The sequence below is a fragment of the Lepidochelys kempii genome, chromosome 26 (genome assembly GCF_965140265.1).
Source record: "Lepidochelys kempii isolate rLepKem1 chromosome 26, rLepKem1.hap2, whole genome shotgun sequence".
Lineage (NCBI taxonomy): Eukaryota > Metazoa > Chordata > Testudines > Cheloniidae > Lepidochelys > Lepidochelys kempii.
Genome location: NC_133281.1, coordinates 22,997 through 134,266, shown reverse-complemented (window position 1 = coordinate 134,266; position 111,270 = coordinate 22,997). Strand labels below are relative to the sequence as shown.

Sequence of the window (111,270 nt, the reverse complement as noted above, 5' to 3'; positions counted from 1 at the left end):
CACATATAACACACACACATAACACACTCCGACACACACACAAACACACACACAACACAAGCCATCTCACACACACACACGCCATCTCACACACACACACACAACACACCGTCACACACACACAACACATGCCCACACACACACAAAACACGCCGTCTCACACACACACAACACACACACAAAACACACGCCGACACACACACACACAACACACGCCGACACACACACAACACACAACACACACTGACACCCACAACACACACCCACACACACACACACACACAAAGACTCCGACACACACACAACACACACACAAAACACTCCGACATACACACACAACAGACTCCTACACACACAGAACACACTCACACAAAACACGCCATCTCACACACACAACACATGCCAACACACGCACACAACACAGATGATGACACACACAACACACTCCGACACACACACAACACGAAGACACCCACAACACACACACAACAGATGCTGACACACACAACACACACACAACACACGCCAACACACACGCACAACACACACACACACAACACATGCCGACACACACAACACACACACAGCACATGCCCAGACACACACATAACACACGCCGACACAAACACACAACACACAACATACGCAAACACACACACAAAATACTCCGATACACACACACACAACACATGCCAACACACACAACACCCACACAGACGCTAACACACACACAACACACGCCCACACACACACAACACAACACATACACACAACACAAGCCGACACACACACAGACGCCGACACACACAACACACACACAGACACTCCAACATACACACACAACACACACGCCATCACACACACAAAACATACAGACGACACACACAACACAGATGATGACACACACACAACACACGCCGACACACACAAAACACAATCCAACACACACACAACACACACTCCGACACACACACAACACACACCAACACAAACACAACAAACACACACCATGACTCACAAAACAGCACACAACACACACAACACAACACATAACACCTAAAACGGCACAACACAACACACACACAACACGACACAAAAGATCATGCACAAAACATCACACAAAACACATGACACCGATACACACACACAACAGGACACACAAGAAGTCACACACACTCAACACAACACTTATGACAACCCACAACACGACACATCTCACACACACAAACACATCTCACACACACACAACACACGACACCGACACACACAGAACACAACACTTATGGAAACACACAACACACACAACACGTCACACGTCACACAAAGCGGCACACAACACGACACAAAAATCACACACAACACATGACACCAACAGAAACACAGAACACGGCACACAACACCTCACACGACACACAAAATGGCACACAACACAGCACACACACAACACGACACACAAAAGATTACACACAACACATGACTTCGATACACACTCAACACGACACACAACACCTCATGACACACACAACAGCACACAACACAATATACACAACACGACAGACAACACGTCTCACACACAGAACAAGACACAACACGTCACACATACAGAAACACATGTCACATACAACACACGACACCGACACACACACGACACACAACACCTCACAACAAACAAAATGGCACAGAACACGACACACAAAACATCACACACACAACACATGACACTGAGAAACACACACAACAGACACACTCCACACATCACACGTCGGACATGGCACACAGAGCATGTCGCGTGTCGCATGCACTTTGAGTGTCACACGTCATGCACAATGCGTCCCACTTTGCACACGCACAAAATTCGCATGTGCGCACGCACACACAGAATGTCACACACACAACCCATCTCACACACACTGAACACAACACACAACCCATCTCACACAGACACAAACAATACGACACACAACACGTCACCCACATACAAACCTACACAACACGACACACATTTCACAACACGTCACACACACACAACATGACACACAACACATCGCAGACCCACAACACGTCACACATAACATGTCACACGATACACAAAATGGCACACAACACACATGACACACAAAACATCACACACACACAACACACAACATGTCACACACGCTAGATGACACACAACACACGGATAACATGACACACACACTCCACACAACACTTGAGATGACACACAACACACACATGACACACAACACACATCACACACACAACAACACATCACACGCACACAACACTACACACGACCAGTCTCACAAAGGCACACACACAATACTACACGTCAGATACACAAACAACAGGACACACAAAAGGGCACACAAGACAACACACACACAACACGATTCACAAAACATCACACACACAGAACACACGACACCGACACACACAGACAGAACATGACACACGTCACACACACACAACAGGACAAACAACACGTCACACACACAACATGACACAACACACATGACACACAAAATGGCACACAACACAACACACACAACATGACACAAATAACATCACACACAAAACACATGACACTGACACACACACAACATGACACACGTCACACGCACAACACAACACACAACCCGCCTCACACAGACACACATCATACACCCACACGACACGTCACACGACACACAAAATGGCACACAACACATCACAACACACAGACACACACAATGACACACAACACACAACACGTCACACACACATCACACACAACACGTCACACGACACACAACACGTCACATACAGACAACACGACACACACAATGACACACAACATATCACACACACGCTAGACGACACACAACACGACACACACCACGTCACACACACACTCCACACAACACTCGAGATGACACAGAACACACTCACAACACGACACACAACACGGGGGCTGGGCTGTCGGTGCGGGGGGATAAAAAAGGACCCCCCCCGGGCCCTCCCCGTGCCGGAGTTCTGGCCCCCCGCTTAGCCTCCGCCCCCTTCCCACACTCCGCCCCTCCCCCATCCCGCGTAGGGAAGTTTTGGGCCAAGTCAAGGCAGAGTGAGGGCGCAGCGGCTTCAGCAGCTACTACTGAGCATGCGCCAGCTGTGGTCAATCCGCATGCTCAGTCCCAGACAAGCCAGCGCGCTGGGGGCAGGGCCATCGCCGCCGAACCCGCCTGCCGGGTCTGACCCAGTGTCACCGCGTCTGACAAGCCAGGTACGGTGGGGCGGGGGGGTCTGTGTGGGCTGGGCCCGAGAGTTCGGCAGCTCCCCAGGGCAGGCTGGGAGATGTAGTTCCTGACCCACCTGAGGCCGGAAATGACGTTGCTCCAACCTACGGGCGGAGGCGGTTAACGGTGCGCCTGAGGGGGCCCTGCTCGCTGATTGGCGAAGAGACCTTGGGGGCAGCCGCCCCGACAGAGACTCCCGAGCCAGGGGTGGGGGAGGGACAGATGGTGTGAAGGGGGGTGGTCAGGCGGCGGGGGGCCATGGGAAACTGTTGCTGTGAATCCGTCTCAGTACATGGGGAGCGAGGGGGGCGGGAGCAGGTTCGATCCCCTGCTGCAATGATCCGTTGAAAAGGAGTCTGGCCTCCTCCTGCTTGAGCCACGTTTCTGGTCTCGCTGAGACGCGTGCTAATCCGGAGTCACTGCAAGGCAGAACAGGGAGTGACTCCAAATTATCATGGGGGGCAGATACGATCAGGGGGTGTCCCTGTGGGGAGGGGGTTTCAGTTTTTGCTAAAGGGAGGAAAGTTACTTTCTCTGCCTCAGGATATTGGGGTTGAGCTTCCTCGTTCAGATGCTGCTACCTCGATTGTGATCTGGGAGCCCAGGCTGAGCAGCTGCTGCTCCCCCAGCGGGATCGGGGCTGGGGAGTGACCGTGAGTAAAGCTTCCTCTGTGCCCAGCCAAGGCGAGGATTTTCTCCAGCTGTAATTAGCCCCATAGATCAACCCAAGGCTCTGCCCACAACAACATCTGAGCCAGAGACTCCAGGTGATTGATAAGACCTCAGGGAACGTGCAGGGAATGGGCATGAAAGTGACTCTGCACAGACAGCCCCTCCTCACCCCATGTCTCTCCTCCCCTCAGCAATTTTAGGAGCCGATCCAGCCATAGGAGGGCGAAACCCCAGGATTGGCTGCCAGAGACAGGGGAAGGCAGACACAAGGAGAAAAAGGAGAGAGAGACTGAAAAGGGCAGTGGGAGAAATAATTGGGGAGAGAGATTCCCAGATTTCTGACTGGCCCACGCACACTTATTGCCGCATCCCTGGGCGGATTCACTTTGCTATGAACAAGATGAGGTGCAGGGGGAGGAAAAGCCAGCTCCTGACTCTCCCTGTACCCCCTTCTATAGGAGTGTGCTGCCCTGGGGACAGTGTCAGCGGGAATCCCCCAATGTCACTCCCTTTGTTCTGCTCTTCTCTCCCATTTGGTTCCCAGACTTTGTTACTGGGAGGGTTTCAAAATGTCTCGCTGGTTTAGTGCTAGTGGGAGGGGCCGGTCAGTGCTGTAATCAAGTGACCAAACATTTCCCCAGCATAGAATCGTAGAAGGAATGAACCATGAGAGGGCATCTAGACCAGCCCCCAGCACTGAGGTGTTTGTCCAATCTGTCCTTAAAAACCTCGAATGATGGGGATTCCATCACCTCTCTTGCTAATCTATTCCAATGCTTAATTAGGTTTTTTCACAATTGAGTCACATGGTTGACTCAGATTCAATCTGTGATCCCCTATAATCCCTGATCGTTTTCAGTAGTACTATCTCGTAAACAGCTCTTCCCCACTTGGTCGTTGTGCATTTGGTTTTCCTTCCCTAACTCTGGTACTTTGCACTCGTCTTTATTGAATTTCATCTCATTCATTCAGCCCAGTTCTCCAATTTGTAAATGTTACCTTGAATTCTAATCCTGTCCTCCAATGTGCTTGCAACCCCTTGCAACTGCTATTATCTGCATATTTAGACAGCATGCTCTCCAGTCAGTGATCCAAGTAATTAGTGAAAATATTGAATATATCAGATCCAGGACTGGCCCCTGGGTACTCCATTGTATACATCCTCTCAGTTGGACAGTGAACCACTAATGATTCCTGTCTGAGTACAGCCTTTCAACAACATTTTCATCCATTTTATAGCACTTTCATGTTCACCACATTTCCCTTGTTCACTATGAGAATGTCACGGGGAGCCTGTGTCAAAAGCCTGACTAAAATCAAGATATGTCATGTCTACAGTGTCCAGTACCCCTGTGAAAGCAGAACATTAGATTGACTTGGCATTATTTGTTTTTGCAAATCCATGCTGGCTATAACTTAACACCTTACTGTCCTCTATGTGCTTACAAATTGATGGTTTAATAATTTGTTCATTCCTGGCTTTATTCCCCAGTCCTCTTTGTTCCCCTTTTAAAAGATCGGTACTCTGTTTGCCCTCCTCCAGTCTTCACTGTTCTCCAGGCGTTCTCAAAGATAATTGCAAATGGTTCCGAGATTGCTTCAGCTCATTCCTTGAGCGCCCTAAGATGAATTTTATGGCTGACTTTAACGTATCTAACATGTGTAACTTCCATAGCAATTTGTCCATGATTCAGAGTTTTGTAGGATTCCTTTTTATTGTCTGGTCATGAAAGAACTGCTCACAGACCCATATTCGCAGCTTACTATTCTGTCTGTCTTTCCTTCCCATTGTGATAGTTTGCTGTTTCTCAGAGACAGCATTAACAGAGCAACGACCAGCTCTCCTGAGCTTTAGTCTCCTTAGAATCTTATTCCCATGGGACTTCACTGTGACAGGTTTGGGTCCTTTGGGGTTTCACCTGATGTGCTGGGGTGCCACTGAGGCAGCCTATTCTACCAGCCTCGGTGCCCTTTACCTGGCTGGGTTAGGCTCACAAGCCTCTTCCAGTCAAGCACACAGGCAGGGCCATGCCCAGCTGCACAGAAAGAGAGAGATCCGCTCTGGAAATACTCAGCTTTAGGGGCTTGCCCCAGCACTCTGGTGCCCACTCCCTTTAAGCGGTACACACTCCAAGGTTTTATGAAATTTGCCCCTTCCCTCAATGTGGAGGGATATATGCACAACTTCTTGCCCCCCCCCGCCCCCCCGCAGGTAGAAATTACATAAACTTGGTTAAATTATAAACAAGAAATAAGTTTATTAACTACAAAAGGTGAATATAAGAGTTAAACAAATCAGATTACTGACCAAATAAAGCAAAATACGCAAGCTAAGCTCAATATACTTAAAAAAACAGGTTACACAATGTAATTTCTTACCCTAAATGTTATTTTAGGCAGGTTGCAATGTTTCAGAGTTCCAGTTATATTACTTTTCAGACTGGACCTGTCTCAGTCTGGACTCCCCCGCCCCCCTCTCCTTCCCCCTCCGGCCTTCTCTTCAGGAGGCTTTAGCAGTCTTTCTTCTTGGATAGACAGGCCTCGGAGAGGAGTCGTTTTATTTGCCTACCTCCCCACCCTTAAATAGGATTTACATAAGGTGAGAATCCTTTGTTTCCCAAACTTGATCCCCCTTCCCTTCCAGTGGAAAGTTACAAGAAGTCCCAGGTAATGGTGAGTATCCGGTGACAAGACCACCTGACTCTGTAGTATCACAACATCCAGGAGTCAGTGGCAGTATGGAGCCTTTTCACAGTCCATTGTTCTTGCTGATGGCCCATCCGTCCTGTCCGGCTTTTCCATTGTTGTACCTGAAGTGTTAGCAGTGGGCGTCACCCAAAGTAGCATAGTTGAAATACAGATACATAGTCAATATTCCCAACTTCAGATATAGAAATGATACGTGCACACAAATTGGATAATCGTAGTCAGTAAATTATAACCTTTCCAATGATATCTTACAAGACCCATCTTGCACAGAGTACATCTTGGTTATCTCCTATTCATTTCATAAGCATATTTTCATAAAGAATATGGAGGGAAATGTCACACTCACATACCAGTTTTCACAGTTTGTTGAAGTCTGCTTTTTTGAAGTCCGTTGTCCTTATTTTCCTGCTCTAATGCGTTTCTTTTCTTCGAATCACGAAATCATCATTTCATGAACACTTTTGCCCATATAGATTCATATATATTAAGGTCAGAAGGGACCATTATGATCATCTAGTCTGACCTCATGCACAATGCAGGCCACAGAATCTCACCCACCCACTCCTGCAATAAATCTCTCACCTATGTCTGAGCTATTGAAGTCCTCAAATCGTGGTTTAAAGACTTCAAAGTGCAGAGAATCCTCCAGCAAGTGACCCGTGCCCCCTGCTACAGAGGGATCTTCCAATCTGCCCTGGAGGAAAATTCCTTTCCGACCCCAAATATGGCGATCAGTTGAACCTTGAGCATGTGGGCAAGATTCACCAGCCAGATACCTTCCATTTCCTAACTAACTCCCGCCTGTTAGTCAGAATCAACCCTAAAATGCCCATCCCCCTGGTTACTATGTCCATCTTCTGAAGCAAAAAGATGTCCCCAACGCATTCCGAGAACTTATTGGACACTTTGTGTTTGTTTGAATTCCTTTTCTAACGGGTGTCTCGGTAGTTAAAGTCCCATGTCCCCCCGTCCTCCCCATTACTAATTGTGTTTTGAATATTTCTCTTATTTGCATGATAAAGTCGAGAACATCAGTCTGCAGTGAAAGAGCCGGGGGGAATTGTGATGTGACGTTACTGTCCTGTTCTGACACGTCCCCTTCTTGCCCTGACAGGCTGCAACATTACGTCCCATCCTTCCAGGGAAGGGAAATGGCTGCCGTGGGGCCAGTTCAGGTAGGGATTATCGGGGAGTTGTTGGTGGGCTCCTGTTGGCGGGAGAAGGGCAGTAAAGACATAGGAGGTGGGTGCTTCTGTGGGTGGTCGGCAGGTGGGAGGGGGCAGGAAATACACAGGTTGGAGAAAGGGAGGGGGACAGGGTGTGACAAACCTGCCGGGATTTGTTCACGGTGGGGCCTAGATTCTAGCAATAGACCCATGGGGTTTGTGGGTGGAAATTCCCTAATTTGTCAAGCAGGAAACACTCCCCCCTTGACTGGGCTGGGGAAATGTACCAGACTCCAGTACTGGAGTCTGAACTTAATAGCCCGAGGGCAACCCCCAGTGAGGCCCGGGGAAGACACCCCATCCCTTTCCATCCAACTGCTAGCACGGGGTGGGGTTGGGATTCCTACCAGGGGCCTGGCTGCCCCTGGACCCTCCTGGGGGCTCAATCTCTTGTATCCACTTCTGGCTGGAAGGTGAATGTTGACTGTGAAGACCCCTGCCATCTCTGTCTGCTAGAAGGGGTTGGGGCTCTCTCTCTTTCTCCCCTTACCCTGATGCCTCTTGCCTGCTCTGATGAGAAGGGGGTCGGATCCTCCCTGCCTGCCTCCCAGAGCTTCCATGTGATTGGCCCTCCTCCCCTGTGAACGGTGGGCTTGTCACTGGGCAGCAGATGCAGAGTGGGGGGCTCTTGCTCTTTCAGGGGCCGGTGACTTTCGAGGAGGTGGCTGTGTATTTCACTGAGGAAGAGTGGGCTCTGCTGGACCCCGCTCAGAGAGCCCTCTACGGAGACGTCATGCGGGAGAATTATGAGAATGTGACCTCGCTGGGTAAGGATTCCTGTCCCCTCGGTTCTTAACAGGAGAAATGAAGAGTTAAGGTTCACATTGCACCCTCAAGTTTTTCCCTGTTTCAGCAACCCACTGACAGGCCAATGACACACAGACTAGCACTCGACCCTCCCCGCTACAGAACGCTTTGGGAGCAGAGCACAAGCGCAGGACAGTTACCATTGCAGTGCGCTGAATTCCTTGTGTTTGATGAAAATATCTTCCAGAAAGGCATGCTGTCCTGACTTGAAGACTTCAAGAGATGGAAAATTTGCCCCCTTCCTTGGGTAGTTTGGTAACCTTGGCACCACCCTTCCTGACCTATTCCCAGTGATATTTGAGAGCTCCAGGGCTAGGGGGTAGGGGCGGAGTTAAGGTTACATTGCAGGGGTGGTGTGTAGTTTAGTTCTTCATTTCCTGGTTTTCAGAGGTTTTATTTTTCACCAGCATCCACATGCTGGACGGGCATGAGGCAGCACTAGTCATCCTTAACTCTGTTTAATGTACTTTGGTGGCCTTTAATGTCCTTGGTTTTCTGTTTCATGGACTTTTTTTGACACTGTAACTATGTTGACACTACGTTTTTGCTGCAATTCATGTCCAGTGGGGATGCAATTTTTGACATCGCTAACTGACAGAGCAATGGGCTCAGAGGCAGTTCTAGCACCTCAGGTGACGAGGGTCTCTGTGACCCAACCCATCACAGGGGGGTCTGGTGAGGGGTAGGAAGGGAAGGATTCAGGGAGTCAGAGATTGTAGCTCTTCACCAAGGCTGCTTTTGCTGAAGTCTCTAATGACCGGTCCCTAGGCAAAGCTCAGAACCAGCACTCCATCCTCCTCCTCCTCCTCGACCTGTCAGCTGTCTGACACTACTGATTATGGTTGTCTTCTTGAAATCTGATCTTCCCTTATCCTCTCCTGCTTAGGGTTAGGGTAGGGAGAAGTAGTAACTGGCTTGTTCTGCAGCATGGGATGTTTAGGTTGGATATTAGGAAAAACTTCCAACTGTGCATATAGATAAGTACAGGAATACGTTACCAAGAGAGGTTGTGGAATCTTGGTCACTGGAGGTTTTTAAGAAGAGGGTAGACCGACGGTCTATGTATACTTGGTCCTGTCTCAGGGCTGGAGGATGGACGAGCTGACATCTTGAGGTCCTTTTACCCTGTGTGTTTCTGTGATTTTATGGTTCATTATCTTAGCCCTTCACTTTGACCTTGTCTCCCTCTGGAGAATGGGGGCTTTATTTAGTAGGTTTTTTTAATGAAAAATATGCATGGGTCAGCTTCCTTCTCAATTTGCTTTGTTAGCCACTTGGTGTGAAGGAATGAATTCCTCTTCTGGGATGGGGATGTAATTCCTGTTGAAGTAGCATAGGTCAGTCTCCATTTACATGGAAACACTATCAAGGACTATCCACATATGTATGAAGCACACTGGACAATGGAAGTCTCCTGAAGGTTAATGTGTAATGACTGGGTCCAAGGGAAGCAGAACACGGGAACACAACTGCACTGCACTTTGGGACACAGGAACTACGGTACAAACAGACTGGGCTTAAGTTTTCTGCTATCCAGGGCAAAAAAACAAGGCAACACACAGAGAGAGAGAGAGAGAGAGAGAGGTTGCAGATTGGTCTGGAGCTCGGTCTCTTAAGCCTGAGCTGCAGTGTCTACACCAGTGGTCTGTGTACCCCTGGGGTACGCAGAGGTCTTCCAGAGTTGCTATGGAAAAATCACTCGCTAAGTCAGTACAAAGTAAAATTTCATACAATGACTTGCTTATGCTCATCTATATACTATGCTGTCATAAGAATAAAGGGAAGGGTAATCACCTTTCTGTATACAGTGCTATAAAATCCCTCCTGACCAGAGGCAAAACCCTTTCACCTGTAAAGGGTTAAGAAGCTAAAAGAGCCTTGCTGGCACCTGACCAAAATGACCAATGAGGAGACAAGATACTTTCAAAGCTGGAGGGGGGAAACAAAGGGTCTCGCTGTCTGTGTGATGCTTTTGCCGGGAGCAGATCAGGAATGCAGTCTCAGAACTTCTGTTAGTTAGTAAGTAATCTGGCTAGAAATGCGTTAGATTTCCTTTTGTTTAATGGCTGGTAAAATAAGCTGTGCTGAATGGAATGTATATTCCTGGTTTTGTGTCTTTTTGTAACTTAAGGTTTTGCCTAGAGGGATTCTCGATGTTTTGAATCTGATTACCCTGTAAGGTATTTACCATCCTGATTTTACAGAGGTGATTCTTTTACCTTTTCTTAAATAAAAATTCTTCTTTTTAAGAACCTGATTGCTTTTTCATTGTTCTTAAGATCCAAGGGTTTGGGTCTGTGTTCCCCTGTACAAATTGGTGAGGATTTTTATCAAGCCTTCCGCAGGATAGGGGGTGTAGGGCTTGGGGGGATATTTTGGGGGAAGACGTCTCCAAGTGGACTCTTTCCCTGTTCTTTGTTTAACACGCTTAGTGGTGGCAGCATAGGGTTCAAGGACAAGGCAAAGTTTGTACCTTGGGAAAGTTTTTTTTTACCTAAGCTGGTAAGAATAAGCTTAGGGGGTCTTTCATGCAGGTCCCCACATCTGTACCCTAGAGTTCAGAGTGAGGACAGAACCTTGATATACGCACTGAAATGTAAGTACAATATTTATATTCCGATTATTTATTTTATAATTAGATGGTAAAAATGAGCAAGTCAGCAATTCATGGTGTGTGGTGACACTTTTGTATTTTTATGTCTGATTTTATAATCAAGTAGTTTTTAAATGAGGTGTAACTCAGAGGTACGCAAGACAAATCGGACTCCTGGAAGGGGCACAGTAGTCTGGAAAGCCACCGGTCTACACAGCTGTTTTTAATGGGCTAGCACCTACAGGGGAGCACCCACAGGGAGACACATCTCAAAGAACCATCATTGATGCACAGGTTGAGTAATTTCTTCTTTTGCTGTTACCTGATCTCACTGGTCATCTTTCCCATGAGCAGGGTTCCCAGTTTCCAAACCTGATGTCATCTCCCAGCTGAAACGAGGGGAAGAGCCGTGGGCCCCAGATCTCTGGGGCTCAGAGGAAAGAGGGGTCCTGAGAGGCAGCCGCGTGGGTGAGGGATGATTAAACCTACTCAGTGCTTGAAAGGAAACAGCTGGGATTCCCAACAAAGACCTTGTGAGGTCTCTGGGTTCAGGATGGTCCCCAGCAGGTGTCGTATCCTCAGGGCAGATACTGTTCATGGGTCCCTACCAATCCTAACTCCTGGCAGTAGTTCCCTCCCGAAACTCCCTTCTCCTTGGGGAGTGTTTGGATGGGAACTGGATTCAGAATTGATGCCCTCCTTTCTCCCCTTTGGGGAAAATTCAGTCCCTGGTTTTTTTCCATCTTCAGCTTTTCTCTTGGTTTGTTCCCCCCTTTTCACTTCTGGCTTCTGAGGTTTTCCTTTCTCTGTCCCAGCAGGTGATGGGATGGTGAGAGAGACTGTGGAGCAGAATCCTCAGCAGGAAGATGAACGAGTGGAACCGCAGGGGATGTTATTGCAAAGATGCAAAGGGAGTGTGTCCAGGAGTTGTGAGCAAGGAAAAGGCTCTCAGGGGCAGCACAGGCCAGAGAAGCGTCAGGGAAACCAGCTGGTGCAGAAAGTTGGAATACCTGTTAATTATCGGGGAACTCACGAAGGCCTCAAGGAAACCATGTCCCAGCAGAGAATCCTGACAGGAGAGAGAAATAACATGGGCTATGAGTGTGGGAAAAAGTGCAGGAGGCGCTCACACCTTATTACCCGTCAGAGAATTCACACCAGAGTGAGCCCCTGTGGCTGCTGCAAGTGTGGGAAAACCTTCACTCAGCACTCACATCTTATTCTCCATCAGAGGATCCGCACAGCGGAGAAACCCTATGAATGCTGTGAGTGCGGGAAAACCTTCGCTCGGCGCTCAGGCCTTATCGTACATCAGAGGATCCACACGGGAGAGAAACCCAACGAATGCTGTGAGTACGGGAAATTCTTCCATCACAGATCTTCTCTTATTTATCACCAGAGAAGCTGGTGACCTCCTAGATGTCCTCCTGAGGTCCCTTCCAACCCTGATATTCTATGATTGTTAATCACCAGGTTCCCCCATTAGGGACCGATTGCCTCGTTCCCAGTTGTTCCTACGTTGCACTGGGTTCTGCTGAATAGCAGTTGGGTTTTGTACCATTTTTCTCATAAGAACATAAGAGTGGCCAAACTGGGTCAGACCAAAGGTCCGTCCAGCCCAGTATCCTGTCTCCCGACAGTGGTCAATGCCAGGTGCCCCAAAGGGAGTGATCCTAACAGGTAAGGATCAAGTGATTTCTTGCCTGTCATCCACCTCCACCCTCAAGCAGGGACACCATTCCTTACCTAATAGCTATTAATGGACTTAACCTCCATGAATTTATCTAGTTCTCTTTTAAACCCTGTTATAGTCCTAGCCTGCACAACCTCTTCAGGCAAGGCGTTCCACAAGTTGACTGTGCGCTGTGTGAAGAACTACCTTTTATTTTTGTTTTAAACCTGCTGCCCATTAATTTCATTTGGTGGCCCCGAGTTCTTGTATTATGGGAACAGGTAAATAATTTTTCCTTATTCAATTTCTCCACACCACTCATGATTTTAAATACCTCTATCATATCCCCCTTAGTCTCCTCTTTTCCAAGCTGAAAAGTCCTGGTCTCTTTAATCTCTCCTCATATGGGACCCGTTGCAAACATTTGAGTTGCCCTTCTCTGAACCTTTTCTAATGCCAGTGTATCTTTTTTGAGATGAGGAGACCACATCTGTACGCAGTATTCAAGATGTGGGTGTACCATGGATGTATATAGGAGCAATAAGATATTTTCTGTCTTATTCTCTATCCCTTTTTAAATGATTCCTAACGTCCCGTTTGCTTTTTTGACTGCCGCTGCACATTGCATGGACATCCTCGGAGAACTGTCCACGATGATTCCAAGATCTCTTTCCAGATTAGTTGCAGCTAAATTAGCCCCCATCATATTGAATGTATCGTTGGGGTTATTTTTTCCGATGTGCATTACTTTACGCTTATTTACATTAAATTTAATTTGCCATTTTGCTGCCTAATAACTTAGTTTTGTGAGATCTTTTTGAAGTTCTTCACAGTCTGCTTTGGTCTTTACTATCTTGAGCAGTTTAGTATTGTGACGAAGTGGGACTGTTCTTAATGTTTCCCCTGAATAGTGTGGGAGTGCCTCAGTTTCCCCTATGCAGTTCTTAAGTATCTAGGTGGTGGGATAAGGGTGTATGATCATTGCAGAGCCCTAGAGGTGTGTGCAGGGGTCTGGACACAGAGAATGGCAACACCCTGTTTCCTGGCAACTGATGGCCTGGCCCTTCCCCCCTGCAAGGTGAGAGCTAAAGGGTTGAAGACAAAGAGATCAGGTGACCTGGCCCAGGAAAGGGACAAAGGGGAGGAGGGGCTGGAGAGAGTTTCAGTTTGGGCACGCTGGGGACATGGAGTGAAGTGCAGACAGGGTTGTCTGGCTCAGTGCCCCCCAAAATGGACCTAGCTGAGGGGTCCTATTCTCTGTACCTACAAGCTCTGTTTTAAACCATGTTCCTATCATCTAATAAACCTCTGTTTTGCTGGCTAGAGTCATGTCTGACTGCAAAGTTGGGGTGCAGGACCCTCTCGCTTCCCCAGGACCCCGCCTGGGCGGACTTGCTGTGGGAAGCGGACGGAGGGGCAGAGGATGCTGAATGCTCCGAGTTCAGACCCAGGAAGGTGGAAGCCGTGTGAGCTTCTCGCCCTGCAGACAGGCTGCTCACAGAGAGGAGACTTCACCCGAGTCCTGCCTGGCTTCGTAGGGAGCAGTTCCAGAGCGTCGCCCCTGGACTCCGTGACAAGTATCCTCTGCAAACTTTGCCACCTCACTGTTTACCCCTTGCTCCAGATCATTTAAGAATAAGTTGAATAGGATTGGTCCTAGGACTGACCCTTGGGGAATACTGCTAGTTACCCCTCTCCATTCTGAAAATTTACCATTTATTCCTATCCGTTGTTCCCTGTCTTTTAGCCAGTTCTCAAACCATGAAAGGATCTTCCCTCTTATCCCCTGACAACTGAATTTACATAAGAGCCTTTGGTGAGAAACCTTGTCAAAGGCTTTCTGGAAATAGCCTAAGTACACTATGTCCACTGGATCCCCCTTGTCTACATGTTTGTTGAGCCTTCAAAGAACTCTAATAGATTAGTACAGGGGTGGCCAACCTGTGGCTCCACATGAAGCTCTTCAGAAGTTAATATGTGGCTCCTTGTATAGGCACCGATTCTGGGGCTGGAGCTATAGGTGCCAACTTTCCAATGTGCCCCCCACTTCACCCCTACCCATGAGCCTGCTATGCCCTCGCTCCTCTCCCTCCCCCTCCAAGCCTCCTGCATGCCACAAAACAGCTGATCGGGAGGGATGGGGAGGCGCTGATGGGCAGCCGGTGGGCACTGGGAGCAGGCGAGAGCTGATGGGGGGGCTGCTGACATATTACTGTGGCTCTTTGGCAATGTACATTAGTAAACTCTGTCTCCTCCTCAGGCTCAGGCTGACCCCTTCAAAGAACTCTAGTAGATTAGTTTCAGAGTAGCAGCCGTGTTAGTCTGTATTCACAAAAAGAAAAGGAGGACTTGTGGCACCTTAGAGACTAACAAATTTATTTGAGCATAAGCTTTCGTGATTTCCCTGTACAGGAACCGTGTTGACTTTTGCCCAACAATTTATGTCCTTCTGTGTGTCTTACAATTTTATTCTTTACTATTGTTTCAACTAATTTGCCCAGTACTGACATTAGACTTACTGGTCTGTAATTGCCGGGATCACCTCTAGGGCCCTTTTTAAATATTGGCATTATATTAGCTATATTCTCAATGTAAATATAACAGAGAAGGTGCAGGGATAGAGGGTGTCACGAAGTGGGGATTTTCCCTTGTTATGTTGTATGTGAGTTTTACTGTTGAGCCTATGTGAGTTTTACTGTTTTGCATGAATACTGCGTGTGCCTCAGTTTCCCTGTGTGCTGCACCAATACCTTGGTGGTGGGAATAGGGGTGTGTGACTTCGCTGAGACCTCTGGAGCAGGTGAGGCTGCTCCAGCTGCCTGCACCTGTGCTATGACCAGTGTGTGACGTTGCAGTCCGTAGGCTTTATGGAAATATGCTTACTAATACGCTTTACGATAAATACCCCTTGTATGGTGTCATTAGAAAGCTTGTAATCTACAAAGTGTGTTCATCCTATTTGTTTGCATGTAGTATTTCTATATCTGGAGCTAGGAGAATAAGCTATAAAATTGTATCACTGATGTAAACATATTAAGTAGAGGCCATTAAGGGTGTTCAAGAAACAATCAGTTGTAAATGGCCTTAGTTACTTGAAAGCCTTCCTGTGTACATGTGGGCTAGCCCATGGGGAATGGAGACTAGGGGTTTTACAGTGACATGTGATGTGACCATGTCACCTGGTACTGAAATCCATCTTAAATCTGGTACTTTTCCATTTAGAAGGAGGGGTGGGGACCCAGAGAGACAAAAGATTCCCGCCTTGTGCCAAAGGTATAAAAGGGGGTGGAGCAGGACAAAGGGGGCCAATCATGAGAAATCCCCTGCTTACCACCTGAGATGTCTGCTGGAACTAACATTACCTGGGGAAAGGTTTCAGAGTAGCAGCCGTGTTAGTCTTTATCCGTAAAAAGAACGAGGAGTACTTCTGGCACCTTAGAGACGAACAAATTTGTTAGAGCATAAGCTTTCGTGAGCTACAGCTCACTTCATCGGGGGGAGAATCTCCCCACTATATTTTCCACTGTATGCATCCGATGAAGTGAGCTGTAGCTCACAAAAGCTTATGCTCAAATAAATTGGTTAGTCTCTTAGGTGCCACAGGTCCTCCTTTTCTTTATACCTGGGGAAAGGATTGGGCCCAGATGAGGAAGGAGTCTAATCTGTAAAAGAAGCTTATTGGAACATCTCTGAGGGGGGGAGATTACCTGTCATCAGTTTCTTAGGCCAGGCCTACACTAAGTGGGGGATCGACCTAAGAATACGGGAATAGTGTAGCTGAAGTTGACGTAATTAGGTTGACTTACCTCGGCGTCTTCATGGTGGCGAGTCGACTGCTGTCGCTCCCCTGTCTACTCTGCTTGTGCCTCTTGCGGCGCTGAAGTACCAGAGTCGACAGGAGAGCGCTTGGGGTTTGATTTATCATGTCTAGACTAGACGTGATAAATCGACCCCCGATCGATGGATCGCTACCCGCCCTTAATGTATTAGGCTTAGACTTGCGTGTTTTTCTTTATTTTGCTGGGTGACTTACTTTGTTCTGTCCGTTATTACTTAAAACCACTACAATCCTACTTCTTATAACATCCACTTGTTTTTGTTTTTTTTAATATATTTTTATAAGGAGATATACCTATCTCATAGAGCTGGAAGGGACCTTGAAAGGTCATCGAGTCCCATCCTCTGCCTTCACTAGCCGGACCAGGTACTGTCCCAGACAGATTTTTTGCCCCAGATCCGTAACTGGCCCCTCAAGGATTGAACTCCCAACCCTGGGTTTAGTAGGCCAATGCTCAAACCACTGAGCTATCCCTCCCCCCTGTTTTCACTTAAAACCTGCAGCTCTGGGAGCGTGATTCAGACCCTGGGTCTGTGTTGCAGCAGGCTAGTGTGTCTGGCTCAACAAGACAGGGTTCTGGAAGTCCCAAGCTAGCAGGGAAAACAGGCTCTGAGGTAATTTCAGCACGTCAGGTGACAGTCCCAAGGGGACATCTGTGACTGAACGACTCCCCAAGATGGACTTGGCTGAAAGTCACTGATTTCTGTGCTAACAAGTTCTGTTTTACGCCGTGTTCCTGTCAAATAATAAACCTTCTGTTTTACCCGCTGGCTGAGAGTCACTGCGGAGCTGGGGTGCAAGGCCCTCTGGCTTCCCCAGGAGCCCCGTCCGGGCGGACTCGTTGCGGGAAGCACACGGTGTGGAAGGGGATGCTGAATACTTCGAAGTCAGAGCCAGGAAGGTCGAAGTTGTGTCAGCTTCTTGCCCTGGTGACAGTGTACTGAGAGAGAGGAGACATGCTCCCCCAGAGTCCTGACCAGCTTCATATGGAGTAGTTCCAGAGCATCGCCTGGTGACTCTGACTTGTAGGGAGGGGAGAGAGTGTGTATTTTCAACCTCTGTGACACCTGAAGTGGTGAGTCGGAGGGATTCCCACCTTCTGAATTACTCCAGCAGTGTTTCCTCTTTTTTAGCTATGTAGAATTGATCTCCACTTTCTACAGTTCCACCGCTCAATGTGTCCTATGATTCAAGGTTCTCAGCCTTCTGTTTGTGGATCACAATTTGTTTTCTTTGCCCCTAAAACAGTAATTTAGGGCCTGAGATGAAAGTATCACAGACCTGGATGGGGAATTTGAATGGATCTGAAATACAGTGAGATGATTTGGAGTTTAAATCCCAGTTTCCACCTGTTGGCAAAGCCTGTTGTAGGACTTCTCCTACTGAGATGGGATTGTTTGCAGATGGGGAGGCTGGCTGGTTTGCTTTTTGTTTTTTTCCATTATGACTGTCAAGGTTCCTCCCCCACTCTGAACTCTAGGGTACAGATGTGGGGACCTGCATGAAAAAAAACCTCCTAAGCTTATCTTTACCAGCTTAGGTCAAAACTTCCCCAAGGTACAAAATATTCCCCCCGTTGTCCTTGGACTGGCCGCCACCACCACCAAACTAATACTGGTTACTGGGGAAGAGCTGTTTGGACGCATCTTTCCCCCCAAAATACTTCCCAAAACCCTGCACCCCACTTCCTGGACAAGGTTTGGTAAAAAGCCTCACCAATTTGCCTAGGTGACTACAGACCCAGACCCTTGGATCTTAAGAACAATGAACAATCCTCCCAACACTTGCACCCCCCCTTTCCTGGGAAATGTTGGATAAAAAGCCTCACCAATTTGCATAGGTGACCACAGACCCAAACCCTTGGATCTGAGAACAATGAAAGAGCATTCAGTTTTTTACAAGAAGACTTTTAATAAAAAATAGAAGTAAATAGAAATAAAGAAATCCCCCCTGTAAAATCAGGATGGTAGATATCTTACAGGGTAATTAGATTCAAAAACATAGAGAACCCCTCTAGGCAAAACCTTAAGTTACAAAAAAGATACACAGACAGAAATAGTTATTCTATTCAGCACAATTCTTTTCTCAGCCATTTAAAGAAATCATAATCTAACACATACCTAGCTAGATTACTTACTAAAAGTTCTAAGACTCCATTCCTGGTCTATCCCCTGTAAAGACCAGCATATAGACAGACACAGACCCTTTGTTTCTCTCCCTCCTCCCAGCTTTTGAAAGTATCTTGTCTCCTCATTGGTCATTTTGGTCAGGTGCCAGCGAGGTTACCTTTAGCTTCTTAACCCTTTACAGGTGAGAGGAGCTTTCCCCTGGCCAGGAGGGATTTCAAAGGGGTTTACCCTTCCCTTTATATTTATGACAATGACAATACTAGAACTTTTGTAAATAATATGACTTAAATTAATGAGTGAAGGAGGTTTGAATGGCTCAGAGGAGAATGCAATGGGAGAATCTCTTGTCCTGATTCTGAGTCGTACAACCAATAGGACTAACCTGCTTGCTTGCATAGATGTATTTTTTTCGTATACATTTAAGTATTTGGTTTATTGTAATAGGTTTAGAGATTTAATATTAAAGTAAGCTTGGCTGTAATGCAAGAGACCTAAAGGCCATATCCTGTATGTTAAGCTAAGGAAAGTTAACACATCTATATTAAGACCATTTACCCAGAAAAGTAAAGTTAACCTATATCTTGTTACCTAAATAAATAAATATTCACACATGTGTCTATAACCTTCTATCTAGACCAACAGATAATGAAGAATGGCGTAGGGTTTTTTAATGTGGTACCCACAGACTTAACAGGAACATCACAAGGAAACTTAACGTGCGTATATACGTGTCATCAATACGCCCAATTGTGGGTGAGGAATAAAATTTGGGCATAGGAGGAAGGATTTCCGGCACTTGTGCCCTATAAAAGAGGTGACCCACCTCGCTAGAGCACTTCACTCCTCCCCACTCACTCAACATGCTAAAAAAACTCCAGGGCCCAGCTGGGGTAGGGGGGCAGCTCTGGGGTTATGCCCTGAGGAGTGGGGAGCATTGGGGCTGCGGGTTTTTGTCCCGCAGGAGGCGTGGGGGCTCCGTGCTTCAGCTGCGGGGTCCTGCAGACACCCTGAAATCAGCTCATAGACCTCTGGGGGTCATGCTGCCCTACACGCTATTGCAGTAATGTTTGTACAAGGTGTGACGCTGGCAGAGCAGCTTATGTCAGAGTGTATTCAGGCCAATTGATGTGTGTATTAGTATAGATCAAAGCGATTGTTAAATGTTCAAATGTATTGGGTGTTTAAACCTCCTGAAAACTAGTGGAATGTTGTTTGCACTGTTTTCACTTATCTGTATCCTGTTACAATGTAATAGCAAAGAGTTGCATTGTGTAGACCCCTGTAACTAAATAACCCATCAAACGAGAATGAAGGTTTGTGGAATGCAAATGAAGAAAAGGTTAATTTCAAAACAAGTGGTGATAAGAAGCGATATTCCTGGGCCGGGGGGGGGGGGGGGGGAAGCGGGAGGGTGTGGTTTGCACTGTTGTTGCACATGGTGGGAATGGGGAACTGGGCTCTGCCTTAAAGCGGTGTCAGGCTTAGGGGGGCTGGGTTCAGAGCTGGAGGTTAGGGTTGGGGTGAGGATTGGGCTACAGTTTTGGTTCAGGGGTTTAGAATTGGGGAGCAAGTTATAGGGTTAGGGTTCCAGTTGGGTTCCGGGTAGGGGGTGGGGTTTAGATTTTGCGGGGAGGGTTTGGGCAGCAGCAGCAGCATAGAAGTGCGGGTGGCAATAGGGTGCCAGCCATTAGTGATAAGTCTGGGGTCTTTTAGGTCGTTTTAGTGTCAATAGCACCTTAGGGAAGGGGTAGGGTCATATTTACGACAGGGGGCTAAACTGTTGGGGAAGGGGGTGGCAAGTTGACCCATCCCATTTTGCACTTCCCACACGGACATGCGCAATACGTCACATGCGTGGACGCACACACATCACACACGATGACACAAAATGACACACAAAACGACACACAACACCTCACACGGCAAACAATGCGACACGGAAAGCATCACACACAAAACATCACACACACGACACCGACACACTCAACACAACACAACCCACAACCTGTCACACAACACGACCCACACACACTCAAGACGACACACAGCAAGTCGCATGTCACACACAGCACGTCGCACAGTTTGTCACATGTCGCACGTATCACTTCACACACAACACGTCGCACTACACACATGCACACGCACAACACGTGCGCACACGCACAACACGACACATGACAAAAGGGCGCACAATACGACACAAAACGGCACACATGACACTGACACACACAGGACACTGACACGTCGCACGTGGCACGCATGTACGTCGCACACACAGCACGTCGCACAATACATCGCACGTTGCATGTCACGCACAACACGTAGCACACAGCACGTCGAGCGTTGCTCGCGCATCACACGTCGCAGGTTGTAGACTGCACGTCGTATATTGCACAACACATTGCACGTCACACACAACACATCGCACACAGCCTGTCGCACGTTGTACACAGCACGTCACATGTTGCGCACACAACACGTTGTGCGTCGCAGGCACGTTGCGCGTCGCATGTAAACAGCATGGCACACGCACGTTGCACACGCACAACATGTTGAACATGCACACAATATGACACACGACCCGTCACACACACACAACACGACACACAAAGTGGCACCCAGCATGACACAAAAATCACAGATGACACCGACACACCATTCACACACTCAACACAACACACATCATGTCACATACACCAATACGTTGCATACACCAAGACCATTCACACTGACACAAACACGACACCGATACCTGACACGACACACCTGACACCGACACACAGGACACGGAGATATACACGACACCCACACCACACATGACCCACACCACACATGACCCATACCACACACGACACTGACACATGACACACACACGACACACGACACAGGACACATGACACACACACGACACAGGACACACGACACCGACACATGATTTGAGCACGACCTGAATTGGCCACCCACTGTCACTGTTGGTCCATGAGGGAAATGGTTTGTGCACTACCTGAATGGGCCACGCATTGGCCATTGCTCCGTGAGGGAAATGGTTGGTGCATTACCCTGACTGGCCACTGAGTGTCACGTTTGCTCCGTGAGGGAAATTATTTGTGCATTACCCTGACACATACACGACACACACACACCACACCGACACATATACGACACACGACACCACCACATGACACATGACACACGACACGCGCATATCACAACGACACACCACACCGACACATGGCACGCACACACCACACCGGGACACGGCACACGACATATGATACACAACACAGGATACATGACACGGACACACACGACACACAAACAACACCGACACAGGGCACATATCATGCATGATGCCAACACCCACGCGCGCCATCTCACACACACAAAAACGTCTCGCACACACAGTACACCGACACATGACACAGACGACACCGACATACGACACAGGACACCCGCACAGGACACACGACACCCACACAGGACACCGACACCCACGCGCGCCGTCTCACACGCAAACGTCTCGCACACACAACGCCGACACCCACGCTCGCCGTCGCTCATGCTTGCCGACTCTCACACGCACGACACGTGACGTCTCACGTCTGCCGACTCACCCAAGCACGACGCACGCCGTCTCACGCACGCACGCCGTCTCACGCACGCCGACGCTCGCCAACATCTCACACACGTGATGTCTCTCACGCATCGTCTCTCACACGTGCCGACACGCGCCATCTCTCACATGCACCGACACGCAATGTCTCTCACGCGCCGTCTCAAACACGATGCCTCACAAACGCCGATAGGTGCCGACACACGCGACGTCTCGCGCGCCCACACACACTCACACAGACAAAACGGCAGACAACATGACACAGAAATGACACACGACACCGACACATGACACACAAAATGGCAGACATGACATAGAAATGACACACGACACTGACACACACGAGACAACAAACACACACGCAACGACACACACACGAGATGACACACAACACCTCCCACGACACACAAAACGGCAGACATGACACAGCCAGCCCCAAACTGACTCCCCCTCCAGCTCCTCCTTCTCTAGGCTTTGTTTCTATCCTGGGCCAGGAGGTCACCGAACTCCTTTGTTCTCCAACCCTTTAGCTCTCAAGGGCCAGACCATCAGTTGCCAAGAAAGAGGGTGTCGGCCATTCTCTGTGTCCAGACCCCCGCACACACCCGCCCTCCAGAACTCTGCAACGATCATACACCCTTCTCCCACCACCTAGATATTTAAGAACTGCATAGGGGAAACTGAGGCACCCCCACACTATTCAGAGGAAACATGAAGAACAGTCCCGCTTTGTCACAGATTTCTCCAGGAGGTGAACTGCTTGCTATCCTACCATGCTTCTCTCTCTCTCTCTCTCCTCTAGAATGTTAGCCAACACACACACTCTGCCTCGGTCTCTCTCTCTCCGTCCTTGCCTTTCCCAGTGCTGTCTCCCTTCGTAGGACACGGGCAGGCACACTAGGTGTGCATCCCCACAGGCTATGTCTTGGAAGCCAAGAAGAAGTAGGAGGGGACGAAAATCATGCAGGGCAGTGCGTGCGAGCATGGAGCAGTGATTGTCAGTGTTAACTCGATCTCTGTTCATCGAGTGGGGCCAATGCATGGATGAGGGTAAGATTTCCAGCACCAATGGAGCTTTGTATCATGATAGCTCACGCTTGGCTTTTGCAGCTACTCTCACAGAGGAATTGTCCAGGAGCCCGAGCCAGAGGAGAAGTGGCCGAGGTGTACCTAAGCAGCTTGGACATCCTTCTAAGCAGACATGAAGAGTCGTCAGCTTTCTGTCTCCCGCATGGACTGGCTCTGAGTAAGCGGTCAGTGCTTTGAATTCCTCGTCTGTGCTCGCCACAGTATTTCTTCAGAGGCCGTGTGCTTCCTCTTTGGATACAGGAGTCTGTGAGATTACGGCTGATGAGAGGCCAGAGTCTGCTGTGCAGAGTGATTATTTCAGGTGCCTTTGCAAGGGGTGCTTTCTAGTTGTAGTACTAAAGGCCTAATGGTGGGGAGGGTTAGGGCGGAATGCCGCTGTGCAGGAGAAGAAAAAAGAATAGCTTATGCGATGTTTACCACTGAGATGGTAACTTATTTGTTTTTCCTCCTCAGTCTGGGTTTAGTACAAACAGTTTACTCCCCTCATCGGATGGAAAGCAAGCGAGAGCAGTGAGCCCGCGAGCACTGTTGATGCAAGCCAGGAGTCCTCCAGTTGGCAGTGGAGCAGTCGCTAATGTCAGTGAGATAAGTGTCTGGTTTGGTTAAGGCTTTGTTCACGGCCCGCCTGGCTCCAGGTAGGGACTCCCCATTAGCTGGGGCTGGGTTTGTAAGAAATGGTTCCTGACCAGCTGTGGTTACGAGAGAGACAAGGTCCCCATTTTCAGGGGCTGCTCATTTCTCTGGCCAGGAATGGTGTCTCCTTCGCAGGAGAAGGTTGCATCTAGGAGGAGGACTCCAGCTGGTGAGTTGCTTGCCTTCCTCCCATGTTTTTCTCTCTTCTCTTGTGTGTTGGCCAACTTTCTCAGTCTCTCTCTCCTCTGCTCTCCTGGTGCCATCTCCCTTTGTAGGACATGGGTAGGTGTGCATTCCCCCACGTGAGGTCTCGGGAACCATGGAGAAGTCGGAGCGGACGAATATCATGCAGGGCAGTAGAAACGTTGCTGAAAGTACCTGAAGAGACAGAGGAACTGAGAAGGGGGAAGTCCAGACCAAGACAGGAATCTAGTCTGTAAAGAGAAACAACGGGAAGTCTAAGCTACAGAAACTCTTCAAGTTGCCGAAAGACATTTAGAATGAGAAAATACTTCTTGAATCTAGTCTCCTGAAGATCTTAGGAGTAGTATGTGTGTGTATTTGTATTTGCTTAGTAATCTGCCTTCTTCTGTTGGCTATCCCTTACAATCACTGAAAATCTAACTTTTATAGTGAAACTATTTTTTGTTTATTATTATTATTATTTATTCTTAAACCCAGTTTGTGCAACTGGTGCTCCGTGAGGAAATGCTTTGTGTATTACTCCAAGGGGTTGCCCGGTTGGTCCATGAGGGAAATGATTTGTGCACTACCTGAATTGACCACGCATTGGCCATTGCTCCGTGAGCGAAATACTTTCTGCATTACCCTGACTGGCCACCCAGTGTCACTGTTGCTCCGTGAGGGAAATTGTGCATTACCCAGAGTGGCCACCCAGTGTCACTGTTGCTCCGTGAGGGAAATTGTTCGTGCATTACCCTGACTGGCCACCCAGTGTCACTGTTGGTCCATCAGTGAAATTGTTGGTGCATTACCCAGAGTGGCAACCCAGTGTCACTGTTGCTCCGTGAGGGAAATAATTCGTGCATTACCCTGACTGACCACTCAGTGTCACTGTTGCTCCGTGAGGGAAATTGTTTGTGCATTACCCTGAGTGGCCACCCAGTATCACTGTGGCCCCATGAGGGAAATGCTATCTGCATTACCCCGAGTGGCCACCCAGTGTCACTGTGGCACCATGAGGGAAACTGTTGGTGCATTGCCCAAAGTAGCCACCCAGTGTCATAGAATCATAGAATATCAGGGTTGGAAGGGACCCCAGAAGGTCATCTAGTCCAACCCCCTGCTCGAAGCCTGACCAATTCCCAGTTAAATCATCCCAGCCAGGGCTTTGTCAAGCCTGACCTTAAAAACCTCTAAGGAAGGAGATTCTACCACCTCCCTAGGTAACGCATTCCAGTGTTTCACCACCCTCTTAGTGAAAAAGTTTTTCCTAATATCCAATCTAAACCTCCCCCACTGCAACTTGAGACCATTACTCCTCGTTCTGTCATCTGCTACCATTGAGAACAGTCTAGAGCCAACCTCTTTGGAACCCCCTTTCAGGTAGTTGAAAGCAGCTATCAAATCCCCCCTCATTCTTCTCTTCTGCAGGCTAAACAATCCCAGCTCCCTCAGCCTCTCCTCATAACTCATGTGTTCCAGTTCCCCTAATCATTTTTGTTGCCCTTCGCTGGACTCTCTCCAATTTATCCACATCCTTCTTGAAGTGTGGGGCCCAAAACTGGACACAGTACTCCAGATGAGGCCTCACCAATGTCGAATAGAGGGGAACGATCACGTCCCTCGATCTGCTCGCTATGCCCCTACTTATACATCCCAAAATGCCATTGGCCTTCTTGGCAACAAGGGCACACTGCTGAGTCATATCCAGCTTCTCGTCCACTGTCACCCCCTAGGTCCTTTTCCGCAGAACTGCTGCCTAGCCATTCGGTCCCTAGTCTGTAGCTGTGCATTGGGTTCTTCCGTCCTAAGTGCAGGACCCTGCACTTATCCTTATTGAACCTCATCAGATTCCTTTTGGCCCAATCCTCCAATTTGTCTAGGTCCTTCTGTATCCTATCCCTCCCCTCCAGCGTATCTACCACTCCTCCCAGTTTAGTATCATCCGCAAATTTGCTGAGAGTGCAATCCACACCATCCTCCAGATCATTTATGAAGATATTGAACAAAACCGGCCCCAGGACCGACCCTTGGGGCACTCCACTTGATACCGGCTGCCAACTAGACATGGAGCCATTGATCACTACCCGTTGAGCCCGACAATCTAGCCAGCTTTCTACCCACCTTATAGTGCATTCCTCCAGCCCATACTTCCTTAACTTGCTGACAAGAATACTGCCACTGTTGCTCCGTGAGGGAAATTGTTGGTGCATTACCCAGAGTGGCCACCCAGTGTCACTCTTGCTCCGTGAGGGAAATTGTTGGTGCATTACCCAGAGTGGCCACCCAGTGTCACTGTTGCTTCGTGAGGGAAATTGTTCGTGCATTACCCAGAGTGGCCACCCAGTGTCACTGTTCCTCTGTGAGGGAAATTGTTGGTGCATTACCCAGAGTGGCCAAGGAGTGTCACTGTTGATCCAAGGGAAATGCTTTGTGCATTACCCTGAGTGGCCACCCAGTGTCACTGTTCGTCCATGAGGGAAATGGTTTGTGCATTATCTGGATTGGCCACCCAGTGTCACTGTTGCTCCATGAGGGAAACTGTTGGTGCATTACCTAGAGTGGCCACCCAGTGTCACTGTTGCTCCGTGAGGGAAATGGTTTGTGCATTACCTGAATTCGCCATACAGTGTCACTGTTGCTCCGTGAGGGAAATTGTTGGTGCATTACCCAGAGTGGCCACCGTGGAAGTATAACATTGTATAAGTATAACGTTGTATAAGGGGACATGCTGGATACATTGTATATGAGAGGGCATGCCAAAACATGTTACAAAGCATCTGAGGGAGCACACGTAGGGAGAGAGAGCTTTTGAATGGAGAAGCAATTAAGATAGAGCCAGCACATCTAAGAAGCAGGCATCAGAATGGAAGGTGTGAAGGGCAATTAGTTAAGTTAACTGGAAGCTGTTAAAGGAGATTGTTAAGGGTGGCAGGTAATTGAAGATACGTGACTGGTCTCAGGGATCTCGAAGGGTGGTGACTAAAATCTTTTTCTTCTTTTGTCTGTAACTTCTCTGTAACTTGTTCTCCAAAAAAATGTATAAATTAAAAGACACACGCCCCACTCTGGGGGCTCACTTCTAAATGTATTAGCAGAGCAGCTTTGCTAATAAAACAGAGTGGTCTGATAAATTGTGAGTCTGAGTCAAACTTGGACAATTTGGAGGTTCTACCGAGATGGCAAGCGGCTTCACTGAGGCTGTGTGATCCCTGACTGCGTTGCAGGACGATCGTGGCAGCCGGCACCTGGATGCTTAGTCCAAGCGATCCTCCACAAGACAGAAAGGTACACAGCAGCAGCGCAGTCTACGCCATTGAACTTGTTGGTTCCCACTCTGTTCGGGTAGGGGTCTTTGGATCCAGCTTCTGGAATCAGACGTCTCAGGTAATTATTATTTTTGTGCTTTAACCGGTTTGAGGACTGTCTTGTCTTTGTGTCTATCCGTCTTCCCCGTGGTGTGTGTGTGAATCTGGGAGCCATTTCTGTCCGGAGACTGGCTGACCAAGGGGTCCCCGTTCCCACGGTCTGAATAAGTGGAATCTGCACAGCTGCAGCCGCACCACGCCTTGGGTATAACCCCTGGTGTGAAAGCAAGGGCAGTTGAGGCAGTAGCCTGTGGGCTCCTTTCTGTGTGTTGCACCGGGTACTGCTCTGCTGAGCCCGAATTTCCTTCTTGTGTGAGTGCTGTGTGAAGTCCTCCTGGATGGGTAATCAGAAGTCTAAGGTAGAACAGTTCCCTAAGGGAACTCCAGCTTATTTTATGTATTTTAGGAGGGGTCTGGACTCTTGTAGGTTTCTTGAAAAATGGTCCAAATTAGCTCTAGAGAACCCCAAATTACAGTGGCCACTGTTAGGTTCTTGGGACAAAGATCAAGTGGACACTTTAAAAAGCAAACTCGTCCTCCCAAAAACCAAATTGGAGAGAGGAGAAGTAGACTGCTTCATGCAGTGGTGGGAAGAGGCAAATCGTAGATGTACTGAGTCAAAACTCACCTCTCTTAAAAATTCTATCAAAAAACTAACGTTCAATTGGATGCAGTCTCTCCCACCACTAGTCTGAGTGCTCCCCTTTGCCCAGCCCTGTGTAATGATCCGGATCAAACCCGACCCCCACCATACTCCTGCGCAAATAAGAAATCAGAGAAGGAAAAATCTTCAGTGACTACAGATAATGAAAGTGAAGAAGATACCCTCATTGGCTTCGCAGCTCTGCAAAATATTATGAAGAAATCCAAAGCAGACTGCAAAGATTCTCTTGACATCTCTTCTTGGAAAAGAGAACCTGACGGGAGGTTAATGAGAGACTCTGATCAAACTGTTGTGGCACCCTTACGAGTCCTTAAGATGGGAGAAAGTGAGTCCATATGGGATTATAAGCCCTGGACTCATACAGAACTTTTATCTATAGTTAAAAGTTTTCCCAAACCACAGGAAAACTCTGTCAAATTTGCTGAGGAGTTTCTGTTAATCTGTGAAACCTATGAACCCTCTGAGACAGATCTCCTCCAACTGTGTAAATTGTTAGCTCCTGCCAGTTATTATGAAAAATGGTTGGCTGCTGCAAACTGGCCAGCTGAGGCACGCCACTCAACCATAAAAAGTACTGGCCCAGATTCGGCATACAGAGACCAGAGTATGGCTCTTTGGAAGCGCCTGCATCAAGCCATTCCCAAAGTGTGGTCTCCTAAAACAAACTGGACAGCAATACGTTGCTGTAAGCAAGGGCAAGGAGAAAGCCCAGGCGACTATAGGTCCCGGCTAACTGATATTTTCCTACAACATTCAGGAATACAAGAGCCCGATGTAAATGGGCAGGGGGCCTTGGCACATGCATTTGTTGATGGTCTTCTCCCTGCCACAGGCAGCATGTTAAAACGAATAAGTGTGGGATGGGAGACTGAAACCATGGACAAATTGCTGGCAGTAGCAGAGCATTGCCACCGCACTTTAAAAGGAAAGGAGGAACAGTCCTCCCAAAAGTTAATGGCTCTGCAGATACAGCATTATTCAGGACTAAGCAGACCACACCGGGGACAGGGACGGGTTTGCGGAAGGGGGCGGGGGGCTGGATTAACTGGGGTTTGTAACTACTGTAAACAGCCTGGACACTGGAAAAAAAGAGTGTCCAAGACGACCTAATAATTGTATGGGAAATCAAGTGAACCCCCCGCTGGTTCCTCCAGCTGATCCCCAACCCTATTTTTCACCCCAACAATGACGGGATGCTGGGGAACCTCACAAAGTTTTAGCTCCCTTATTACCTCTGTCCCGTACTGGAGAATGTGTCCTGACTGTAAATGATCTCTCTCTCCCTTTCCTTGTTGATACTGGAGCTTCTCTTTCTACAAGCCACACCACTGACTTGCCTGAGGTTCCCGATCTGGAAAATCTGTCTGCTGTTGGCATTACAGGGATGCCTACCTCTTGTCCCCTCTCAAAACCTTTGTCTGTTCAGGTCGGTCCCCTCTCTGAGGAGCATGCATTCCTCCTCTCTGATTCCACCCCTGCAAACCTTCTGGGACGGGACTTGCTATGCAAACTTGGCTGTTCTATTTACTGCTCCCCAGATAGTGTCTATCTGCAAATCTCTCAGTCTTCCTTATGTGATTCTGTAGCCTCCCTGCTGTCTGAAACTTCCTTCTCCACTCCGGTCCCTTGCTGTCCCTTAACTCCGTCCCTGGAGCACCTAATCTCTCAGGTTCCTTCCTCCCTATGGCCATCTCACCCATCTGAAGTGGGCCGATTAAATACTGACCCAGTTCGGATTACTGTAGACAATTCCAAACCTCTGCCTCGCCTGTCTCAGTATCCTTTGAATCCTGAGGCAGAGGCTGGGATTGCTCCAGTTATATCTGCATTAAAAGAACAAGGAATTATTGTCCCTTGTTTCAGCCCCTGTAACACCCCTATCCTTCCAGTTCAAAAAGCTGACGGCAAATCGTGGCGATTAGTTCAAGACCTTCGAGCTATTAACCGTATTGTCATACCTTCTTTTCCAGTGGTTCCTAACCCTGCTACAATACTAGCGTCTCTTCCTCCAAATGCAACCCACTTTACTGTTGTAGGTTTGTGCTCCACTTTCTTCTCTGTCCCAGTTCACTCTGAATCCCAGTATCTCTTTGCCTTTTCCTACAAGGGTCAGCAATATACATGGACTACCCTTCCCCAGAGGTATACAGAGAGTCCATCCTATTTTTCTCAAGCCCTAGCCAGGGATCTCGCTGATCTGGTTTTCCCATCAGGATTCACACTGATCCAATATGTGGACAACTTACTCCTCCCCCTCTCTGTCTGCCTCAGAAACTGATTCACTAACACTTCTCACAGCTTTAGCAAACAAGGGTCATAAGACTTCTCGCACAAAATTGCAGCTCTGCCAAACCTCTGTCACATACCTAGGCTTCCTTCTCTCCCAGGGCTCCTGTACACTCTATCCAGCCCGGGTACAAGCCATCCTTAGCTTTCCCCAGCCTTGCTGTCCATGCCAGGTGAGAAAATTCTTAGGCATGACAGGGTTCTGTAGGCAATGGATTCCCCAATATGCTTCTCTGGCTAAACCACTCCAAGAACTCACTCGATCCTCTGTACCTAACCCCATGCCATGGCCACTTGAAGCAAATGCTGCTTTCATCTCCCTTAAGCAGAATTTAGCCTCTGCCCCTGCCTTAGGGTTACCTAACTATGACAAGCCTTTTACCCTTTTCTGTCACGAACAATCTGCTTGTGCCCTCAGGGTTCTTACTCAGGAGCACGGTGACAGAAATCGCCCGGTGGCTTATTTTTCTACAACCATGGACCCTGTAGCCCAGGGTTTACCCCCTTGCTTACGCTCTGTAGCTGCTGCAGCGTGCCTGGTCGAGATGTCTGAGTCCCTTGTCCTCCGCTCTCCTCTCACTCTCCTGGTTCCCCATTCTGTGGAAACTCTCCTTCTGCAACGCAACACTGCTCACCTCTCCTCTGCTCGCCTCACTAGGTATGAACTTTTGCTGCTTTCAGCCTCACATATCACTATTAAGCGCTGCTCCCGGTTAAACCCTGCTACCCTCCTTCCTTTACCTAGTGATGGTGAACCCCATGACTGCCTTGCAACTGTCTCCGCTATCACTGTCCCGCGCCCCGACCTTTCAGATGTACCTCTCCCTAACTCTGACCTGGTATTATTCACTGATGGGTCCTGTTATAGAAATGACCAAGACCACCTTCTTGCAGGGTATGCTGTGGTCTCTGTCTCTGAGACCATAGAAGCTGCGCCCTTACCCTCTGTGACCTCTGCCCAGGTGGCTGAACTGATTGCTCTAACCCGTGCCTGCTTTCTAGCCAAGGGGCTCTCTGCCACTATTTTTACTGATCCTCGGTACGCTTTTGGGGTTGTGCATGACTTTGGCACCCTCTGGCAGGCTCGAGGTATTCTTACCGCTACTGGTACCCCTATCAAGAATGGCCCCTACATTGCCGCCCTCCTGTATGCAGTTTTAATACCGTCTGCCTTGGCAATTGTTAAGTGTACTGGCCACTCAGCGGCAGACACCGAGGTGGCAAAAGGTAATGCACTTGCTGATGCTGCTGCGAAACATGCCGCCACTATAAAACCTTCACCAGAAGCGTTTCTTGGTCCCCTCTCTGTCTCTGTAACGCCACCATCCCTGTCTCATCTCTCTCAGCTCCAGGATTCTGCCCCAGAAACAGAGAGAGACTCCTGGAGTGCTTTGGGTTGCTCTTTGCATTCTGATTCCCTTTGGCAATCGCCCACCGGTACCTTTGTAGCCCCCCTCTCACTCTACCTGTCTCTAGCCGCCCTGCTACGTGGTGTTTTGCATGTCGGCAAGGAGGGGATGGTCTCTGCTATGAGTAAGGCAGGGTGGTGGGCTCCCCATTTCAGCTTCTTTGCAACCCGCCACTGTGCCGCTTGTGTTACTTGTCAAAGCCACAATGTAGGCAAATCTGTAAAAGTAACACAAGGGTTCTGGGGTTTGCCTCAAGCACCTTTCCTACACTGGCAACTTGATTTTGTACAAATGCCAAAGTGTCAGAAATATGAATTCATTTTAGTTATAATATGTCTGTTTTCGGGTTGGATTGAAGCCTTTCCCTGTCGCAAAGCTGATTGATTGTCCGTTGCAAAATGTCTGTTAAACCACATTATCCCTACCAAGGGAATTCCTGCCACTTTGTCTAGTGACCGGGGAACACATTTTACTGGAAAAATTGTTCAACATCTAAACCAGGTCACCCACCTGTTGCACTGCCCTTACCATCCACAGAGTGCAGGGGCAGTTGAAAGGCGAAATGGTGTGCTTAAAAATAAGCTGGCAAAAATATGTAGTTCCACAGGGTTAAACTGGCCAGCTGCTTTACCACTGGCCCTTATGGAAATTCGGTCATCCCCATCCCATAGACACAAATTGAGTCCATTTGAAATCATCATGGGACACCCTATGCGAACAATGGCTACTATTACCCCAGCCCCAGACCTAAACCTAACTCACAGCACGCTCCTCCAGTACTGCAAAGGGTTAATGCAAGCTGTGAGCTCCTTCCATTCGCAGGTGCGAGCAGCTTGGCTGACGGAACCCACCTCTGCTGCCTGTCACACTCTTGAGCCTGGTGATTAGGTCTACCTGCGGCACCACCTTCGGAAGCACGCCTTGGAACCCCAGTGGAAGGGTCCATACCAGGTACTGCTCACCACCCAGACAGCAGTGAAATTATCCGGCATCGCTGCATGGATCCATGCCTCACAGCGCCACCTCAAGGGGACCAAGCACCTCTGCAAGACCACGCGGAACCAGCTTCAACCCCAGAAGACAAAGAGGAACAGCCTGCAATACCTTACAATCTGCGCTCTCATAAGGGTTGCCAGAAGCAGAGGGTAAGCAGACAGCAGGACCCAACAAACAAGAAGCAGTAGTGAGCCTAGCGCCTGCTGCCTGGTGGACATAAAACCATGACTGCAGTTCCCTCGAAAGGGGTTGTCGGAACCAGAAAGGGTCCTGCTTCCAACATGTGTCCTTTGAGAAGCTTAATCCTCAGCTACTGTGTCCTGAGGGTCTGGGGAATCCAGAGTGACAGTGACAATTCTTTCATCCAACAACAGGTGCAGATAGCCCAGATCCTGAATATTTCTAATTGCTGGGTCTGCAGCCACATCCCAGCTCACTCACAAGCTAGTATCCCCACCATGGCAATCCCTTTGAATTCCTCAGAGCTTGCTGGAGAACCCTATCCACTTAAAAGGACATGGAAGGAAAATGACACTTGAGGGCTGGGAAAAACATATGTTCCTAAACTTATAAGTGTGGTGAAAGGAAAGGGCCACTGGTGCTGGGTGTGTAATGGGACAGGGCTGAATCTAGGGAGGAGCAGCTATCTCCAATACATCGTGTCCCATGGTGTATGGGACTATTGAAACAAGGTTGGAGAATGGCGAACCGGGTATGGAAAGATAAACTTCCTCTCAACCTGGGATCAAACCAAAGATTCAATCTCTTGCTCCCCCTACAGCCTCCCTGAGAAAAACAGCACCATATACAAATGTCATGTGAATGCTACCTCTTCTCCCAGTGAAAATTATCCTGTGCCCTTTGGGGGATACTATTCCTCCTTTGTAAATTCTTACATGTCAAAGGGTTGCAGTCAACCCTTCCCAGCTTTAATGGGACATCATTGGGTTTGTGGGGAAAATGCTTACACTGTGTTACCAGCAAATTGGTCAGGTATCTGTTATCCTGCTCAGCTTTTCCCACAATTCCGGGTGCTTCAATCCCTCCCACAAAAACACCTCCGTAATTTCAGGCGAAAAAGGAGGGACTTGCCAGATGCTAAATGGTATGTGGATAACATAAGCCCCCTAACTTGGGAAGAAGCTGTTGGCATTTCTTTAGTCCCAGTAGCGGGGGTAATCCACCATGCAAAAAGGCTTTTAAGGTTACAAGCGGTGGTTGAGATCATGGCCAATGAAACAGGAGAGAGCTTAAAAGCTCTAGCCAAAGAAGCAGGAGCGGTCCGACAAGTGGCCCTCCAAAACCGTCGGGCATTAGATATAATACTGGCAGCCAAAGGTGGGACCTGTGCTCTAACTGGAACAGAATGCTGTGTATACATACCTGATAATACTAATGAGGTAATAAATCATGCTAGCCATCTGGAGCAAATTGCATACCTTCCCCATGAAGAACCAAGTTCCTTGTGGAAATGGATAAGTAACTTATTCAGTTTCTCTAGTCTGGGAAACTGGTTGTTTCAAGGAATCCTGACTATCCTATTTGGAATTCTAATAATCTTTGTGAGTTTTCAATTGATTTCTTGTTGTATCCAAAACTGCACAAGACACACCATCCATCAGGTTACCCCTAACCAGAGTGCTAATCTAATGTTGTTAAATGTCACCAGTGAAAGTAATGAAAAAGAACGATTGATGTATGGAATCCAGTAAGTCATTGGTCATGGGCGTAGCCTTGACCGAAAGGGGGGATGGTGGAAGTATAACATTGCATAAGTATAACATTGTATAAGGGGACATGCTGGATACATTGTATATGAGAGGGCATGCCAAAACATGTTACAAAATATCTGAGGGAGCACACGTAGGGACAGTTAGCTTTTGAATGGAGAAGCAATTAAGATAGAGCCAGCACATTTAAGAAGCAGGCATCAGAATGGAAGGTGTGAAGGGCAATTAGTTAAGTTAACTGGAAGCTGTTAAAGGAGATTGTTAAGGGTGGCAGGTAATTGAAGATACGTGACTGGTCTCAGGGATCTCGAAGGGTGGTGACTAAAATCTTTTTCTTCTTTTGTCTGTAACTTCTCTGTAACTTGTTCTCGAAAAAACTGTATAAATTAAAAGACACAAGCCCCACTCGGGGGGCTCACTTCTAAATTAATTAGCAGAGCAGCTTTGCTAATAAAACAGAGTGGTCTGATAAATTGTGAGTCTGAGTCAAACTTTGACACCACCCAGTGTCACTGTTGCTCCGAGGGAAATGCTTTGTGCATTACCTGAATTCGCCATACAGTGTCACTGTTGCTCCATGAAGGAAATTGTGCATTACCCTGAGTGGCCACCGAGTGCCACTGTTGCTCCGTGATGGAAATTTTTTGTGCATTATCCTGAGTGGCCACCCAGTGTCACTATTGCTCCGTGAGGGAAATGCTTTGTGCATTCCACTGAGTGGCCATCCAGTGTCACTGTTCCTCCATGAGGGAAATGGTTTGTGCATTATGTGGATATGTGGATTGGCCACACAGTGTCAGTGTTCCTCCATGAAGGAAACGGTTGGTGCATTACCCAGAGTGGCCACCGAGTGTCACTGTTGCTCCGTGAGGGAAATTGTTCGTGCATTACCTAGAGTGGCCATCGAGTGTCACTGTTGATCCATGAGGGAAATGCTTTGTGCATTACCCTGAGTGGCCACCCAGTGTCACTGTTGCTCCGTGAGGGAAATTGTTGATGTATTACCTAGAGTGGCCACCCAGTGTCACTCTTGCTCCATGTAGAAAATGCTTTGTGCGTTACCCTTTCTGGCCACGCAAGACAACACACATATTTCACACAAAACATCTCACACACACAACACGACACACCACACTGACAAACACACAGAACATGTCATTCATACACAAACACGTCTCTCACACACACAAAACACATGACACTGACACACATAGACAACATGACACACAAAAATCGACACACAAATGACACTGACACACACACAGACCCCCAACAAGACAAATAAAACGGTACACAACATGTCACACACTCAACACAACACTCAAGACAACACACAACACCAATACACAACACTCAAGGAAAACACAAGACTGACAACACGTCAATACATACACACAACACAATATGCAACTCCTCACATGACACACAAGATGGCACACAACACGCAACACAAGACATCACAAACAAAACGTGAGACAACACACTACACTGACACACACACACACACAACGCGTCACACACACTACACAACACTCAAGACAACACACAGCACACTCACAAAATCGCACACAAGTCTCACACACAGAGAACATGACACAGAACACGTCACACATACACAAACATGTCTCACACAAACACCAGACACCAACACACAACACAACACACATGTCACACACGTCCTACGCCACACAAAACAACAGACAACATGACACAGAAATCATACATGACACCAACACACACGCGCGCATGACACGCCAACACATGGATGTTGACACGTGCACGACACACGCCGACGCACCACACGCGCATGACAGGCTGACGCACCACACGCACCGATGCAGAACATGCGCACGACACGCGCTGACACGCGCACGACTCACGCCGACACACGCTGACACACATACGTGCACAACGCACGCTGACAAACGCGCATGACACACACCGACCGACGCGTACGACACACGCTGACACACACAAACATGCGCATGACACGCTGACCGACACACGCCCACACACGCGCATGACACACGCTGACCGACACACACGCCCACACACCCCCACACACGCATGACACACACGCCCACACACATGCGCACGCATGATACGCTGACCGACACACGCCGACACACAAACACACACACGACAGATGACGTCTCAGACACGCCGACACACGCTGACACATGACACACTTCTCACACATGCTGATAAACGCCGACACCCACACACGACACACATCTCACATACGCCAATACAAGCTCACAAAACACACAGCGTTTCACACATGCGACACACACAACACGCACAGAACACCCGACGTCTCACACGCCGACACACACACAGAACACCCGACGCCTCACACGTGCCGACACACGCAGGACGTCTCTCACTCACGCCGACTCTCACTCGTGCGCCGACACACGCAGGACGTCTCTCACTCACGCCGACTCTCACTCGTGCGCCGACACACGCAGGACGTCTCTCACTCACCTGGGGAGTGGCCATCGAGTGTCACTGTTGCTCCGTGAGGGGAATTGGTGCATTCCCCTAACTGTCCACCCACTGTCGCTGTTGCTCCGCGAGGGAAATTGTTGGTGCATTACCTAGAGTGGCCACCCGGAGCCGCTGTTGCTCCGTGAGGGAAATTCTTGGTGCATTACCTAGAGTGGCCACACGGTGTCGCTGTTGCTCCGTGAGGGAAATTCTTGGTGCATTACCTAGAGTGGCCACCCGGTGTCGCTGTTGCTCAGTGAGGGAAATTGTGGGTGCATTACCTAGAGTGGCCACCCGGTGTCGCTGTTGCTCAGTGAGGAAAATTGTTGGTGCATTAAAGTGGCCACGAAGTGTCACTGTTGCTCCGTGAGGGAAATTGTTAGTGCATTACCCTGATTAGCCACCCAGTGTCACGGTTGCTCCGTGAAGGAAATTGTTGGTCCATTACCGAGAGTGGCCACACAGTGACGCTGTTGCTCCGTGAGGGAAATTGTTGGTGCATTACCTAGAGTGGCCACAGAGTGTCACTGTTTCCCGTGAGGGAAATTGTGCATTACCCTGACTTGCCACCCAGTGTCACTGTTGCTCCGTGAGGGAAATTGTTTGTGCATTACCTAGAGTGGCCACCCAGTGTCACTATTGCTTCGTGAGGGAAATTGTTGGTGCGTTAGAGTGGCCACGCAGTGTCACTGTTGCTCCGTGAGGGAAATTCTTGGTACGTTACCCTGATTAGCAACCCAGTGTCACTGTTGCTCCGTGAGGGAAATTGTTGGTGCATTACCTAGAGAGGCCACCCAGTGTCACTGCTGCTCCGTGAGGGAAATTCTTGGTGCATTACCCTGACTGGCTACCCAGTGTCACTGTTGCTCCGTGAGGGAAATTGTTTGTGCATTACCTACAGTGGCCACCCAGTGTCACTGTTGCTCCGTGAGGAAAATAGTTGGTGCATTACCGAGAATGGCCACACAGTGTCACTGTTTCCCGTGAGGGAAATTATTGGTGCATTACCTTGAGTGGCCACCCAGTGTCACTGTTGCTCCGTGTGGGAAATGCTTCGTGCATTACCTAGAGTGGCCACCCAGTGTCACTGTTGCTCCGTGAGGGAAATTCTTGGTGCATTACCTAGAGTGGCCACCCAGTGTCACTGTTGCTCCGTGAGGGAAATTATTGATGCATTACCTAGAGTGGCCACCCAGTGTCACTGTTTCCCGTGAGGGAAATTGTTTGTGCATTACCCTGAGTGGCCACCCAGTGTCACTGTCGCTCAATGAGGGAAATTGTTGGTGCATTACCTAGAGTGGCCACCCAGTGTCACTATTGCTTCCTGAGGGAAATTGTTGGTGCATTACCCTGATTAGCCACCCAGTGACACTGTTGCTCTGTGAGGGAAATTGTTGTTGCATTACCGAGAATGGCCACCCAGTGTCACTGTTGCTCCGTGAGGGAAATTGTTGGTGCATTACCGAGAGTGGCCACCCAGTGTCACGGTTGCTCCGAGAGAAATGCTTTGTGCATTACCCTGAGTAGCCACCCAGTGTCACGATTATTATTATGAGCTATTACCAGCAGGAGAGTGAGTTTGTGTGTGTATGGGGGTGGGCGGGATGTGAGAAAACCTGGATTTGTGCAGGAAATAGCCCAACTTGATTATCATGCACATTGTGTAAAGAGTTGTCTCTTTGGATGGGCTATCACCAGCAGGAGAGTGAATTTGTGTGTGGGGGGTGGAGGGTGAGAAAACCTGGTTTTGTGCTGGAAATGGCCCACCTGATGATCACTTTAGATAAGCTATTACCAGCAGGACAGTGGGGTGGGAGGAGGAATTGTTTCATATTCTCTGTGTATATATAAAGTCTGCTGCAGTTTCCACGGTATGCATCCGATGAAGTGAGCTGTAGCTCACAAAAGCTCATGCTCAAATAAATTGGTTAGTCTCTAAGGTGCCACAAGTACTCCTTTTCTTTTTGCCAGTGTCACTGTTCGTCCATGAGGGAAAAGGTTTGTGCATTATCTGGATTGGCCACCCAGTGTCACTGTTGCTCCGTGAGGGAAATTGTTGGTGCATTACCCTGAGAGGCCACCCAGTGTCACTGTTGCTCTGTGAGGGAAATTGTTGGTGCACTACCGTGAGTAACCACCCAGTGTCACTGTTCGTCCATGAGGAAATGGTTTGTGCATTATGTGGATTGGCCACCTAGTGTCACTGTTGCTCCGTGAGGGAAATTGTTGCTGCATTACCTAGAGAGGCCACCCAGTCTCAGTGTTGCTCCGTGAGGGAAATCGTTTGTGCATTACCTAGAGTGGCCACGCAGTGTCACAGTTGCTCAATGAGGGAAATTGTTGGTGCATTACCTAGAGTGGCCACACAGTGTCACTATGGCTCCGTGAAGGAAATTGTTGGTGCGTTAGAATGGCCACGCAGTGTCACTGTTGCTCTGTGAGGGAAATTGTTCGTGCATTATCCTGACTAGCCACCCAGTGTCACTGTTGCTCCGTGAGGGAAATTGTTTGTGCATTACCCTGACTGGCCACCCAGTGTCACTGTTGCTCCGTGAGGGAAATTGTTTTTGCATTACCCTGAGTGGCCACCGAGTGTCACTGCTGCTCTCTGAGGGAAATTGTTGGTGCATTACCCTGACTGGCCACCCAGTGTCACTGTTGCTCCGTGTGGGAAATGCTTTGTGCATTACCCAGAGTGGCCACCCAGTGTCACTGTTGCTCCGTGAGGGAAATTGTTGGTGCATTACCCTGAGTGGCCACCCAGTGTCACTGTTGCTCCGAGGGAAATGCTTTGTGCATTACCGTGAGTGGCCACGCAGTGTCACAGTTCGTCCATGAGGGAAACTCGCACGCCGACTCTCACACGCACGCCCACACACGCAGGACGTCTCTCACTCGCACGCCGACTCTCACACGCACGCCCACACACGCAGGACGTCTCTCACTCGCACGCCGACTCTTACACGCACGCCCACACACGCAGGACGTCTCTCACTCGCACGCCGACTCTCACACGCACGACGTCTCACACGCAAAACACATGACGTCTCACCCACGACGACAGACAGGATACAAGTCTGACCTCCGCCGACACACGTCGTCTCATACACACCAATAAAAGCTGATACACACGACACACACCGACACATACAGACAACACACAACGTTTCTCACACACGGTCACACAGACACACATACGACACATGCCGACACACACACACAACTCACAACGTCTCTCACACACCGACAAACACACACACAGCTCACAACGTCTCTCACACGCCATCACAGACACACATACGACACACGCCGACACACACACACAGAACACACAACAGATGAGAATATGGTAGAAGTGGACCTGAGCAGCTTGGGCATCTATTCCAAAGAGATATAAACAGGGCTCAGCTTTTCTGCCTTCTGCAGAACTGGCTGTGAGGTCAGTGCTTTCAGTTCCTCATCTGTATTCGTTGTAGCACTCTTCACAGACCGTGTGCCTCCTCGTTGGGTACGGGGCTCTGTAGTATTAAGGCTGGGGAGGGGCCAGAGTCTTCTGTGGGAGAGGCAAAAAGAAGATCCTACGAGATGTTGCCGACCGAGATGTTAACTTACTTGTTTTTTTCATCTTTTGCTGTGTTTAGTACCAAGGAAAAAGAAAATAAGCCTCAGAATCTACTGTTCTCATTTGATGGTGAGTGAGAGAAGCGAGCCTGTGATCATTGTCGATGCCAGGCAAGAGCCGTCCATCTGGGAGCCGAGCAACCACTGCTGTCAGTGAGATAAGTGTCTGGTTTGGTGTGGTCTCTGCTCATGCCCCACCTGAGTCCAGGTAGGGAAGCCCCGTAAGGTAGGATTGGGTTTGTAAGAAAAGGTTCCTGACTAGCTGTGGTTAAGAGGGAGAACTGGTCCCTATTTTCAGAGGCTGCTCATTTCTCTGATCAGGAATGGTGTTTCCTCCGCAGCAGAAGGTTGGATCCAGGAGGATGACTCCAGGAAACGAGTTCCTTGCCTTTCTCCCACGTTATTCTCTTTGTCTCTCTCTCTGCTCCAGTGTGTTGGCCAATTCTCTTTCTCTCTCTCCTCCTCACCTTACCTTTCCTTGTGCTGTCTCCCTTCATAAGATGCGGGCAGGCGTGCTAGGTGTGCATCCTCACAGGCTAGGTCTCGGGAGCCATGGAGAAGTAGGAGCGGAGAAAAATCCTGTGTGGCAGTGGGCACTAAAGTGAAGCAGTGACTGTCGGTGTGAACTTGGTCTCTGCTCATTGAGTGGGGCAGATGGAGATGGGATTGGAGAGGGAGGCCAAGATGAGGGCCAGATTCCTAGCACCAATAGAACTTAGTGCGGGGATGGCTTATGCTTGGCTTTTGCAGCTGTTCTCGCATAGGAATTGCACAGGAGCCCCAGCCACAGGAGAAATGGAAGAGGTGGACCTGAGTAGCTTCGACATCCTTCTAAGGAGACATAAACAGTCCTCATGTTTCTGCCTTCTGCATAACTGGCTGTGAGGTCAGTGCTTGCAATTCCTCATCTAGAATCGTTGCAGTATTCTTCACAGGCTGTGTGCTTCCTTGTTGAGTACGAGACTCTGAGATTAAGGCTGAGGAAGGGACCAGAGTCTCCTGAGCAAAGTGACTATTTTGTTTGCCCTGACAATGGGCGCCTTCTAGTTGCAATTGTAAAGTAGGAATGGAAGATGGGTTGGGGGCGGAGCCATGAGATCTGGCAGATGGGAAATGAAGAGACTATGTGACACTGCAGATGGAGATGCTAATATTTTTGTTCCCCCCCCCATCTGCTGGGTCTAGTACCAAGGAAAAAGAAGTCAAGCCTCAGAGTCCACTGCCCTCATGTGATGGAAATTGAGTGAGAGCAGCGAGCCTGTGACCATTGTTGATGCCAGGCAAGAGCCCTCCATCTGGGAGCTGAGCAGCCGCCAGTCTCGGTGAGATAAGCGTCTGGTTTGGTGAGGACTCTGCTCACACCCCACCTGAGTCCTGGTAGGGAAGCCCCGTTAAGTTAGGGTTCGGTTTGTAAGAAAAGGTTCCTGATCAGCTGTGGTTATGAGGGAGAAAAGGTCCCCATTTTCAGAGGTGGCTCATTTCTCTGGTCAGGAGCGGTGTCTTCTCCGCAGCAGAAGGTTGGATCCAAGAGGATGACTCCAGGTGTTGAGTTGCTTGCCGTCCTCTCATGTTTCTCTGTCTTCTCTAGTGTGTTCGCCAACTCTTTCTCTCTCCTTCTCTCCTTTTGCCGTCTCCCTTCACATTATACGGGTAGTGTGCATTCCCAGAAGTGAGGTCTCAGGAGCCCTGGAGAAGTAGGAGCAGACGAAAATCGTGCAGGGCAGCGGGTGCGAGCATGGAGCGGTGACTGTCGGTGTTAACTCTGTCTCTGTTCATCAAGAGGGGCCAATGCGTGGATGAGGGCAAGATTTCCAGCACCAATGGAGCTTTGTATCATAATAGCTCACGCTTGGCTTTTGCAGCTACTCTCGCAGAGGAATTGTCCAGGAGCCCGAGCCAGAGGAGAAGTGGCCGAGGTGTACCTAAGCAGCTTGGACATCCTTCTAAGCAGACATGAAGAGTCGTCAGCTTTCTGTCTCCCGCATGACTGGCTCTGAGTAAGCGGTCAGTGCTTTGAATTCCTCGTCTGTGCTCGCCGCTGTATTTCTTCAGAGGCCGTGTGCTTCTTCTTTGGGTATGGGAGTCTGTGAGATTATGGCTGATGAGGGGCCAGAGTCTGCTGTGCAGAGTGATTATATCGGGTGCCGTTGCAAGGGGTGCTTTCTAGTTGTAGTACTAAAGGCCTAATGGTGGGGAGGGTTGGGGCGGAATGCCGCTGTGCAGGAGAAGAAAAAAGAATAGCTTATGCGATGTTTACCACTGAGATGGTAACTTATTTGTTTTTCCTCCTCAGTCTGAGTTTAGTACAAACAGTTTACTCCCCTCATCGGATGGAAAGCAAGCGAGAGCAGTGAGCCCGCGAGCACTGTTGATGCAAGCCAGGAGTCCTCCAGTTGGCAGTGGAGCAGTCTCTAATGTCAGTGAGATAAGTGTCTGGTTTGGTTAAGGCTTTGTTCACGGCCCGCCTGGCTCCAGGTAGGGACTCCCTATTAGCTGGGGCTGCGTTGGTAAGAAATGGTTCCTGACCAGCTGTGGTTACGAGAGAGACAAGGTCCCCATTTTCAGGGGCTGCTCATTTCTCTGGCCAGGAATGGTGTCTCCTTCGCAGGAGAAGGTTGCATCTAGGAGGAGGACTCCAGCTGGTGAGTTGCTTGCCTTCCTCCCATGTTTTTCTCTCTTCTCTTGTGTGTTGGCCAACTTTCTCAGTCTCTCTCTCCTCTGCTCTCCTGGTGCCGTCTCCCTTTGTAGGACATGGGTAGGTGTGCATTCCCCCACGTGAGGTCTCGGGAACCATGGAGAAGTCGGAGCGGACGAATATCATGCAGGGCAGTAGAAACGTTGCTGAAAGTACCTGAAGAGACAGAGGAACTGAGAAGGGGGAAGTCCAGACCAAGACAGGAATCTAGTCTGTAAAGAGAAACAACGGGAAGTCTAAGCTACAGAAACTCTTCAAGTTGCCGAAAGACATTTAGAATGAGAAAATACTTCTTGAATCTAGTCTCCTGAAGAACTTAGGAGTAGTATGTGTGTGTATTTGTATTTGCTTAGTAATCTGCCTTCTTCTGTTGGCTATCCCTTACAATCACTGAAAATCTAACTTTTATAGTGAAACTATTTTTTGTTTATTATTATTATTATTTATTCTTAAACCCAGTTTGTGCAACTGGTGCATTTCCGTGAGGAAATGCTTTGTGTATTACTCCAAGGGGTTGCCCGGTTGGTCCATGAGAGAAATGATTTGTGCACTACCTGAATAGACCACGCATTGGCCATTGCTCTGTGAGCGAAATACTTTCTGCATTACCCTGACTGGCCACCCAGTGTCATTGTTGCTCCGTGAGGGAAATGGTTGGTGCATTTCCCAGAGTGGTCACCCAGTGTCACTGTTCCTCCGTGAGGGAAATTCTTGGTGTATTACCTAGAGTGGCCACGCAGTGTCACTGTTGCTCTGTGAGGGAAATTGTTGTTGCATTACTTAGAGTGGCCACCCAGTGTCACTGTTGCTCCGTGAGGGAAATTGTTGGTGCATTACCTAGAGTGGCCACCGAGTGTCACTGTTGCTCCGTGAGGAAAATTGTTGGTGCATTACCGAGAATGGCCACCCAGTGTCACTCTTGCTCCGTGAGGGAAATGGTTGGTGCATTACCTAGATTGGCCTCCAGGTGTCGCTGTTGCTCCGGGAGGGAAATGGTTGGTGCATAACCTAGAGTGGCCACCCAGTGTCCTGTTGCTCCGTGAGGGACATGGTTGGTGCATTACCTAGAGTAGCCACCCTGTGTCGCTGTTGCTCCGTGAGGGAAATGGTTGGTGCATTACCAAGAGTGGCCACCCAGTGTCACTGTTGCTGAATGAGGAAAATGCTCTGTGCATTACCTACAGTGGCCACCCAGTGTCACAGTTTCCCGTGAGGGAAATTGTTGGTGCATTACCCTGACTGGCTACCCAGTGTCACTCTTGCTCTGTGAGGGAAGTTCTTTGTGCATTACCCTGACTGGCCACCCAGTGTCACTGTTGCTCCGTGAGGGAAATTGTTGGTGTATTACCCTGTGTGGCCAAAGAGTGTCAGTATTGCTCCGTGAGGGAAATTGTTGGTGCATTACCCTGACTGCCTACCCAGTGTAACTCTTGCTCTGTGAGGGAAATTGTTTGTGCATTACCCTGACTGGCCACCCAGTGTCACAGTTGCTCCGTGTGGGAAATGCTTTGTGCATTACCTAGAGTGGCAACCCAGTGTCACTGTTGCTCCGTGAGGGAAATTGTTGGTGCATTACCCTGAGTGGCCACCCAGTGTCACTGTTGCTCAATGAGGAAAATGCTGTGTGCATTACCTAGAGTGGCCACCCAGTGACACTGTTTCCCGTGAGGGGAATTGTTGGTGCATTACCCTGACTTGCCACCCAGTGTCACTGTTGCTCCGTGAGGGAAATTGTTGGTGTATTACCGAGAGTGGCCACCCAGTGTCACTGTTTCCCGTGAGGGAAATTTTTTGTGCATTACCCTGACTTGCCACCCAGTGTCACTGTTGCTCCGTGAGGGAAATTGTTTGTGTATTACCTAGAGGGCCACCCAGTGTCACTGTTGCTCAATGAGGGAAATTGTTGGTGCATTACCTAGAGTGGTCACCCAGTGCACTCTTGCTCCATGAGGGAAATTGTTGGTACATTACCTAGAGTGGCCACCCAGTGTCACTGTTGCTCTGTGAGGGAAATTGTTGGTGCATTACCTAGAGTGGCCACGCAGTGTCACTGTTGCTCCGTGAGGGAAAATGTTGGTGCATTACCGAGAGTGGCCAAGCAATGTCACTGTTGCTCCGTGAGAGAAATTGTTTGTGCATTACCTAGAGTGGCCACCCAGTGTCCCTGTTGCTCCGTGATGGAAATAGTTGGTGCATTACCGAGAATGGCCACACAGTGTCACTGTTTCCCGTGAGGGAAATTGTTTGTGCATTACCCTGACTGGCTACCCAGTGTCACCGTTGCTCCGTGAGGGAAATTGTTGGTGCATTACCCTGAGTGGCCACCCAGTGTCACTGTTGCTCAATGAGGAAAATGCTGTGTGCATGACCTAGAGTGGCCACCCAGTGTCACTGTTTCCCGTGAGGGAAATGGTTGGTGCATTACCCTGACTAGCTACCCAGTGTCACTGTTGCTCCGTGAGGGGAATTGTTTGTGCATTACCTAGAGTGACCACCCAGTGTCACTGTTGCTCCGTGAGGGAAATTGTTTGTGTATTACCTAGAGTGGCCACCCAGTGTCACTGTTGCTCCGTGAGGGAAATGGTTGGTGTATTCCCCTCTTTGGCCAAGGAGTGTCACTATTGCTCCATGAGGGAAATTGTTGATGCATTACCCTGACTTGCCACCCAGTGTCACTGTTGCTCCGTGAGGGAAATTCTTGGTGTATTACCGAGAGTGGCCACACAGTGTCACTGTTGCTCCGTGAGGGAAATGGTTGGTGTATTCCCCTCTTTGGCCAAGGAGTGTCACTATTGCTCCATGAGGGAAATTGTTGGTGCATTACCCTGACTGGCTACCCAGTGTCACTCTTGCTCTGTGAGGGAAATTCTTTGTGCATTACCCTGACTGGCCACCCAGTGTCACTGTTGCTCCGTGAGGGAAATTGTTTGTGCATTACCCTGAGTGGCCACCCAGTGTCACGGTTGCTCAATGAGGAAAATGCTGTGTGCATTACCTAGAGTGGCCACCCAGTGTCACTGTTTCCCGTGAGGGGAATTGTTGGTGCATTACCCTGACTTGCCACCCAGTGTCACTCTTGCTCCGTGAGGGAAATTGTTGGTGTATTACCGAGAGTGGCCACCCAGTGTCACTGTTTCCCGTGAGGGAAATTGTTTGTGCATTACCCTGACTTGCCACCCAGTGTCACTGTTGCTCCGTGAGGGAAATTGTTTGTGTATTACCTAGAGGGCCACCCAGTGTCACTCTTGCTTAATGAGGGAAATTGTTGGTGCATTACCTAGAGTGGTCACCCAGTGCACTCTTGCTCCGTGAGGGAAATTGTTGGTGCATTACCTAGAGTGGCCACCGAGTGTCGCTCCGTGAGGGAAATTGTTGGTGCATTACCTAGATTGGCCACCCAGTGTCACTGTTTCCCGTGAGGGAAATTGTTGGTGCATTACCTAGAGTGGCCACCCAGTGTCACTGTTGCTCCGTGAGGGAAATTGTTGGTGCATTACCGAGAGTGGCCAAGCAATGTCACTGTTGCTCCGTGAGAGAAATTGTTGGTGCATTACCTAGAGTGGTCACCCAGTGCACTCTTGCTCCGTGAGGGAAATTGTTGGTGCATTACCTAGAGTGGCCACCGAGTGTCGCTCCGTGAGGGAAATTGTTGGTGCATTACCTAGATTGGCCACCCAGTGTCACTGTTTCCCGTGAGGGAAATTGTTGGTGCATTACCTAGAGTGGCCACCCAGTGTCACTGTTGCTCCGTGAGGGAAATTGTTGGTGCATTACCGAGAGTGGCCAAGCAATGTCACTGTTGCTCCGTGAGAGAAATTGTTTGTGCATTACCTAGAGTGGCCACCCAGTGTCCCTGTTGCTCCGTGACGGAAATAGTTGGTGCATTACCGAGAATGGCCACACAGTGTCACTGTTTCCCGTGAGGGAAATTGTTTGTGCATTACCCTGACTGGCCACCCAGTGTCACTGTTGCTCGTGTGGGAAATTGTTGGTGCATTAAAGTGGCCACCCAATGTCACTGTTGCTCCGTGAGGGAAATTGTTGGTGCATTCCCGAGAGTGGCCACACAGTGTCACTATTGCTCCGTGAGGGAAATTGTTGGTGCATTACCCTGACTGGCTACCCAGTGTCACTCTTGCTCTGTGAGGGAAATTGTTGGTGCATTACCCTGAGTGGCCACCCAGTGTCACTGTTGCTCCGTGAGGGAAATTGTTGGTGTATTACCCTGTGTGGCCAAAGAGTGTCACTATTGCTCCGTGAGGGAAATTGTTGGTCCATTACCCTGACTGGCTACCCAGTGTCACTCTTGCTCTGTGAGGGAAATTGTTGGTGCATTACCCTGAGTGGCCACCCAGTGTCACTGTTGCTCAATGAGTAAAATGCTGTGTGCATTACCTAGAGTGGCCACCCAGTGTCACTGTTTCCCGTCAGGGGAATTGTTGGTGCCTTACCCTGACTTGCCACCCAGTGTCACTGTTGCTCCGTGAGGGAAATTGTTGGTGTATTACCGAGAGTGGCCACCCAGTGTCACTCTTTCCCGTGAGGGAAATTGTTTGTGCATTACCCTGACTTGCCACCCAGTGTCACTATTGCTCCCTGAGGGAAATTGTTTGTGTATTACCTAGAGGGCCAACCAGTGTCACTGTTGCTCAATGAGGGAAATTGTTGGTGCATTACCTAGAGTGGTCACCCAGTGTCACTATTGCTTCGTGAGGGAAATTGTTGGTGCGTTAGAGTGGACACGCAGTGTCACTGTTGCTCCGTGAGAGAAATTCTTGGTACATTACCCTGATTAGCAACCCAGTGTCACTGCTGCTCCGTGATGGAAATTGTTGGTGCATTACCTAGAGAGGCCACCAAGTGTCACTGTTGCTCCGTGAGGGAAATTGTTGGTGCATTACCTAGAGTGGCCACCCAGTGTCACTCTTGCTCCGGGAGGGAAATTGTTTGTGCATTGCCTAGAGTGGCCACCCAGTGTCACTGTTGCTCCGTGAGGGAAATTGTTGGTGCATTACCGACAATGGCCACCCAGTGTCACTGTTGCTCCGTGAGGGAAATTATTGGTGCATTACCGAGAATGGCCACCCAGTGTCACTGTTGCTCCGAGAGGGAAATTGTTGGTGCATTACCGAGAATGGCCACCCTGTGTCACTGTTTCCCGTGAGGGGAATTGTTTGTGCATTACCCTGACTTGCCACCCAGTGTCACTGTTGCTCCGTGAGGGAAATTGTTGGTGCATTACCGAGAGTGGCCACCCAGTGTCACGGTTGCTCCGAGAGAAATGCTTTGTGCATTACCCTGAGTAGCCACCCAGTGTCACTATTATTATTATGAGCTATTACCAGCAGGAGAGTGAGTTTGTGTGTGTATGGGGGTGGGGAGATGTGAGAAAACCTGGATTTGTGCAGGAAATAGCCCAACTTGATTATCATGCACATTGTGTAAAGAGTTGTCACTTTGGATGGGCTATCACCAGCAGGAGAGTGAATTTGTGTGTGGGGGGTGGAGGGTGAGAAAACCTGGATTTGTGCTGGAAATGGCCCACCTTATGATCACTTTAGATAAGCTATTACCAGCAGGACAGTGGGGTTGGAGGAGGAATTGTTTCATATTCTCTGTGTATTCTCTAAGGTGCCACAAGTACTCCTTTTCTTTTTGCCAGTGTCACTGTTCGTCCATGAGGGAAAAGGTTTGTGCATTATCTGGATTGGCCACCCAGTGTCACTGTTGCTCCGTGAGGGAAATTGTTAGTGCATTACCCTGAGAGGCCACCCAGTGTCACTGTTGCTCTGTGAGGGAAATTGTTGGTGCACTACCGTGAGTAACGACCCAGTGTCACTGTTCCTCCATGAGGAAATGGTTTGTGCATTATCTGGATTGGCCACCTAGTGTCACTGTTGCTCCGTGAGGGAAATTGTTGGTGCATTACCTAGAGAGGCCACCCAATCTCAGTGTTGCTCCGTGAGGGAAATTGTTTGTGCATTACCCTGACTGGCCACCCAGTGTCACTATTGCTCCGTGATGGAAATTGTTGGTGCATTAGAGAGGCCACCCAGTGTCACTGTTACTCCGTGAGGGAAATTGTTGGTGCATACCGAGAGTGGCCACATAGTGTCGCTGTTCCTCAATGAGGAAAATGCTGTGTGCATTACCTAGAGTGGCCAAACAGTGTCACTGTTTCCCGTGAGGGAAATTGTTGGTGCATTACCCTGACTGGCCACCTAGTGTCACTGTTGCTCAATGAGGAAAATGCTGTGTGCATTACCTAGAGTGGCCACCCAGTGTCACTGTTTCCCGTGAGGGAAATTGTTGGTGCATTACCCTGACTTGCCACCCAGTGTCACTGTTGCTCCGTGAGGGAAATTGTTGGTGTATTACCGAGAGTGGCCACCCAGTGTCACTGTTTCCCGTGAGGAGAATTGTTGGTGGATTACCCTAACTTGCCACCTAGTGTCACTGTTGCTCCGTGAGGGAAATTGTTAGTGCATTACCGAGAGTGGCCACACAGTGTCGCTGTTGCTCCGTGAGGGAAATTGTTGGTGCATTACCTAGAGTGGCCACACAGTGTCACTGTTTTCCCGTGAGGGAAATTGTTTGTGCATTACCCTGACTTTCCACCCAGTGTCAGTGTTACTCCGTGAGGGAAATTGTTTGTGCATTACATAGAGGGCCACCCAGTGTCACTGTTGCTCAAGAAGGGAAATTGTTGGTGCATTACCTAGAGTGGTCACCCAGTGTCACTATTGCTTCGTGAGGGAAATTGTTGGTGCGTTAGTGTGGCCACGCAGTGTCACTGTTGCTCCGTGAGGGAAATTCTTGGTACATTCCCCTGATTAGCAACCCAGTGTCACTGTTGCTCCGTGAGGGAAATTGTTGGTGCATTACCTAGAGAGGCCACCCAGTGTCACTGTTGCTCCGTGAGGGAAATTTTTGGTGCATTACCCTGACTGGCTACCCAGTGTCACTGTTGCTCCGTGAGGGAAATTGTTTGTGCATTACCTAGAGTGGCCACCCAGTGTCACTGTTGCTCCGTGAGGGAAATTGTAGGTGCATTACCGAGAATGGCCACACAGTGTCACTGTTTCCCGTGAGGAAAATTGTTGGTTCATTACCCTGAGTGGCCCCACAGTGTCACTGTTGCTCAATGAGGAAAATGCTGTATGCATTACCTAGAGTGGCCACCCAGTGTCACTATTGCTCCGTGAGGGAAATTGTTGGTGCATTAAAGTGGCCACCCAGTGTCACTGTTGCTCCGTGAGGGAAATTGTTGGTGCATTACCGAGAGTGGCCACCCAATGTCACTGTTGCTCCGTGAGGGAAATTGTTTGTGCATTACCCTTACTTGCCACCCAGTGTCACTGTTGCTCCGTGTGGGAAATGCTTTGTGCGTTACCTAGAGTGGCCACCAAGTATCACGGATGCTCCGTGAGGGAAATTATTGGTGCATTACCCTGACTGGGCACCCAGTTTCACTGTTGCTCGGTGAGGAAAATTGTTGGTGCATTACCGAGAATGGCCTCCAGGTATCGCTGTTGCTCCGTTAGGGAAATTGTTGGTGCATAACCAAGAGTGGCCACCTGGTGTCGCTGTTGCTCCCTGAGGGAAATGGTTGGTGCATTACCTAGAGTAGCCACCCTGTGTCACTGTTGCTCCGTGAGGGAAATTGTTGGTGCATTACCGAGAGTGGCCACACAGTGTCGCTGTTGCTCCGTGAGGGAAATTGTTGGTGCATTACCTAGAGTGGCCACACAGTGTCACTGTTTCCCGTGAGGGAAATTGTTTGTGCATTACCCTGACTTGCCACCCAGTGTCACTGTTGCTACGTGAGGGAAATTGTTGGTGCATTACCTAGAGTGGCCACCCAGTGTCACTGTTGCTCCGTGAGGGAAATTCTTGGTGCATTACCGAGAATGGCCACACAGTGTCACTGTTGCTCCGTGAGGGAAATTGTTGGTGCATTACCAAGAGTGGCCACCCAGTGTCACGATTGCTCCGTGAGGGAAATTGTTGGTGCATTACCGAGAGTGGCCAAGCAATGTCAATGTTGGTCCGTGAGGGAAATGGTTTGTGCATTACCCTGAGTGGCCACCCAGTGTCACGGTTGCTCCGTGAGGGAAATTATTGGTGCATTACCCTGACGGGCCACCCAGTGTCACTGTTGCTCCGTGAGGAAAATTGTTGGTGCATTACCGAGAATGGCCACCCAGTGTCACTGTTGCTCCCTGAGGGAAATTCTTGATGCATTACCGAGAATGGCCACACAGTGTCACTGTTCCTCAATGAGAGAAATTGTTGGTGTATTACCTAGAGTGGCCACCCAGGGTCACGATTGCTCCGTGAGGGAAATTGTTGGTGTATTAAAGTTGCCACCCAGTGTCACTGTTGCTCCGTGAGGGAAATTTTTGGTGCATTACCCTGTGTGGCCAAGGAGTGTCACTATTGCTCCGTGAGGGAAATTGTTTGTGCATTACCCTGAATGGCCACACAGTGTCACTGTTGCTCCGTGAGGGAAATTGTTGGTGCATTACCTAGAGTGGCCACCCAGTGTCACTGTTGCTCCGTGAGGGAAATTGTTTGTGCATTACCTAGAGGGGCCACCGAGTGTCGCTCCGTGAGGGAAATTGTTAGTGCATTACCTAGAGTGGCCACCCAGTGTCACTGTTGCTCCGTGAGGGAAATTGTTGTTGCATTACCCTGAGTGGCCACCCAATGTCACTGTTGCTGCGTGAGGGAAATTCTTGGTGCATTACCGAGAATGGCCACCCAGTGTCACTGTTGCTCCGTGAGGGAAATTATTGGTGCATGTCATAAATATAAAGGGAAGGGTAAACCCCTTTGAAATCCCTCCTGGCCAGGGGAAAGCTCCTCTCACCTGTAAAGGGTTAAGAAGCTAAAGGTAACCTCGCTGGCACCTGACCAAAATGACCAATGAGGAGACAAGATACTTTCAAAAGCTGGGAGGAGGGAGAGAAACAAAGGGTCTGTGTCTGTCTGTAGTCGTCTTGGCCAGGGACAGAACAGGAATGGAGTCTTAGAACTTTTAGTAAGTAATCTAGCTAGGTATGTGTTAGATTATGATTTCTTTAAATGGCTGAGAAAAGAATTGTGCTGAATAGAATCACTATTTCTGTCTGTGTATCTTTTTTGTAACTTAAGGTTTTGCCTAGAGGGGTTCTCTATGTTTTTGAATCTAATTACCCTGTAAGATATCTACCATCCTGATTTTACAGGGGGGATTTCTTTATTTCTATTTACTTCTATTTTTTATTAAAAGTCTTCTTGTAAAACACTGAATGCTTTTTCATTGTTCTCAGATCCAAGGGTTTGGGTCTGTGGTCACCTATGCAAATTGGTGAGGCTTTTTATCCAACATTTCCCAGGAAAGGGGGGGTGCAAGTGTTGGGAGGATTGTTCATTGTTCTTAAGATCCAAGGGTCTGGGTCTGTAGTCACCTAGGCAAATTGGTGAGGCTTTTTACCAAACCTTGTCCAGGAAGTGGGGGGCAAGGTTTTGGGAGGTATTTTGGGGGGAAGGACGCGTCCAAACAGCTCTTCCCCAGTAACCAGTATTAGTTTGGTGGTGGTAGCGGCCAGTCCAAGGATAACGGGAGTAATATTTTGTACCTTGGGGAAGTTTTGACCTAAGCTGGTAAAGATAAGCTTAGGAGGTTTTTCATGCAGGTCCCCACATCTGTACCCTAGAGTTCAGAGTGGGGGAGGAACCGTGACATGGTGGCACAGTGGTGGGATTAACCTGAAATCATTTTGAGATCCAGTTGAGATTTTTTGAACTAGAAATACAGATTTTAAAAAGGAATTTTTAGGAAGTCCAGAAAGCAGCTTTGAAACTGAAAGCAGCTTGGTTTCTCTCTGCTTTGTGGCGAAGCAGAGACAAAAGGGGATTATCTTGTGAATTGCAGGTTTTCTTTGCCTGGAGGCAGGGTACTTAACTCCTGCAGGGAAATTCACAGTCTTCCAACCCAGAGGTTTTTTTTTTCTTTTCTTCCTAAAAGTAAATAGGGGGTGTGTGCTCTACCCATTTGCCTGGAGACAAAAGTGGTAGGGTTTTTTTTTTTAGGATTTTGATTTTTTTTTTTTGTTTTACAAGGAGCACAGGTTTGAAAAGAAATTTTTTTTCTTTGGGCTGGGTAAGCAGGTTTCCAAGTAGTTGGAGGTTTTTTGCTTTAATTTGGGCCCAGAGCAGAGACAAGGGAATTGTCTTCTTCTGTAGGCTGACAATCACTATCAGAGAATAGGTATTCTATTCCAGCACAGCAAAATTTTACAGCCAAGTTTTGTTTGTTTATTTCTAAACCTCGGGTGTAAAGTTAGTTAAAAACAGAGAGGTTAGAATGGCCAAATCCTCGGCTCGACTACAGCTGGAATTAGCCAAATTTCAGGCTGAGGAAAAACAAAGGGAACATGAAAGACAGATAGAACTCATGCGGCTGGAGAAGGAGGTACAGGAGGCTGCCCACAAGAGGGAAATGGAGGCAAGGAAGCATGTGGAGGAGATGGAGAGGATAAAGGCCCAGCAGAATATACCAACAAACCCTAGCAATCCTTCTCCAGGTACCACTTCCCATCCCAGAAAGTTCCCCACCTACAAGGCAGGTGATGATACTGAGGCCTTCTTAGAAAACTTCGAAAGGGCCTGCCTTGGGTACAACATCTCTACTGACCAATACATGGTAGAGCTGAGGCCGCAGCTCAGTGGACCCTTAGCTGAGGTGGCAGCTGAAATGCCTAAAGAACATAGGAACAAGTATGAACTGTTTAAATCCAAGGCGAGAGTCAGAATGGGGATAACACCCGAGCAGTCTCGTCGGAGGTTCCGAGCCCTAAGGTGGAAACCAGACATGTCATTTACCCGACATGTCTACCACATTGTGAAACATTGGGATGCCTGGATATCAGGAGCAAGTGTTGAATCTCCAGTAAATTTGCCCTTCCTAATGCAAATGGAACAATTCTTAGAGGGTGTTCCTGAGGAAATAGAAAGATACATCCTAGATGGGAAACCCAAAACTGTAATCGAGGCAGGAGAGATTGGAGCCAGATGGGTGGAGGTGGCAGAGAAGAAGAAAACTGGTCGCAGTTGGAGCGGAGACCAGAAGGGACCACCCCAGACCACACCCTATTACCGGGGGCCGCCCAAAGCCCCACCTACCTCCCAAAGAACCCTCCAGACCCCTTATCGTCCCACCACCCCGTTCTCCAGCAACCCACCTCGCCCCGGTGACCCGTCAGCTGGACGATGTTTTAAATGTAAGGAGCTGGGGCATGTAAAGGCCAACTGCCCCAAGAACCCCAACAGATTACAGTTCATTGCACCGGAATCACACCAGAGGTCCACAGGCCCAGATACCTCCCAGATACCCTTGGAGCGGAGGGAAACTGTGAGTGTGGGCGGGAAGAAGGTCACCGCGTGGAGGGACACCGGAGCACAAGTGTCAGCTATCCATGCTTCCTTAGTGGACCCCAATTTAATCAACCCAGAGATCCAAGTGACGATTCAACCCTTCAAGTCCAACTCTTTCAATTTGCCTACAGCCAAGTTGCCTATCCAGTACAAGGGCTGGTCAGGAATGTGGACTTTTGCAGTCTATGATGATTATCCCATCCCCATGCTGTTGGGGGAAGACTTGGCCAATCACGTGAAGCAGGCCAAGAGGGTGGGAACGGTCGCCCGCAGCCAGGCTAAACAAGCCGTGGGGCCTAGCTCTGTTCCGGAAACTTCTATCAGGGGCCGGTCAGAGGTGATGGACCCGGACCCCAGGCCAATGTCTGCAACAGCAGTAGTGGATCCAGTCCCAGAGACCCAGACGGAACCAGTCCCAGAACCGGAACCAGCCAAACAACCAACACCAGACCCCGTGCCAGCACTGAATCCAGTACTTGCAACCTCAACACCAGAGGGCCCCACCGAACCTGAACTGGCAGCAGCCGATAACCCTACACAAGAGGCTCAGCCGGAGCCTGAATCCCAACATAGTGCACCAGCGGAGAGCGGTTCACAGTCAACAGAAACAGCTCCATCCCCTATATCGCTTCCAGAGGGACCAAGCCTATGTCCCCAATCCAATGAGGAACTGATGTCTCCAGCATCAAGGGAACAGTTTCAGACCGAACAGGAAGCAGATGAAAGCCTCCAGAGAGCGTGGACGGCGGCACGGAGCAACCCACCGCCTCTCAGCTCTTCTAATCGATCCAGGTTTGTTGTAGAAAGAGGACTTTTATACAAGGAAACGCTTTCTGGTGGACACCAGGAAGACTGGCATCCTCAGAGACAGTTGGTAGTTCCAACTAAATACCGGGCCAAGCTCTTGAGCTTAGCCCATGATCACCCTAGTGGCCATGCTGGGGTGAACAAGACCAAAGACCATTTGGGGGGATCATTCCACTCGGAGGGAATGGGCAAGGATGTTTCTACCTATGTCCAGTCTTGTGAGGTGTGCCAAAGAGTGGGAAAACCCCAAGACCAGGTCAAAGCTCCTCTCCAGCCACTCCCCATCATTGAAGTTCCATTTCAGCGAGTAGCTGTGGATATTCTGGGTCCTTTTCCGAAAAAGACACCCAGAGGAAAGCAGTACATACTGACTTTCATGGATTTTGCCACCCGATGGCCGGAAGCAGTAGCTCTAAGCAACACCAGGGCTAAAAGTGTGTGCCAGGCACTAGCAGACATTTTTGCCAGGGTAGGTTGGCCCTCCGACATCCTCACAGATGCAGGGACTAATTTCCTGGCAGGAACTATGAAAACCCTTTGGGAAGCTCATGGGGTAAATCACTTGGTTGCCACTCCTTACCATCATCAAACAAATGGCATGGTGGAGAAGTTTAATGGAACTTTGGGGGCCATGATACGTAAATTCATAAATGAGCACTCCAATGATTGGGACCTAGTATTGCAGCAGTTGCTCTTTGCCTACAGAGCTGTACCACATCCCAGTTTAGGGTTTTCCCCATTTGAACTTGTATATGGCCGTGAGGTTAAGGGGCCATTGCAGTTGGTGAAGCAGCAATGGGAGGGATTTACACCTTCTCCAGGAACTAACATTCTGGACTTTGTAACCAACCTACAAAACACCCTCCGAACCTCTTTAGCCCTTGCTAGAGAAAACTTACAGGATGCTCAAAAAGAGCAAAAAGCCTGGTATGATAAACATGCCAGAGAGCGTTCCTTCAAAGTAGGAGACCAGGTCATGGTCTTAAAGGCGCTCCAGGCCCATAAAATGGAAGCATCGTGGGAAGGGCCATTCGTGGTCCAGGAGCGCCTGGGAGCTGTTAATTATCTCATAGCATTCCCCACCTCCAACCGAAAGCCTAAGGTGTATCATATTAATTCTCTAAAGCCCTTTTATTCCAGAGAATTAAAGGTTTGTCAGTTTACAGCCCAGGGAGGAGACGACGCTGAGTGGCCTGAAGGTGTCTATTACGAAGGGAAATGTGCTGGTGGTGTGGAAGAGGTGAACCTCTCCATGACCCTTGGGCATATGCAGCGACAGCAGATCCAGGAGCTGTGCACTAGCAACGCGCCAACGTTCTCAGCCACCCCAGGACTGACTGAACGGGCATACCACTCCATTGACACAGGTAATGCTCACCCAATTAGGGTCCACCCTTACCGGGTGTCTCCTCAAGCTAAAACTGCTATAGAACGGGAGATCCAGGATATGTTACAGATGGGTGTAATCCGCCCCTCTGAAAGTGCATGGGCATCTCCAGTGGTTCTAGTTCCCAAACCAGATGGGGAAATATGTTTTTGCGTGGACTACCGTAAGCTAAATGCTGTAACTCGCCCAGACAACTATCCAATGCCACGCACTGATGAACTATTAGAGAAACTGGGACGGGCCCAGTTCATCTCTACCTTGGACTTAACCAAGGGGTACTGGCAGGTACCGCTAGATGAATCTGCCAAGGAAAGGTCAGCCTTCATCACACATCTCGGGCTGTATGAATTTAATGTACTCCCTTTCGGGCTGCGAAATGCACCCGCCACTTTCCAAAGACTTGTAGATGGTCTCCTAGCGGGATTAGGAGAATATGCAGTCACCTACCTTGACGATGTGGCCATATTTTCGGATTCCTGGGCAGACCACCTGGAACATCTACAAAAAGTCCTTGAGCGCATAAGGGAGGCAGGACTAACTGTTAAGGCTAAGAAGTGTCAAATAGGCCTAAACAGAGTGACTTACCTTGGACACCAGGTGGGTCAAGGAACTATCAGCCCCCTACAGGCCAAAGTGGATGCTATCCAAAAGTGGCCTGTCCCAAAGTCAAAGAAACAGGTTCAATCCTTCTTAGGCTTGGCCGGTTATTACAGACGATTTGTGCCGCACTACAGCCAAATCGCTGCCCCACTGACAGACCTAACCAAAAAGAAACAGCCAAATGCTGTTCAGTGGACCGGAAAGTGTCAGAAGGCCTTTAACAAGCTTAAAGCGACACTCATGTCTGACCCTGTACTAAGGGCCCCAGACTTTGACAAACCGTTCCTAGTAACCACAGATGCGTCCGAGCGTGGTGTGGGAGCAGTTTTAATGCAGAAAGGACCTGATCAAGAATTCCACCCTGTAGTGTTTCTCAGCAAAAAACTGTCTGAGAGGGAAAGCAACTGGTGAGTCACTGAAAAAGAATGTTATGCCATTGTCTACGCTCTGGAAAAGCTACGCCCATATGTTTGGGGACGGCGTTTCCACCTGCAAACCGACCATGCTGCACTAAAGTGGCTTCACACCGTCAAAGAAACTAACAAAAAACTTCTTCGGTGGAGTTTAGCTCTCCAAGATTTTGATTTCGACATCCAACACATCTCAGGAGCTTCTAACAAAGTGGCTGATGCACTCTCCCGTGAAAGTTTCCCAGAATCCACTGGTTAAAATCGTCCTTGAGATGTGGAAAATATTGTTGGTCTTTATGTACTTGGTAGTATATTTAGAGATGCATGTGTCTTATTAACTCTGTTTTCCTAGAGCTCCAGGAAGAAATCCCAGCCAGTGTTTCACCCTAGCTGAGATTTGGGGGGCGTGTCATAAATATAAAGGGAAGGGTAAACCCCTTTGAAATCCCTCCTGGCCAGGGGAAAGCTCCTCTCACCTGTAAAGGGTTAAGAAGCTAAAGGTAACCTCGCTGGCACCTGACCAAAATGACCAATGAGGAGACAAGATACTTTCAAAAGCTGGGAGGAGGGAGAGAAACAAAGGGTCTGTGTCTGTCTGTAGTCGTCTTGGCCAGGGACAGAACAGGAATGGAGTCTTAGAACTTTTAGTAAGTAATCTAGCTAGGTATGTGTTAGATTATGATTTCTTTAAATGGCTGAGAAAAGAATTGTGCTGAATAGAATCACTATTTCTGTCTGTGTATCTTTTTTGTAACTTAAGGTTTTGCCTAGAGGGGTTCTCTATGTTTTTGAATCTAATTACCCTGTAAGATATCTACCATCCTGATTTTACAGGGGGGATTTCTTTATTTCTATTTACTTCTATTTTTTATTAAAAGTCTTCTTGTAAAACACTGAATGCTTTTTCATTGTTCTCAGATCCAAGGGTTTGGGTCTGTGGTCACCTATGCAAATTGGTGAGGCTTTTTATCCAACATTTCCCAGGAAAGGGGGGGTGCAAGTGTTGGGAGGATTGTTCATTGTTCTTAAGATCCAAGGGTCTGGGTCTGTAGTCACCTAGGCAAATTGGTGAGGCTTTTTACCAAACCTTGTCCAGGAAGTGGGGGGCAAGGTTTTGGGAGGTATTTTGGGGGGAAGGACGCGTCCAAACAGCTCTTCCCCAGTAACCAGTATTAGTTTGGTGGTGGTAGCGGCCAGTCCAAGGATAACAGGAGTAATATTTTGTACCTTGGGGAAGTTTTGACCTAAGCTGGTAAAGATAAGCTTAGGAGGTTTTTCATGCAGGTCCCCACATCTGTACCCTAGAGTTCAGAGTGGGGGAGGAACCGTGACAGTGCATTACCGAGAATGGCCACCCAGTATCACTGTTGCTCCGTGAGGGAAATTGTTGGTGCATTACTCCGACTTGCCACCCAGTGTCACTGTTGCTCCGTGAGGGAAATTGTTTGTGCATTAGCTAGAGTGGCGACCCAGTGTCACTATTGCTCCGTGAGGGAAATTGTTTGTGCATTAGCTAGAGTGGCGACCCAATGTCACTATTGCTCCGTGAGGGAAATTGTTGGTGCATTAAAGTGGCCACCCAGTGTCACTGTTACTCCGTGAGGGAAATTGTTGGTGCATTACCAAGAGTGGCCACCCAATGTCACTGTTGCTCCGTGAGGGAAATTGTTTGTGCATTACCCTTACTTGCCACCCAGTGTCACTGTTGCTCCGTGTGGGAAATGCTTTGTGCATTACCTAGAGTGGCCACCAAGTATCCCGGTTGCTCCGTGAGGGAAATTAATGGTGCATTACCCTGACTGGGCACCCAGTGTCACTGTTGCTCCGTGAGGAAAATTGTTGGTGCATTACGGAGAATGGCCTCCAGGTATCGCTGTTGCTCCGTGAGGGAAATTGTTGGTGCATAACCTAGAGTGGCCACCCGGTGTCGCTGTTGCTCCGTGAGGGAAATGGTTGGTGCATTACCTAGAGTAGCCACCCTGAGTCGCTGTTGCTCCCTGAGGGAAATGGTTGGTGTATTACCTAGAGTGGCCTCCAGGTGTCGCTGTTGCTCCGTGAGGGAAATTGTTGGTGCATAACCTAGAGTGGCCACCCGGTGTTGCTGTTGCTCCGTGAGGGAAATGGTTGGTGCATTACCTAGAGTGGCCACCAGGTGCCGCTGTTGCTCCGTGAGGTAAATGGATGGTGTATTACCTAGAGTGGCCTCCAGGTGCCGCTGTTGCTCCATGAGGGAAATTGTTGGTGCATTACCTAGAGTGGCCACCCGGTGTCGCTGTTGCTCCGTGAGGGAAATGGTTGGTGCATAACCTAGAGTGGCCACCCGGTGACGCTGTTGCTCCCTGAAGGAAATGGTTGCTGCATTACCTAGAGTAGCCACCCTGTGTCGCTGTTGCTGCGTGAGGGAAATTGTTTGTGCATTAAAGTGGCCACCCAGTCTCACTGTTGCTCCGTGAGGGAAATTGTTGGTGCATTAAAGTGGCCACGAAGTGTCACTGTTGCTCCGTGAGGGAAATTGTTGGTGCATTACCGAGAGTGGCCACACAGTGTCACTTTTTCCCGTGAGGGAAATTGTTTGTGCATTACCCTGACTTGCCACCCAGTGTCACTGTTGCTACGTGAGGGAAATAGTTTGTGCATTACCTAGCGTGGCCACCCAGTGTCACTGTTGCTCAATGAGGGAAATTGTTGGTGCATTACCTAGAGTGGCCACGCAGTGTCACTGTTGCTGCGTGAGGGAAATTTTTGTTGCATTACCCTGTGTGGCCAAGGAGTGTGACTATTGCTCCGTGAGGGAAATTGTTTGTGCATTACCGAGAATGGCCACACAGTGTCACTGTTTCCTGTGAGGGAAATTGTTTGTGCATTACCCTGACTGGCCACCCAGTGTCACTCTTGCTCCGTGAGGGAAATTATTGGTGCATTACCCTGAGTGGCTACCCAGTGTCACTCTTGCTCCGTGAGGGAAATTGTTGGTGCATTAAAGTGGCTACCCAGTCTCACTCTTGCTCCGTGAGGGAAATTGTTGGTGCATTAAAGTGGCCACACAGTGTCGCTGTTGCTCCGTGAGGGAAATTGTTGGTGCATTACCCTGACTTGCCACCCAGTGTCACTGTTGCTCCGTGAAGGAAATTGTTTGTGCATTACCTTGAATGGCCACCCACTGTCACTATTGCTCCGTGAGAGAAATTATATTGGTGCATTAAAGTGGCCACCCAGTGTCACTGTTGCTCCGTGAGGGAAATTGTTGGTGCATTACCCTGACCTGTCACCCAGTGTCACGGTTGCTCCGTGAGGGAAATTATTGATGTATTACCTAGAGTGGCCACCCAGTGTCACTGTTGCTCAATGAGGAAAATGCTGTGTGCATTACCTAGAGTGGCCACCCAGTGTAACTGTTGCTCCGTGAGGGAAATAGTTGGTGCTTTAGCGAGAATGGCCACACAGTGTCACTGTTTCCCGTGAGGGAAATTGTTTGTGCATTACCCTGACTTGCCACCCAGTGTCACCGTTGCTCCGTGTGGGAAATGCTTTGTGCATTACCCTGACTGGCCACCCAGTGTCACTATTGCTCCGTGAGGAAAATTGTTGGTGCATTACCGACAGTGGCCACACAGTGTCACTGTTTCCGGTGAGGGAAATTGTTTGTGCATTACCCAGAGTGGCCACCCAGTGTCACTGTTGCTCAATGAGGGAAATGGTTGGTGCGTTAGAGTGGCCACGCAGTGTCACTGTTGCTCCGTGAGGGAAGTTCTTGGTACATTATCCTGATTAGCCACCCAGTGTCACTGTTGCTCCGTGAGGGAAATGGTTTGTGCATTATCTGGATTGGCCACCCAGTGTCACTGTTGCTCCGTGAGGGAAATTGTTAGTGCATTACCCTGAGAGGCCACCCAGTGTCATTGTTGCTCTGTGAGGGAAATTGTTGGTGCACTACCGTGAGTAACCACCCAGTGTTACTGTTCGTCCCTGAGGAAATGGTTTGTGCATTATCTGGATTGGCCACCTAGTGTCACTGTTGCTCCGTGAGGGAAATTGTTGGTGCATTACCTAGAGAGGCCACCCAGTCTCAGTGTTGCTCCGTGAGGGAAATTGTTTGTGCATTACCCTGACTGGCCACCCAGTGTCACTATTGCTCCGTGATGGAAATTGTTGGTGCATTAGAGAGGCCACCCAGTGTCACTGTTGCTCCGTGAGGGAAATTGTTGGTGCATTACCGAGAGTGGCCACACAGTGTCGCTGTTGCTCCGTGATGGAAATTGTTCGTGCATTATCCTGACTGGCCACCCAGTGTCACTGTTGCTCAATGAGGAAAATGCTGTGTGCATTACCTAGAGTGGCCACACAGTGTCACTGTTTCCCGTGAGGGAAATTGTTGGTGCATTACCCTGACTTGCCACCCAGTGTCACTGTTGCTCCGTGAGGGAAATTCTTCATGTATTACCGAGAGTGGCCACCCAGTGTCACTGTTGCTCCGTGAGGGAAATTGTTTTTGCATTACCCTGTGTGGCCAAGGAGTGTCACTATTGCTCCATGAGGGAAATTGTTGGTGCATTACCCTGACTGGCCACCCAGTGTCACTGTTCCTCCGTGAGGGAAATTGTTGGTGCATTACCCTGAGTGGCCACCCAGTGTCACTGTTGCTCAATGAGAAAAATGCTGTGTGCATTACCTCGAGTGGCCACCCAGTGTCACTGTTTCCCGTGAGGAGAATGGTTGGTGCATTACCCTAACTTGCCACCCAGTGTCACTGTTGCTCCGTGAGGGAAATTGTTGGTGCATTACCGAGAGTGGCCACACAGTGTCGCTGTTGCTCCGTGAGGGAAATAGTTGGTGCATTACCTAGAGTGGCCACACAGTGTCACTATTGCTCCGTGAGGGAAATTGTAGGTGCATTACCGAGAGTGGCCACACAGTGTCGCTGTTGCTCCGTGAGGGAAATTGTTGGTGCATTACCTAGAGTGGCCACACAGTGTCACTGTTTCCCGTGAGGGAAATTGTTTGTGCATTACATAGAGGGCCACCCAGTGTCACTGTTGCTCCGTGAGGGAAATTGTTGGTGCATTACCTAGAGTGGTCACCCAGTGTCACTATTGCTTCGTGAGGGAAATTGTTGGTGCGTTAGAGTGGCCCCGCAGTGTCACTGTTGCTCTGTGAGGGAAATTCTTCGTACATTCCCCTGATTAGCAACCCAGTGTTACTGTTGCTCCGTGAGGGAAATTGTTGGTGCATTACCTAGAGTGGCCACCCAGTGTCACTGTTGCTCCGTGAGGGAAATTGTAGGTGCATTACCGAGAATGGCCACACAGTGTCACTGTTTCCTGTGAGGGAAATTGTTGGTGCATTACCGAGAGTGGCCACCCAATGTCACTGTTGATCCGTGAGGGAAATTGTTTGTGCATTACCCTGACTTGCCACCCAGTGTCACGGTTGCTCCGTGAGGGAAATTATTGGTGCATTACCCTGACTGGCCCCCCAGTGTCACTCTTGCTCCGTGAGGAAAATTGTTGGTGCATTACCCTGAGTGGCCCCCCAGTGTCACTGTTGCTCAATGAGGAAAATGCTGTATGCATTACCTAGAGTGGCCACCCAGTGTCACTGTTTCCCGTGAGGGGAATTGTTTGTGCATTACCTAGAGTGGCCACACAGTGTAACTTTTGCTCAGTGAGGGAAATTCTTGGTGCATTACCTAGAGTGGCCACCCAGTGTCACTGTTGCTCCGTGAGGGAAATTCTTGGTGCATTACCCTGACTTGCCAACCAGTGTCACTGTTGCTCCTTGAGGGAAATTGTTTGTGCATTACCCTGAGTGGCCACCCAGTGTCACTGTTGCTCCGTGAGGGAAATTATTCGTGCATTACCGAGAATGGCCACCCAGTGTCACTGTTGCTCCGTGAGGGAAATTGAATGTGCATTACCGAGAATGGCCACCCAGCCTCACTGTTTCCCGTGAGGGGAATTGTTTGTGCATTACCCTGACTTGCCACCGAGTGTCACTGTTGCTCCGTGAGGGAAATTGTTGGTGCATTACCGAGAGTGGCCACCCAGTGTCACGGTTGCTCCGAGAGAAATGCTTTGTGCATTACCCTGAGTAGCCACCCAGTGTCACTATTATTATTATGAGCTATTACCAGCAGGAGAGTGAGTTTGTGTGTGTATGGGGGTGGGGGGATGTGAGAAAACCTGGATTTGTGCAGGAAATAGCCCAACTTGATTATCATGCACATTGTGAAAAGAGTTGTCACTTTGGATGGGCTATCACCAGCAGGAGAGTGAATTTGTGTGTGGGGGGTGGAGGGTGAGAAAACCTGGATTTGTGCTGGAAATGGCCCACCTGATGATCACTTTAGATAAGCTATTACCAGCAGGACAGTGGGGTGGGAGGAGGTATTTTTTCATATTCTCTGTGTATAAATAAAGTCTGCTGCAGTTTCCACGGCATGCATCCGATGAAGTGAGCTGTAGCTCACGAAAGCTCATGCTCAAATAAATTGGTTAGTCTCTAAGGTGCCACAAGTACTCCTTTTCTTTTTGCCAGTGTCACTGTTCGTCCATGAGGGAAAAGGTTTGTGCATTATCTGGATTGGCCACCCAGTGTCACTGTTGCTCCGTCAGGGAAATTGTTAGTGCATTACCCTGAGAGGCCACCCAGTGTCACTGTTGCTCTGTGAGGGAAATTGTTGGTGCACTACCGTGAGTAAGCACCCAGTGTCACTGTTCCTCCATGAGGAAATGGTTTGTGCATTATCTGGATTGGCCACCCAGTGTCACTGTTGCTCCGTGAGGGAAATTGTTGGTGCATTACCTAGAGAGGCCACCCAGTCTCAGTGTTGCTCCGTGAGGGAAATTGTTGGGGCATAAGAGAGGCCACACAGTGTCGCTGTTGCTCCGTGAGGGAAATTGTTGGTGCATTACCCTGACTGGCCACCCAGTGTCACTGTTGCTCAATGAGGAAAATGCTGTGTGCATTACCTAGAGTGGCCACACAGTGTCACTGTTTCCCGTGAGGGAAATTGTTTGTGCATTACCCTGACTTGCCACCCAGTGTCACTGTTGCTCCGTGAGGGAAATTGTTTTTGCATTACCCTGTGTGGCCAAGGAGTGTCACTATTGCTCCGTGAGGGAAATTGTTGGTGCATTACCCTGACTTGCCACCCAGTGTCACAGTTGCTCCGTGAGGGAAATTGTTGGTTCATAACCTAGAGTGACCACCCGGTGTCGCTGTTGCTCCGAAAGGGAAATTTTTGGTGTACTACCCTGATTGGCCACCCAGTGTCACTGTTGCTCCGTGAGGGAAATAGTTGGTGCTTTACCGAGAATGGCCACACAGTGTCACTGTTTCCCGTTAGGGAAATTGTTTGTGCATTACCCTGACTGGCCACCCAGTGTCACTGTTGCTCCGTGAGGGAAATGCTTTGTGCATTACCTAGAGTGGCCACCCAGTGTCACTGTTGCTACCTGAGGGAAATTCTTGGTCCATTACCGAGAATGACCACATAGTGTCACTGTTGCTCCGTGAGGGAAATTCTTGGTGCATTACCCTGAGTGGCCACCCAGTGTCACTGTTGCTCAATGAGGAAAATGCTGTGTGCATTACCTAGAGTGGCCACCCAGTGTCACTGTTGCTCCGTGAGGGAAATTGTTTGTGCATTACCTAGAGGGCCACCCAGTGTCACTGTTGCTCAATGAGGGAACTTGTTGGTGCATTACCTAGAGTGGCCACCCACTGTCACTATTGCTCTGTGAGGGAAATTATATTGGTGCATTAAAGTGGCCACCCAGTGTCACGGTTGCTCCGTGAGGAAAATTATTGGTGCATTACCCAGAGTGGCCACCCAGTGTCACTGTTGCTCCGTGAGGAAAATTGTTGGTGCGTTACCCTGAGTGGCCACCCAGTGTCACTGTTGCTCAATGAGGAAAATGCTGTGTGCATTACCTAGAGTGGCCACACAGTGTCACTGTTTCCCGTGAGGGAAATTTTTTGTGCATTACCCTGAGTGGCCACGCAGTGTCACTGTTGCTCCGTGTGGGAAATGCTTTGTGCATTACCGTGAGTGGCCACCCAGTGTCACTGTTGCTGCGTGAGGGAAATTCTTGGTCCATTACCGAGAATGGAAACACAGTGTCACTGTTGCTCCGTGAGGGAAATTCTTGGTGCATTACCTAGAGTGGCCACCCAGTGTCACTGTTTCCCGTGAGGGAAATTGTTGGTGGATTACCTAGAGTGGCCACCCAGTGTCACTATTGCTCCGTGAGGGAAATTGTTGGTGCATTACCTAGAGTGGCCACACAGTGTCACTCTTGCTCCGTGAGGGTAATTGTTGGTGCATTACCTAGCGTGGCCACACAGTGTCACTGTTGCTCTGTGAGGGAAATTATTGATGCATTACCTAGAGTGGCCACCCAGTGTCACTGTTCCCGTGAGGGAAATTGTTTGTGCATTACCCTGAGTGGCCACCGAATGTCACTGTTGCTCCGTGTAGCCGGACAGCCGCCCCCCCCCCTCAGACCAGCATTGCTGGAAACACAGGAGGAAGCAGGAACAGGGCACTTAACATATATTCCAGCACAGCCTTTGAAGCTGTGAAAGCACAGGTGTGCTGCTACAATGTGCCTCTGGGAACAGATACAAGGATTAAGCTCACAGCAGGCAGAGGCCCTGTGACAGACATGGCTCTTAGCCCCTACTAAATAGCGTGATGCACACACACCAACATCCTAGGTGGGAAAATATTTACCCTGATAAAAGAAATGTCCAGTCGTCGAAACTTATTGTTTCTCTCACTTGCAAGTGTAAACTACTCTTGCGAAAGCTGGCGTCACCCCGACAGACCAGCCTCAATTTGGCATAAGAAAGGAGAAAGAGAATAAAGGAGTACAGAGGTTTAAGTAGGGGACCTACAGCACCATGATTTTTGAGTGCTTTTCACTATCTATCTGCTGGTCAGATAAGTGACAGCCTCCCAAGGCTTCTGCAGCTAATAGGGTCCCTACGCCTTGTCCCTTATTCGTCTTTCCGCGGAATTGAGTGACCGATCCTGGCTTGGCACCGCTGGAATCGAGAGATGCAAGGAGGGTAAGAAGCACCCACACCTGATCTCCTATCTTTAGTGTACACATATTTTGAAATAGAGCTCTATACTTTGTTTTCTTTCTTTGGGATTGTGGCTTCAGTTTTGTAACTTGTTTGTGTGTGTAACATCTCTACATTTAAATAAGTAGGCACTAGCAATTTTGTAACCACATGATTAGAATCTAGCTTAATAAATTTTGGTAACCATTTATGCATAAGCCTGACTTGTTTTCTCTGGTTTACTGTAAAGCAGCCAACACAATTAAAGAACCTCAGCCGTTTTGGCTCTAAAGCCTGGCCATTAGGTGAGAGTACTAAGAGCCTAGCGTTGAGTTGTGCCGCCTCCACGGGGCAAACTCTTGGGGCACCTGTCAGTCAATCCTGGCTGCCCGCTGCGAAGGAGCTCTGAGCTCTAGCAGTTAAAGTCACGGGTGTGGAGAGGCTCTTAGTGCTGCCATTGGGGCACCTGTCAGTCAGTATTGACTGCCCGCTGCGAAGGAGCTCTGAGCTCTAGCAGTTAAAGTCACGGGTGGTTAGGACCTTCGGGCATCCGTCAGCCTAGCCCGGGCTGCCCGCCGCGAAGGGACAATGCGTCCTAGCGGTTAAAGTCACGGATGGTATAAACGGGCATAGCTGGCACCTCACCAAACATCCTTGGCCGTCGGCTAACACTCCGTGAGGGAAATTGTTTGTGCATTACCTAGAGTGGCCACCCAGTGTCATTGTTGCTCAATGAGGGAAATTGTTGGTGCATTACCCTGACTGGCTACCCAGTATCACTCTTGCTCCGTGAGGAAAATTGTTGGTGCATTGAAGTGGCCACCCAGTGTCACTGTTGCTCCGTGAGGGAAATTGTTGGTGCACTAAAGTGGCCACACAGTGTCGCTGTTGCTCCGTGAGGGAAATTGTTGGTGCATTACCTAGAGAGGCCACCCAGTGTCACTGTTGCTCCGTGAGGGAAATTTTTGGTGCATTACCCTGACTGGCTACCCAGTGTCACTGTTGCTCCGTGAGGGAAATTGTTTGTGCATTACCTAGAGTGGCCACCCAGTGTCACTGTTGCTCCGTGAGGGAAATTGTAGGTGCATTACCGAGAATGGCCACACAGTGTCACTGTTTCCCGTGAGGGAAATTGTTGGTGCATTACCGAGAGTGGCCACCCAATGTCACTGTTGCTCCGTGAGGAAAATTGTTGGTGCATTACCCTGAGTGGCCCCCCAGTGTCACTGTTGCTCAATGAGGAAAATGCTGTATGCATTACCTAGAGTGGCCACCCAGTGTCACTATTGCTCCGTGAGGGAAATTGTTGGTGCATTAAAGTGGCCACCCAGTGTCACTGTTGCTCCGTGAGGGAAATTGTTGGTGCATTACCGAGAGTGGCCACCCAATGTCACTGTTGCTCCGTGAGGGAAATTGTTTGTGCATTACCCTTACTTGCCACCCAGTGTCACTGTTGCTCCGTGTGGGAAATGCTTTGTGCATTACCTAGAGTGGCCACCAAGTATCACGGATGCTCCGTGAGGGAAATTATTGGTGCATTACCCTGACTGGGCACCCAGTGTCACTGTTGCTCCATGTGGGAAATGCTTTGTGCATTACCTAGAGTGGCCACCCAGTGTCACTGTTGCTCCGTGAGGGAAATTGTTTGTGCATTACCTAGAGTGGCCACCCAGTGTCACTCTTGCTCCGTGAGGAAAATTGTTGGTGCATTACCCTGAGTGGCCAACCAGTGTCACTGTTGCTCAATGAGGAAAATGCTGTGTGCATTACCTAGAGTGGCCACCCAGTGTCACTGTTGCTCCGTGAGGGAAATTGTTTGTGCATTACATAGAGTGGCCACCCATTGTCACTGTTGCTCCGTGAGGGAAATTGTTTGTGCATTAGCTAGAGTGGCGACCCAGTGTCACTATTGCTCCGTGAGGGAAATTGTTTGTGCATTAGCTAGAGTGGCGACCCAGTGTCACTATTGCTCCGTGAGGGAAATTGTTGGTGCATTAAAGTGGCCACCCAGTGTCACTGTTGCTTCGTGAGGGAAATTGTTGGTGCATTACCGAGAGTGGCCACCCAATGTCACTGTTGCTCCGTGAGGGAAATTGTTTGTGCATTACCCTTACTTGCCACCCAGTGTCACTGTTGCTCCGTGTGGGAAATGCTTTGTGCATTACCTAGAGTGGCCACCAAGTATCACGGATGCTCCGTGAGGGAAATTATTGGTGCATTACCCTGACTGGGCACCCAGTGTCACTGTTGCTCCGTGAGGAAAATTGTTGGTGCATTACCGAGAATGGCCACCCAATGTCACTGTTGCTCCGTGAGGGAAATTGTTTGTGCATTACCCTTACTTGCCACCCAGTGTCACTGTTGCTCCGTGTGGGAAATGCTTTGTGCATTACCTAGAGTGGCCACCAAGTATCACGGATGCTCCGTGAGGGAAATTATTGGTGCATTACCCTGACTGGCCACCCAGTGTCACTGTTGCTCCATGAGGGAAATTGTTGGTGCATTTCCCTGGCTGGCCACCCAATGTCACTGTTGCTCCGTGAGGGAAATTGTTCATGCATTACCCTGAGTGGCCAGCCAGTGTCACTGTTGCTCCCTGAGGGAAATTTTTTGGGCATTACCCTGAGTGGCCACGGAGTGTCACTGTTGCTCCATGGGCGAAATGCTTTGTGCATTACCCTTAGTGGCCACCCAGTGTCGCTGTTCATCCATGAGGGAAATGGTTTGTGCATTATGTTGATCGGCCACCCCGTGTCACTGTGCTCCATGAGGGAAATGGCTGGTACATTACCCTGAGTGGCCACGGAGTGTCACTGTTGCTCCGTGAGGGAAATTCTTTGTGCATTACCCAGAGTGGCCTCTCAGTTTCAGTGTTGCTCCGTGAGGGGAATGCTCTGTGCAGTACCCTGAGTGGCCACCCAGTGGCACTGTTGCCCCGTGAGGGAAATTGTTGGTGCATTACCCAGAGTGGCCACCGAGTGTCACTGTTCCTCCGTGAGGGAAAATGTTTGTCCATTAACCTGACTGGCCACCCAGTGTCACTGTTGCTCCATGAGGGGAATTGGTCATGCATTACCTAGTGTGGCCACCCAGTGTCACTGTTGCTCCGTGATGGAAATTGCTGGTGCATGACCCTGACTGGCCACCCAGTGTCACTGTTGCTCCCTGAGGGAAATATTTCGGGCATTACCCTGAGTGGCCACGGAGTGTCACTGTTGCTCCGTGAGGGGAATGCTCTGTGCAGTACCCTGAGTGGCCACCCAGTGGCACTGTTGCCCCGTGAGGGAAATTGTTGGTGCTTTGCCCTGACTGACCACCCAGTGTGACTGTTGCTCTGTGAGGGAAATTGTTGGTGCATTACCCAGAGTGGTCACCGAGTGTCACTGTTCCTCCGTGAGGGAAAATGTTTGTCCATTAACCTGACTGGCCACCCAGTGTCACTGTTGCTCCCTGAGGGAAATATTTCGGGCATTACCCTGAGTGGCCACGGAGTGTCACTGTTGCTCCGTGAGGGGAATGCTTTGTGCATTACCCAGAGTGGCCACCCAGTGTCACTGTTCCTCCATGAGGGAAACTGTTGGTGCATTAGGCAGAGTGGCCACCTAGTGTCACTGTTGCTTCGTGAGGGAAATTGTTGGTGGATTACCCTGACTGGCCACCCAGTATCACTGTTGCTCCATGAGGGAAATTGTTGGTGCATTACCTAGAGTGGCCACCTAGTGTCACTGTTGCTCCGTGAGGGAAATTATTGGTGCATTACCTAGAGTGGCCACCAAGTGTCACTATTGCTCCGTGAGGGAAATTGTTGGTGCATTACCTAGAGTGGCCACCCCGTGTCACTGTTGCTCCGGGAGGGAAATTGTTGGTGCATTACCCTGACTGGCCACGGAGTGTCACTGTTGCTCTGTGAGGGAAATTGTTGGTGCATTACCTAGAGTGGCCACCCAGTGTCACTGTTGCTCCATGAGGCAAAACGTTTTGTGCATTACCCTGAGTGGCCACCCAGTGTCACTGTTGCTCCATGAGGGAAATGCTTTGTGCGTTACCCTGTGTGGCCACCCAAGACAACACACACACACACACATCACACACAGAACATGACACACAGACAACATGACACGTAACACCAACATCACAAACACGTCTCTCTCACACACACACGACACGGACACACACAAACAACACGACACACGGCACTCAAGGAAACACACCTCACACACACACGACACGGACACACACAAACAACACGACACACGGCACTCAAGGAAACACACCGCACACACACACGACACGGACACACACAAAGAACACGACACACGGCACTCAAGGAAACACACCGCACACACACACGACACGGACACACACAAAGAACACGACACACGGCACTCAAGGAAACACACCGCACACACACACGACACGGACACACACAAAGAACACGACACACGGCACTCAAGGAAACACACCGCACCCACACACGACACGGACACACACAAACAACACGACACACGGCACTCAAGGAAACACACCGCACCCACACACGACACTGAAAACATAACATGCACACATCACGACACACGGCACTCAAGGAAACACACTGCACCCACACACGACACTGAAAACATAACATGCACACATCACGACACACGGCACTCAAGGAAACACACCGCACCCACACACGACACTGAAAACATAACATGCACACATCACGACACACGGCACTCAAGGAAACACACCGCACCCACACACGACACTGAAAACATAACATGCACACATCACGACACACGGCACTCAAGGAAACACACCGCACCCACACCAACAGACACTCACACGACACATCACAGACGGCACATGGTACGTTGTACATACACACAGCACGTCACACATACAACACAGCACATGTCTCACGTTGCACACACCGTACGTCGCATGTCACGCACAACACATCGCACTTCGCACTTCACAGATGCACAACACATTGTATGCGTGCGCACGCACACAACACGTGACACACACAACACAACATACAACACGTGACACACACACAATGACACACTCAACAAGTTACATGACACACAAAATGGCACACATGACACACGAGTCACACCCAACACATGACGACAACACACACAAGTTACATGACACACAAAATGGCACACATGACACACGAGTCACACCCAACACATGACGACAACACACACAAGTTACATGACACACAAAATGGCACACATGACACACGAGTCACACCCAACACATGACGACAACACACACAAGTTACATGACACACACACACACAGAAGGTGGCACAGGACAGAACACACACGACACGTCGCACGTGGCACACAGAACACGTCTCACATATGTCGCAAACACTGCACATCGCAGAGACAGCATGTCACATGTCACACAACACATCGCACGTTGCGTGTCACACACAACACGTCACGCACACATGTCACACGTTGCATGTCACATGTCGCATATCGCACATTGCATGTGACTGACATGTCGCACGTTGTATGTCACACACACACCACGTTGCACGACACACAAAATGGCACACAACACAACACACAAATGACACACAACACACGACACCTACATACACACAACACACACACAACCCCTGACACGAAATGTGAAATGGCACACAACACACGACACAGACACACAGACAACATGACACACAACACTTTACACAAACACTCAACACAACAGTCAAGACAGCACACGACACACAGCATGTTACACACACATAGAACATGACACACAACACGTCACACATACATAAACACATCTCACACACATGACGCATCACACACACAACATCACATGGCACACAACACATAAAAATCACACACGACACATGACACCGACACACACAACAACACACGACACACAGAATGGCACACAACACACACAATGCGACACACATCACACAGAAAACTTCACAGACAGACAACACCGACGCACACACGACACACAAAAATCACACGCAACAGATGACACCGACACATACACACACACACAACACTACACACAACGCCTCACACGACACACAAAATGGCACAAAACACAACACCCACAGAAGACGACACAACGCCTCACGCCACCGACACACACAGAACATGACACACAACGTGTCACGCACACACACTCGACAACACACAACACACACAAGACGACAGACAACACATCTCACACACTCACAGGATGACACACAATATGTCACGCATACACATACATCTCATACACACACAACACACTATACTGACACACATACATAGAACACGACACACACCACGTCACACACACATTCACAACAGGACACGACACACGAGACATCACACACACACACAGGACACAACACACCACGTCTCACACACACATTCACAACAGGACACGACACACGAGACATCACACACACACACAGGACACAACACACCACGTCTCACACACACATTCACAACAGGACACGACACACGAGACATCACACACACACAACAGGACCCGACACACCACGTCTCACACACACATTCACAACAGGACACGACACACGAGACATCACACACACACAACAGGACCCGACACACCACGTCTCACACACACATTCACAACAGGACACGACACACGAGACATCACACACACACAACAGGACCCGACACACCACGTCTCACACACACATTCACAACAGGACACGACACACGAGACATCACTCACACACACACACACACACAGACAACAGGACACGACACACCACGTCTCACTCACACACACACACACACACAGACAACAGGACACGACACACCACGTCTCACTCACACACACACACACACACACAGACAACAGGACACGACACACCACGTCTCACTCACACACACACACACACACACAGACAACAGGACACGACACACCACGTCTCACTCACACACACACACACACAGACAACAGGACACGACACACCACGTCTCACTCACACACACACACAGACAACAGGACCCGACACACGAGACATCACACACAGACGACACGACACACCACGTCTCACTCACACACACACACAGACAACAGGACCCGACACACGAGACATCACACACAGACGACACGACACCTCACTCATTGTACGTGGCACACACAGCACGTCGCACGTCCCACGTCCCACACAGCACGTCGCACGTCACTCACAACATGTCGCAAGTTGCGTGTCACACACACAAGATGTTGCACACACAGCACTTCGCACACATGTCGCACGTCACCCACAACATGTCGCACGTTGCATGTCACACACACAAAACGTGGCACGTGGTACACAGCACATCACACGTGGGACGTCGCAAGCGCAGACTCAACATGTTGCTCGCACGCACAACACTTTGCACTTTGCACACGCACAAAACGTTGCATGCGTGCACGCACACACAGCACATCACACACACACAGAACCCGTCACACACACAACAAACGACAGCAACACATACACAGAACATGACACACAACACGTGACACACACAGAACACATGACACCGACACACACACACAGAATACGACACGTCACATGCGCAGACACACCACATTACATGTCATGCACAACACTTCGCACTTCGCAGATGCACAAAATGTTGCACACGCACACACAGCATGTCACACACACACAAGAACACACACAACCCGTCACACTTACACACACAACACGTCACCCGACATGTCACCCACACACAAACACATGCAACACGACACACAACACGTCACACAACCCGCCTCAGACACACACACACAACACACGTGACACAACACACGTCACACACACAACATGACACAACATACGACACAGTCAGACTACGCTCCCTTTCCCCCCGCCACCGTAGAGGAGTTTCGGGCCAAGTCAGGACAGAGCGAGGGCGCAGTGGCTTCAGCAGCTACTACTGAGGATGCGCCATCTGTGTTCAATGCGCATGCTCACTCCCAGCTAAGCTAGCGCGCGCGGGGGCCCATCGCCGCCGAACCCGCCTCTCGGGTCTGACCCGCTGTCACCGCGTTTGACAGGCCAGGCGGGGCGGTCTGTATGAACGGGGGGATCTGTACGGGCTGGGCCAGAGAATTCGGCAGCGCCCCAGGGCAGGCTGGGAGATGTAGTTCCTGGCGCACCTCAGGCCGGAAATAACGTTGCCCCAATGACGGGCGGAGGTGGTTAACGGTTCGCGTGAGGGCGACCCGCTCGCTGATTGACGGAGAGACCCCCGGGGGCAGCCGCGCGGACAGAGACTCCCAGAGCCAGGGGTGGGGGAGGGGATGGGAAACTGTTGCTGTGATTCTCTCTCAGCACATGGGGAGCGAGGGGGGCGGGAGCAGGTTCGACCCCCCCGCTGCAGTGATCCGTTTAAAAGGAGTCTGGCCTCCTCCTGCCTGAGCTACGTTTGTGGTCTCCCTGAGACACGTGTTAATCCGGAGTCACTGCAAGACAGAACAAAGAGAGACTCCAAATTAACATGGGGGGCAGATAAGATCAGGGTGTGTCCCTATGGGGAGGGGGTTTCAGTTGTTGCTAAAGGGAGGAAAGTTACTTTCTCTGCCTCAGGATATTGGGGTTGAGCTTCCTGGTTCAGACACTGCTGTCTCGATTGTGATCTGGGAGCCCAGGCTGAGCAGCTGCTGCTCCCCCAGCAGGATCGGGGCTGGGGAGTGACTCTGTGCCCAGCCAAGGTGAGGATTTTCTCCAGCTGTAATTAGTCCCATAGGGCAACCCAGGGCTCTGCCCACACCAACATCTGAGCCAGAGACTCCAGGTGATTGATAGAGACCTCAGGGAAGGTGCAGGGAATGGACATGAAAGTGACTCTGCACAAAGAGCCTCTCCTCCACTCAGCAATTGCAGGAGCCGATCCAGCCATAGGAGAGGGAACCCCCAGGATTGGCTGCCAGCAAGAGACAGGGGAAGGGAGACACAAGGAGAGAGAGAGAGAGAGACTGAAAAGGGCAGTGGGAGAAATAATTGCGGGGAGAGATTCCCAGATTTCTGACCGGCCCACGCACGGTTATTGCCGCATCCCTGGGCGGATTCACTTTGCTACGAACAAGGTGAGGTGCGGGGGAAGGAAAAGCCAGCTCCTGACTCTCCCTGTACCCCCTGCTGTAGGAGTTTGCTGCCTTGGGGACAATGTCAGGGGGAATCCCCCAATATCACTCCTTTTGTTCTGCTCTTCTCTCCCATTCAGTTCCCAGTCTTTGTTACTGGGAGGGTTTCAAAATGTCTTGCTGGTTTAGTGCTAGTGGGAGGGACCAGTCAGTGCTGTAATCTAGTGACCAAACATTTCCCCAGCATAGAATCGTAGAACGGTAGGGCTGGAATGAACCATGAGAGGGCATCTAGTCCAGCCCACAGCACTGAGGTGTTTGTCCAACCTGACCTTGAAAACCTCTAATGATGGGGATTCCACCACCTCTCTTGCTAATCTATTCCAGTGCTTAATTACTTTTTTTTCACAATTGAGTCACGTGGTTGACTCAGATTCAATTTGTGATCCACTATAACTCCCGATCGTTTTCAGTAGTACTACCTCGTAACCAGCTATTTCCCACTTGGTCGTTTGTGCATTTGGTTTTCCTTCCCTAAGTCTAGTACTTTGCACTCGTCTTTATTGAATTTCATCTCATTCATTCAGCTCACTTCTCCAATTTGTAAATGTTACCTTGAATTCTATGCCCAAATAAATCTGTTAGTCTTTAAGGTGCCACCGGACTCCTTGTTGTTTTTGTGGATACAGACTAAGACGGCTACCCCCTGATAGGTGACGCTTTGTTATTTTTATGTCTGATTTTATAAGCAGGTAGTTTTTAAATGGGGCGTAACTCAGAGGTACGCAAGACAAATCAGACTCCTGAAAGGGGCACAGTCGTGTGGAAAGCCACCAGTCTACACAGCTATTTTTAATGGCTAGCACCAACAGTGGAGCACCTATAGGGAGACACATCTCAAAGAACTGTTAGGGGGCTTATTCCTTCACCCACTTACTTCGCTGGTCCTTCTCACATGAACAGAGAGCAACAATATCCGAAGTCCAAAGGTGCTTTTGATGTTTATTGGGGTGAACTTCCAGCAAGCATGATTCCAGTTTCCTTCCTTAGTGTCCCCCTTCCCAGCTCTGACACCACAGAGCCTTACACCTGTGTCCTTGTTCCCATTCCTGCCCTTAGCCAAACATGATTCCAATTTCCCCAGACTCATTCCCTGTTCCCATTTCCCCCTTTAGCAAAACATGATTCCAATTTCCCCAGCCCCATTCCCTGTTCCCATTTCCCCTCCCCACACCCACCCACTCACTTCCTGATTGACTGCAGACTATATAGTAAAACTTGAGTTCTGCTTAGCTATACGTTAACCAATCATTTTCCTGAAATTTAACTAACGAATCCTAACATATTGTAACATGATTATGTAACCAATTATATCCCACCACCTTAATTAGTTTACACCCAGCAAAATTAATTATACAGCAGACAGAAACAATCACAGAACCAGACAGAGATTATACAGACAAACAACAGCGAAGTGGGAACTATACTGACAAAACAATACAGAAGTCAGGATTTCACACCCCAGCTATTGATAAGTGAGTTCTTGCCAGACAGGATGCTATCAAACTAAGTTTCGTTTCACATCTTCTAGGCACTTCCCTTTCTCTGGAGATGATAGGCACTATCAGGACAGGAGTGTATTCCTAACAGCCCAATAGCACCTTATTTCAATGTGACTAGTTTGGAATGTGAGGATGTGACCGGTCGCTTCCCAGCTTATGGCTGCCTCTGTTGCTTCGTCAAAGGTCTTAGCCTAAGAACAGGGACTCAGACTGTCACAGTAAGAGAAGGACCTTACACTGGCAGACAGTGATTTTAATTCTTTCTTTTATACCTCTAAACTAGCCAAGTGATAAGAATACACCTAAATTCTTAAAGTACAGGCCTTTGCAGACAGGCCTGAATATCTATATCCTAACGAGAACCATCGTTAATACACAAGTTGTGCAATTTCTTCTTTTCTTGTTACCTGATCTCACTGGTCTTCTTTCCCCTAAGCAGGGTTTCCAGTTTCCAAACCCGATGTCATCTCCCAGCTGGAACGAGGGGAAGAGCCGTGGGCCCCAGATCTCCAGGGCTCAGAGGAAAGAGAGATCCTGAGAGGCAGCTGCATGGGTGAGGGATCATTTAAGGAGACAGCTGGGATTCCCAGCAAAGACCTTGTGAGGTCTCTGGGTTCAGGATGGTCCCCAGCAGGTGTCATATCCTCTGGGCAAATACTGTTTATGGCTTCCTACCCATCCTGAAAAAAGAAAACGAGTACATGTGGCACCTTAGAGACTAACACGGCTGCTACGCTGGTACCCATCTTGACTAACTCCTGGCAGTAGTTCCCTCCCCAAACTGCCATCTCCCTGAGTGTTTGGATGGGAGCTGGATGCAGAATTGATCCCCTCCTCTCGCCCCTTTGGGGAAGAGTTGGGGGAAATTCAGTCTCTGATTTTTTTCCATCTTCAGCTATTCTCTTGGTTTCTTCTCCCCTTTTCCCTCTGGTTTCTAAGGTTTTTCTTTCTCTGTCCCAGGAAGTGATGGGATGGTGAGAGAGACCGTGGAGCAGAATCCTCAGCAGGAAGATGAACGAGTGGAACCGCAGGGGATGTTATTGCAAAGATGCAAAGGGAGTGTGTCCAGGAGTTGTGAGCAGGGAAAAGGCTCTCAGGGGCAGCACAGGCCAGAGAAGCGGCAGGGAAACCAGCCAGCGCAGAAAGTTGGAATATCTATTAATTATCGGGGAACTCACAAAGGCCTCAAGGAAATCACAGCCCAGCAGAGAATCCTGACGGGAGAGAGAAATAACACGGGCTTTGAGTGTGGGAAAAAGTTCAGGAGGCGCTCACACCTCATTACCCACCAGAGAATCCACACCAGAGTGAGACCCTATGGATGCTGTGAGTGCGGGAAAACCTTCACTCAGCATTTGCTATCAGAGGATCCACACAGGGAAGAAACCCCATGAATGCTGTGAGTGTGGGAAAACCTTTTGGCACTCAGCCCTTATAAAACATCAGAGGATCCGCACAAGGGCAAAAGCCTATGAATGCTGTGAGTGTGGGAAAATGTTCACTGAGTGCTCACACCTTATTCGCACTCAGAGGATCCACACGGGAGAAACCCTATGGATGCTGTGAGTGCGGGAAAACCTTCGCTGAGCGCTCACACCTTATTTGCCATCAGAGAATCCACAAAGGCCAGCGCCCTTACGAGTGCTGCGAGTGCGGGAAAACCTTCACTCAGCACTCACATCTTATTGCACATCAGAGGAGTCACACAGGGGAGAAACCCTGTAAATGCTTTGAGTGTGAGAAAACCTTCTCTTGGCATTTAGCCCTTATAAAACATCGGAGGATCCACACAGGAGAGAAACCCTATAAATGCTGTGAGTGTGGGAAAACTTTCACTGAGTGCTCAACCCTTATTCATCATCAGAGAATCCACACAGAGGAGAAACCCTATGAATGCTGTGAGTGTGGGAAAACCTTCACTCAGAGCTCAAACCTTATTACGCATCAGAGGAGCCACACAGGAGAGAAACCCTATGAATGCTGTGAGTACGGGAAAACTTTCGCTCGGAGCTCAGGCCTTATTACACATCAGAGGAGCTGCACAGGAGAGAAACCCCATGAATGCTGTGAATGTGGAAAATTCTTCCATCACAACTCTTCTCTTATTTATCACCAGAGAAGCTGCAAGGGAGATAAACACCATGAAAATCTTTTCTCGGGTTCAGAAAACATTGTTTTTTCCTAATTCCCAAGTAGTGCACTTTAAGGCAGCATTTGTGGCATCTCAGCTCCTTTAGGTGAGTTGTCAGCTTTTCCCTTTTGCAGCTCACCCTTCCTTGGAGTGAAGCCCACAGTGTTTTTCATCAACTCCTTCGTCCTCTGTCATGGAAATGTGCGTCCCTCCAACAGGAATGCCCATCAGTCCCAGGTGGGGGAACCAGGAGTGATCTCTACTAGGTACATGGAGGTTAAATCTATCTGGGCCTTGACACTACTAGGGTTTTCCATGGAGTTCGCGATCCTGATATAAAAACACAACTATTTTTTCAAGAAAGAAAATAGCCCATATAGCGTCCAGGGTAACGTAGCAAATTTCCTTACCACTGGACACAAGCTCCGTCACTTTTTCTAGTCTAACCAAATTTGGAGCATCACGTTTATAATTTTTTCTCCCTCTGCAAAGTGATTGTTAGTCACCAGGTTCCCCCACTAGGGACAGATTGCCTCATTCCCAGTTGTTGCCACGTTGCACTGGATTCTGCTGAATAGCAGTTGGGCTTTTTACCATTTTTTCCATGTAAATATAACAGAGAAGGAGCAGGGATAGAGGGTGTGAGAAAGTGGGGATTTTTCCTTGTTATGTTTTAAGTGAGTCTTACTGTTTTTCATGAGTACGGCGGGTGCCTCAGTTTCCCTGTGTGCTGCACCAATACCTTGGTGGTGGGAATAGGGATGTGTGACTTTGGCTGAGACCTCTGGGGCTGGTGAGGCTGCCTGCATGACCGGTGTGTGACGTTGCACTCCATATGCTTTATGGAAATATGCTTATGACATAACTGGAATATGCTTCACGCTAAATACCCCTTGTATCGTGTCATTAGAAAGCTTGTAATCTACTAAGTGTGTTCATCCTATTTGTTTGTATGTATTATTTCTATATCTGGAGTTAGGAGAATTAGCTATAAAATTGTTTCACTGATGTAAACATATGAAGTAGAGGCCATTAAGGGTGCTCCAGAAACAATCAGTTGTAAATGGCCTTAGTTTCTTGAAAGCCTTCTTGTGTACATGTGGGCCAGCCCATGGGGAATGGAGACTAGGGGTCTTACCGTGACATGTGACCATGTCACCTGATAATGAAATCCATCTTAAATCTGGTACTTTTCCATTTAGAAGGAAGGGTGGGGACCCAGAGAGACAAAAGATTCCTGCCTTGTGCCAAAGCTATAGAAGGGGGTGGAGCAGGACAAAGGGGGCCAGTCATGAGAAATCCCCTGCTTACCACCTGAGATGTCTGCTGGAACTAACACTACCTGGGGAAAGGATCGGGCCCAGACTAGGAAGGAGTCTAATCTGTGAAAGAAGCTTATTGGAACATCCCTGAGGGTGAGATATTACCTGTAATCCTTTTTTTTAATGTATTAGGTTTAGACTTGCGTGTTTTTGCTTTATTTTGCTGGGTGACTTACTTTGTTCTGTGTGTTATTACTTGAAACCACTTAAATCCTACTTTTTATACTTAATAAAATCACTTTTCTTTATTAATAAATCTAGAGTAAGTGATTAATACCAAAGGGAGCAAACAGCGGTGCATATCTCTTTATCAGTGTTACAGAGGGTGGACAATTTATGAATTTACTCTATATAAGCTTAATACAGAGTAAAACAGATTTATTTGGGTTTTGGATCCTATTGGGAACTTGGTATCTGGGTGCTGGAGACAAGTAAGCTGCTGAGCTGTTTTCACTTAAAGTCTGCAGCTTTGGGGGCGTGGTTCAGACCCTGAGTCTGTGTTGCAGCAGGTTAGTGTGTCTGGCTCAACAAGACAGGGTTCTGGAAGTCACAAGCTGGCAGGTAAAACAGGTTCAGAGGTATTTTCAGCACATCGGGTGACAGTCCCATGGGGGTCTCTGTGACTGAACCCGTCACACGGTGCCTTTCGTAACCGGAGACCCAGGAATGTGTTAAGGAAAAGTTAGCATATGTGTGTATGTGACTCCATTTTGGTTTGGGGCCCACCATTGTCTAAAAGTAAACACATCATGCAGCAGGAGGAGTCTTCCTTAGATACTGCATTCCTTTGAAACCCGCCCCCTTGTTTCCAGCCCATCTCGAATCCCGGTTTCTGTTCTTTGTCTGTTCCTAACTCCCTGCCTCCTGGCCTTGATGCGAGCCTCCCATCCCGATAAGAAAGGCTACTGGTGCATTGCTTTAGGACCATGTTGTGTAGTTGAAGTAATGGTCTAGCACGGGGAATGTACCTAGCATGTATGGGTGGTAGATAAGGGAAGGGTTTGTCTATTGGCTAAGGTTTCCGATGCACTAGGGCAACGTGCTTTGCTAAAAGGTATATAATCTCTGTATAACCTGCATTCGGGGTCCCCTCCTGACTAGCAGGGGGGCACCACGCTCGAGCATAATAAACTTAGTATCTTTGGGAACTCTGCAGTTGTGACAGGTTTCAGAGTAACAGCCGTGTTAGTCTGTATTCGCAAAAAGAAAAGGAGTACTTGTGGCACTTAAAGACTAACCAATTTATTTGAGCATGAGCTTTCGTGAGCTACAGCTCACTTCATTGGATGCATACTGTGGAAACTGCAGAAGACATTATATACACAGAGACCATGAAACAATACTTCCTCCCACCCCACTCTCCTGCTGGTAATAGCTTATCTAAAGTGATCATCAAGTTGGGCCATTTCCAGCACAAATCCAGGTTTTCTCACCCTCTGCCCCCCCCCCCCAAACTCACTCTCCTGCTGGTAATAGCAGGAGGGTGAGAAAACCTGGATTTGTGCTGGAAATGGCCCAACTTGATGATCACTTTAGATAAGCTATTACCAGCAGGAGTGTGGGGTGGGAGGAGGTATTGTTTCATGGTCTCTGTGTATATAATGTCTTCTGCAGTTTCCACAGTATGCATCCGATGAAGTGAGCTGTAATTCACGAAAGCTCATGCTCAAATAAATTGGTTAGTCTCTAAGGTGCCACAAGTACTCCTTTTCTTTCTGCAGTTGTGGACTTTGTTCGTGTGCCTCAGCCTAGACTTGGAGTGTGCGTGACCAATCGGGTGTAATTTGTAACAAATGGGATGCAACCAGGTGACTCTTTGCCCAGGAAACGAGACAAAGACAAGGAGGAGGAGCAATGGAGGTGTCTGACTTTGGGTCGCTGGAAGCTGGCAGTCTGCTTGGGGGGACCCGAAGAGGGGGAGTTCAGGGCATCTGGCCCATGACTCCCTAAGGTGGACTTGGCCGAAAGTCACTGATTTCTGTGCTAATGAGTTCTGTTCTACACCGTGTTCCTGTCGAATAATAAACCTTTTGTTTTACTGGTTGACTGAGAGTCACGCTGGCTGGGGGGCAGGGCCCTCTGGCTTCCCCAGAAGCCCCGTCCGGGCAGACTTGCTGCGGGAAGCCCACGGTGTGGAAGGGGATGCTGAATGCTTCGAAGTCAGACCCAAGAAGGTCAAAGTTGTGTGAGCTTCTTGCCCTGGTGGCAGTGTGTCATGGAGTGTGGCGGAGTCAGGGCCCTGCACCCCCACTTCCTGCGATTCACCGTGACTCTCAGCCAGCCAGTAAAACAGAAAGTTTATTGGACGACTGGAACACAGTCCCAAGCAGAGATGGGAGAGGGAGGCAGGGATGAGGGCAAGATTAAACACACCGAGAGAGCTCTGTGTAGTGATGGTTTCTTGCTTGGCTTTATTAGTTTGCGGAGGAATCGTTGAGAAGCCCTAGTCGGAGGAGACGCTGGCAGAAGTGGACCTGACCATCCTTCTAAGGAGACATGAATAGTCCTCATGTTTCTGCCTTCTGCTTAACTGGCTGTGAGTAAGAAGTCAGTGCTTTGAATTCGTCATCTGTACTCACTGTAGTTTTCCTCACAGGCCGTGTGCTTCCTCGTTGGCTACGAGTCTCTGGGATTAAGGCTGGGGAAGGGACAAGAGTCTCCTGAGCAAAGTGACTATTTTGGGTGCCGTTACAATGGATATCTTCCAGTTGCAGTTGTAAAGTAGTAATGGGAGATGAGTTAAGGGTGGAGCCCTGGGATACGGGAGATATGAAATGAAGAGACAACGCGACATTGCAGATGGAGATGCTAATTTTTTTTTGTTCCCTCTTCTGCTGGGTTTAGTCCCAAAAGAAAAGAAGACAAGCGTCAGAGTCTACTGCCCTCATGCGACGGAAAGAGAGGGACAAGATCGTGAGCGTTGTTGATGCCACGGAAAAGTCGTCCAACTGGGAGCGGAAGAGCTGCCACCCTCAGTGAGGTAAGTGTCTATTTTGGTGATTGCTTTGCTCACGGCCCACCTCGCTCCTGGTAGGGACGCCCCTTTAGCTGGGGCTGGGTTTGTAAGAAGATGTTCTTGACTAGCTGTGGTTACGAGGGAGATAAGGTCCCCATTTTCAGGGGCTGGTCATTTCTCTGGCCAGTGTTACAAATTATACCTGACAGGTCATGCACACAAACTGCCGCGAATTATACCCGATAGGTCACGCACAGTTCGAGTATAGACTGAGGCACACAAACAAAGTTCACAACTGCAGAATTCCCAAAAATACTAAGTTTATTATGCTCGAGCGCGGTGCCCCCCTGCTAATCAGCAGGGGACCCCGCATGCAGGTTATACAGAGATTATATACCTTTTTGCAAAGCACGTTGCCCTAGTGCATCGGAAACCTTAGCCAATAGACAAACCCTTCCCTTATCTACCACCTATCCCTGCTAGGTACATTCCCCGTGCTAGACCATTACTTCAACTACACCACATGGTCCTAAAGCAATGCAGCAGTAACTTTTCTTATCAGAATGGGAGGCCTACATCAAAGCCAGGAGGCAGGGAGTTAGGAACAGAGAGAGAACAGAAACCAGGAGTCGAGACAGGCTGGAGACAACGGGGGGAGGATTTTCACAGGAATGCAGTATCTAAGAAACACTCCTCCTGGTGCATGAAGTGCTTGCTTTTAGACAATGGTGGGCCCCAAACCAAAATGGAGTCACATATGCTAACTTTTCCTTAACACCAGGAGCGGTGTGTCCTCTGCAGCAGAAGGTTTGATCCAGGAGGATGACTCCAGGTGGTGAGTCACTTGCCTTCCATGTTTTTTCTCTCTGTCTCTCTCTCTTCTCTAGTATGTTGGCCAACACAAACACCCCCCCCACCTTTCTGTCCTTACCTTTCCTAGTGCCTTCTCCCTTCATAGGATACTGGGAGGCATGTTAGGTGTGCATCCCCACAGGCTGTGTCTCGGGAGCCATGAAGAAGTAGGAGTGGATGATAATCATGCAGGGCAGTGCGTGCGAGAGTGGAGCAGTGACTGTCGGTATTAACTTGGTCTCTGTTGATCAAGTGGGGCCAATGTAGATGGAATGGAAGAGGGAGGCAGAAATGAGGGGAAGATCTCAGGCACCAATAGAGCTTTGTGTAGCGATGGCTTCTGCTGCTGCTCTTGCAGAGGAATTGCTGAGGAGCCCTAGCCAGAGGAGAAAGTGGCAGAGATGGACCTGAGCAGCTTGGACATTGTTCTCAGCAGACGTGAACAGTCCTCCACTTTCTGCCTCCCGCTTAACTGGCTGTGAGTAAGTGGTCAGTGCTTTCAATTCCTCATCTGTACTCGCTGTAGTACTCTTCACAGGCTGTGCGCTTCCTTGTTGGGTATGGGGCTCTGTGGTATTAAGGCTGAGGAGGAGCCATGTCTGCTGTGCAGAGTGACCATGTGGGGTGCCATTGCAAGGGGTGCTTTTTGGTTGTAATGTTAAAGATGTAATGGGAAGAGGGTTGAGGGCAGAGCCCCGCCATGCAGGAGAGGGGAAAAGAAGGGCCAACGAGACGTTGCCGACTGAGATGGTAACTGATTTGTTTTTCTCCCTTGTGCTGGGTTTAGTACTAAGGGAAAAGAAGTCGCGTGCCAGGGTCTACTGCCCTCATGCGATGGAAAGCGAGTGACAGTGATAAGACCGCGAGTATTGTTGATGCCACGCAAAAGCTGTCCAACTGGGAGCAGAATTGCTGCCACTCTGAGATAAGTGACTGTTTTGGTGATTGCTCTGCTCGTGGCCCACCTGGCTCCAGGTATGGACGCTCCTTTAGCTAAGGCTGGGTTTGTAAGGAAAGGTTCCTGACTAGCTGTTGTTATGAGGGAGACAAGGTCCCCATTTTCAGGGGCTGCTCATTTCTCTGGCCAGGAGCAGTGTGTCCTCCGCAGCAGAAGGTTGCATCTAGGAGGATGACTTCATGTGTTGAGTTGCTTGCCTTCCTCCAATCTTTTTCTCTTTCTTTCTCTCTACTCTAATGTGTTGGCCAGCTCTCTGTCTCCTCTCCTCTCCTTGTGCTGTCTCCCTTCTTAGGATGCAGGCAGGGGTACTAGGTTTGCATCCCGACAGGTGAGGTCTCGGGAGCCCTGGAGAAGTTGGAGCAGATGAAAATCATGCGTGGCAGTCGGTGTTGACTCGGTCATCGAGTGGGGCCAGTGTAGATGGGTTTGGAGAGGGAGGCAGGGATGAGGGCAAGATTTCAAGCACCGGTAGAGCTTTGTGTACTGATGGCTCATGCTTGGCTTTTGCAGCTGCTCTTGCAGAGGAATTGTCCAGGAGCCCAGCCAGAGGAGAAGGTGCAAAGGTGTAGCTGAGCAGCTTGGGCATCCTTCTAAGGAGACATGAACAGTCCTCCCCTTTCTGCCTCCCACATAACTGGCTGTATGTAAACAGTCAGTGATTGGAATTCCTCCTCTGTAGTTGTTTTTGTCACAGGCAGTGTGCTTGCTTATTGAATATGGGGCTCTTTGGTATTTAAGGCTGGGGAAGGTATCACACTTACAGTTGCCATCTTTCACGGGGTAATAAGCACCCCGACTTTCACAATAAACCAAAAATCAAGCTAATCCCATTTCAAAACAAGGAATCTGTAAGAACCCGAACACCCTGTGACTAGATCCCCCCGGTGTGCAGTCTGGGAGTGTGGTGGGCCCACTGTGCACCCCTGATTCTCTCCCCCACTTTGCCTCTCCTTGCCCTGTGCCCTTGCTTGCCAGGAGCCAATTTAAAAAAAAGAAGTAACAAACTGCAAGGTAAACAAGCAACAAGCCAGCATCCAAAAACTCGCCAAGAAGCAACTCTCAAGCCAATTAAGTGAAAAACAAGTCCAATTTCTGCATTTTCCCCACAGGTTTGGTATTTTTTACCAGAGTCTGCTGTGCAGAGTGACTATTTCGGGTGTCATTGCTGGGGTGCTTCTACTTGTAGTCCTGAAGGTGTAATGGGAGGGGGGTTGAGGGCAGAGCCCTGGGGTGTGTTAGATGCAAGAAGAAGAGCTTACGGCACATTGCCATCTGAGATGCTAACTTCTTTGTTTTTCTCCCTTGTGCTGGGTTTGGTACCAAGGGGAAAGAAGTCAAATGACAGAGTTTACTCCACTCGTATGATGGAAAGCAAGCGAGAGCAGGGAGACTGTGAGCCTTGTTGAAATGAGACAGGAGCCATACATTTGGGAGGGGAGCAGCCACCACTGTCAGTGAGATAAGTGATATATTTTATGCGAGATAGTCTTTTAAGGTATCATTGGAAAGGTTATAATTTACTGCATGTGATTATCCAATTTGGATGCATGTATCATTTCTGTATCTAAAGTTGGAAATATTGACTATGTAACAATTACAACCGGGTGTATACTTGGGAAACACCCACCAGACAACACGCCATCAGCCTTGATGGGCCATTAGGAAGAAACAATAAGACTGTGAAGACACTAATCTCTCTCCTTCCTGAGACGCATCCTGGGATGTAGCTGTGACGCTACTAGGTCAGGTGGTCCTGTCACCTGGTACTAAATGCTATGTTGGACTTCTAGTAATTTTCCATTAAAAGGAGGGGGAGGTCAAGACTGGGAAACAAAAGATTCCCGCCTTATGTAAATCTTACTTAAGGCTGGGGAGTAATGCAAACAGGTCTCTTCTCCGTTGCCTTCCTGTCGAAGCAGAAAGACTGCTAAAAGTACCTGAAGGGACAAAGGAACCGAGCAGGGGGAAAGTCCAGGGCTGAGTCTGGACGAAGACAGCAGTCTGCTCTGTAAAGAGAAATAACTGGAAATATCAGCTACAGAAACCCTGCAACTTGCCTAAAAACAACGTTTAGGGTGAGAGATCACTTCCTGAGTCCAGTCTCTTTAAGATCTTAGGCTTAGTATTGCATGTTTGTTTTATTTGCTTAGTAATCTGCCTTCTGTTTGCTATCCCTTACAATCACTTAAAATCTTCTTCCCTTATAGTTAATAATAAACAAAAACAAGTTCATTAAACCCAGTTTGTGCAACTTCTAACGGGGGTGGGGCAAAAGTTGTGCATATCTTCCTCCACATTGAGGGAGGGGGTGAATTTATGAGCTTATGTTGTATAGATTTCTCTACGGCCCAAGACAATATTATTTTGGGTGTACTTTCCAAAGGGGAACTGCACTTGAGAGCTGGGAGATATCATAGCTGAGTCTTCTCATAGAGAGCTGTTGACAGACTCTGTGCGATTCTACAGCTGGTGCGTCCCTACGTGTGTGTGTGTGTGTGCTGCCAGAGGCTGGAGAGCCTAAGTCAGCAAAACAAGGAGAGGGAGGCCAGGCTAGTGCAGCAGCAGGCTCAGAGAAATCCCAGTACATCAGGTGGCATCCCAGAATGGGGGTCAAACCCGTCACAGGGTGGGCCCCTGAGAAAAGACCTCTGCTTCTAACTGGGGCACGATAAGTGCGGGGGGAATCCTTTGTGCCCTCCAAGGAGTTGTCAGGTGCTACGGAATCTTCCTGAAGTCTGGTAACTTCGTGGAGAGCAACTTGACTGTAACAAGAGATGCTTAGTCCTCAGGTATCTTCCTTCTGTACACTGGGTGAGCTTCCCTGGTCATGCCAGTCTAGTCCTCCTCTCTGAAGCAGGCCACATTCAGTCGAGGATGTGAGCAGGGGTCTGAGAGTAGCCCTCGGCCTGTGTCTCCACTCACCAGGTTGCACCACCCAGGGCATGTGGAGGGTCCAGGGCTATGCACAGCACTCTGGACTGACTTGCTCCTGGGTTCTAACCCCTGCGCTTGCTGCTACTCAAGGGTTCTCCCTGTAAGTTACCCCAACTGGCCAGTGAATGTCATTGTAACGCAATGGGAAAAAGGCTTTGTGAATTACTCTGACAGGTCACCGTTGCTCTGAGGGAAATGCTTTGTGCGTGACTCAGAGTGGCCACCCATTATCACTGTCCCTTCATAAGGAAAATGGTTTGTGCATTACCCCAACTGGCCACATGGTGTGTCTGTTCCTCCATGAGGGAAATACTTTGTGTTTCCAAATGGCCACTCGGGGTAATGCACACAGCATTTCCCTCGTGGAGGAACAGTGACACCGGGTGTCCAGTATCAGGGGGTAGCCGTGTTAGTCTGTATCCACAAAAACAATAAGGAGTCCAGTGGTACCTTAAAGACGAACAGATTTATCTGGGCATAAGCTTTTGTGGGTAAAAAACGACTTCTTCAGAAGCATGGAGTGAAAATTACAGATGCAGGCAATATATTGTGACACATGAAGAGAAGGGAGTTACCTCACAAGTGGAGAACCAGTGTTGACAGGGCCAATTCGATCAGGGTGGATATAGTCCACTCCCAATAACTGATGAGGAGGTGTCAATTCCAGGAGAGGCAAAGCTGCTTTTGTAGTGAGCCAGCCAGTCCCTACTCAAGCCCAAATTAATGGTGTTAAATTTGCAAATGAATTTTAGTTCTGCTGTTTCTCTTTGAAGTCTGTTTCTGAAGTTTTTTTGTTCGAGTAATGTACAGTTGCTCCATGAAGGAAATGCTCTGTGCGTTACCCCGAGTGTCCACACGGTGTCAGTCTTCTCAATGTGGGAAATGCTTTGAGCATCCCCCAAGTGGCCACCCAGTGTCACTCTTGCTCCATTAGGGAAATGCTGTGTGCATTCTCCCAAGAGGCCGCCCATTGGTGGGATAACTCACGTGACTGGAGTACTGTCATGGATGGATATAAAGTGTTCAGGAAGGACAGTCAGGGCAGAAAAGGTCGGGGAGTTGCATTGTATGTAAGAGAGCAGTATGACTGCTCAGAGCTCCAGTATGAAACTGTAGAAAAACGTGAGAGTCTCTGGATTAAGTTTAGAAGCGTGAGCAACGAGGGTGGTGTCGTGGTGGGAGTCTGCTATAGACCATTGGACCAGGGGGATGAGGTGGATGAGGCTTTCTTCCGGCCACTAATGGAAGTTACTAGATCGGAGGCCCTGGTTCTCATCGGAGACTTCAATCACCCTGATGTCTGCTGGGAGAGCAATACAGCGGTGCACAGACAATCCAGGAAGCGTAGGGGACAATTTCCTGATGCAAGTGCTGGAACAACCAACTAGGGGCAGAGCTCTTCTTGACCTGCTGCTCACAAACCGGGAAGAATTAGTAGGGGAAGCAAAAGTGGATGGGAACCTGGGAGGCAGTGACCATGAGATGATCGAGTTCAGGATCCTGACACAAGGAAGAAAGGAGAGCGGCAGAATGTGGACCCTAGACTTCAGAAAAGCAGACTTTGACAACCTCAGGGAACTCATGGGCAGGATCCCCTGGGAGAATAACATGAGGGGGAAAGGAGTCCAGGAGAGCTGGCTGTATTTTAAAGAATCCTTATTGAGGTTACAGGAACAAACCATCCCGATGTGTAGAAAGAATAGTCAATATGGCAGGCGACCAGCTTGGCTTGACAGTGAAATCCTTGCTGATCTTAAACACAAAAAAGAAGCTTACAAGAAGTGGAAGATTGGACAAATGACCAGGGAAGAGTATAAAAATATTGCTCGGGCATGCAGGAGTGAAATCAGGAAGGCCAAATCACACCTGGAGTTGCAGCTAGCAGGAGATATTAAGAGTAATAAGAAGGGTTTCTCCAGGTATGTTAGCAACAAGAAGAAAGTCAAGGAAAGTGTGGGCCCCTTACTGAATGAGGGAGGCAACCTGTGACAGAGGATGTGGAAAAAGCTAATGTACTCAATGCTTTTTTTGCCTCTGTCTTCATGAACAAGGTCAGCTCCCAGACTGCTGCACTGGCCAGCAGTCTGGGGAGGAGGTGACCAGCCCTCTGTAGAGAAAGAACCGGTTCGGGACAATTAGAAAAGCTGGACGAGCACAAGTCCGTGGGGACGGATGCGCTGCATCCGAGAGCACCAAAGGAGATGGCGGATGTGATTGCAGAGCCATTGGCCGTTATCTTTGAAAACTCACGGCAATCGGGGGAGGTCCTGTTACGGATTGTAACTAATAGGTCACGCACAGGAACTGCTGCGAATTATACCCGATAGGTCACGCACAGGTCGAGTCTAGGCTGAGGCACACGAACAAAGTCCACAACTGCAGAGATCCCAAAGATACTAAGTTTATTACGCTCGAGCGTGGTGCCCCCCTGCTAGTCAGGAGGGGACCCCGAATGCAGGTTATACAGAGATTATATACCTTTTAGCAAAGCACATTGCCCTCGTGCATCAGAAACCTTAGCCAATAGACAAACCCTTCCCTTATCTACTACCTATCCCTGCTAGGTACATTGCCCATTGTAGACCATTACTTCAACTACACAACATGGTCCTAAAGCAATGCACCAGTAGCTTTTCTTATTGGGATGGGAGGCTCACATCAAGGCCAGGAGGCAGGGAGTTAGGAACAGACAAAGAACAGAAACCGGGAATCGAGACAGGCTGGAAAAAAGAGGGAGGGTTTTCACAGGAATGCAATATCTAAGGAGCACTCCTCCTAGTGCATGATGTGCTTGCTTTTAGACACTGATGGGCCCCAAACCAAAATGGAGTCACATATGCTAACTTTTCCTTAACAGGTCCCGGATGATTGGAAAAAGGTTAATGTAGCGCCCATCTTTAAAAAAGGGAAGAAGGAGCATCTGGGGAACTACAGGCCGGTCAGCCTCACCTCAGTCCCTGGAAAAATCATGGAGCAGGTCCTCAAGGAATCAATTCTGAAGCACTTAGAGGAGAGGAAAGCGATCCGGAACTGTCAGCATGGATTCACCAAGGGCAAGTCATGCCTGGCTAATCTAATTGCCTTCTATGACTAGATAACCGGCTCTGTGGATGAGGGGAAAGCGGCAGATGTGTTGTTCCTTGACTTTAGCAAAGCTTTTGATATGGTCCCCCCCAGTATTCTTCTTGCCAGCAAGTCAAAGACGTATGGGCTGGATGAATGGACTATAAGGTGGATAGAAAGCTGGCTAGATCGTCGGGCTCAAAGTCTCCATGTCTAGTTGGCAGCCGGTATCGAGTGGAGTGCCCCAAGGGTCAGTCCTGGGGCTGGTTTTGTTCAATATCTTCGTTAATGATCTGGAGGATTGCGTGGATTTCACCCTCAGCAAGTTTGCAGATGACACTAAACTGGGAGGAGAGGTAGATACGCTGGAGGGTAGGGATACAGAGGGCCCTAGACAAATTAGAGGATTGGGCCAAAAGAAATCTGATGAGGTTCAACAAGGACAAGTGCAGAGTTGTGCACTTAGGACGGAAGAATCCCACGCACCGCTACAGACTAGGGACCGAACGGCTAGGCAGCAGTTCTGCAGAAAAGGACCTAGGGGTTACAGTGGACGAAAAGCTGGATATGAGTCAACGGTGTGCCCTTGTTGCCAAGAAGACCAATGGCATTTTCGAATGTATAAGCAGGGGCATTGCCAGCAGATCGACGGACGTGATCGTTCCTCTCTATTCGACAGCGGTGAGGCCTCATCTGGAGTACCGAGTCCAGTTTTGGGCCCCACACTTCAAGAAGGATGTGGAAAAATTGGAGAGAGTCCAGCGGAGGGCAACAAAAATTATTAAGGGACTGGAACACATGACTTCTGAGGAGAGGCTGAGGGAACTGGGATTGTTTAGTTTACGGAAGAGAAGAGTGAGGGGGGGATTTGATAGCTGTTTTCAACTGCCTGAAAGGGGGTTCCAAAGAGCATGGATCTAGACTGTTTTCAGTGGTAGCAGATGACAGAACGAGGAGTAATGGTCTCAAGTTGCAGTGGGGGAGGTTTAGGTTGGATATTAGGAAAAACTTTTTCACTCGGAGGGTGGTGAAACACTGGAATGCGTTACCTAGGGAGGTGGTAGAATCTCCTTCCTTGGAAGTTTTTAAGGTCAGGCTTGACAAAGCCCTGGCTGGGATGATTCAATTGGGGATCGGTCCTGCTTTGAGCAGGGGGTTGGACTAGATGACTTCCCGAGGTCTCTTCCAACCCTGATATTCTATGATTGTCACTGTTGTTGCATAAGGGAAATGCTTTGTGCATTTGTGCAACTGGTCACCCAGTTTCCACGGTATGCATCCGATGAAGTGAGCTGTAGCTCACAAAAGCTTATGCTCAAATAAATTGGTTAGTCTCTAAGGTGCCACAAATACTCCTTTTCTTTTTGCGAATACAGACTAACATGGCTGTTACTCTGAAAACTGGTCACCCAGTGTCACTGTTGCTTCATGAGGGAAATGGGTTGTGCATTAGCCCAAGTGGCCCCTCGTTGCCTCTCTTCCTTGGTGAGGGAAATGGTTTGTGCATTACCTGGATTGGCCACCTGGTTTCACTCTTGCTCCATGTGGGAAATATTTTAGTGACGCCAGGTGGCCACTCTAGGTAATGCACACAGCATTTCCCTCATGGAGCAACAATGACAGTGGGTGGTCACTCAGGGTAATCCACAGTTGTTCCACGAAGGAAATGCTTTGTGCATTACCTGGATTAGCCACCCTGTGTCACTGTTGCTCCATGAGATAAATGCTGTGTGCATTAACCCGAGTGGCCATCCGGTGTCACTGTTTCTCCTTGAGGGAAATGTTTTGTGGATTACTCCGTGGTCACCCAGCGTCACTGTTGCTCTATGGGGAAAATCCTCTGTGCATAACCCCGCCCTTCCACATAGTGTTACTGTTGTTCCAGGGAAGCTGCAGGCTGAGTTGCCTGTAAGGGTATGTCTATGCTGGCATTGAAGGACAAAACTTTTTTCTTTCAGAAGTGTTAACCCCCTCCCCCATCCCTTGACCCCGAAAGTAAAAGTTTTGCCACTACAAGTACCAGTGTGAACCACGCATTGTTGGCAGGAGCGCTCTCCTGCTCGCAATACAAATGCCGATCGTTGGGAGTGGGAGTTTTTTGTTGGCAGGAGAGACGACAAACAGTGGCTACACTTCACGGCTTTTAGCAGCAGGGCTGAAGCCTAAGGGTATATCTACACTACCCGCCGGATCAGCGGGTAGTGATGGATGTATCGGGGGTCAATTTTAGTCGAGACGTGATAAATCCATCGTGAGAGGCGCAAGCGGAGTCGACGGGGGAGCGGTGGCAGTCGACCCAGTGCTGTGAAGACGCCGAGGTAAGTTGACCTAAGATACGTCGACTTCAGCTACGCTATTCTCGTAGCTGAAGTTGCATATCTTAGGTCAATTCCCCCCACCCCGCCCCGACCCAGTGTAGACCAGGGCTTAGATAAATGCATGGTAGAGCCTGAGTACAGGCGGCTGCTTCCCTTTAAGTGAGACTTGATTTCTCATAAAAGTTTTCTTCCTTGTTCTGGGTGTGTGAATTTCCCTATTTTGTGAGTAGGTGTGGGTTTACGACCAGGGGAAGAGACAACAGTCTTCTCTGCACAGTGACTCTCTTGAATACAGGTGCAAAGGGCTGCTTAACATATAAACGTAAGAATGGCAATTTGGGGTCAGACCAAAGGTCCATCTAGCCCACTATCCTGTCTTCTGACTGGCTAATGCCAGGTGCTTCAGAGGGAATGAATAGAACAGGTAATCGAGAAGTGATCCATCCTGTGTTGCCCATTCCCAGCTTCTGGCAAACAGAGGATAAGGACACCATCCGTGCCCATCCTGACTAATAGCCATTGATGGACCTATTCTCCATGAATTTACCTAGTTCTTTTTTGAACCCTATTATAGTCTTGGTTTTCACAGTATTCTCTGGCCAGCAATTCCACAGGTTGAGTGTGTGTTGTGTGCTTTTTAATTGTATCTATGAAGGTCTAATGGGAGAGGGAGAAGAACCACTGACACAACATTGCAGATTCTGATGATAACTTTTGTTTTTCCCTCTTGCGTTGTGCTTCGTGTCAAGGGTAAGAGCCCACCCCTGTTGTGAGATGGAAAGCGTACAAGAGCCATGAGACACTGAGCATTGTTGATGCCAGGCTACGGTGATGCCATCTAGCTGGAAGCAGAGCAGCCATCGCTGTCAGTGAGATAAGTGTCTGGTTTGGTGAGGAGTCTGGTCACGGTGCACCTAGCTCCAGGCAGGGACGTGCCATTAGCTAGGTCTGTGTTTGTAAGAAAAGGTTCCTGACTAGCTGTGGCTACGAGGGAGACAAGGCCCCCATTATCAGGGGCTGCTCATCTGTCTGGCCAGGAGAGGTGTGTCCACTGCAGCAAAAGGTTGGATCCAGGAGGATGACTGTAGCTGGTGAGTTTCTTGCCTTCCTCCCCTGTTTCTCTCTCTCTCTTCTCTACTCTAGTGTATTGGCTGACACACTTTGTCTGTCTGTGCTTGTTTCTCTTTCTTTGGTCTCCCTTCATAGCACATGGGCAGGCGTGCATCCCCATTTGCTAGGTCTCGGGAGCCTTGAAGAAGTAGGAGGGGACAAAAATCACGCGGGGGAGCGCGCGTGAGAATGGAGCATCACTGTCAGTGTTGACTGAGTCTCTGTTCATCAAGTGGGGCCGATGTAGATGGGATGGGAGAGGGAGGCAGGGATGAGGGCAAGGTTTTGCGCACCAATTGAGTTTTGTGGAGTGATGGCTCCTGCTTGGCTTCATTGTGGTGCTTGCAGAGGAATCGTCGAGCAGCAGCTACAGGAGAAGCTGGCAGAGGTTGACCTGACCAGCCTGGACATTCTTGTAAGCGAAGATTAACAGTCCTCCGCTTTCTGCCTTCCGCATAACTGACTGTGAGTAAGCGGTCAGTGCTTTGAATTCCTCATTCTGTACTCACTCTAGTTTTCTTCACAGGCTGTGAGCTTCCTCATTGGGCATGGGGCTCTATGGGATTAAGGCTGAGGAAGAAGCAAGTCTCCTCTGCAGAGTCACTATTTCAGGTGCTGTTGCTACAGGTGTTTTCTATTTGTAGTTATAAAGGCATAGTGCAACGGGGGTTGAGGGCAGAACCCTGGTGTGTGGGAGATGCGAGAAGAGCAGTGTTGCTGACTGAGATGCTAATTTTACTGTCTCCCCCCCACCCTCCCTTGTGTTGGGTTTAGTACCAAGGGAAAAGTGGCGGGTCAGAGTCCACTCCCCTCATGTGAGGGAAAGCGAAGGCAAGCTGTGAGGGCTCTACTCACAGTCCACCTGGCTCCAGGCTGGGACTTTTTGTTAGCTGGTGCTTAATGTGTAGGAAAAAGTTGGTGACAAGCTCTGGTTAAGAGGGAGACAAGGCTCTTATTTTCAGGGGCTGCTTTTTTCTCTGACCAGGAGTGGAGTGTTCTCCCCAGCAGGAGGTCAGTCCAGCCACTGAGATGCTTTTCTTCCTTCCATGTTTCTCTCCCTCTCTCTCTCTCCCTGTCTTCTGTGGCCAACACAGACGTGCATGCTCCCTCTTCTTGCCTCTTCTGGTACTGTCTCCCTTCACAGAAATTGGGCATGGATGCTGTTTGTGTGTCCTCACAGTCTTGGATATAAGAGCCAGCAGGATGGGGGCAGGAAAGCCTGTTAGAGCTGGCAGAAGGGGGGCATAAAAGGCCATTTGACCCATCAAGTGTTTAGTCCGTGTCTTTTACTGCAATGGAGGTGATGTAGTACAGATGGGAGAGGGAGGCAGGTACTGGAAGATCTCATGCACCTATAGCCTTTCTGGCAGCGATGGCTCTTCCATAGGTGGTTTGCTGTTCTTGCAGAGGCATGCTCCAGGCCAGTGCAGCAGCCCCAGACAGAGGAGGAGCATGTGGAGGAAGTGGACCTGCACAATCTAGACATTTCACTTGCCAACGGAGCTGAGGAGGTCTCTTGTGATGTTGGAGGAGCAGGTGTTTGTTTGTGAAATATCTCTCTCCAGTATCTGCATAGTGAGGTGCTTCCTTGAGAACAGAGAGATGCTTCTCATTTCCATGGGATGTGTCCTGGGGAAGGTACAGCTCTGCCCATGGCTGGTAATTGTCTGGGATTGTCCCTTTCCTGGAGGGCTGTAGTTCCTTGGGAGTGATGAGCATTTTAGGCCCTGGGTGGGCTGGAGAGGAATAAAGAACGGGGCTCCAATGAGCAGAAGTTAGTTACACCTGTGTGTCTGTCTGTCTTCCATGCACCAGTGGTAGCCTAGCTTACAAGTGTTCTCTCTTTTTCTTTTCAGTTCCTCATGAGATTGGGTAGATGAGAGAATGGCCAACCTGTGGCAGAGACTTAAGAAGGAGCAGCCACCCTGAGCCCATCCCCAGGGATCGAAGCCAGACAGTGATCTGCAGAGTAAGAGCAAATAGAAATTTGCTTCAGTTAAGTATTGAGGGAGGGCTGCAAAGACTCCGGTCCTGGGGCCGGTTTTGTTCAATATCTTCATAAATGATCTGGAGGATGGTGTGGATTGCACTCTCAGCGAATTTGCGGATGATACTAAACTGGGAGGAGTGGTAGATACGCTGGAGGGGAGGAATAGGATACAGAAAGACCTAGACAAATTGGAGGATTGGGCCAAAAGAAATCTGATGAAGTTCAATAAGGATAAGTGCAGGGTCCTGCACTTAGGACGGAAGAACCCAATGCACAGCTACAGACTAGGGACCGAATGGCTAGGCAGCAGTTCTGCGGAAAAGGACCTAGGGGTGACAGTGGACGAGAAGCTGGATATGAGTCAGCAGTGTGCCCTTGTTGCCAAGAAGGCCAATGGCATTTTGGGATGTATAAGTAGGGGCATAGCGAGCAGATCGAGGGACGTGATCGTCCCCCTCTATTCGACATTGGTGAGGCCTCATCTGGAGTCCTGTGTCCAGTTTTGGGCCCCACACTACAAGAAGGACGTGGATAAATTGGAGAGAGTCCAGCGAAGGGCAACAAAAATGATTAGGGGACTGGAACACATGAGTTATGAGGAGAGGCTGAGGGAGCTGGGATTGTTTAGCCTGCAGAAGAGAAGAATGAGGGGGGATTCGATAGCTGCTTTCAACTACCTGAAATGGGGTTCCAAAGAGGATGGCTCTAGACTGTTCTCAATGGTAGCAGATGACAGAACGAGGAGTAATGGTCTCAAGTTGCAGTGGGGGAGGTTTAGGTTGGATATTAGGAAAAACTTTTTCACTAAGAGGGTGGTGAAACACTGGAATGCGTTACCTAGGGAGGTGGTAGAATCTCCTTCCATAGAGGTTTTTAAGGTCAGGCTTGACAAAGCCCTGGCTGGGATGATTTAACTGGGAATTGGTCCTGCTTTGAGCAGGGGGTTGGACTAGATGACCTTCTGGGGTCCCTTCCAACCCTGATATTCTATAATTCTATGACTCTTGTTGGTGGAGAGAATTTGTTAGTATGGGGTTGGCCCCTGAGGAAAGGCCTCTGAATCTAGCTGGAGTGGGACCCGCACCCGAGCGGCTCTTAAGGTCTGTGAGTTGTCGAAGGGCAGCAGGGAACTGAGGAGCAGCCACAGCCCTGGAACCCCCAACCGGTACAAGGACAAGATGGGGGAACGTTTTGGCAGCCTGCATCATTGCACCACCTAGAGCGGCAGTTGCCACATCCTGCCTGGCTCTGACTTGAAGCTTCTGGCCTCTGACCTGGTGAATAATGTTCTCCGTAAAACATGAAACACTCTGCGTTCCGTCACTGCCTTGGTTCCAGGGATGGGTAGCCATGGTAAATCCCTCATCCCATTATTAGTGTCGCTCTCACAAAACCAGCAACATCTGTTCAATAGCATGCCCTGCTTTCAAATCACGATGGCCACCATATTGTGTTACGACCATTTCTCCCAAACAAAGAAAGGTCCCCGGGCCTTGTCAATTCAGTTCACCTAAAATAGGCGGTGTCTCGTAGCCTCATTCCCATTTTTGAGAGACACACTGAGCCTGTGCTGCCACAGAATCAAGCCCCCGTCCTGTACTCAATATGAGTCACATCTTTGGATCTAGGACAGAGGTGGGCAAACTACGGCCCGTGGGACTGTCCTGCCCAGCCCCTGAGCTCCTGGCCTGGGACGCTCGCCCCCGGCCCCTCTCTCGCAGCCTCGGCTCACTGCTCCGCTGGCGCAACACTCTGGGCCGGGGGTCTGCGAGCTCCTGGGGCAGCGCAGCTGTAGAGCCCGGCCTGACCCGGTCTCTGTGCCGTGCAGCGCGGCTGCCTCTCCTGGTGCAGCCGCGCCGCCAGCCACCGGCGCTCCAGGCAGCATGGTCGGGAGGCACGGAGCCAGGGGGTTGGATAGAGGGCAGGGGAGTTGAGGGTGGTGGTCAAGGGGCAGGGGTAGAGATAGGGGTTGGAGGGATGGGGCAGTTAGGGGCAGGGGTTCAATCCAAATTTCGTGAAATAATTACTTGAAAAATACAAAAGAAACAAAATGCATCCAAACCAAAAAACACAGAAATTGAAACAGATAGTTGTTAAGTTTGTGTTGTGTAGCCACTCAAAGTCCCCTTTTCAAAAAGACAACATCGATTGCAGTTTTTAATGCTCTCAACCGCTTTTTTCTTGGTGTGGAAAAAAATTAGTTCTTTCATTTACTTGTGAATCGTGGCATGCTAAGACTACAATTGGAAAGCCAATTGTGAGAGTGCTTTTGCTTAAAAAAATTGAAGGGTTAACCATTTATAATTATTTTTTCATATGTTAAACGCTTGCTTGTTTTTCTTTTGTTTATATTACAGTGTGTCATTTTTATAACTGGTAAAACTTAGTAACCCTAAAGTGTTCTAAAATGTGATTAAGGTTTCTGCAAAAGCATTAAAAACCCAAACTTTACTTGCTTAACCACATGGCTTTCAACTTAGCTTAAATCAGAGCTGCTATCACACTACTGTTTTGTTAGCTACCTATAATTTGTCACATGACCTACAAGGATAGTTACAGAACCACACTTCTGTGTGTTGGTTTCATAATGATACTTTTCTTTCATGCACTGTTGTTTAAGCATTGGGCTGTTATTATTTTTTCCACTTTTTTCCCTGTTAACTGCTTTTGGGTGTAGGAAATGGCTCGTAACTACAAAAAGAGGTCCCAAAAACATCAGCTGACTGCTGATGGTTAAAAAAAACCAAAACTCAAATTCCACAAGGATAAATTATGATGCCAAATAAGCAAGTTTAGCCATTGGTGCATAACATGTTAATAGTCTGTATGAATGTGCAGCTTTAAATATGCAAGCAGTGAAACAAATGATGATCTTTACCCATTTTCAGTTTACAGCCCAAAGTATCTAATAAAAGATGATGTGCTGCTAAACATCTTGCAACTTAATATCAGTTTTTAGTTTCTTTTTAGCTACACATAAATTATGTCTTCACTTTGATGGCTTAATGACCTCAAATCCACAATGTTTCTTGGAATTTTCTACTATTTAGTCAAATCAAAATTGGAAAGTCAAAGTTTAAAGAAAGTCGCTTTGCATGCCTTAAATTATAATAAGCAAAGGAGTACTTATGGCACCTTAGAGACTAACCAATTTATTTGAGCATGAGCTTTCGTGAGCTACAGCTCACTTCATTGGATGCAAGCTGTAGCTCACGAAAGCTCATGCTCAGATAAATTGGTTAGTCTCTAAGGTGCCACAAGTACTCCTTTTCTTTTTGCGAATACAGACTAACCCGGCTGTTACTCTGAAACCTTAAATTATAATGAAGCCCACTGATTGGAGAACTGTATCACAAATTGTGACTCAAAGCCATAATGATTAGATTATGTTTTCTTTTCTACAAAAAGCAAAATTTGTGTAATACATTTTTATTACATATATTATGTTCTTGCTCATACGGCTCTCCAGATATGGTTGGCACAACTTTAAAGGTTGAATCTGATTTGTGTATCATCTTTGATATCTGTAGAGACCATGCATTTTACAAGGTGAAGGTGGGACAGATTTGTTAGTAATGGTCATGTATACCTCCAATATACCCGATATAAGACAGATACAGCCAGTGGAAATGAGAGCAGGGAACACACATGCTTGGAACCAAACAAATCAAAGCTAGGTTAAGTGGGCAAAGTAAAAATGAATTTCCCTTGCATAAATCACAGTGAGTCAAAAGTATAAGGAGAGAAGAAAAATCACCTATCTCCTCCGCTCTTCACCACTCATAGCAGCAACAGCACCTAAAGAAACACAACTGGTGGACGGGTCCTAGCCTGGAGGCCTCTAGATAGTACAGACTGTGAAGAGCATACGGTAAGAAAAAGCTTAGCTTTGAATCCATTCAACTTGCTAAGTTAGGTATTGCTGTGCGTTTTATCTTATTTTCTTTTTAACCAATTCTTGCTTTCATGCCTCAGTACTTGCAATCATTTAAAACAGAGGATCTCAAACTTTTTGGCCGGGACCCCCTTTTGAAAATATTGCAGGCTGCGACAACCTCCCTCCCCATACCGTGCCACCCTTACTTACGCGCTGCCTTCAGAGCTGGGCAGCCAGAGAGCAGCAGCCGCTGACCTGGCATGGCATGGTACTGCCACCCGTACTTCTGCACTGCTGCTGGCAGCGGTGCTGCCTTCGCAGCTGGGTGCCCAGCCAGCAGACCCCACTCGCCAGCCCCCCAGCTCTAAAGGCAGAGCACAAGGTAGACTGGCAATGCCGCAACCCCCCTTGCCATCAGGACCCCCAGTTGGAGAACTGCTGACTTTTAACTACAGAAAGAAAGATGAACAATAAAACAATTGTGTTTGCTAAGCAGTGCATTTGGGACCTTCCACTTGAGATAACATGGCTTGTGCATATCATTTTCTATTAATAAAACGACAGCCTTTATATGAGCTCACACTGTCCGCTCGTGTCCCGGGCAGTACAAGATGCACATTGCTGGAGGTGGGGGGAGTCTGAGATTGGGAATTTGCTGCTCTTTTTCTGCAGCGTAACATGCGCGTGGCTGGTTGCCGGCATTCACACTGTATAGCTGGGAGTAATTCACAGCCTGGAGGCTGTGTACGAACTGACTGCTAGTGGTGCTTCTCACAGCAAAGCAGTGTAAAAAGCACTCCAGGTTGGAGAACTAAGGGGACGCATCTGTTCAACAGTCTAGATCAGGGCTTCTGCCCCACTGCGCGGGGGGCTGTGGTGGGCTCCAGGCTTCAGCCACCAGATTGGAGGGCTGGGGGCTTCTGTCCCACGGGAGGCCGGTGCTTGGGGCTCCCAGCTTTAGCCCTGCGCAATGCCAGGTCTTCTACCCCATGGGGCATCAGAGCTCACAGACCCGCAATTGGGACTCGCTGGTGTAGATTGTACGCTGTGGAATGTCACACATAGGTAAAATGTTTTTTGCATATTTATTAACTACGTGGCTAACGGCTTAATATGTTGTTAAAAAGTAAGTAAATAACCTTTACAGTTGTCAGTTTTTTAAAAACCATTTGTTTACTAATTTGCTGTAATTTAACTACAGGCCAAAACCGTTGTTCTGGAATGACTGCAACAACGGTGCAGTTATTATTTTAGACAGTTTTATGTTCTAAGCTTTAATAATTTAGAATCATAGAATATCAGGGTTGGAAGGGACCTCAGGAGGTCATCTAGTCCAACCCCCTGCTCAAAGCAGGACCGATCCCCAATTAAAACATCCCAGCCAGGGCTTTGTCAAGCCTGACCTTAAAAACTTCTAAGGAAGGAGATTCCACCACCTCCCTAGGTAACGCATTCCAGTGTTTCACCACCCTCCTAGTGAAAAAGTTTTTCCTAATATCCAACCTAAACCTCCCCCACTGCAACTTGAGACCATTACTCCTCGTTCTGTCATCTGCTACCACTGAGAACAGTCTAGAGCCATCCTCTTTGGAACCCCCTTTCAGGTAGTTGAAAGCAGCTATCAAATCCCCCCGTCATTCATCTCTTCCGTAGACTAAACATCCCCAGTTCCTTCAGCCTCTCCTCATAAGTCATGCGTTCCAGTCCCCAAATCATTTTTGTTGCCCTCTGCTGGACTCTTTCCAATTTTTCCACATCCTTCTCACAGTGCGGGGCCCAAAACTGGACACAGTACTCCAGATGAGGCCTTACCAATGTGGAATAGAGGGGAACGATCACGTCCCTCGATCTGCTGGCAATGCCCCTACTTATATATCCCAAATGCCATTGGCCTTCTTGGCAACAAGGGCACACCTTTGACTCATATCGAGCTTCTCGTCCACTGTAACCCCTAGGTCCTTTTCTGCAGAACTGCTGCCTAGCTGTTCGGTCCCTAGTCTGTAGCGGTGCATTGGATTCTTCCGTCCTAAGTGCAGGACTTTGCACTTGTCCTTATTGAACTTCGTCAGATTTCTTTTGGCCCAATCCTCCAATTTGTCTAGGGCCCTCTGTATCCTATCCCTACCCTCCAGTGTATCTACCTCTCCTCCCCGTTTAGTGTCATCTGCAAACTTGCTGAGGGTGCAATCCACACCATCCTCCAGATCATTTATGAAGATATTGAACAAAACTGGCCCCAGGACCGGCCCTTTGGGCACTCTGCTCGATACCGACTGCCAACTAGACATGGAGTCAATGATCACTACCCATTGAGCCCGACAATCTAGCCAGCTTTCTATCCGCCTTATCGTCCATTCATCCAGCCCGTACTTCTTTAACTTGCTGGCAAGACTACTGTGGGAGACAGTGTCAAAAGCTTTGCTAAAGTCAAGGAAAAACACGTCCACTGCTTTCCCTTCATCTGCAGAACCAGTTATCTCATCATAGAAGGCAATTAGGTTAGTCAGGCATGACTTGCCCTTGGTGAATCCGTGCTGACTGTTCCTGATCGCTTTCCTCTCCTCTAAGTGCTTCAGAATTGATTCCTTGAGGACCTGCTCCATGATTTTTCCAGGGACTGAGGTGAGGCCGACCGGCCTGTAGTTCCCAGGATCCTCCTTCTTTCCTTTTTTAAAGATGGGCACTACATTAGCCTTTTTCCAGTCGTGCGGGACTTTCCCCGATCGCCATGAGTTTTCAAAGATAAAGGCCAATGGCTCTGCAATCACATCCGCCAACTCCTTTAGCGCTCTCGGATGCAACGCAGCTGGCCCCATGGACTTGTGCACGTCCAGCTTCTCTAAATAGTCCCAAACCACTTGTTTCTCCACAGAGGGCTGGTCACCTCTTCCCCATGCTGTGCTGCCCAGCACAGCAGTCTGGGAGCTGACCTTGTTTGTGAAGACAGAGGCAAAAAAAGCATTGAGTACATTAGCTTTTTCCACATCCTCTGTCACTAGGTTGCCTCCCTCATTCAGTAAGGGGCCCACACTTTCCTTGACTTTTTTCTTGTTGCTAACATACCTGAAGAAACCCTTCTTGTTACTCTTAACATCTCTTGCTGGCTGCAACTCCAGGTGTGATTTGGCCTTCCTGATTTCACTCCTGCGTGCCTGAGCAATATTTTTGTACTCATCCCTGGTCATTTGTCCAATCTTCCACTTCTTGTAAGCTTCTTTTTTGTATTTAAGATCAGCAAGAATTTATTGCAGTTTGCTCAAGATCACAGGTCCTTGTACTATTTAAAGCAGTCTTAGTTTTACTAACTAGTACTCATTTCAATTATGCCCGTGATGGTTCATCTGCACCCCAGTCGGGGATATTTGTGAAAGAGAGAAGGAGGACCCAAAAGTAAGAGACAGTGACCTCATCGTTAGCTGTCCTCCTCTGTCTGTACTCACGGCAACAAGATCGCTTGACGGACAATTGGAGCATCACTGAACTGTGGGGAGGGCGGTTGTGGCTGGAAGTCTTTCCAGTTAGTATGAACTGTTGTAAGCTGTTGGGTGAGAAATCTTTTGGCTTTGAAATGGTATTTAGCTTGGTGATGTTTAGGAATTGGTTACAAAAGCAATAAAATGTGTAAGGCCATAAAATTCAGAATTGGTCTGTGATTTTATCCTTGTAAGTGATATTTTCCTAGTTAATAGACTTGTTGCGTCGAAGCAGCGTGTTGCAGTCGATGTATTTGGGGAATCTCTGGTTAGGTTAACAAAGGCTCGGGCATAATCGTTTCCTTGGATGACGTGATGGACTAATAATGAGCTTGTTCTGTGCAGTAGTGTGCTGGACAGTTAAAGATGCACATTTCTGGGGTCCAAGGCCAGGACTGAAAATGTGTGTATGTCACCCTGTACATGGTTCGTGAGCGGCTGGGAGCGACGGTACATGTTCATGTATGTGTTTGAGCAGAGTGTGGAGAAGCTGCTTTTCACTAGCCAAGCACAGTTCAAGGGAGACAGGAGTTGAGCGGTTCAGGTTCTACCCTGGGGAATGTCACCGGGGGTCACTTTGATTGGTATGTGGGCTATTTCTTGTTTCTGTGGGGGACGGTATACAGTGGATTTGGGGTGTTGCTTGTTTTTCACGGAACACACCATTGATGGGACTTGGGGCATTTTATGTTCAGACAGGTTACTGTTGATTGAATGTATGCCACTTAAAGGCTGGGGATAAATTTAGTTATGGAAGGAGGACTACTTCCTGTTTATATGGAAGAGAGACCATTTTCATTGGGTGGGTAGGGAACACTAGCGATGGAATGAGGAACATTTTCTAGTCAAAGGAGACAGTTTTTGGGGACATGAGTTTTTCACACAAGCTCATGATGGGGAGGAGGGTTTTTTTTCCTGTAACTGCTCGTTCAAAGGCTTTGGGAGTTGGGGAAAGAGGAGCGCTCACAGCTGGCCCCCCTCCTGCTCCTTTGGAATGAGTTTGGGTTAGGGAAAGTGAGAGAGCTAGCGCTACGGTAGATCTGAGAGGTTGCCGTAGTCCAGGAGGGGCACGTATGGGAGGCAATCAGAGAGCACTTTTCTCCATGCAGGATTCAAATGTGCACAAGGGCTGCAGCTATTAGAAACTTTGTGCTTTGGGGTGCAGCTCCAGCCATCTTGTTTCTGAAGTAAATATTAATAGTAACACTCAAATATTTAAATAGTATCCTGCTGTCCTCTTGGAAACCAATAATGATCTACGGTTAGTCAGTAACATTTTATGTATAATAAAAAATATGTCGTGTTTTGTTAGTCTTCTTCAGAAACAGGAAGTAGTTTAATGCCCCACTGTAGCAGTCTGCTTTGCAGATGGTGCAATTCTAATTTTCCCCAATATCATCGTTCCTGTGACAAGATGTGTTCAATGTCTTCTTGGCCACATTCCCTCAGCGAAAACATGTCCTGTGCAGGGTCAATTCCGTGCTCAGGAACCCCAGGGATCTGTTGTCAATAGCATTCCACCTGGAAAGAAGGGGGTGAGTCAGGAATACTGTTCCCTCCAAAAAGAAGGGGTGCATTGTCAATAGTACTTCTCCTGGAAAGAAGAGGTGTGACACAACGACTGTCCCCTCGGGGAACAAGGGGTGTGTCACGAATCCTGTGCCCTCCAGAAAGATGTGTCACGAATACTGTGCCCTCTAGAAAGAAGGATGTGGATAAATTGGAGAGAGTCCAGCGAAGGGCAACAAAAATGATTAGGGGTCTAGAACACATGACTTATGAGGAGAGGCTGAGGGAGCTGGGATTGTTTAGCCTGCAGAAGAGAAGAATGAGGGGGGATTCGATAGCTGCTTTCAACTACCTGAAAGGGGGTTCTAAAGAGGATGGCTCTAGACTGTTCTCAATGGTAGCAGATGACAGAACAAGGAGTAATGGTCTCAAGTTGCAGTGGGGGAGGTTTAGATTGGATATTAGGAAAAACTTTTTCACTAGGAGGGTGGTGAAACACTGGAATGCGTTACCTAGGGAGGTGGTAGAATCTCCTTCCTTAGAGGTTTTTAAGGTCAGGCTTGACAAAGCCCTAGCTGGGATGATTTAACTGGGAATTGGTCCTGCTTCGAGCAGGGGGTTGGACTAGATGACCTTCAGGGGTCCCTTCCAACCCTGATATTCTATGATTCTATGATAAGGGGTGTGTTACCAATAGTACTCCTGGAAATGAGGTGTGGTACACATGCTGTCCTCTCTGGAACCAAGAGGTGTGACGTGAATACTGGCCCCCTCTCCCATTAAACAAGGGGTGTGTCATGTATACTGACCCTGCAGAAACCAGAAGCGTGACACAAATACTGGCCCCCCGAGGTGTGTTCTGAATACAGTCCCCTCTGGGAACAAGAAAGGGTGTATCATTAATAATGACAGGTTTCAGAGTAGCAGCTGTGTAAGCCTGGGTCTGTAAAAAGAAAAGGAGCTTCATCTGCCGTAGCTCACGAAAGCTTACACTCCAATACATTTGTTAGGCTCTAAGGTGCCGCAAGTACTCCTTATCTTTTTATCATTAATAGTATTGCTCCTGGAAACTATAGGTGTCATTAATAGTACACCTTGTGAGAACAAGAGGTGTGTCCTGAATAGTGTCCTTTCTAGGAATAAGAGATGTGCTACGAGTACCCTGCCCTCTGGACAGGAGGGATGTGTCATGAATACCGTCTGCTCTGGGAACAAGGTGTGACCGGTGACTACCGTCCCACCGAAACAAGGGGTGTGTCATGAATTGTAGTCCCCCTGGAAACAAAGGCATGTCGTGAATTGTAGTCCCCCCCAGAAACAAACGGTGTGTCCTGAATACTATCCCCCCGAAACAAGAGGGGTGTCATCAATAGTACTCCTCCTGGGAACGAGAAGTGAGTCCCGAATAACATCCCCCCGGAAACAAGAGCGCTCTCATCAATAGTACTCGTGGGAACGAGAGGTGAGTCACAATTACTGTCCTCAGTGGGAACAAGCTGTGTGTCCCGAATATTGTGCCCCCCAGAAACAAGAAGTATGTCATCAATAGTGCTCCCTCTGGGAACAAGAGGTGGGTCCTGAATACTGTCCTCTCTGGAAGGGAGAAGTGTGTTACAAATACTGTCCCCCCGCCCCCAGAAAGAAGGGATGTTTTATCAATACTACTCGTCATAAAAACAAGTGGTGTGTCACGAATACTGTCCCCACGGGGACCAAGGATGTTCCGAAGACTGTTCCCTCCAGAGAGGAGAGGTGTGTTTTGAAAACAGTCCCCTCTGGGCACAAGGGGTTTATCCCAAACAGTGTCCCCTCCAGAAAGAAGGGGTGAGTCTCGAATAGCATCCCCTGTAGAAAGAAGCGGGTGAGTCATTAATAGTTCTCCTGAGAACAAGAGCTATGTGCCACATATTGTCCTTTCTGGCAACAAGAGATACGTTAGGAGTACAGTGTCCTCCAGAAACAAGAAGCGTGCCGTGAATACTGTCTCCTCTGGAAACAAGAGGTGTGTCATCAATAGTACTCTTCCCAGGAACGAGGGGTGTGTCATCATTGGTGGTACTCCTGGAAATAAGGGGTGTGTCATCATTCGTACTCCTAGTAGGAACAAGAGGTGTGTCCTCAATATCTTCCCCTCTGGAAAGGAGAGGTGTGTCCCGAATACCGTCCCCTCTAGAAACAAGTTTCAGAGTAACAGCCATGTTAGTCTGTCTTTGCAAAAAGAAAAGGAGTACTTGTGGGTTAGTCTCTAAGGTGCCACAAGTACTCCTTTTCTTTCTAGAAACAAGGGGTGTGTCCTGAGTACCGTCCCCTCTGGAAACAAGAGTTGTGCCATCAATAGTACTCCCCCTGGGAACAAGAGGTCTGTCCTGAACACCGTTCCTTCTGTGAAGAAGAGATGTATTAATTATGAGTACAATGTTCTCTAGAAACAAGGAGTGTGTCTTGAATATTGTGTCCTCTGGAAATAAGAGGTGTCTCCTGAATACTACCCCATCCAGAAACAAGGAATGTGTCATGAATTGTAGTCCTGTTGGAAACAAGGGTGTGTACTGAATACTGCCCCCTGAAAACAAGAGGTGTGTCATCAATAGCACTCCTCCTGGGAACAAGGCGTGTGTCCTGAATACTGTCCCCTCTGGAAACAAGAGGTGTGTCATCAATAGCACTCCTCCTGGGAACAAGGGGTGAGTGCTGAAAAGTGCCCCCTCTGGAAACAACAGGTGTGATATGAATACCGCCCCCCCCACGACCAGAAACAAGAGGTGCGTCATCAATAGCACTCCTCCTGGGAACAAGGAGTATGTCCTGAATACTGTCCCCTCTGAAAACAAGAGGTGTGTCATCAATAGCACTCCTCCTGGGAACATGAGGTGTGCCCTGAATACTGTCCTGTCGAGAAACACAGATGTTTCTTCCCCTTATGGCTTGTAGAAAATAATATTAAAAGCAATGGGGCATGGCTCCCTGGTGCCCTCTGTTTCAGTGCCCCGTTCTTGCCCCCTCCCCACACTTGGAGCAATCCCTGGCCGAGCTGGTCCCAGGAACCTCTTGTCTGCTGTGTAGAGGCTGATGCTGGGGTGTCACAATCCCCCGTCTTTGTACCTGGTCTCTGCTGAGCTTGGGTAGGGGGGGTGAGGAGTCTGTGATGTTGCCTCTGTGTCCTGAGTGCTGCTGCTGGACTGAACAAGCCTTCTGATGAGTGAGGTCTCCATTTAAAATAAGAGTGTCTCTCTCACTCTCCAGATACACACAGCCTCTCTCTCACATACACACTTGTACTGTTGTTGTTGTTGTTGTTATAGTCTCTGCAATTTTATTCTTTCAAAGGAAGTAATATGTGCATGATGCATTTCAAAGTTTAAGGGTTACAATGCTGTTTGTTCATTTTTTTAATGTGGTGTGTGCATTTCATAAGTTTACTACTCAAATAATTAAACATAAATGCAAAAATATTCCTTCTGGGAAGGAGAGATATATTATGAGTACAATGTCCCCTGGAAACAAGGAGTGTGTCTTGAATACTATGTTCTCTGGAAGTAAGAGGTGTCTCCTAAATACTGCCCCATCCAGAAACAAGGAGTGTGTCATGAATCGTAGTCCTGCTGGAAACAAGGGTGTGTACTGAATACTGCCCCCCCCCGAAACAAGAGGTGTGTCATCAATAGCACTCCTCCTGGGAACAAGGGGTGTGTGCTGAAAAGCGTCCCCTCTGGAAACAACAGGTGTGACGTGAATACTGCCCCTCCCCCGACCAGAAACAAGAGGTGTGTCATCAATAGCACTCCTCCTGGGAACAAGGAGTGTGTCCTGAATACTGTCCCCTCCAGAAACAAGAGGTGTGTCATCGATAGTATTCCTCATGGGAACATGAGGTGTGCCCTGAATACTGTCCTGTCGAGAAACACAAGTACTTGTAGAACGTAATGTTAAAAATAATGGGTCATGGTTCCCTGGTGCCCTCTGTTTCAGTGCCGCTGCTCTTGCCCCCTACCCACACTTGGAGCAACCCTTGGCCAAGCTGGTCCTGGGAACCTCTTGTCGGCTCTGCAGAGGCTGATGCTGGGGTGTCACAATCCCCCTGTCTTTGTATCTGGTCTCTGCTGAGCTTGGGTAGGGGGGTGAGGAGTTTGTGCTGTTGCCTCTGGGTCCTGAATGGGAGATGCTGAGTGCTGCTGCTGGACTGAACAAGCCTTTTGATGAGCGAGGTCTCCGCTTAAAGTAAGAGTGTGCCGTCTCTCACTCTCCAAATACACACAGCCTCTCTCTCACATACACACTTGTACTGTTGTTGTTATTACTGCCTTTGAAAGAATAAAATTGCAGAGACTATATGTGCATGGTGCATTTCGAAGTTTAAGGGTTACAGTGCTGGTTGTTTATTTTTTTCTGTGGTCTGTGCATTTCATAATTTTACTACTCAAATAATTAAATCTAAGGTAGAAATGAGTTCTAAAATGCCTAATCTGTCCTGGCTGGTAATTGTAATTGCTTAATTGTCATTAATTATTTAAAATAACAACTATGAAGCACAATATGATAAAAGTCAGACAATCAAATAATAGGATCCTGCTAGAACATAAATTCTGCATCTACTCACAACAGTAGACAGTGCAGCTGAAGGTCGCTTATTTTCAAATCATACTTTTAGTGATATCTGTAAAATAACTTAATATTTGTATGAAAATAAATGTGGTTACATGTACAATACTAATAACCATGATGGACTCAAATGTTAGTAAAAAGAAAAGGAGTAC

General features: G+C 48.7%; 1 protein-coding gene and 1 pseudogene across 3 annotated transcripts; both read left to right on the top strand.

The window, feature by feature from the left end:
* The first annotated feature begins 3,534 nt into the window (after positions 1-3,534).
* On the top strand, positions 3,535-97,878 carry LOC140903603 (uncharacterized; annotated as a pseudogene).
* LOC140903602 (uncharacterized) lies at positions 8,646-24,882 on the top strand. Of its 3 annotated transcripts, none has more exons than XM_073325131.1 (4): positions 8,646-11,282; positions 11,404-12,628; positions 23,642-23,921; positions 24,074-24,882. In XM_073325131.1, the coding sequence occupies exons 2-3, from the start codon at positions 12,106-12,108 to the stop codon at positions 23,734-23,736; spliced, it is 618 nt and encodes a 205-aa protein (XP_073181232.1). In that variant the 5' UTR covers positions 8,646-11,282; positions 11,404-12,105; the 3' UTR covers positions 23,737-23,921; positions 24,074-24,882. The 3 variants fall into 3 exon arrangements, with proteins under 3 accessions (XP_073181232.1, XP_073181230.1, XP_073181231.1); XM_073325129.1 differs by having other exon boundaries at positions 8,646-11,573; positions 12,098-12,628; XM_073325130.1 differs by having other exon boundaries at positions 8,646-11,573; positions 12,095-12,628.
* Positions 97,879-111,270: the final 13,392 nt, after the last annotated feature.

What these genes read in the sequence shown, in the direction of transcription:
- LOC140903602 (XM_073325131.1), top strand. Translation starts at nt 12,106, where the DNA reads ATGGTGAGAGAGACTGTGGAGCAGAATCCTCAGCAGGAAGATGAACGA. An exon ending in AGAGAAACCCAACGAATGCT is followed by an intron (nt 12,629 to 23,641) that starts GTGAGTACGGGA and finishes TGGCTTTTGCAG; the next exon opens with CTACTCTCACAGAGGAATTG.